The sequence below is a fragment of the Nicotiana tabacum genome, chromosome 17 (genome assembly GCF_000715075.1).
Source record: "Nicotiana tabacum cultivar K326 chromosome 17, ASM71507v2, whole genome shotgun sequence".
Classification (NCBI taxonomy): domain Eukaryota; kingdom Viridiplantae; phylum Streptophyta; class Magnoliopsida; order Solanales; family Solanaceae; genus Nicotiana; species Nicotiana tabacum.
The window spans coordinates 115489316-115633494 of record NC_134096.1 but is presented as its reverse complement, the minus strand read 5'-3'; the positions used below and the strand labels follow the sequence as shown (position 1 = coordinate 115633494).

The 144179-nt window shown below is 38.9% G+C and overlaps 3 protein-coding genes and 1 long non-coding RNA gene across 5 annotated transcripts; 3 read left to right on the top strand and 1 right to left on the bottom strand.

Annotated features, from left to right (window-relative positions):
* Positions 1–46524: 46524 nt before the first annotated feature.
* LOC107768632 (beta-galactosidase 9-like) lies at positions 46525–77634 on the top strand. Its single transcript, XM_075234884.1, has 18 exons — positions 46525–46623; positions 46790–46902; positions 58468–58534; positions 59926–60018; positions 60388–60531; positions 61003–61091; positions 62285–62390; positions 63074–63164; positions 63503–63624; positions 64486–64665; positions 65283–65515; positions 66542–66657; positions 67574–67671; positions 68027–68137; positions 68747–68857; positions 69942–70150; positions 70318–70663; positions 77198–77634. Exons 4-18 carry the CDS (start codon positions 59932–59934, stop codon positions 77336–77338), a joined length of 2184 nt encoding a protein of 727 aa, XP_075090985.1. The 5' UTR covers positions 46525–46623; positions 46790–46902; positions 58468–58534; positions 59926–59931; the 3' UTR covers positions 77339–77634.
* A 12790-nt stretch (positions 77635–90424) lies between these two features.
* LOC107768633 (uncharacterized) lies at positions 90425–92471 on the bottom strand. Its single transcript, XM_016587754.2, has 2 exons — positions 91557–92471; positions 90425–91034 (listed from the first exon to the last, which is right to left on the bottom strand). The coding sequence occupies exons 1-2, from the start codon at positions 92440–92442 to the stop codon at positions 90697–90699; spliced, it is 1224 nt and encodes a 407-aa protein (XP_016443240.2). The 5' UTR covers positions 92443–92471; the 3' UTR covers positions 90425–90696.
* A 3944-nt stretch (positions 92472–96415) lies between these two features.
* On the top strand, positions 96416–113934 carry LOC142171437 (uncharacterized). 2 transcript variants are annotated; one of them, XR_012701001.1, is made up of 2 exons: positions 96416–96919; positions 113673–113934. It is a non-coding gene; the product is annotated as an uncharacterized LOC142171437 (long non-coding RNA). The 2 variants fall into 2 exon arrangements; XR_012701002.1 differs by having other exon boundaries at positions 113669–113934.
* Positions 113935–130543: 16609 nt separating this feature from the next.
* LOC107768634 (uncharacterized) lies at positions 130544–131174 on the top strand. Its single transcript, XM_016587755.1, has one exon. The coding sequence runs from the start codon at positions 130567–130569 to the stop codon at positions 131047–131049; it is 483 nt and encodes a 160-aa protein (XP_016443241.1). The 5' UTR covers positions 130544–130566; the 3' UTR covers positions 131050–131174.
* The last annotated feature ends 13005 nt before the right edge of the window (positions 131175–144179 follow it).

Sequence of the window (144179 nt, the reverse complement as noted above, 5' to 3'; positions counted from 1 at the left end):
AAATGAGAATAACCAGAGAGCGCTACCCACACTTAGAAGCGCACGCTTCGCAGATTAGCCAACCATTTTTTTCAAAGTGGAGGAATTCCGTATAGAAGGACTCGTGACCTGGGATTACTGCAATGTGTCGACACCAAGGAGGCATCCAGATTGCTCGAGGAAATACATACCGGAACTTGTGGACCGCACATGAATAGTTTCATTTTAGCCAAGAAGATACTAAGAGCAGGATATTTCTGGATGACTATGGAAACAAACTATATCAAGTACGTTCAAAAGTGTCACCAATGCCAGATACATGCTGACATGATATGAGTACCACCCAACGAACTTAATGCAACAAGTTCACCCTGGACTTTCTCCACTTAATGCAACAAGTTCACCCTGGACTTTCTCCACTTAATGTATGGATGTCATCGGACCAATCGAACCCACTGCCTCAAACAGACATAGGTTCATTTTGGTGGCCATAGAATACTTCACAAAATGGGTTGAAGCTGCATCTTATAAAGTTATAACTAAGAAGGTTGTAGCGGATTTTGTTCAGGACCACATTGTTTGATGATTTGGAGTACCAGAGTCAATCATTATTGACAATGCCGCCAATCTCAACAACGATCTGATGAAAGCCATGTGTGAAACATTCAAGATCAAGCATAGGAATTCCACATCATACATGCCGCAAATGAACAGAGCCGTAGAAGCCGCCAACAAGAACATCAAGAAGATATTGAGGAAAATGGTGGACAATTAAAAACAATGGCACGAGAAGCTATTATTTGCTTTACTTGGGTATCGCACCACAGTTCGCACATCAACTAGGGCAACTCCCTACCTACTGGTTTATGGTACTGAAGTCGTTATTCCCGCCGAAGTGGAAATTCCTTCTTTAAGAATCATACAAGAAGCCGAGCTCAGCGATGCGGAATGGGTACGAAGCCGGTATGAACAATTAGCTCTCAGTGATAGAAAAAGAATGAATGCAGTGTGTCACGGTCAACTCTACCAGAACAGGATGGCAAGAGCTTTCAACAAAAAGTTCAGGTCAAGGCAATTCACACCGGGGTATTTGGTGTTGAAACGAATCTTCCTACATCAGGATAAAGCAAAGGGGAAATTCTCACCCAACTGGCAAGGCCCTTATATGGTTCATCGGGTATTGACATGAGGAGCACTTATACTTGCAGAAATAGACGGAGAGATTTGGCCAAAACCTATCAATTCATACGCAGTCAAGAGATACAATGTTTAAGATTATGTTTGCACTTTATATTTGATGTAACTGAACTACGCTTAACCTGATTCCCGTTTAAGAGTGGATACGTAAGCAGCCCCGTGGGTTCGGTCACATCATAATAAAATCTTCATTTCCCCTATGGTCAGAAACTGGGGCAAGATCTCGAGTTTGCCCGATCTCATCACGTTTGGAACCGCCAAGGAATGGGTTACCGGAAGTATGCATTTTAACTGGGACAAAATTTTGAGGAGTATCCTTAAAATTCCGAATCAAGGAGGTTGTGATATCTCAAAATGTTTCACAGTCATCAGTTCATCAAATTATTTGATCTCGTGCATTACCACATATTTCAAATAACTATATTTTTACAAATAATTTGTCAAATGCATGCATGTTTTTCAAATTTTTGTTTCTATGGCATCCACACGTTACCCAGGGTGACTCAAGTAGGACCTCAAGACAAGAGCAAAGGTGAAGCAAGGAATCAAGAGCACCAACTAACCATGCCCCCACAAAACTCACGATTTTTCTTTGGATGCAGGCACAATGAATATAACAGGAACTTTCATAAATATATACACACAACAAGATCACTATCTTCATAACAACAAGAATTGCCAAACACAAACACATCAAGCTAAGAAATGCTTTATCTTCTCACATTTAGTCATTGATTTTTTGCATAGGGCTAAGCACTTCCCTTATCGTTGCATAGGGATAAACACTTCCCTCACCTTGCATGAGACTAAGCACTGTCTCCTTTCCTTGCCAGAGACTAAGAACTGTCTCCTTCCCTTGCATGAGGCTAAGCATTACCTCCATATTGCATAAGGCTAAGCACTGCCTTTCTTTGCATGTGGCTAAACACTGTCTCCTTCCCTTGAATGAGGCTAAGCATTGCCTCCACATTGCATAAGGCTAAGCACTGCTTTTCTTTGCATGAGGCTAAATATTGTCTCCTTCCCTTACATGAGGCTAATCATTGCCTCCACATTGCATAAGGCTAAGCACTGCCTTCCTTTGCATGAGACTAAACACTGTGTCCTTTCCTTGCGTGAGGCTAAGCATTGCCTCCATTATTGTATAAGGCTAAGTACTGCCTTTCTTTGCATGAGACTAAACACTGTCTCTATTCCTTGCATGGGGCTAAGCATTGCCTCCACATTGCATAAGGCTAAGCACTGCCTTTTTTTGCATGAGACTAAACACTGTCTCCATTCCTTGCATGAGTCTAAGCATTGCCTCCATTATTTCATAAGGCTAAGCACTGCCTTTCCTTGCCAGAGACTAATCACTGTCTCCTTTCCTTGCACGAGACTAAGCACTGTCTCCTTTTTTCGCATAGGGTTAAACACTGCCCTTATACAAGACTAAGCCTTATATTGTCTCGTCTTCGCATATGGCTAAGAATCACCTATTTTATATATAAAACAATCGATATCGCCCATATCTTTGCATTTCATGGGCTGAAACATCGCCACGTTGTCCGAAGGCATCATAGTCCAAAGGCACCATCCTCATAGCTTGAAGACACCATTTCATGGCCTGAGGATCTCTCAAAACTGCATATCATTATTCAAAGGCGTCATAGTCCAGAGGCACCATCTTCATGGCCCGAGGACACCATTCCATGGCCTGCGAATCCCTTACCATACTCGTCATGGCCCAGGACGTCATGGTCTAAGGATACAATCCTCATCATCCGAAGACAACTTTCATGGTCCATAGGAAATTTGCATCATGTTTAAATTTTTGCAATAACCCATATATATTTGCGTGCATCATGTTTTAAGTTTTGTAAGTAACTCGGAAGGTAACCGTTCTACAAACAAGAGCAATTATCGCTTTGGTTTTCATTCACAATGTTCACATCCTTCGACTACCTCAAACAGAACCGACAACCAGTAATTGACTGCCTTTACTCTATAACCATTCAAATATCTGCCTTGTGATACACCTGTAACGTCCAAATTCGCATTCATGACTCCACCTAAAATTATCCGTTACCCACGACAATATCGCATCCAAAAGATCCTTTTCGAAACATACAACCACCTTTATAACAACTCCATCGGTTTCGTTCACCGTTGGATGCAGAACTACACACGGCCTGAGTCCTGTAATACCGGGGATATGTAGGCAACTCAAGAACCAGGGTTCGACCCCCATTTTTTCAAACCACATCATTCGTCGCAAAATTGGTCATCATTTTATCTACCCGACAACTCTTTCATCATTCCCGAGTAAAGATGGGCAGCTGTTGATACCCAATTTTTCCCTCATATTATTCAAATGAGCATATATACTTTCAAAACATCATTTTGCATCATTACTTAATTTACAAGACTTATACAAGTATTTTCTATAACTTTCCATAAATTGTTTTAGAGCTTTAAAATTGATTTCTTTGCATTTAAACTACTTGATTATTTATTAATTATCTTTTCAAATTATTTTGTGATGACTTAATCACTCAAATTTTTTATTTACACCTACATACATGCTCTAAAATATTTTACTTCATTTCACATAATTATATTTGTATTTTGTGAGCTATTTACATAATTTTGCAATAATAACCTATATTCTATAAATTATTATATTTATTATATTATTTATTCCAAAGTAGCATTTTTTTTATTTTTATAATGTTGAATTATTATTTTCAAATATTTTTACAGTATAATTTTTTTTTACAATTTATTAGACGTTTTAATAATTTATTTTAAATTAATTTTAAAGGGTTTCAAGAGTTGGCCCAAAACAGGCCAATATTTCGGACAAATTCAAGGCCAAAAACATTAAGCCCACCCCATCTCACCTCTCAGTAGCCCAAACCAAACCCTCCTTTACATAACCCGGTCGCGACCCGTGAAGTAACCCGCCTCGCTTCCCCTTTTGATACTGGCCGTTGATCTCAAATGATCAACGACCCATAATAAACCTACTCATCTCTTTAGATCCCCTCACCCAAAAACCCTAACCCATTTTTATTCACATGCCGCCCCTAAAATCCCTAGAACCTTCCTCTCCTCTGAGAAGCCCTATCCGCACCATCTCCAATCACTCTCCCATTCCGGCTAGACAATGGAATCTCCTTATAATTCACCTTTCTTATTTTTGTTACCGCATCAGTATCTACGCGACAATGGTGTTACTTAGTACTTGCCTAAACTTGACAAGTACTATCTCTCAGAATCGGGCCCGTTCAACTCAATCTTGGAGATTTGGATAAATCTCGTCCATATACATGAAGAATAGCCTGATTCTTCATACCAGTTGGCCGATTTTGAGTTTTTAACCCCTAACTAGGGTTTGGAGTTTGATTTCTTTCCTTTCGGGTTGCTCTACTGATTTGCATGCGAGATTTTACTCTTTTTGTTCATGTTTACTTGATTTCTTTCCTTGTTTATCCGCCTGATTTTACCACTATATAAATCCCTCATCTAATTCCCTTTGAACAGACTCTAATTGCTTAATAACTACTGTTATTCTCTCACTTTCACCTTCTATATTATTTTAGCTCTCTTAACTGTGGCCGGCTGAAAGCCAAGGCCACCAGAATCTTTTCTATTAACCTCTCTAATGCGAGCACTGCTCGGGGCTCACTGAAGGTCATGTGAACTCTGACACACTAGGATCTGGGGTTCCCACTGTTGTCTTTCTTTTGCTATCGCTGCTGAGATTCTGAGTTACTCACTGTTTTGCTCGTTTATCTTCACAACTGGTTAGCAATCTTGACCCTTTATAGCCCTAACTATTACTCCTCTACTTGTTCATGTATGTGTATTATGTATGCCAACACTGTTTGAATTTCTAGACAAGCATGCCTTAAGCTTCTTTGTTATTTATGAACTCTCACCACTGTTGTATGCTTTCTATAATTCTATTATTTTAATGATGTTCTGCAGTTTCATGATCTCTAGTATCGAACTTGATAGGTTTGAATATGTGTAGTAGACCTTCACTCTATGTATTTGATTCAAGTAGCTTCTGGCCTTCTTAAGTTTTGCATGATTGGTCATGCTCATGTTAGCCTTAATGTCATGTCCTTTGCTTGTTATGAGTTCACATTCATGTCTTGGATTTCTGGGATCTTTGTAAGAATTGTTTGCTCAGAATCTGCTTTAATGTATCTCCTCCTACTAATCTACTATTTCCTGCAAAGTAATTCTTGACTCTCCCATGTTATAGCATTGTCTTAATATGTCGCCAAGCATGTTTGTCTGTGATCGGTAACTTTGATGATTGTGTCCCTTGACTTGTCAATCCCGCACTCTTAGCATTGCTTCTAGGATAAATACCAATGTGTAGTTTGCTCTCATGCGAGGTCAACTGACATGAATCCCCATGTTTGCTTGTCCTGTTCTTTTACCTATTATGAGTTCTTTAGAATCATTGTGCTATAGTTAATATCCATCATGTTAAGTTTCATGATCAACTTAGTGATATGTTTGCCAAATTGTGCCCACTAGCATGTTGCTAGGCTGTTTGCAACCACATTCTTATTAGGTACTCATGTTAAAACTTTCATATAATGATTGTACTCTACCTGCTTCTTGTTCATTATTCTGCTAGACTATTATCTAAAGATCTTTAGATTATTTCTGGATCATGCTTTACTTCGAAACTCTTTGAAATGGTTTGCTGTCCTATGATGCTCAACCTTATCACTATCAAACTCTATTTCTGGAATTACAAAGCATAAGCTTATCTCATATGTGTCTTGTGTGCCTTTACATTTAGCATGATCCTATTTATATGTCTTGGCTAGAGTTGTTGATGATTACAGCTCTACGAACTAAGTGTTTAAGTTATTTTATGAGTATTGTGTTACCTGCATAGCTAAACTTAGCATTCATTTGGGTCAGTAAGTTATTCATTGGGCCTGGAAATGGGCAATGTGTGTTGTTTGACCTGGGCACTAGATTCAGGCGCACCCTATTTGTCTTGTGAGCCTGTGGTTTGGGCCTGGTATTTTTTCGGAGAGTAAGACTATTGAAGGCCTGGGATATCCCTGGGTTATTTTTGTATTGGGCATGTAATTGCTTTAGTGGGCTTGTATTCATTTTAACCAATGTTTTGTTATTTTCAAGTCATTATTATTTCATTCTTGGGCCTGTAATAATTTGTAAAAGAATAATGGGGGTATTAATAAAAAAATAGATGTGGAATTATAATATTTGCATGAAAGGGTAGAAAACTTGCCTATAGGATCTGTGTGTTATATTTGCTATTTCGTTCAACATGCCTTGCTTGTTATCTTGTTTGGTATGTCACACACTAATAGAGATCATGCCTATAGGGAGTTATGCACACCTCACTTGCATATTATTCAAACACACTCATTCCTATATTACTACTGTACATTTAAATAGCATGCCTATAGGATGCATAATGTATGACCTAGATGCCATGCCTATATGACTTCAAATAATCAATTGGTCAATTGCTTCTATTATTTTAAGTGTACTGCCTACCTAGAAATTATGACTATAGGATTCTAATCTTTTAATAAAATATTTCGTTGTTCTCATTATAATGCCCCACCTAGATGACATGTCTATAGGAATAAACTGTTATAAAATCAAGCCCAATTGTCAATCATTATAAGACCTGCCTATAGGATGCTTATCGACGACTTCATTGCCTATTTACATAAATGATTAAATATCATATCTATAGGACTTGCGATGCTTTAATTTGCCTATACGTCAGCCCAGAAATTATAGCACTGCCTATAATAATGGAATCCAGAATCATATAGAAATCATGTCTATAGGACTTAACAATTCCAACACGTCTTAATGCTATACACTGCCTAATCAGAAATTTATTTGCGTGCTTTTCATGCTTATGTGTGGAGGTGACTTGAGCCTTTTATTATAATTATATGCAGTCCTATATGTTTTTGACTATCGCCTAGTTTTATCATTTGAGCAACTGAGTTGAATCTAGAACTACCAAATAGTAGGTCCAAATCCTCCTGGACCTTAGGCATGGGACGGGTCGCACGCATAAGGCACGACCTAGTATTGAATTAGAATGCTTTTAGGTAAATAACTTCAACATAGTAATCAGGTAGCAGAAGATGACAGTCTGTGCCCGCTGAATAATATGAGCAAATCCTACCTAAGGGAAGTTGCGGAGTATTATTTATGTTACACGAGGTGATCCTTTAGGCTAAAAAACTCAGGACCCCCCTTTCCCTTTATACTTTCTAAAGGATTTAGTTATAGGTCGTAATCCTTGTGATCTTTAAGACTTGTATCAATTATTCATATAGTTTCACTATATAATTTTATACTGGTGTATGTCATAATAAGACTTTCAACTTTCATATCTTTCTTTACTCGCCTAGTTTGGTCACATAATCCACATAGTTTAAAGTTCAGGCGGGACCCACAGTTGTGGATCTCGAAGAGTGCCTAACACCTTCTCTTTGAGGTAATTTGATCCCTTACCCTATCTTTAGTGGAGTTTACTAGTCAAACAGAGTTATTTACAAATAAGTGCCCTAACGCACTTTTAAAATCGTTAGGTGGCGACTCTTCTATTTTACCTCCCTTTAAAAAGAGTTGTCACATATCGAAACCCGCTTTCTTGAGAAAACGGGGTGCGATACTGCCGAGGCTTTTGGCCCGCTCCACAAAAAAAGGAAGGAAGTTACCGAATTACGAGACACGTGTTTACATACAACACATGGGCATAAAATGAATATAATCCTTACTATTTCTCAAATAACTCGCCCACAACTCAAAGTGTTAAGGCTTGGCCTAGTGTACATATATTTATTTCTAAATCAACTTCAATTATAACTTCAATTTATTAAGCCAGTAGAATGAGTTCAAATAATTCAAATATTACATGATAAGGTCCTAAGTCTACCCGGACTTAAACATGCTTTAGCTACGTATGTACTCTCGATACCTCGTGCGTACGTAGCACCCACAACTAGTCGAACATAATAATGAACATCACCTAGGGGTAGTTTCCCCTCACAAAGTTAGACAGGAGACTTACCTCGCTTCGAAATTCCATAACCGGCTCCAATGATGGTAGGCTATAATCTCGTGTTTTAGTCACTTATTGCACTCGAATTTACTGCATTTTAATAGAGTTTGAGCTTTAAGCGCTAGTATTTTGCACTAATTGTGTATTGTATGCTTTGTAGGAGGATTCCGAGCAATGTAAATATTATGGAGCTAATTCGAGTAATTTGGAGCTTTAAAATCTGAGTAAAAGCCAAAACATTAAGCCGGGATCGCGTTCGGGGTTCGAGAACCACATCTGGACTTAAAAAATCTAGCAAAAAGGTAGACTCAGAGAAAAGTCCACAGCCACGACTGGCCAAAATCCTGCTCCTGTCAAATTGCAAGCTCTCTGAAAATCCCCATACGGCGCGCCCCACCCCATACGACGTGCCTGTGCATTTTTTACAGAGTATTTTCCAAATTCGCATAGGAAAAGGTATTTTCGTCTGGGCCTGACCATACTAAGTATAAATGCATGGGAAAAATGGTATTTTGGGACTTTTGACACATCTTATACCTAAGGAAGCCAAGGAGGAGGTGGAGAAGCAAAAGCTCAAGGTTTTCATCATTCAATCCTCACTCAAGACAAGAGTTTGGATCGTTTTATGTTTTGCTTTAAATTAAACATTGTTATGATGAATTACTTCATATCCATGGAGTAGTTCTCTTTAGGGTTTGATGGATTTGGTGTCTTGATACATGTTTGTGGATAATTAAATCTATTTTTATGTATTGAATCGTTTTGGATGTTTTAATCGTTGCATCTACATTCACTTGTTAATGTAATCGAGAGAGGCTTAACTTGTGATATTTGTACATTATATTTTGTTGGTTGAAGTCATTAATTCTTCTTAGTAATCGGAAGAGGATAGTTGACTTGTTGATTAAACTTAGTTAGGAGGATATTCGAGAGAGGTTCTTCTAAAGACCAATCCACTACGAATTCTTGCATATCTTCACGTGCTTAAAATTGGTTCATCTTGTGAGGTTGAGACTTAATCGAGAGAGGAGTTTCTACTAATTAATTGAATTAATAATCGAGTGAATTCGAGAGACTCACTTGAACATTAGAAGTGAATTATCTAGAGTTAAATCTCAAATATTTGTCTTACACCTATCCTATCAACCCTATCTTCTCTCAATTGATAACTTCCTTTACTTAATATTTGCGTTGATTGCCATTAGCCAATAGTTTAGACTCTTAATTAATTTTAGTTTTAAATCACATAAACCTCAATTGTTGATCATCTTGGATAGCAATCTATCTACAGACTACGATAATATTATTTACTCCAATCCCTGTGGATATAATATTTTAATCGGTTAAGGGTCTGATCTGTCCCTCTACTATTAACAATTATTTAAAAATATCCTTCGTTATACTATCGGGTCAAAAGACTTCTTATCATTACACTATTAAACAAAAATACCCCTAAATAGACGGAATAGACACGTGACATTGATTTAAAGCTCAAGGCCATCTGGTTCTTTTTAATAACCCAAATTGGACCGAACCCGCTCCGACCCATATACTAGACCCACCCTTTCTCCAACTAAAAATATGGGAACCTAAGTTAGTGGACCACTTTACATTTTCTCTTCTCTTTCACTCTCTCTTGAAGACTCTATTGGAACCCAGACGAAAATCGTTGATTTCCACTGCAAATGATGTAAAGGTAATATTTTTCTCCATGAAAAGGCTTCATTTTTCTTTCCTTAACTGTTTTTTGCTTAATATTTTGTGCGTTATTTCTGTTTTCCAGGGTTTTTCATGTAGAGTTTTGATTTATTCTGTTTAATCGATATCCATACAATTTATTTTTGTACTTTCAGTTATATATTCATATTTTTTGTCTGCTTCAAGTGTTTGCATGCTTTATTATTGATGTGGTCCCGATGTGAAGTTATTTTTGGTCCTGACATGATTTTTTGTTTTGGTAGCTGGTTTAGGGTTTCTTTTGATCCCAATATTTTGAGCTTTTTCTATCGTTTAATAGGTAAATTTGTCCCCAATTGTGTTACTTTCTGATTATAGTATAATGTGAGTAGGACCACCTTCAATTATTTTTTGGTTAATATATTAAGGAGTGGGCCTGAAAGTGGACCTTTATGTGATTTGGTCCCAAGATCTGAACTTCTTCTTTATTTATTAAGTGAAGTTGTCCCCAATTGTGTAACCTATTGGTATTAAAGTATTCTGTGCGTAGGACCACCTTCAATGGTGGTATGGCAGAGATGAATGTGCTCTTTTATGTGTTGAAGGGGGACCCCTAGTCTTAACTGATTTTTTACTTTAATTATTCCCTTTTTAGTTCCGCCTTTTTATTGGTTTCTTTATTCTTTGCTAACCGGACTTATTTGCTATATTTTTTGGTTATTGGAGATGGTGTTAATTGATATAATATTTAATTATGGTGGTGATTGAGTTTCACAACCTGAGGTCTTATACACAAAGAAACTGGTGCACACTTGGACAAGTTATGACTCAGACCTACTTTCATATATAGACATAGTGAATGAATATATAAATGAGCTAGGGTTTGTAGGGGTTCAACAACTTATTGTTGCTTGTCCTTCTAGCAAATTTTATGAGATTGATTTGGATGTTGGGATTAGATAATTATGTGACTTGATATGTGATGAATATAATATTGTTAACCTTTATGTTGTGGATGAATGTGAGCCCCTTATTCATGGTATCCCTGATATTGTACACCATAAAAAATCATACACCCATGGGGATGAGGCTGATACTGACTGTAGCTTAAGTGACGTAGAATCTGACTCTAGTTCTGATTCTGAAGGATATGATTCTGAAGAATTAGAAACATTGAAAGTACAAAAAAAGAGGGAGATAACTGAAGAACTTAATGAGTACAAAGAGTTATATAAGGGTATGACCTTTAAGGACATACCGGAAGCTAGAAAGTGTATAAAGTTGTATGCTTTGGCAAACAAGAAAAAATTAGAATTGTTGAAAAGTGACAGAATAAGGCTTAGGTATAAATGTGATATATTTGGTTGTCCCTTTTTGTGTTTGATATCCATAGAGAGGAATGTTGGGGTTAAGATCAAGACCTTAAATACAGAACATAATTATGGTGTTGCTTATGATAACAATATAGTTGATTTTAGTACCATTGCGCAGTATTTCAAGCTTAAATTACAAGATAATCCTAAGTATAAGGTAAAGGGGATGATGGAAGATTTGAAGAGGGTTTTTGAACTAAATATAGTTATGGAAAGTGTAAGAGAGCAAAGAGAATGGTCTTGGAAAACTTAGATGGTAGTTTTAGTGATGAGTACAACAAACTTGAAGCTTATGCAATTGAATTGAGAGATAGTAATCCAGCCAGTGATGTGGTTATAAACCTTTCAAAGAATGCACTTGAAAAAGGGAGGAGAAGAATCTTGAGGATGTATATTTTCTTTCAAGCTTTAAAGATGGGTTTCAAGCTAGGGCTGAGACTTTTATTGGTCTAGATGGCACTTTCTTAAAGGGAAAAGCTATGGGCCAACTGCTAGTGACTATTGGACAGGATTCACAGAAACATTTCTACCCTTTTACTTGGGCAGTTATTGATAAAAGAGACAAAGAATACATGGAACTGGTTCCTACAGTTGCTTCAATATTCTTTGGACCTCAAGGATAGGGGAGGAATTACCTTCATGTTAGACATGCAAAAGGTATTTATATGTTAATCTATTTCTGTCTTTTTCTATTTCTGTCCTACATTTCTGTTTTTTCTATGTCTGTTCATTATCATTCTATATTTTTCTATTCTGTCCATTTTAATTTTATAGTTCTGTCCATGGTCTACTTTTGTTGCTTCTATTCTTTCATTAATTCTGTCATTTTGTTGTTCATGAAATAGTTTAAGTGATTGTATGTTTCTGTAACTATCATAGGGATTAATTGATGCTGTTAGAACTGTCCTTCCTCAATCACAACATAGATATTATGTTAGACATATTGAAGCTAACTGGTGCAAGATATACAATACTGGTGAAAGCAAAAAACTACTTTGGTGGTGTGCATGGTCTACTTATGAGGAGGAACTCAAAGACCAACTGAAGAATTTAGGGGAGTTGAACAAGGATGCAGCAACTGGTTTGTTGAAGTACCCACCTCAGGCTTGGTGTAGAGTTTATCTGGACACAGTGTGCAAGAATCAGTCAGTTTATAACAACTTGACTGAATCCTTCAACAAGTGGATTTTGGAGGCAAGGCATAAGCCAATAATAAAGATGTTGGAGGACATTAGAATCAAAGTGATGAACCTGTTAAGAGAACATGAAGATGAAGTGAGGAGTTGGAGACATGACTTTAGTCCAAAAAATATGGAGTTGTACAGTGAGTACACGCAAATTGCTCAATCAACTTGTAGAGTTAATGCCAATAGAGAAAATGGCTATGAAGTGTCAGAAGGTTCTGATAAGCATTATGTGAATATGAATGTGAAGAAGTGCACATGTAGGCAGTGGGACCTTACAGGAATCCCATGTCCACATGTTATTAAAGCTGTACTTCACAACATGGGGGTGATCCTTTGACAGAGATGAACTGGTGGTATAGCAAGGAGGTATATCTACTCACTTATAAACACAAGCCGCAACCTGTAAGAGGAGAAATTTTTTGGAAGATTGACCCATCACAAGCAATGGAGCCACCTGAGTTGGTGAAGTTGGCTGGCAGGCCTAAAGTTAAGAGAGATAGGCAGAAGGATGAGGCAATTAAAAGGAAAGGATTATGGTCACAATCCTGAAAAGGAAGAGGCATGACTTGTAGCAAATGTGGAGAGACAACTCACAATGCTAGGACTTGTGGACATGTAAAGTGTAATTTGAATATTTATTTACTGAAATTTGAACTTATTTTATTTTTCTAACTTGGATTTTTTTCAGCAACCAAAGGGAAAGGGAAAACAACAAACAAAGAGGCCAAGAACTTTGATAGATGAAGAAACTGAAGAAGAAATTAACTGTTCAGCCCCTCTAATCAGTCAATCAACTCAAGACAGTGACTTTAGGTTCATGCCTGGACCTGAAGTTAGGAGTATTGGCCAATCAAGCAAGGATCTGGAGATTGATCAAGATGTTGTGCTGAGGCCAAGAGTGATATCAGAAGTCAATACAAGACTTAAGATGAGATAGAAGGTACCAATACCCACTGGCACAATGTCAATTAACTTCACTGGTGATCACACTGGTGTGAGTGATCCGACAAACCTTCCATACTCACCACCATCTTTAAGCTGGAAAGGAAAACCTGCTACAACTGCAAATCAGTTAGAAAAATAAAGGCAACAGAGGATTGGGAAGCTTAGGCCAAGGAAAGGAAAATGATGACCAAGCTGAACTTTTTTTGTGTTTTGTTGGGATGTATTAATTGCAAACTTGTTAATATTGGTACTGGATTTGGATGTCATATTATGACTTAGTTGTGTAAGTTTTTGTTGTTATAATATGACATCCATTCAACCATTAGGTAATCTTTTGGTGATGTAACTACTGTGATGACAGTACTTAAATATTTATTGACTAGTATTTATTCCGCTAATTGTCCCTTTCAAGTTTGCACGTATCTACATACTTAATTGCTGCGAACCTTTGATCTTAACAATGCTGCAGTTTTGAAAAGATACAGGTTTAGGTGTTGATTTGCGGTGTCATTTCTATGTTGAGTTATTCATAGGTGTAACTACATCCTGAATTTGGAGCAACTATTTTAATGTCTATTATACTCATCTCAATTTGAGAATTCACAATAACTTGTTCCAGGAAGTGCACTAAAATTGTGTTGAAATGATACCATTTTTAAGTAATAATACAACATGAAAAAACATTACAAATCAGTAGGCACTACACAAAGCAGAAATATTTTCATAACATTACAAACCAGTTCATCAATACAAAAAGATTCATGTGCATTTTGATTAAAACAATACATTTCATCAATAACATTTAACTTAAAGGCAATAATCACTAATTGGTCTTAACTAATGCATTACTTCATCATCATTGCCGCAAGAAAGCCAACAAACAATGCAAACGATATCAAAACAAACATCTTCATCTTCAATAATTTCTCTTCCATCTCCCTTGCTTTATTCACTTTAATATTTTTTACAACCTCTAATACATCAACTTTTTCCAGCAATTTGTGCCTCTCAACTTTGCACGTATCCAACAACTGATTCAACATATTGATTGTCACATTAGCAACATCTAATTTACACTGCAACTTGTTGATTTCTATCAACGCTCTTTCCGGGTAGGCTTCGTCTTGCCATTCCCAATATCCGCACGACTCATTCTAACAAAACCAACCGATTACGAAATTTGTATAATACCTTCAAACAACGAATCACAAGCAAAATTAAAACTTACTTCAGGTTTAGCACACTTATAGAATCTCCTTCCGGGATTTTGAGGTGTGGTGGATTTGAAATTCTTGGCAATATCCCCACAATGGCACCTCCTCTTTGATGTCGCAGTTGTATCAGACATTGAACCCACCTTTGAGACTGAATCTTGAGTTTTGCAATTATGAATTTTGAGTAATAGAGAGGAGACGACTTTTCTCTGATTAGGGGGACGAAATTAGGGTTCTGAACTCTATATTTAGTTGGAGAAAGGGTGGGTCAAGCATGTGGGTCGGAGCGGGTTCGGTCCAATTTGGGTTATTAAAAAGAACCAGATGGCCTTGAGCTTTAAATCAATGCCACACGTCTATTCCGTCTGTTTCGGGGTATTTTTGTTTAATAGTGTAATGGTAAGGAGTCTTTTGACCTGATAGTATAACGAAGGACATTTAAATAATTGTTAATAGTAGAGGGACAGATCAGACCCTTAACCATATTTTAATTTACTATATTCGACTAGCGAGCATAATTTTGTGTTGTGTTTTTAGCTCGTCATCCAACGCCACTCTAACGCCTCAAACCGAAGCCTGTCGATCCAAAGCTATTCAAACAATGTGCAACCCAATCAAAATATATTCTAATACCCATAATTAAATCAATTTAAACAATTCCCAACTCAGCTCGAAAAGTCGATAAAACCGACCCTCGGGCCCATGTGTCTGGATTCCAAAAATTTTCGAAGATAAAATTTACCCATAACACCACGAACTCAAATTTATGATTTATTCCAAATTTCATGTCCAATTTCGTGGTCAAATTCCAAAAATACCAATTTCTAGGTTTTTCTCCAAAATCTCAAATTTCTACAAAATCTCATGTTTAAATTCACATATAAACCATGTATTTAACTTGTAATAGGTGAAAATCTATCACGACCCAATTCTCCCTCCGTAAGATGTCGTGTCGACATCTAATCTCTACGACGAGGTAAGCCTAACAAATTGCTGAAAAATGGAATTAAAAGTAAAATTAACAATAAACTGCAACAGGATAATAAAATAGCTGATAAGATGCCGCTCGGCATGTACAAAACCCAACATTAGAGTATACACATTATGTTTCCCCAAACCCGGTGGTCATAAGTCACAAGCTACAGAAAAGAACTAATGTCTCTATACACCAGAATCTAAGTAAAATACGGAAAGAAGGGAATAGAAGGAGACTCCGAGGTCTGCGGACGTGGCAAATATACCTTGAAGTCTCCGTACAACAACAAGCACTCTCAGCTAATAGCGGGGCTAATAGGAAGCACCTGGATTTGCACACAAAACATGTGCAGAAAAGTAGCATGAGTACACCACAACGGTACCTAGTAAGTGCCAAGCCTAACCTCGGTAGAGTATTGACGAGGTCAGGTCCGAGCCCTACTGGGATATAATAATAAGACAGATGATATAATAAAATGAAGTAAAATAGATAATTTAACAAGAAGAATTCATAGAGAAATATCAATACAACACAATGAAATAATAATAGGGGCGCTTCCGAGATACCGTCTCATAGTCCCGAAAGTAAATACTCAACAGGGGATCTCCCAAGATACTGTCTCATAGTCCCAAAAGTAAATATGTGAGGAGATATCCCGAGGTACCGCCTCATAGTCTCAAATGTAAATCTGCAGGGGGATCTCCCGAGGTACCGCATCGTAGTCCCAAAAGTAAATGTGTAGGGGGATCTTCCGAGGTACCGCGTCGTAGTCCCAAAAGTAAATATGCGAGGAGATCTCCCGAGGTACTGCCTCGTAGTCTCAAATGTATATATGCGAGGAGATATCATGAGGTACCGCCTCGTAGTCTCAAAAGTAAATGTACAGGGGGATCTCCCGAGGTACCGCCTCGTAGTCCCAAAAGTAAATGTGCAGGGGATCTCCCGAGGTACCGCCTCGTAGTCCCAAAAGTAAACACACAACTCAAATCAGTGAAGAAAGCGATTAACAACAAGGATGCTACAGCTAAGGTAGATACAATTCAAGTAAAGGCGGAATTAAATTAAACATACTGCACATAATTAAAATAAGCATTTAAGACAAGTAGACATATGAAACTAGGCTAAACAGGATAACCACGCATGCTAGTATATCTCAATTAAGGTGTAACAGGCTATTACTCAGTGAAAAAAAGGATTTTACAATAATTAGCCCATGTACGCACTCGTTACCTCGCGTACACGGCGCTCACATATCACAAAAATATCACAACAGTACCAAATCCTAAGGGGATTTCCCCCACACAAGGTTAGGCAAGCCACTTACCTCGAACTAAGCTCAATCAATCAGTAAGGATGCGGTAGATGTCAAAATACGGTAGATGCTCAAGCCCACGTCTCGGAGTCGGGTAAAAGTTATAAAATACGAACACCCATTCAACTTCGAGTTCACTGGTACCAAAATTACTCAAATCCGATGTCAAAATCTCAATCAAAACCCAAAACTTCGGTAAAAGAACCTTCCCACTTTTTCCCAATTTTCTCAACCCAAATCCAAAATTAAAGGATTAAAATTAACGATAGATAAGTGGAATATAACCAAAAATAAGTGAAGAATCATTAACCAATCGATGCCTATGAAAATCCCTCAAAATTTCGTCCAAATCCGAGCTCTCTATCTCAAGTTTTGATAAAAATGACTAAACCCTCGTTTTTGAAATGTTATAGTTAGTCCAGGTGTTCACACTACGCAATCGCGGAACATCTCATGCGATCGCGTAGAATAAGGTAAGCTGACCCCACAAAAAGGCTTACGCGAATGCAGACACACTGTCGCGAATGCAGATCATTGCCATGCCAAGCTACGCGATCGCGTAACACCAAACGTGACCGCATAGAGTAAGTCCTTCCACTACCCAGGTCCTCCCTCTCTTTACTGCGAACGCTGCCCAAGTCACGCGTCCGCGATTCACTGGGCCAGCAAGCTTCGCGATCATATACGAACACCTACAATCGCATAGAAGAAAAAGCAGCTGCCAACACTTAAGGCTTCGCGATCGCGTCTCCTCCTCCGCGACCGCATAAGAGGAAACCAGTAACTCAAAACACCAGAAATTTTTGAAATCTTCCAAGTCCAAAACTAGTCCGTTAACCACCCGAGGCCCTCGGGACCTCAACCAAATATACCAACAAATCCTAAAACACCATACGAACTTAGTAGAGCCCTCAAATCACATCAAACAACGCAAAAAACTCGAATTACCCTCCAATTCAAAATTAATGAACTTAGAAACTTCAAACTTCTACAACCGATACCGAAACCTATCAACTCACGTCCGACTGACCTCAAATTTTGCACACAAGTCATAATTGATATTACAGTCCTACTCCAACTTCCAGAATTAGAATCCGACCCCGATATTAAAAATGCCACTTCCGGTCAAACTTCCCAAAAACTTAACTTTCGCGATTTCAAGACTAATTCAGCTACAGACCTCCAAAACATAATCCGGACATGCTCCTAAGTCGAAAATCACTCAACGGAGCTAATGGAACTGACGAATCTCCATTTCGGAGTCATTTTCACACAGTTCCAACTACGGTCATAATCCTAGAACTTAAGCTTTCATTTTAGGGACTAAGTGTCCCAAATCACTCTGAAACCATAAACAAAACCTCCCGGCAAGTCACATAAGCATAAAAAGATACGGGGAAAGCAGTAAATAGGGGATCAGGGTTATTACTCTCAAAACGACCGGCTATGTCGTTACATCCTCCCCCTCTTAAAATAATCGTTCGTCCTCGAACGAGTATAGAGACATAACTAAAGTGGTAAAAAGATGAGGATAACGGCTATGCATATCAGGCTCGGTCTCTCAAGTCACCTCCTCGACCGGCTGACCCCTCTACTAAACCTTCACGGAAGCATTGTTCTTCGACCTCAGCTTTTGAACCTATCTGTCCAAAATAGCCATCGACTCCTCAACATAAGAAAAATTCTTGTCCAACTGGACTGAGCTGAAATCTAACACATGAGACGGATCGTCGTGATACTTCCAGAGCATAAAAACATGGAATACTGGATAAAACCCTGTTAGACTGGGAGGCAAGGCAAGATCATAAGCAACCTCTCCAACACGCTGCAACACCTCAAATGGGCCGATAAACCTTGGGCTCAACTTGCTATTATTTCCGAACCTCATAACACCCTTCATGGGTGACACCCGGAGCAAGACCCGCTCTCTAACCATGAATGCAACCTCGCGAACCTTTCGACCCGCATAACTCTTTTGCCTGGACTGGGCTGTGCGAAGTTGATCCTGAATCACCTTAACCTTCTCCAGAGCATTCTGAACCAAGTCTGTACCCAATAACCTAGCCTCGCCCGGCTCGAACCAACCCACTGGAGACCGACACCGCCTACCATACAGAGCCTCATACTGTGCCATCTGGATGCTCGACTGATAACTGTTATTGTAGGCAAACTCCACAAGTGGCAAGAACTGATCCCACGAACCTCCAAACTCCATCAAACATGCACGGAGCATATCCTCTAATATATGAATAGTGCGCTCGGACTGTCTGTCCGTCTGGGGGTGAAATATTGTGCTCAACTCCACTCGAGTACCCAACTCATGATGTACGGTCCTCCAGAACCGTGATGTAAACTGCGTACCCCAGTCAGAGATGATAGATATCGGCATGCCATGAAGCCTGGCGATCTCGCGAATATAAACTCGAGCCAGCTGCTCGAAAAAGTAGGTAGTCATCACAAGAATGAAATGAGCTGACTTGGTCAGCCTGTCCACAATCGCCCAAACTACATCAAACTTCCACTGAGTCCGTGGAAGCCCAACAACTAAATCCATAGTGATCCGCTCCCATTTTCACTCCGAAATCTCAAACTTCTGAAGCAATCCACCTGGCCGCTGATGCTTATACTTTAGCTGCTGGCAATTTAGACACCGAGATACATAGTCCACTATGTCCTTCTTCATTCTCCTCCACTAGTAATGCTGCCTCAAGTCCTGATACATCTTCGCGGCACCCGGATGAATGGAGTACCGCAAATTGTGAGTCTCCTGGAGAATTAACTCATGCAAACCATCTACATTAGGCACACATAGCCTGCCCTGCATCCTCAATGCACCATCATCCCCAATAGTGACCTCCTTAGCATCACCGTGCTGGACCGTGTCCTTAAGAAAAAGCAGATGGTGGTCATTATACTGACACTTCCTGATACGATCATAAAGAGAAGACCGAGAGACCATACAAACCAACACTCGCCTCGGCTTAGAAATATCCAATCTAACAAACTGGTTGGCTAAGGCTTGAACATCTAACGCCAATGGCCTCTCTGCTGCTGGTAGATATGCTAAGCTCCCTAAACTCTCTGCCCGACGACTCAAGGCATCGGCCACCACATTGGCCTTCCCGGGATGGTACAAAATAGTGATATCATAATCCTTAAGTAACTCCAACCACCTTCGCTGACGCAAGTTAAGATCATTCTGTTTGAACATATGCTGCAAACTCCGTTGATCGGTGTAGATCTCACAAGGGACACCATATAAATAATGCCGCCAAATCTTGAAGGCATGAACAATAGCTGCTAACTCGAGGTCGTGGACAAGATAGCTCTTTTCATGCACCTTCAGTTGTCTGGACGCGTAGGAAATCACCCTACCATCCTGCATCAACACCGCATCAAGACCAATCCGCGACGCATCACAATATACAGTATAAAACCCCGAACCTGTAGGCAATACTAATACTGGGGCTGTAGTCAAAACTGCGGTGAGCTTTTGAAAGCTCTCCTCACACTCCTCTGTCCACCTGAACAGAGTACCCTTCTGGGTCAGCCTGGTCATATGTGCTGCAACAGATGAGAAACCCTCTACAAATCGACGATAATACCCCGCCAAACCAAGAAAACTCTGAATTTTCATAGCTGAGGACGGTCTAGGCCAACTCTGCACTGCTTTCACTTTCTTCGGATCCACCTTGATCCCATCACTCGATACTACATGACCCAAGAATTCCACTGAGTCTAGCCAAAACTCGCACTTTGAAATTTTTGCATATAACTTCGTTTCTCTCAAGGTCTGAAGCACAGTCCTCAGGTGCTGCTCACGATCCTCCCGAGTCTGGGAGTACACCAGAATGTCGTCAATAAACACAATGATGAATGAGTCAAGATAGGGGCGGAACACACTGTGCATCAAGTGCATAAAAGCTGTTGGGGCATTGGTCAGCCCAAATGACGTCACAAGGAATTCATAGTGACCATGCCGAGTCCTAAAAGCAGTCTTTGGGATATTTGGCTCCCGAATCTTCAACTGATGATAGCCTGAACGTAAGTCAATCTTGGAAAATACCCTGGCACCCTGTAACTGATCAAATAGGTCATCAATACGAGGCAATGGATACATGCTCTTCACTGTAACTTTGTTCAAGTGGCGATAATCAATGCACATATGCATAGAACCATAATTTTGCTTCACAAACAAGACCGGAGCACCCCAAGATGACACACTGGGCCGAATGAAGCCCCTATCAAGCAACTCATGTAACTGTTCCTTCAACTCCTTAAACTCAGGAGAAGCCATGCGATATGGAGGAATAGAGATGGGCCGAGTGCCCGGCAATAAATCAATGCCAAAGTCAATATCTCTATCGGGTGGCATGCCCGAAAGATCAGCTGGAAATACATATGGAAAATCCCTCACTACTGGGACTGACTCAACTGTAGGGGTATCAATACTGACATCTCTCACATAAGCTAGATACGCGTCACACCCCTTCTCAACCATTCGTTGAGCTTTAAGAAATGAAATAAATATACTGGGAGTATACTCTACGGTACCTCTCCACTCTAATCATGGTAATCTTAGCATAGCCAGCATCACGGACTAGGGGTGACAATCAAGAATAGCATAATGGGGCGACAACCAGTCCATGCCCAAAATAATATCAAAGTCTACCATTCTTAGCAATAATAAGTCGGCTCTGGTCTCAAAACCACTAAGAACAACCAAATACGATTGATACACACAGTCAACAATAATAGAATATCCCACAGGTATAGACACATAAACAGGGGAACTCAAATAATTACGAGGTACGCCTAAATACATGGCAAAATAAGAGGACACATAGGAATAAGTGGAGCCTGGATCAAATAAAATCGACACATCTCTATGACAGACCGGAACAATACCTATAATGACAGAGTCGGAAGCTACTGCCTCTGTATGAGTAGGAAGACCATAATATCTGGCCTGGCCTCCCCCTCTAGGGCGATCTCAACCTCCCCGACCTCCACCTTGAGCTGGCTGAGCAGGTGGGGCAGTAGCTTGTGTTGTAATCATAGCCTAAGGACCCGGTAGAGCACGCGGTGCCTGAGAAGTCTGTGGAGGTGCACCCTTCCTAAGTTTGGGGCAATCCCTCTCCATATGGCGAGTGTCGCCACAATCAAAACAAGCTCTTGGAGGGCGTGGCTGCTATGACTGGCTCGGGCCAAGTCTACTGGACTGACCGCTAAAAGCACCCCATGCAGGAGGTGCACTAGATACTGGCGGTGCATAATAAGGCTCCTGGGGCCTAGAAGGGGCATGAATACCACTGGCGGCTGGAAGAGCTGAATGAATGGGGCGACTCACATAGCCCTTACCATGACAAACTGCAACTGGGGCACGAGTACCACTATAAGTGCCATACTCTTGAGACCTCTTGGCCTCCCTCTCCTCTCTCTCCCGAGAAAGCATACCCTCCAACCTCCTAGCAATACTCATAACCTGCTGGTAAGAAATATCCATCTCCAATGCCTGGGACATGCTAAGCCTGATACTGGGGTGAAGTCCCTCAATAAACTGATGAACCCTCTCTCGAACTATGGCAACCAAGACTGGTGCATGTCGGGTCAAATCACTGAAGCGAACTGCATACTCTGACACAGTCATAGCACCCTGGCGCAACTGCTCAAACTCCGCGCACCACACATCTCTGAGACTCTGAGGAACATACTCCCTCAAGAACATGTCCGAGAACTGAGTCCATGTAAGTGAAGCTACCTCATCCGGACTACCCAACTCATAAGCATGCCACCACTGATAGGCTGCTCATCTAAGCTGGAATGTAGTAAAAAAAAACCACTTGACTCAGCTACACCCATAATATGGAGAATACGATGACACTCCTCCAGAAAACCCTAGGCATCATTTGTCACCAATCCACTGAAGGTAGTAGGGTGGTTCTTCTTGTACCTCTCAAGTCTAAACTGCTCTGCCTCATAAACTGCTGCACTAGACTTGGGCTGAACTGGAGCTACCACCTGCATCGGTATAATCTCTGGAACCTGGTCGACCTGAACCCGCTGCTCTAGGGTACGGGCGGTAGGAGTCTGTGCTCCTCCCTCGGCCTGAGATGTGGCAGGAGCAAGTGGAATCAATCCAGCCTGAGCTAAGGTGTTGAACATGCTCAGAAACTAAGCTAGAGTCTCCTGGAGGGCTGATGCAGCAACAGGTACCTCGGGTGCTCTGGCTACACCACGTGGACGTACTCAGCCTCTACCCCGGCCCTGGCCTCTCGCAGCTCTAGCAGGAGGCGCGGGTGCCTGGTCATCAAATCCGCATGTACGTGTCCTCACCATTTTTGAGAGAATAGAAGATAGAAGTTTAGTATTTCCAAGTCAACAATTTCGCACGATAAGGAATCAAAGAAGTGTATTTTTTCCTAATAGTTCCATAGCCTCCCGAAGATAAGTACAGATGTCTCCGTACCGATCCGCGAGACTCTAATAAATTGGCTTGTGACTCACGACACCTATGAACCTAGGGCTCTGATACCAACTTTTCACAACCCGTTTCTCCCTCCGTAAGATGTCGTGACGGCACCTAGTCTCTACGACTAGGTAAGCCTAACAAATTGTGGAAAAATGGAATTAAAAGTAAAATTAACGATAAACTGCAACATGATAATAAAATAGTTGATAAGATGCCGCTCGACATGTACAAAACCCAACATCTGAGTATACACAGTATGTTTCCCAAAACCCTGTAGTCATAAGTCACAAGCTACAGAAAAGAACTAATATCTCTATACAGCAGAATCTAAGTAAAATACGAAAATGAGGGAATAGAAGGAGACTCTGAGGTCTGCGGACGCGGCAGATGTACCTTGAATTCTTCGTACAGCAACAAGCACTCTTAGCTAATAGCGGGGCTGATAGGAAGCACCTGGATTTGCACACAAAACATGTACAAAAGAGTAGCATAAGTACACCACAACGGTACCCAGTAAGTACCAAACCTAGCCTCGGTAGAGTAGTGACGAGGTCCGGGCCCTACTGGATATAATAATAAGATAGATGATATAATAAAATGAAGTAAAACAGAGAATTTAACAGAAAGAATTCATAGAGAAATATCAACACAGCACAATGAAATAACAACAGGGGCGCTCCCGAGATACCATCTCGTAGTCCCATAAGTAAATACTCAACATGGGATATCCCGAGATACCGTCTCATAGTCCCAAAAGTAAATATGCGAGGAGATCTCCCGAGGTACTACCTCGTAGTCTTAAAAGTAAATATGCAGGGGGATCTCCCAAGGTACAGCCTCGTAGTCCCAAAAGTAAATATGTAGGGGGATCTCCTGAGGTACCACGTCGTAGTCCAAAAAGTGCGAGAAGATCTCCCGAGGTACCACCCCGTAGTCTCAAAAGTAAATACGCAAGAAGATCTCTCGTGGTACCGCCTAGTAGTCTCAAAAGTAAATGTGCAGGGGGATCTCCCGAGGTACCGCCTCGTAGTCCCAAAAGTAAATATGCAGGGGGATCTCCCGAGGTACCGCCTAGTAGTCTCAAAAGTAAACACACAGCTCAAATCAGTGAAGAAAGCGATTAACAACAAGGATTCTACAGCCAAGGTTGATACAATTCAAGTAAAGGTAGGAATTCAACTAAACATACTGCACAAAATTCAAATAAGCATTTAAGACAAGTAGACATGTGAAACTAGGCTAAACAGGATAACCACGCATGCTAGTACATCTCAGGTAAGGTGTAATAGGCTATTACTCAGTGAAAACCCGAATTTTACAACAATTAGCCCGTGTACACACTTGTCACCTCGCGTACACGACGCTCACATATCACAGAATTATCACAACAGTACCAAATCCTAAGGGGATTTTCCCCCACACAATGTTAGGCAAGACACTTACTTTGAACCAAGCTCAATCAATCAGTAAGAATGCCTTTTCCATGATTTTACGACTCTGAATGGCCCAAATCTAGCCAAAAGCAATTACATACCATAAATATAACTATAAGAAACTAATCTAATTAATCAACTCAAGGCTTAGGCAAGAAATTAGAAAATCGCCCAAAAAATGTGATGACCCAAAATGTCATCTTTAAATTTAATAATTAATTATATGATCTAAGCACTATTTACCATTACTCGACTTGCGTGTGCAGTCCGTAAAAAATTTTCTGGAAAGTTTTCAGGTGGAAAATGGATTAAAATATGAATTAGATATTTAAAACACAACTGAGTTGACTTTGGTCAACATTTTGAGCAAACGGACTCGGATAAGTATTTTGACAGTTCCGGTAGGTCCGTATAGTGAATTGGGACTTGGGCGTATGCCCGGAATCAAATTCCGAGGTCCTTAGCCTGAGATATGGAATTTTGATGAAAAATTTAAAGTATAAGTTCAAATAGTGACCGGATGTCGAATTATGTGCAAATGACCCTGGAATAGAATTTTAATGATTCCAACAGCTCCGTATGGTGATTTTAGACTTAGGAGCGTGATCGAAATTTTATTTGGAAGTCCGTAGTAGAATTAGGCTTGAAATGCCGAAAGTTGAATTTTTGGGAAGTTTGACCGAGGGGTTGACTTTTTGATATCAGGGTCGAAATCCGATTCTGAAAATTTTCATAGCTCCGTTATGTCATTTATGACTTGCGTACAAAATTTGAGGTCAATCGGACTTGATTTGGTGTTGTTTGTAGAAATTGAAAGTTTCAAAGTTTATTAGGCTTGAATCTATGTGTGATTCATGATTTTAGCTTTGTTTGATGTGATTTGAGGTTTCAAATAAGTTCGTATGATGTTTTAGGACTTATTGGTGTATTGGGTTGAGGTCCCGAGGGCCTCAGGTGAGTTTCGGATGGTTAACGGATCAAAAACGGGACTTAAACAACTGCTGCAAAAGCTGCTGCAATTTTCTGTTGGAAATGCTGTCAAAATCGAACTTCCTGAGGATCGAAGGCAGGCTCAAGATCCATGATCAATGGTAGGCTCGAGATCCATGATCGATGGCAGGCTCGAGAGCCATGACCAAGGCCAGTGATCGAAGGCCATAAAGATCGAAGCCATGATCGATAGCCAGGATCGACGGTTGTGATCGAGCCCCAAGGTCGAGGGCCATGATCGGACTCCCCATGATCGGACCCCATGATCGGACTCCCCTTAATCGGACTCCTATGATCGAGGTCCTGGATCGGACCCCATGATCGAGGTCACCCTGGACAGACCTGTAAGATAAAGAATCAGAGGGGCTTCGTCCCATTCGCCCTTTTTAACAACTTGGAGCTTAAGTAGAGGCGATTATTGATATATCTTCAAGGAAAAACATTGGGGTAAGTGTTCTTAACTCAATCTTGGTTAGATTACCCGAATCCATCACTGTTTTTAACATTTAATTGGTGATTTAAGTTGGAAAAAATTTGAAAACCCTCTTGGATAGATTTGTGGATTTGAGGGTCGAATAGCTATTGGAATTTAGTCATTTTGGTATGGTTAGACTCGTGGTTGAATGGGCGTTCATATTTCGTAACTTTTGCCGGATTCCGAGATGTGGGCCCCACAGGCAAATTTTGAGTTAATTTCAGATTTTATTGAAAAAAATATAAGCTTTTCTTATGAATTGATTTCTATAATTTTTGTTGACTGTATCGAATTAATTATGACTAGATACGAGTCGATCGCAGTTAGAAAATCGAGGAAAAAGCATAATACTTGATTAAATTGGAGCAAGTCGAGGTAAGTGACTTGTCTAACCTTGTGGGGGGAGGGGGAAATTTCCCCTAGAATTGATATTAATGTGATTATTGAAATGTGTTGAAAGTCGTGTACACGAGGTGACGAGTGTGTACACGGGCTAAATGTGAAGGATTATATTTTTAAATTGTGTAGATCATTGTTGTGCATTTATTAAATTATTTTATCTTGTTATATTCTTCATCATTGATCTGTGATATATATATTTTAAATTTGTTTGCCTTTTTCCTGCTAGTTATTTTACCTGTTTAATTGAAACTTGGTTTCTTTCATACTGTGTATTATTTGAAGGTCGATTTTCTTTAAATTAAATATTATTAATATGAAGTATTTGACATTTTTAATTTTGATATTGAAGCAACGTATTAAAAATTTGAAATATTATTTTTTCTGAATTATTTATTCTTGAATATTTTCGCAGGATTTTTTTTTTTTGGATTATTCTGGCATGAGCCGTGAGCTCTTTATTATTGAAAAATATTGTTGTTGAGTTTTTTGTGGAAAATTGAAATATTGGACACTTAAGGTGCAAATTGTGATATATTATGATATTGATGCGCATGCGGTGGTATAAGGTCTGGGTGTTGAAACGTATGCGGTGAGATAAGGGTGGCTTGATACGCGTGGCTAGTAGGGGTGACTACTAGATGTCATGCGGTGTGATAAGGGTGGCTAAAATACGGGATGCTATTTCGGGAAAAATGTTTTCTTTAAATAAATCGTGGAGGCTCCCGCAGTGATATAAGGAAATGAGATATTGTGAAATTATTTATAATTTGGGACTACGAGGCGGTACCTCGGTAGTGCCCTTGTTGATTTTGATTTATGGCCATAGTTGCCTTCGATTAATTGTTGTGATTTTCGTAAAGTTGAAGGAAATTCTTTTTTGATTCCACGAAATATTATTTGCAATTATTTGTTGTCATTAAATGTGACATACTATTTGATTCATTTCCAATGTCATTTTATTTTACTATATTGATAAATATTTTACCATGCCATTATTATATTCCAGTAGGGCCTCAACTCAACTCGTCACTACTCTACCGAGGTTAGGCTTGGCACTTACTGGGTACCGCTGTGGTGTACTCATACTACACTTCTGCACATCTTTTTGTGCAGATCCAGGTACATTTTACCAGCCTAGACGTCAGTGAGATACCTGCGCACGGAGACTTCGAGGTATATCTGCCAGCGTCCGCAGACTCCGGAGTCCCCTTCTATCATTTTATGTTGCTTCCTTATATTTTATTTAGACCTTGACTTATAGAGACATTGAGAATAAATTCTTAGAAGCTTGTGATTTATTTCTACCGGGTTTTGGGAGTTGAAATTGTTTGAATTGTAGTTTATTTATTTCAGATAATTATTATTATTCCGCATTGATAGACTTACCTAGTTTTAGAGACTAGGTGCCATCACGACATCCTACGGAGGGAATTTGGGGTCGTGACAAGTTGGTATCAGAGCATTAGGTTCGTAGGTGTTATGAGTCACAAGCAGGTTTAGTAGAGTCTTGCGGATCGGTATGGAGACTTCTGTACTTATCTTCGAGAGGCTATGGAACTGTTAGGAAATATTCACTTTTTTGATTCCTTATCGTGCGCCTTTGTTGATTTCAAAGTTCTAAACAATTGTCTTTCTATTCTCTCACAGATGGTGAGGATACGCACAACTGGATCTGATGATCAGACACCCGCGCCCCCTATTAGAGCCGCAAGAGGCCGGGGTTGGGGTAGAGGCCGAGCCAGAGGCCAAGGAAGACCACGTGGTGCAGCCTGAGCACCTGCACGAACTGCTGCACCAGAGCCACCAGTAGCTCCAGTTGGAGAGCAGGCACCTGAGACGCCTGTTACTACTCCTGCACTTCACGAGACTCTTGCCCAGTTTTTGAGCATGTTTGGCACTTTAGCTCAGGCAGGATTAATTCCACTTGCTCCTGCCACATCTCAGGCTGGGGGAGGAGCGCAGACTCCCGCCGCCCGTACTCCAGAGCCACGTGCCCAAGTTGACCATGCCCCAGAGGTTATACCAGTGCAAGCAGTTGTCCCAGTTCGGCCTGATATTAGGACAGCAGTTTCAGAGGAGGAGCAGCTCAGGCTCGAGAGGTATAAGAAGTACCACCCTCCCACTTTCAGCGGTTTAGCTTCAGAGGATGCTCAGGGTTTTCTGGAGGAATGTCACCGCATCCTTCGTACTATGGGTGTTGTGGATTCTAGTGGGGTTTCTTTCACTGCATTCCAATTTAGAGGAGCAGCATACCAGTGGTGGCAGGCATATGAGTTGGATAGTCCCGCTGAGGCATCTTCACTCACTTGGACTCAATTTTCGGATATGTTCTTAAGGGATTATGTTCCTCAGAGTCTTAGGGATGCATGGCGCGCAGAGTTTGAGCAGTTGCGCCAGGGTTCTATGACTGTGTCAGAGTATGCGGTCCGATTCAGTGATTTGGCTAGGCATGCACCAGCCTTAGTTGGTACTGTTCGAGAGCGGGTTTGCAGATTTATTGAGGGTCTTCACCCTAGTATCAGATACAGTATGGCCCGAGAGCTAGAGATGGACATCACATACCAATAGGTGGTGTCAATTGCTAGAATATTGGAAGGTATGCGGACTCGGGAGAGGGAAGAGAGGAAAGCTAAGAGACCCCGAGATTCTGGAACATATAATAATTCTCGTGCCCAGTTACAGCCCGTCATGGTAGAGGTTATGTGAGCTATCCTATTCATTCAGCACTTCCAGCTTCTAGTGGTATTCCGATTACTTCTAGACCTCAGGTTCCATATTATGCACCACCAGTGTTTTGTACCTCCTGTATGGGGTGCTTTCAGTGGACAGTCTAGTCGATCAGGCCCGAGCCAGTCCCAGCAGCCACGTCTTCCGAGGGCTTGTTTTAAGTGTGGTGACACTCGTCATATCATGAGGGATTGCCCCATAATTAGGAGGGGTGCACCTCCACGGATTTCTCAGGCCCCACCTATTCCACAGGGTCCTCAGGCTCCTCAGGCCATGATTTCTGCACCAGTTGCCACTCCACCTGCACAGCCAGCTAGAGGTGGAGGTCGGGCAAGTAGAGGTCGCCCTAGAGGGGGAGGTCAGGCCAGATATTATGCCCTTCCTACTATGACAGATGATGTTGCATCCGATTCTGTTATCACAGGTATTATCCCGGTCTGTCATAGAGATGCATCAGTTTTATTTGATCCAGGCTCCACTTATTCTTATGTGTCATCTTATTTTACCCCGTATTAGGGCGTATCACGTGATTACTTGAGTTCTTTTGTTTATGTATCTACACCCGTGGGTAAGGCTGTCCAATGGGACGGGATGTCCCGATCGCGTCCCGTCCCGGTCATGTCCCGCATCCCGTCCCGTCCCACTTAATTTTAAACAGGATGGCCCCATATTAAACGGGACACGGGATGGGATGTGATGGCCATTTCATCCCATTTATCCCGTCCCATTTCGTCCCATCCCACCTGTCCCGTCCCGCCCGTCCTGTCTGTCCCGTCCCGTCCCACCTGACCCGTCCCGCGTCCCTTTTTTTTGAATTATAGTCGTTGGGCAACAGCTATAATTGCAAAAATAGCCGTTCCCAACGGCTAAAAAGGGCCATATTTGCCCCCCCCCCCCAAAGCACCCCTACCCCCCAAACTTTTAATATAATCCCTAAGTTTATTTAATTACACTTTGGCAATATTTTCTACTATAAATACCCCAATCCTTCTTCATTTCTTTCCACAAAAATAAATTATTCTCTCTCAAATCTCTTACATTCTATCTAAATTATTCTCTCAATTTTCTCGCAATCAAGTGATAAGTTTCAAGTATTTGGACAAATTTTTGGAGCAACTTTCAAGCTTCAAATTAATTCTTCAAGTATTTGGAGCAATATTTTGGGTAATTTCTTCAAGTTTTAATATTTAATCACGGTGCACTCGTTCCATCTCCTAATTTTAATATATATTTTTTGCGCATTATTTTAGTGCCTAATTTTTGTGTTTACTTTACGTGTTCTATTTTCGTATTTCATTTGTGTTTTTAATTTTTTTAAAATTTAATTTCGTATTTAAATTATGGCACCTAAAAATGTATTTGGCGTATTTAAAAAAATTAGTAAAAAAAATAGTAAAGGTAAAAGTAGTAGTAATCCTAATCCTATCCCGGCCATTAATGAAATGATTACAAAATTTAAAGGTGAAAGTATATTTGTGGAATTTCTGTTGTATTTGGTAAGTATAAAACTAATCCAACTTATGCACCGGCCATTAATGAAATGATTACAAAATTTAAAAAGTATTTTTTCCCTATTCCCCAAGTTTATTTAATTTCTACTATACTTAACCCATCTTTAAAATTAAAAGGTGCAAAGGGACTTGTTCGTAAAATTTATAAGAATTTAGCAATTCATGAAAATGAACAACCATCTCTCGAAGAATGCCAAGCTAACATATATTCTTATGTTAGATCAATGTTTGATAAATATAAATCTATGGAAACAACAGGTGGTGAAACTGCTCCTTCTACTTCTAAGTCTAGAGTAGAAGTTCTATGGGAAGATATGGATGATATAACAAGTTTTGATTCCTCTATTGATGATGAACTTGATTCGTATCTTAATCAAGGATTGGAAAGTATTAAAGACGAAGAAGGTAACGAACAACTTTTGGCATGGTGGAGGGAGCGTGGCAAGGCTTTTCCAACACTTTCAATAATGGCCCGAGATATCCTTGCTATTCAAGCATCATCAATAGCATCAGAGAGTGCTTTTAGCTCGACAAGATTTCAAATCGGAGATCATAGACATTCATTAGCGGAGGACAACCTAGAGATTTCCGTATTATTCAGAGATTGGATTAATTCAGAAAGAAGAAATCTTGATTTTGAAAAATTAACCACTAGGAAAGAAGAAGAATACAATGAGATACTTAGCACTGGGAGCGATGATGGCATGGAACTCATGGAACATCAATCAACATTGCCAATTCCAGAACACTATCCGAGAGAAATTATAGATAAGTTACAACGAATTTATATAGGAGCTTACAAATATTAGTATGATAATTTGTTATTGGCTACTAAGAGACCTAGTTCAAAAAAACCCTTCCTGGAAGGTGGCTGCGTAGATTAGGTGCTCTTCAAAAGAATTATATTTGTATGTGAGATTTGAAAGTTCTATTAATAAAATAAAAGGCTCTAAGCATTGAATTTGTTTTATGAATTGTCTTACACTCTTACTTAGTTACTTAATGGATTAAAATTATATTAAATAAATTATAACTCTATTATATATTTACAATTGCTAGAATATTTTATTACAAGTCTTTTGTTTTAATATTTTATAATTCTTTACTTAGTTTCCTAATTTTTGTTTAATTTTTAAATTTATTAAATAAGTCAAAAAACTAGATGTTGCAAACTTTAAAAACTTAGTCATTGTCAAAAGAATATCCATTGCCAAACTCAATGCTTAAATAATTTTTTTTTAAAACGGCACTTAAGGGCGAACCCGTCCCGTCCTGTCCCATCCCCTTTGTTAGCGGGATGGGATGGGCCTACCGTCCGTACCGTCCCGTTTGTTAGCGGGACAGGATGGGCTTACCGTTTCCTCCCGGTTGTCCCGTCCCGTTTCTCCTGTCATCTTATTTTGCCCCGTATTTAGGCGTATCACATGATTACTTGAGTTCTTCTGTTTATGTATCTACACCCGTGGGTGAATCCATTATTGTGGACCGTGTGTATCGGTCGTGTTTAATTGTTATTAGTGGTTTTGAGACCAGAGCTGATTTATTATTGCTCAGTATGGTGGATTTCGATATTACTTTGGGCATGGACTGGTTGTCGCCCTATCACGCTATTCTTGATTGTTACGCCAAGACGGTGACATTGGCTATGCCGAGTCTACCGCAGCTAGAGTGGAGAGGTACCTTGGATTATGTTCCTAGCATGGTTGTTTCATTTCTTAAAGCTCAACGAATGGTTGAGAAGGGGTGTGATGCGTATCTGGCCTATGTGAGAGATGTTAGTATTGGTACTCCTACTGTAGAGTCAGTTCTTGTAGTAAGAGATTTTCCTATTGTATTTCCAGCATATCATCCGGGTATGCCACCCGACAGGGATATTGATTTTGGTATTGATTTATTACCGGGCACTCAGCCCATTTCTATTCCACCATACCGTATGGCCCCAACAGAGTTGAAAGAATTAAAAGAACAGTTACAGGAATTCCTTGATAAGGGTTACATTCGGCCTAGTGTATCGCCGTGGGGTGCTCCTGTCTTATTTGTAAAGAAGAAGGATGGTTCTATGCGAATGTGTATTGATTATTGCCAGTTGAACAAGGTTACAGTGAAGAACAGGTATCCATTGCCACGTATTGATGACTTATTTGATCAGTTTCAGGGTGCCAGGGTATTCTCTAAAATTGACTTGCGTTCAGGCTATCATCAGTTGAAGATTCGGGAGCCAGATATTCCGAAGACTGCTTTCAGGACTCGGTACTGTCATTACGAGTTCCTTGTGATGTCTTTTGGGCTGACCAACGCCCCAGCAGCATTTATGCACTTAATGAATAGTGTATTTTAGCCCTATCTTTATTCCTTCGTCATTATGTTTATTGACGACATTCTGGTGTATTCCCGGAGTCGGGAAGATCATGAACAACACCTGAGGATTGTGCTTTGGATTTTGAGAGAAAGGAAGTTATATGCAAAATTTTCAAAGTGTGAATTCTGGCTTGATTCAGTGGGATTTTTGGGTCATATAGTTTCGTGCGAGTGGATCAAGTTATATCCAAAGAAGATTGAAGCAATGCAGAGTTGGTCCAGACCGTCCTCAGTTACGGAAATCCGGAGTTTCCTTGGTTTGGCTGGGTATTATCGCCGATTTGTAAAGGGTTTCACTTCTATTGCTGCATCTATGACCAAATTGACCCAGAAGGGTGCTCTGTTCAGGTGGATCGAGGAATGTGAGGAGAGCTTTCAAAAGCTCAAGACAGCTTTGACTATAGCCCAGTATTGGTATTACCTACAGGTACAAGATCTTATACTGTGTATTGTGACGCGTCACATATTGGTCTCGGTGCAGTGTTGATGCAAGACGGTAGGGTGATTGTCTACGCGTCCAGACAGTTAAAGGTGCATGAGAAGAATTATCTTGTACATGACCTGGAGTTAGCAACTATTGTTCATGCCTTAAAAATTTGGCGGCATTATTTGTACGGTGTCCATTGTGAGATCTACACCGATCACCGGAGTCTACAGCATCTGTTTAAACAGAAAGATCTTAATTTGCGGCAGCAGAGGTGGTTGGAGTTGCTTAAGGATTATGATATCACAATTCTCTATCATCCTGGAAAGGCCAATATGGTGGCCGATGCCTTGAGTCGTAAGGTGGAAAGTTTGGGCAGCTTAGCATATTTACCGGTAGCAGAGAGGCCTTTGGCCTTGGATGTTTAGGCCTTGTCCAACCAGTTTGTTAGATTGGATGTTTCCGAGCCGAGTCGAGTTTTGGCTTGTGTTGTTTCTCAGTCTTCTCTTTATGATCGTATCAGGGAATACCAGTATGATGACCCACATCTGCTTGTCCTTAAGGATACAGTTCAGCACGGTGATGCCAAGGAAGTCACTATTGGAGATGATGATGTATTACGGATGCATGGCATGCTATGTGTGCCTAATGTGGATGGCTTGCGTGAGTTGATTCTCCAGGAGGCTTACAGTTCGTGGTACTCCATTCATCCGGGTGCTGCAAAGATGTATCAGGACTTGAAACAATACTATTGGTGGAGGCGGATGAAGAAAGACATAGTGGGGTATGTATCTCGTTGTCTAAATTGTCAACATGTGAAATATGAGCATCAGCGACGGGGTGGATTACTTCAAAAGTTAGAGATTCCAGAATGGAAATGGGAGCGGATCACTATGGATTTTGTTGTTGGGCTCCCACGGACTCAGCGGAAGTTTGATGCAGTTTGGGTGATTGTGGATAGGCTGACCAAATCAGCTCATTTCATTCCTATGATTACTACTTACTCTTCAGAACAACTGGCTCAGGTATATATTCGCGAGATTGTCAGACTTCACAGTGTACCAGTATCTATCATCTCTAACCGGGGTACACAGTTTACCTCACGGTTTTGGAGGACAGTACAGCGTGAGTTGGGTACTCGGGTAGAGTTAAGTATACCATTTCACCCTCAGACGGACGGGCAGTCCGAACCCACTATTCAGATACTGGAGGATATGCTTCGTGCGTGTGTGATAGATTTTGGGGGTGCTTGGGATCAGTTCTTACCACTTGCGGAGTTTGCTTACAACAACAGTTACCAGTCAAGTATTCAGATGGCTCCGTATGAGGCCTTGTATGGTAGGCGATGCCGGTCTCCAGTGGGTTGGTTAGAACCAGGCGAGGCTAGACTTTTGGGTGCAGACTTGGTTCAGGATGCCTTGGAAAAGGTTAAGTTGATTCAGGATCGACTTCGTACAGCCCAATCTAGACAAAAGAGTTATGCGGATCGGAAGGTTCGTGATGTTGCATTCATGGTTGGTGAGAGGGTATTGCTCCGGGTTTCGCCTATGAAGGGTGTGATGAGATTCGGGAAGAAGGGCAAGTTGAGCCCTAGGTATATTGGGCCTTTTGAGATTCTTGAGAGAGTTGGGGATGTGGCTTACAGACTTGCATTACCACCTAGTCTTTCTGCGGTTCATCCGGTATTCCATGTTTCTATGCTTCAGAAATATCACGGCGATCCGTCTCATGTGTTAGACTTCAGTTCGGTTCAGTTGGACAAGGATCTATCTTATGTTGAGGAACAAGTGGCTATTTTAGATAGGCAGGTTCGAAAGCTGAGGTCAAAGAACATTGCTTCCGTGAAGGTTCAGTGGAGGGGTCATCCAGTCGAGGAGGCAACTTGGGAGGCCGAGCATGATATACGCAGCTGTTATCCACACTTATTCACCAGCTCAGGTACTTTTTCTAACTCCGTTCGAGGACGAACGTTTGTTTTAGAGGTGGAGAATGTGATGACCCAAAATGTCATCTTTAAATTTAATGATTAATTATGTGATCTAAGCACTATTTACCATTACTCGACTTGCATGTGCAGTCCGTAAAAAAATTTTCGGAAAGTTTTCAGGTGGAAAATGGATTAAAATGTGAATTAGATGTTTAAAACACAACTGAGTTGACTTTGGTCAACATTTTGAACAAACGGACTTGGATAAGTATTTTGACAGTTCCGGTAGGTCTGTATCGTGAATTGGGACTTGGGCGTATGCCCGGAATCAAATTCCGAGGTCCCTAGCCTATGTTATGGAATTTTGATGAAAAATTTAAAGTTTAAGTTCAAATAGTGACCGGATGTCGAATTATGTGCAAATGACCCCGGAATAGAATTTTGATGATTCCAACAGCTCCGTATGGTGATTTTAGACTTAGGAGCAAGATCGGAATTTTATTTGGAAGTCCGTAGTAGAATTAGGCTTGAAATGCCGAAAGTTGAATTTTTGGGAAGTTTGACCGAAGGGTTGACTCTTTGATATAGGGGTCGAAATCCGATTCTGAAAATTTTTATAGCTCCGTTATATCATTTATGACTTGCGTAAAAAATTTGAGGTCAATCGGACTTGATTTAATAGGTTCCGGTGTTGTTTGTAGAAATTGAAAGTTTCAAAGTTCATTAGGCTTGAATCTATGTGTGATTCATGATTTTAGCATTGTTTGATATGATTTGAGGTTTCAAATAAGTTCGTATGATGTTTTAGGACTTGTTGGTGTATTGGGTTGAGGTCCCGAGGGCCTCGGGTGAGTTTCGGATGGTTAACGAATCAAAAACGGGACTTAAACAGCTGCTGCAAAAGCTGCTGCAATTTTCTGTTGGAAATGCTGCCAAAATCGAACTTCCTGAGGATCAAAGGCAGGCTCGAGATCCATGAACGATGGCAGGCTCGAGAGCCATGACCAAGGCCAGTGATCGAAGGCCATAAAGATCGAAGGCCATAAAGATCGAAGCCATGATCGATAGCCAGGATCGATGACTGTGATCGATCCCCAGAGTCGAGGGCCATGATCGGACTCCCCTTAATCGGACTCCCCATGATCGGACTCCTATGATCGAGGTCCAGGATCGGACCCCATGATCGAGGTCACCCTAGACAAACCTGTAAGATATAAAATCAGAGGGGCTTCGTCCCATTCGCCATTTTTAACAACTTGGAGCTTGAGCAGAGGCGATTTTTGATATATCTTCAAGGCAAAATATTGGGGTAAGTGTTCTTAACTCAATCTTGGTTAGATTACCCGAATCCATCACTGTTTTTAACATTTAATTGGTGATTTAAGTTGGAAACAATTTGAAAACCCTCTTGGATAGATTTGTGGATTTGAGGGTCAAATCGTTATTGGAATTTAGTCATTTTGGTATGGTTAGACTCGTGGTTGAATGGGCGTTCATATTTCGTAACTTTCACCGGATTCCGAGATGTGGGCCCTACGGGCAAATTTTGAGTTAATTTCGGATTTTATTGAAAAAAATGTAATATTTTCTTATGAAATTAATTTCTATAATTTTTGTTGACTGTATCGAATTAATTATGACTAGATACGAGTCGATCGCAGTCGAAAAATCGAGGAAAAAGCATAATATATGATTAAATTGGAGCAAGTCGAGGTAAGTGACTTGTCTAACCTTATGTGGGGGAAATTTACCCTAGAATTGATATTAATGTGATTATTGAAATATGTTGAAAGTCGTGTACACGAGGTGACAAGTGTGTACACGGGCTAAATGTGAAGGATTATATTTTTAAATTGTGTAGATCATTTTTGTGTATTTATTAAATTATTTTATCTTGTTATATTCTTCATCATTGATCTGTGATATATATTTTAAATTTGTTTGCCTTTTTCCTGCTAGTTATTTTACCTGTTTAATTGAAACTTGGTTTCTTTCATACTGTGCATTATTTGAAGGTCGATTTTCTTTAAATTAAATATTATTAATATGAAGTATTTGACATTTTTAATTTTGATATTGAAGCAACGTATTAAAAATTTGAAATATTATTTTTCCTAAATTATTTATTCTTGAATATTTTCGCAAGATTTTTTTTGGATTATTCTGGCATGAGCCGTGAGCTCTTTATTATTGAAAAAATATTGTTGTTGATTTTTTTGTGGAAAATTGAAATATTGGGCACTTAAGGTGCAAATTGTGATATATTATGATATTGATACGCATGCGGTGGTATAAAGTTTGGGTGTTGAAACGCATGCGGTGAGATAAGGGTGGCTTGACACGCGTGGCTAGTAGGGGTGACTACTAGAAGTCAAGCGGTATGATAAGGGTGGCTAAAACGCGGGATGCTATTTTGGGAAAATGCTTTCTTTAAATAAATTATGGAGGCTCCCGCAGTGATATAAGGAAATGAGATATTGTGAAATTATTTATAATTTGGGACTACGAGGCGGTACCTCGGTAGTGCCCTTGTTGATATTGATTTATGCCTATAGTTGTCTTCGATTAATTGTTGTGATTTTCATAAAGTTGAAGGAAATTCTGTTTTGATTCTACGAGATATTATTTGCAATTATTTATTGTCATTAAATGTGATATACTATTTGATTCATTTCTAATGTCATTTTATTTTACTATATTGATAAACATTTTACCATGCCTTTATTATATTCCAGTAGGGCCTCACCTCACCTCGTCACTACTCTACCGAGGTTAGGCTTGACACTTACTGGGTACCGCTGTGGTGTACTCATACTACACTTCTGCACATCTTTTTGTGCAGATTCAGATACATTTTACTAGCCTAGACGTCAGTGAGTTACCAGCGCACGGAGACTTCGAGATATATCTGCCAGCGTCCGCAGACTCCGGAGTCCCCTTCTATCATTTTATGTTGCTTCCTTATATTTTATTTAGACCTTGACTTATAGAGACATTGAGAATAAATTCTTAGAAGCTTGTGATTTATTTCTATCGGGTTTTGGGAGTTGAAATTGTTGGAATTGTAGTTTATTTATTTCAGATAATTATTATTATTCCGCATTGATAGGCTTACCTAGTTTTAGAGACTAGGTGCCATCACGACATCCTACCGAGAAAATTTGGAGTCGTGACAAAAAAGTTGACCCGAGTCCACGTCTCGGAATCGGGTAAAAGTCACAAAATACAAACATCCATTCAACCACGAGTACCCTGGTACCAAAATTACTCAAATCTGATGTCAAAATCTCAATCAAAACCCAAAAATTCAGTTGAAGAACCTTCCCACTTTTCTCAACCACAATCTGAAATTAAAGGATGGAATTAACGATATATTAGTGGAATATAACCAAAAATAAGTGAAAAAAACGTTACCCAATCGATACCTCTGAAAACCCCTCAAAATTGCGTCCAAATCCGAGCTCTCTATGTCAAGTTTTGATAAAAATGGCTAAACCCTCATTTTTGAAATGTTATAATCTGCCCAGGTGTTCACACTATGCGATCGCGGAACATCTCATGTGATCGCGCAGAACAAGGTAAGCTGACCCTATAAAAAGGCTTACGCGAACGCGGACACGCTATCGCGAACGCGGACCACTGCCATGCCAAGCTACGCGATCGCGTAACACCAAACGCGACCGCATAGAGTAAGTCCTTCCACTGCCCAGGTCCTCCCTCTCTTCACTGCGAACGCAGCCCAAGCCACGCGTCCGCGATTCACTGGGCCAGCAAGCTTCGCAATCACATACGAACACCTGAGATCGCATAGAACAAAAAGAGGCTGCCAACACTCAAGGCTTTGCGATCGCGTCTCCTCCTCCGCGACCGCATAAGAGGAAACCAGTAACTCAAAACACCAGAAATTTCTGAAATCTTCCAAGTCTAAAACTAGTTCGTTAACCACCCAGAATCCACCCGAGGCCCTCGGGACCTCAACCAAACATACCAACAAGTCCTAAAACACCATATGAACTTTGTCGAGCCCTCAAATCACATCAAACAATGCTAAAAACTCGAATCACCTTCCAATTCAAACTTAATGAATTTAGAAACTTCAAACTTCAACAACTGATGCCGAAACCTATTCAACTCACGTCCGATTGACCTCAAATTTTGCACACAAGTCATAATTGACATTACGGACCTACTCCAACTTCCGAAATCGGAATCCGACCCCGATATCAAAAAGTTCACTTCTGGTCAAACTTTCCAAAAATTCAACTTTCGCCATTTCAAGCCTAATTCAGCTACAGACCTCCAAAACACAATCCGGACACGCTCCTAAGTTCAAATTCACGCAACGGAGCTAACGGAACCAACGAAACTCCATTCCGGAGCCGTCTTCACACAGTTTCAACTACGGTCAAAATCCTAAAACTTAAGCTTCCGTTTTAGGGACTAAGTGTCCCAAATCACACCGAAACCACAAAGAAAACCTCCCGGCAAGTCACATAAGCATAAAAAGATATGGGAAAAGTAGTAAATATGGGATCAAGGCAATTACTCTCAAAATGACCTGTCAGATCATTACAAAATTACTTACCTTGTGTTGCTTGATGAAAATCTCCCCTTGAAGCTCTCCAAAATCCGCCCAAACCAAGAGAGAAATGAGTGAAATGGACAAAAATACCGACTTAAAACAATCTGCCTAGGCCCGTCCTTCTTCATGATCATGGGAATACCTTCGCAATCATGAAAGCTAAAAGTTCTGCCTCCACACTTTTCCTCTACGCGTTCGCGACCCAAGGGCCGCGTTCGCGAAGCCTTGTGACTAGGGGTGTACATAGGTCGGGTTGGTTCAGATTTTTCAATTATCAAATCAAACCAATGGTGTCAGGTTTTTAAATTTATAAACCAAACCAAACCAACAAAGTCGGATTTTTCAATCTCGGTTTTTCTCGGGTTTTTCTGGGTTTTTGAGTTGTTTTTTAGGTAAAGTCTTCATAGCATAAAATATGTAACTTGTGCTCTAAATATTTCTTAAGTCCTAGTAAAATACAATAATATAATGTATTTTCCAAGAAACTAACACAATAATATGAGATAAGTCATAGCATTATACTAAAATATTCAATAACAAAGATAAAATAATAAAATTATATAATACAAATATTGCTAATTAATAAGCCATAATGAAAATTAACATAATTTTAAAATACTATATATGTCATGCTAAAATAAGTATAGCTAATAAGTACTAATATTAATTACATAAATAAGCGCTAAAGAAAAAGATAAACTAAGTTATGCATTTTTATTATAAACCAATGTAAAACTATAATAATTATCCAGCACTATCGTCATTCCTAGTATTGAATTGAATTTCTTTTGTTAGCATTAATATTGATTTGAACTTTGTTTGAGTTACTACATTTATGGGCTTTAAAATTTATTTACCATTCAAGAATGTTAAGTCTAAACTTGAAATAATACGTTAAAAGATAAAACTGTGAAAAAGTTTAAGAAATATTTATAAATTACATTACAATAAATATTTATATGTATAAAATATTTTTAAAAATTATATAAATATACTATCGGGTTGGTTTGGTTTCGGTTTGACTTTTTTTAGTTAAAACCAAACCAAATCAATTATGGTCGGGTTTTATTTTCCAATACCAAACCAAATCAAACCAAACCATATTGGATTTTTTTTTCCGGTTTGACTCGGATTATCGGTTTGGTGCGGTTTATCGATTTTCTTTGTACACCCATACTTGTGACCACTACCCTTCGCGTTCGTGGGCCACGAGCCGCGTTCGCGAAGGCTTAACGCCTGGCAGCCCCCAGCTCCCCCTTCCTCTTCGCGTTCGCGGCCTTCAGCTCGCGTAGGCTTTCCCAGCTTCTGCCTCGCGTTCGCGTATCCTTCATCGCGTTCGCGATGGCCAAATCTCAGTAGCCCCAAAATTCCTCTTCATGAAGGAGAAAACCAGACACCAGCACAGTAGTGACAAAATAAGGAGAATCGATCCAAAACCATCCCGAAATTTACCCGAGACCCCCGGGACCCCATTCAATCACACCAACCAGTCCCATAATATAACACAGACCTGCTTGAGGCCTCACATCACATCAAACAATATCCAAATTATGAATCGACAACCAAATTCCTTCTTTAAACTTTCAAACTTCCAAACTTCGACGAACGCGTCCGAATCATACCAAAACATTCCCGAATGACGCCAAACTTTACGCACATGTCACAAATCACGATATGAACCTATTCCAAGGTTCGAAACCCCAAACGGACATCGATAACACCAAAGTCCACCTCAAACCAAACTTAAGAAATTCTTAATCTTTCAAAATGCCAACTTTCCATAATAAGTGTCGAAATGCTCCCGGGTGATCCAATACTCGACCCGAATATACGCCCAAGTCCAAAATTATCATACGAACCTATTGGAACTTTTAAATCTCAATTGCGAGGTCGTTTACTCAAAATTCAAACCTTAGTCAACTTTTCCAACTTAAAGCTTCCGAAATTAGAATTTTCCTTCTGAATCAACTCTAAACTCCTCGAAATTCAATTCCGACCACACGTATAAGTCATAATACCTTAAGTGAAGCTACTCAAGGCCTCAAACTGTTGAACGATGTGCTAGAGCTCAAAACGACCGATCGGGTCGTTACATCAGTCTTCTTAATATCTTGCTATTGTTACTAATTGTTGCCACTGCTTCTTTTTTATTATTTCTCTAGCCGGGGATCTATCAGAAATAATCTCTCTGTCCTCCTATAAGAGTAGGACTGCGTATATCTTACCTTCTCGAGACCCCACTTGTGAGAATACACTTAATTTGTTATTGTTGTTGTAGTTATAAATTAGAACAAGTTTGTGCATGATCCACAGTTATCAATTAGGAGTATTTATTTAAAAGTACGACTTGTATTAAATATGAAGAGGTTTTGATTTTTCTTTTGGGATATCAAATCCTAAATTTACTTATTTCCATAGCTTATTTACGTTACTGATAATTAAGTTCCCAAAATGACCAAAAATTATATGATGAAGCACGAATTCATTAAGGTAGTTGTGCTATATGCAAGTTTGATATGTTTATTCAACTTATTTTCTTTCCTTTGAAGATTATATAATAATTTGGTCCAATTAAAGAAAGAGTGAAAATTGACCAAAAACCAATCCAAATAAGTCCAAGATATTAACCACCTTTTCAACTAGATTCTAAATTTCTCTTCCTCAAACACCATAACTCTAATTTTTGTTCTTTCTCTTTTTCTACTTTAGGCATTGAACTTAATATCACAATTAAAGACTAATTCAGAATAATAATTCTATTAAAAGAGGAAATCACATTTTGCCTGAACATTTTTTCATTTACGCTCCAACTTTTTAACACCTAGCGACAAATTTAATAATGTGTTTAAGAGTCTGACACGAGTACTTTGGATGAAATTATATCTAAAATTATAATAAGTATTCCTTTATTCTTCATAAGTAATGTCGAATTTAAGTTTCTCAAATTGTCTTTGGTAAGAATACTTTACTTTATAAAGTAAGACTTTTTAGAGCGAGTCTCAAAATAAATAATGGGACACCAAAAACAAAAAAATTCAACTCAAAACCCAATTCATGAGAACAGGGGCGGAGCTCGCATACGAATTTGGCCAAACCCAATAATTTTTACTCAAATAATATATTTGTATTTTAAAAACTCATTAAATAGGTATAAAATATTAATTTTAGAACCCTCCTCTTTCATAAAGTTAAAATCTTGGCTTGGGCTGTACTGAGAATACCATGATAGTAATGTGGCAACCTCACCAACACCCCACACCATGGGCGGATCTATATATAAAAATATGGGTACACAAGCACCCATTAACCTCAATTTAGAGTAGGTATAGTTCTTTAGAAAATTTATTAAAATTGATCTAAATGATCAGTAAGCACCCAAGAAACAAAAACACTATTGGGTGCTTTGGTTAAGGTAGAATTATGGAGACTTGGTTTTGTTAGCTAGCGGGCGAGAGTTCGAAACTCAATCCTAGCAAAAGTCTTTTTTTTTTTATAACCGGTAAACTGTTCCTTTTTTCTTATATTCAAGCTACTTTCTTTATTCTTCTTTTTTATCTTAAAAGAAAAATGTTTCCCTCAATAAGGTAGTTGTTATAAATATATTTTATTATGGATGTCTATTTAGTACTCCCTTGTAAATAAGCTTCCTGAAGAAGCTTATCCATATGGGACTCCGCCGTAAATATGTTTATCTATTTAGTACTCTATTGGAAATAAGCCTCCTGAAGAAGCTTATCCTTTCGGTACTCCGTTATGGATAAATATTATCCCCGATAGAAGATTATCTATATCTGGTACAATAACAGCTTACAAGCAGCTTACACAGCAGCTTACAAGCAGCTTATACAGCAGATTGCAGTAGCAGCTTACACAACAGCTTCCTTTCTTCTATAAATAGAAGAGATTTCAGTTTATTATGTACATATGTTTGAAGTTGAATAATATATCAGTTTCTCTCTATACTTGCCTTTACTTTACAGTCTTTATTTTATAACACGTTATCAACATGAATCTCTATCTTTAAATATATAGTTATCTCTAACTTGAGATAATTTGGAGCAAAAGACGATGAAAGCCAAAGTTGCGTTAGGTAGATGTACCTAGAAATCTCATAACTTTGAACAAGTGTTCATCTCCGATGTAAGGAGACACTCTTATGTCCGTGGTTAGATCTTGTTTATTCCAAGCTTCATAAGGCAGATTATATCCTTGAGGTGGTGAGTTTTTCTTCTTGGCAGTAGTGATGTAGATATTACTTAAATCTGGAGTGGCCAAATTTGCGTAATTTAATTTGAGTCTTTTGCTTATATTTTAATATCTTTATCATCGCTTGCTTGGTTATATGTTATGTATATAATACCTATTTTAGTTTGTTTTCATCCTAATTATCTTAATAAAGAATTATAAAGTGGATAATATTATTAAATCCACTTAAACTCCAGCAGAGTTTGCAAGAAATATACAACCACCAGAAGTAGTTATGTTTCGTATATCTCATTGTAACTAAATTTTGTTAACCACTCGAAGTGGTATATGCCTATGACCACCAGAAGTGATAATTTAGGCTTTCTATGGTTACAATTAAAGATAAGCTAGAGAAATATTCTCTATATTACATGCACGCCTCGATTTGCTCCTGAAGTAGTAAATATTTTAAAAGGGGTTGAAGCATCACAATTTGATGTGATTAATGCGTGTTCAGATAATCATGTTCGATTTACTGAAGGATGAGAATTTTTGATAAATATTAATCCATTCCCTGAATTGAATGTGATAATATTAATAAAGTCATAAATAGGAAACTCCTCTTGATGTAAATATATTACAATTCACCTTCAGAAGAGTTAATATGATTGAGAGAATATATACTCAATATTTCGTATTTTAAATTTGCTCCCGAAGATATTATAAAGAGATGTTTTCTTGTGCTTAAACAATTGTTTTATATTATTTATTTGATTATAATTTTCTCTCATGATACCAGAAGTGTCTGAGTAATATTTGATAGTACAAAATATATCAACAACTCCCGAAGAGCTAGCTGTTTGTCTAGAAGACACATGACACCAGTAGTGTCCAATAAATATTAGATTGTGGATAATAAACGAAGGCTCTCGAAGAGCTTATATACAAATATGTCATTCATATTATATAATTATGATTAAAAAATATGTTGTAGTAAAGTTGAAGTTTACTAATACAAATAGCTATCATATTGAGATTACAAATGATTGGAAGATTGAAAATCTTCATGTTTCCACAATCATATGGGGTAAAATAATATGTATGTGAGAAGTGACCCACCTTATTCTTCAATTTGTACTATATCATGTATCACAGTAAACCAAAAGTTTACTAATATAAAAGCAGTTACAGTAAATCATAAGTTTTACTGAGGCAAACGTAGCTACAGTAAATCAGAAATTCCTTTATACAAAAGTAGCCACAGTAAATCAGAAGTTTACTAATGCAACAATTTATGCCATAGTAAACCAGAAGCTTACTAAGAGATAGCACATGCCATGATAAACTTGAAGTTTTCATTTGCCATTTTTAAATGAGCTATTTGAGAATTCAGATAAACATATACTGAAGAACTAGAAGATTCTTCAAGAATTCTGTTGTGTTGCTTGTTCTCATAATAAATTGATTATATCAGCTAAAGTCTAAGACCCCTGAATTCTGGAATATATAAAAGGTGAATATGGGCACATTCACCATCATGGGAACAACTTATAAATGCATATATAAGATGGTTGCATGTGTGTTTATTGTCAACCTGCAGTTCGGCATTTGAAATTGCTTTTCTCAAGTAAAAGCATAATTTTCAGATTATGAAATCAAGATAGTTCATCTTAATGATGTTGATTTATATCCAAGCTAGTTTAGCATTGAATACCTCCTATTTATGGCTTAACTATTGCTTATGATAACAAAGCCTCATGTGTTGGTCTAAGATTTTCTAAATTGCATACAGCAGCACTTGTATGCATCAGACCAACAAAATATGATAAGTCTTCCCCTCACAATTGGTTTAGGATCAGAAACCAAATATTTTTACTATCTAATAATTTTTTATGTGTGGTATATGATTATTTTTTTTACCACAATGAATAAAGATAGGTTTCCCAAAGAAGATTGGGGATATATAATAGTTATTCTAACATTTGGGAGATGGAATAAACAGCTGGAAAATATGCTATGTGAATCAAATTATCATTAATATGATCCTCACTTAGAAGATAATTCAAAGTCAAATGCCAGAAGCATTTTGCATGTCATATATGCCAGATGTGGCCTCAACTGATAGCTAGGAGCAAAGAAGGTGGTGCAGATGTGATTGAGACTTATACTTTTTGGAACGGTCATGAGCCAGTGAGAGGACAGGTATTCATTTCCTGAAATACCTTGCATTTTTGGTGTTTGTTGCTTTGTTGGTCTTGTATTCAATTGAATCTTTTGTATTATCTGCTATATAATTTCTTTAACCTTGATTAGTTTTAGTTCTTGATATTTCTGAACTGCTTCTCTCTTTCGATGCTTCCCTTTTCAGCATAACTTTGAAGGAAGATATGATATTGCCAAGTTTGCAAAGCTAGTTGGGTCTCATGGACTATATCTCTTTCTCCGAATAGGTCCTTATGCTTGCGCGGAGTGAAACTTCGGGTAATGTTCTTCTTTCATGATTGTTGTGCTCAGTTTTGACTTTATCATTAGTTCATGCAAAATGTGTTTGTTCATGCTTCGCAATCTAGTCTATTATTTCAAAGCTAAAAGTTAACAACTTTTGAATAAATGCACTAGTTTTGACCTCACAAGGTGATCAGCAACAGGGAAGGATGCTATGTTGAAATGATAATTTTTAGTAATTCAACAGCTGACTAGGTAGCACCGAGAAATGTGAAGATCACTTAAATTAAAGAAACAAAGTAGAGCAGTCAATAACAGAATTTAGTAGAAGGGCATTAACACATTCGTGTCACGAATGAGGTGCTTCTCTGTTGATCTCACTAGGTGATTGTCACGACCCAAACTAACCTCTGTCGTGATGGCGCCTATCGTGGAACTAGGCAAGCCGACTCATTTTCAAAACAAATCGATATTTTCATTTCAAAGAAAATTTCAAGGTTATTTAACATAAAACCTCCATTTAAAGAGTTCAAATCAAAATAAAAGTGCGGAAAAGAAAAGCCCGACATCGGGGTGTCACTAGTCATGAGCATCTGCTACAATCTGTCTAACAATATCAAGCCTAACTCAGCCTGGAAAATAGCTAAATACAACTAGAGAAAGATAAGAGGGAGAAGAGCAGGGGCTGTGATCGCCAAACAGCTACCTTGCTATCTCCAAGAAAAATCTGCAACCAGAACACTCAATAACTGCCACCGTGTCCAGCTACACCTGAATCTGCACACAAGGTGCAGGGAGTAACGTGAGTACGCCAACTCAGTAAGTAACAATAATAAATAAAGACTAGGCAGTAGTGACGAGCAAATAAGCATATAACGTTCATATCATGAAATCTCAGTAAAGTACAACATGCTTTAAAAATCAGTATTTGAATCGAATCATCTCGTTTAAACCCGGTTCCAGTAAAAATCATTTAAAGATATTTTTTCCAACAATTTTTTTCAAACAAAGGCTCAATGCAAATGTGAGCAAAAATGATGAAATCATAAACAGCCTCTCGGGCAAAACATCACTCATAAACAGCCCCTCGGGCAAACCTCACAGTCACTCGTGCCACTCGGGCATACCGCACAATCACTCTTGCCACTCGGGCATAACTCACAATCACTCAGCACTCGGCACTCGGCACTCGCACTCAGTAGGTACCTGCACTCACTGGGGGTGTGTACAGACTCCGGAGGGGCTCCTTCAGCCCAAGCGCTATAATCTGCACGGACAACTCACGTGCGACAATAATAAAGTATGCTGCAGGCGGGCAGAACCGATCCACACTCATCCTCACAAATCAGGCCCTCGGCCTCACTCAATCATAAAGTATGCTGCAGGCGGGCAGCCCCGGTCCGCACTCATCCTCATAAATCAAGCCACTCGGGCATTTCAGTAAAACAGGGCATTCGACCCAAAATATTTATGTGCATCAAAATAGAGTCATAAAACTGATTTATGCGTCAAACAAGTATAAACATGACTGAGTATAGATTTTCAATCGAAAACAATGAGAGGATGGTAAGAAACAGCCCCTAAGGGTCCAAACAGTACTGGCACAAGGCCCAAACATGGCATTCAGCCCAATTAACAGAACTCTTTCTAAAAACACATAAGTATCATATTATTTCCATAAAAATATGCAACTTTACAGTTTCTACAGGACGGACCAAGTCACAATCCCCAACAGTGCATGGCCACACGCCCGTCACCCAGCATGTGCGTCACTAAAAATAGTTGAATGATACAAAATCCGGGGTTTCATACCCTCGAGTCTAGATTTACAATCGTTACTTACCTCAAACCGGTCAAATTTCTACCCCGCAATGCTCTTGCCTCTGAACTCGGCCTCCAAATGCTCTGAATTTATTCACAATCTGTACAATACCATCAATACGCGCTAATGGAATGAATTCCACAAGAAAAGCTACAAAATTAGACCAAAATACGAAATTGGCTCAAACCCGACCCCACGTCTCAAAATCCAACAAAATTTACAAAACTAGAAAGCTCATTCACTCACGAGTCTAACCATACCAAATTCATCAAAATCCGACATCGTTTGGTCCTTCAAATCCTTAAATTACTCTCCAAAAATTTCAAGCCCTAACCCCTCATTTTCACAAATTACCATGATTAAAACAACGGCAAATCACCATATATACAAGTATTAGGGCTCAAGTAACTTACCTCAACGAAATCCCCTTGATTCCATCTTCAAACCTCTCCCAAAACCTCCAAAAACCGAGTTGAAATTATGAAGAATGACCAAAATTCGGGAAGGGTTCTATTTATGGTTTCTTCCCAGGTTTTTCGCACATGCGGCCATTTTCTTGCACCCGCACGATCGCACCTGTGGTCCAAGAAGCCGCACTTGTGCAACTCACTTACTCACCCAGATTTCGCACCTGCGGACCCCTTCCTCGCACCTGCAGACTCGCATCTGCGGTCCCATGTGCGCATCTGCGAAACCAGTCCAAACTTCTCATCTTCGCCTCTGCGCTCAAGGCCTCGCACCTACGGGCTCGCAGATGCGGCCAATTCTTCGCACCTGCGTTCCCAGCCTTGGCCCAGCGTCTCCCGCACCTGCGCACTCCCCACGCGCACCAGCGGCCTCGCACCTGCGACCCTTTCTTCCGCAGGTGCGGAAATAGCAGAAGCAGTAGCTCTAGCTGCAATTTCCAACTTCAACAAATCCGTTAACCACCCGGAATCACCCCGAGGCCCTCAGGGCCTCAACCAAAAATATCAACAAGTCATATATCAACATACCAACTTAGTCGAACCTTCGAATCACTCAAAAAAATATCAAATCATTAAATTACCGTCAGATTCAAGCATAAGAACTTCTAAATTTCTAAATTCGGCAACCGATGCCAAAACCAATCAAACTACATCCGAATGACCTCAAATTTTGCACACATGTCACAAATGACACTACGAACCTACTCCAACTTTCGGAATTCCATTCCGACCCCTATATCAAACTTTCCACTGCCGATTGAAATCGTCAAATTTGCAATTTCGCCAATTCAAGCCTAATTCTACCACGGACCTCCAAATCACATTCCGGACGCACTCCTAAGTCCAAAATCACCTAACGAAACTAACGGAACCATCAAAATTCAAATTCGAGATCGTTTAGACATAGGTCAACATCCGGTTGACTTTTCCAACTTAAGTTTCTACTTAAGAGACTAAGTGTCTCAATTCACTCCGAGTTCCTTCCGGACCCGAACCAACTAACCTGATATAATATAATATAGTTTAATAACCTAAAAAGAAGTAGAAATGGGGAAAACGGGGCTATAACTCTCAAAATGACCGGCCGGGTCAATACAGTGATTTACTTTTAAACATCCATTCGTCCTCGAACGGGTCTAGAAACATACCTGGAGTCTCGAATAGGCGTGGATATCTGCTCCGCATCTCCCACTCCGTCTCCCAAGTGGCCTCCTCCACAGGCTGACCTCTCCATTGCACCTTCACTGAAGCTATATCCTTTGACCTCAACCTTCGAACCTGCCGATCCAAAATAGCCACCGGCTCCACATCATAAGTCATATCACCCTCCAACTGAACTGTGCTGAAATCCAAAACATAGGACGGATCTCCAATATACTTCCGGAGCATGGAAACATGAAACACTGGATGCACACTCGACAAGCTGGGTGGCAAGGCAAGCTTATAAGCTACCTCCCCTATTCTCTGAAGCACCTCAAAAGGCCCAATGAACCGGGGGCTCAACTTGCCCCTCTTCCCAAACCTCATAACACCTTTCATGGGTGATACCTTCAGCAAAACCTTCTCCCCAACCATAAAATACACATCACGGACCTTCCTATCCGCGTAGCTCTTCTGCTTAGACTACGCCGTGCGAAGCCGCTCCTGAATCAATTTCACCTTATCTAATGTGTCCTGGACCAAGTCTGTATCTAAGAGCCTAGACTCACCCTGCTCAAACAATCCAACCGGAGATCTACACCTCCTCCCATACAAAGCCTCGTACGGAGCTATCTGAATACTCGACTGATAACTGTTGTTATATGCAAACTCCGCGAGTGGCAGAAACCGGTCCCATGAACCCCCAAAGTCAATGACACAAGCATGCAACATGTCCTCCAATATCTGAATAGTGCGCTGGGACTGCCCGTCCGTCTGAGGGTAAAAAGTTGTGCTTAACTCAACCTGAGTACCCAACTCTCACTGCACGGCCCTCCAAAACTACAATGTGAACTGAGTACCCCTAACTAAAATGATGAAAACTGGGACACCATGCAAGAGACCAACCTCTCGGATGTAAATCTCAGCCAACCGCTCTGAAGAGTAAGTAGTACCAACTGGAATGAAGTGCGCAGACTTGGTCAGCCGATCCACAATAACCCAAATAGCGTCGAACTTCCTCAAAGTTCGTGGAAGCCTAACTACAAAGTCCATAGTGATCCGCTCCCACTTCCACTCTGGGATCTCTAACCTCTGAAGCAAGCCACCCGGTCTTTGATGCTCATACTTAACCTGCTGACAGTTTAGACACCGAGCCACAAACCCAACTATATCCTTCTTCATTCGCCTCTACCAATAGTGTTGCCTCAAATCCTGGTACATCTTTATGGCACCCGGATGGAGGGAATACCGTGAGCTGTGGGCCTCCTCAAGAATCAGCTCTTGAAGCCCATCTATATTTGGCACACATATCCAGCCCTACATTCTCAGCACCCCGTCATCACCAATAGTCACATCCCTAGCATCACCTCTCTGAACCCTGTCCTGAAGAACGAGCAAGTGAGGGTCATCATACTGACGCTCCCTGATACGGTCATAAAGAGAAGACCTGGATACCACACAAGCCAATAGCCGACTAGGCTCCGAAATATCCAATCTGACAAGCTGGCCTGCTACGGTCTGAACATCTAATGCCAAAGGTCTCTCTGTTGCTGGAAGATATGCTAAACCCCCCAAACTCTCTGCCCGGCGAATCAAAGCATCGGCCACCACATTGGCCTTCCTAGGATGGTACAAAATAGTGATATCATAGTCCTTAAGAAGCTCCAACCATCTCCGCTGACGCAAATTAAGATCCTTCCACTTTAACAAATACTGCAGACTCCGGTGATCAGTATAGATCTTACAATGAACCCCATACAAATAGTGACGCCAAATCTTTAAGGCGTGAACAATGGCTGCTAGCTCAAGATCATGGACAAGATAGTTATTCTCATGGGTCTTTAACTGGCGCGAAGCATAGGCAATCACCCTACCCTCTTGCATCAAAACACAACCAATGCCTATCCTCGAGGCATCACAATACATGGTGTAAGAACCTAAAGCTGATGGCAGAACTAACACTAGAGTTGTGGTCAAAGCAGTCTTGATCTTCTGAAAGCTCTACTCACATTCATCCGACCACCTGAATGGAGCACCTTTTTGGATCAATTTGGTCAAGGGCGATGCAATAGATGAAAATCCCTCCACAAAGCGACGGTAGTAACCCGCCAAACCAAGAAAGCTCCTAATCTCTGTGGCTGAGGACGGTCTAGGCCAACTCTGCACCGCCTCTATCTTCTTCGGATCTACCTGAATACCCTCGCTGGACACCACATGCCCCAAGAATGCTACTGAACTGAGCAAAAACTCACATTTGTAGAACTTTGCATAAAGCTTCTCCTCCCTCAATCTCTGTAATACAATCTTCAAATGCTGAGCGTGCTCTTCCTGGCTACGAGAGTACACCAGAATATCGTCAATGAATACAACGACGAATGAGTCCAAATAGGGCTGGAATACACTGTTCATCAGATGCATGAACGATGCTGGGGCATTGGTCAGCCCAAAAGACATCACCAAGAACTCATAATGGCCATATCGGGTTCTGAAAGCTGTCTTGAGAATATCTGAATCCCGAATCTTCAGCTGTTGATAACCGGACCTCAAATCAATCTTGGAGAACTCCCTCGCTCCCTGAAGCTGGTCGAATAAATCATCAATACGAGGCAAAGAATACTTGTTCTTGACTGTGACCTTGTTCAACTGCCTGTAATCAATACACATTCTCATGGAACCATCCTTCTTTTTCACAAATAGAACCGGTGCACCCCAAGGTGACACACTAGGCCGAATAAACCCCTTATCAAGGAGTTCCTGAAGTTGTTCTTTCAATTCCTTCAACTCCGCCGGTGCCATACGATACGGTGGAATAGAATTGGGCTGAGTGCCCAGCACCAAATCAATACCAAAGTCAATATCCCTGTCAGGCGGCATGCCCGGTAGGTCTGCAGGAAACACATCCGAAAAATCACGTACCACCGGAACAGAATAAATGACAGGAGTCTCTACACTAACATCCCTCACAAAAGCCAAATAAGATAGGTAACCCTTCTCAACCATGCGCTGAGCCTTCAAATATGAAATTACCCTACTTGGTACATAATCTACAGAACCGCTCCACTCAACCCTCAGAATTCCCGGCATAGCCAACGTCACCATCTTAGCGTGACAATCTAGAACAGCATGACATGGAGATAACCAATCCATACCCAATATTACATCAAAGTCAACTATACTGAGCAACAATAGATCTACTCGGGTCTCCAAACCCCCAATTGTCACCGCACATGACCGATACGCGGTCCACAATAATAGTATCGCCCACAGGAGTAGATACATGTACAGAAGAAACTAAGGACTCACGGGGCATATCTAGAAAATGGGCGAAATATGAGGAAACATATGAATACGTGGAACAAGGGTCAAATAATACTAAGGCATCTCTGTGGCAAACTGAGACAATACCTGTAATCTGAAGCAATAACATCTGGTCTGGTAGGGAGAGCATAGAAACGAGCCTGACCACCCCCTGATCTGCCTCCCCCTCTAGGGCGACCCCTAGCTGACTGACCTCCACCCCGAGCTGACTAGACGGATGGTGAGGTAGCTAGTGCTGTAGTTGGAGGCTGACTCCTCTGCTGAGATAGACCTCCATGACGACGAGGACACTGCCTCTACATATGCCCAATCTCCCCACACTCAAAATAACTCCATGGTGCTGGCGGCAGAAACTGAAGGGAACCCCTAGCACCGGGATGACTGGTAGAAGAACTTGGCATGGAAAAGCCCTGAACAGGTGGAGCACGGGACGAACTCTAAACTGGAAGGGCACTAAGTGATGAGTGGCCCTGATGAGAACTGTGAGAACCATGGCCAGATGATGCACCCTGATGAAATGGCCGAGCTGACTGAGCCTGTTTGAAATGACAACCTCTACCGGGCTGGAACTGACCCCCAAAAGGAGTACCGCTGAATCCACCCTGACCACAAGGCCTCTTGGCCTCCTGCTCAACCCTCTCCTGACCGCGAACCATCTCAATCTGCCGAGCAATGTCGACAACCTCATCAAAGGTAGCACCCGAAACCCACTCCCTGGTCATAGGCAACTGTAGCTGATAAGTGAGGCCATCAATAAACCTCATGATCCTCTCTCTGTCCGTGGGAACCAACCAGATAGCATGACGGGCCAACTCGGAGAACCGTATCTCATACTGCATCACAGACATATCACCCTGGCGGAGCCGCTCAAACTGTCTACGCAGCTACTCTCTGCGGGATCGAGGCACGAACTTCTCCAAAAAGACCAAGGAGAACTGCTGCCAAGTAAGGGGTGCTGCGCCAACAGGCCTACACCTCTCGTAAGTCTCCCACCATCTGAGTGCAGTCCCAAAAAACTGAAAGGTAGTGAATGAGACCCCACAAGTCTCCAAAATACCAGCAGTACAGAGTATCCTCTGACACCTGTCCAAAAAGTCCTGAGCATCCTCTCTCTCTGTACCACTGAAAGGTGGTGGCTGAAGTCTCCCAAACCTCTTCAACCTACGCTGATCATCCTCAGGCATAATAGTAACCACATAATCCTGAGCAACAGTAACCGGCTAGGCTGGTGGTGCCTCTGGTGTCTGAAGTCCCTGAATAACCTGCTCGGGTGTGCGAGTGATGGGAGTCTGAATGCCTCCCCTATCCTGAGAAGTGGCTGCGGCCGTCGAAATAGAGACCGCTTGAGCAAGGCCAGTACACGCTGTCAGAATCTGAGCTAGGGCCTCCTGAAGGCTTGGAATCATAATAGGCACATGTGGTGCCTGAGCTGGTGCATCAACAACTGGAACTTGGTCCTGATCTGGGACAACCGGTGGATCTGTAGGTACTGCCCCAAATATTGTACGGGTTACACCTCTGCCCCTACCATGGCCTCTACCGTGGCCTCAGCCACTCGCGGCCCTCGCTTGTGGTACTGGTGGTTGGCCCTCCTGACCGGTAGTACGAGTCCTCACTATCTATGAGAGAATGAAACAACAGATGTTTAGTTACTAGAATCAACAGATTCGCACGACAAGAATCCAAGAATGTGAAGTTTCCTAAAGGTTCTGCAGCCTCCTGAAGATAAGTACAGACGTCTCTGTACCGATCCGCAAGATTCTACTAAACTCGCTCATGACTCGTGAGACCTATGTAACCTAGGCTCTGATACCAATCTGTCACGACCCAAACTAACCTCTGTCGTGATGGCGCCTATCGTGCAACTAGGCAAGCCGACTCATTTCCAAAACAAACCGATATTTTCATTTCAAAGAAAATTTTAAGGTTATTTAACATAAAACCTCCATTTAAAGAGTTCAAATCAAAATAAAAGTGCGGAAAAAAAAAGCCCGACATCGGGGTGTCACTAGTCATGAGCATCTGCTACAATATGTCTAACAATATCAAGCCTAACTCAGCCTGAAAAATAGCTAAATACAACTAGAGGAAGATAAGAGAGAGAAGAGCAGGGGCTGTGATCGCCAAACAACTACCTTGCTATCTCCAAGAAAACTCTGCAACCAGAACACTCAATAATTGCTACCGTGTCCAGCTATACCTGAATCTGCACACAAGGTGCAGTGAGTAGCGTGAGTACGCCAACTCAGTAAGTAACAACAATTAATAAAGAGTGAGCAGTAGTGACGAGCAAATAAGCGTATAACGTTCATATCATAAAATCTCAGTAAAGTACAACATGCTTTAAAAATCAGTGTTTGAATCGAATCATCTCGTTTAAACCCGGTTCCAATAAAAATCATTTAAAGATATTTTTTCCAACATTTTTTTTCAAACAAAGGCTCAATGCAAAAGTGAGCAAAAATGATGAAATCATAAACAGCCCCTCGGGCAAAACATCACTCATAAACAGCCCCTCGGGCAAACCTCACAGTCACTCGTGCCACTCGGGCATACCTCACAATCACTCTTGCCACTCGGGCATACCTCACAATCACCCATGCCTCCCAGTCAATCATCACTCGGCACTCGGCACTCGCACTCAGTAGGTACCTGTGCTCACTGGGGGTGTGTACAGACTCCGGAGGGGATTCTTCAGCCCAAGCGCTATAATCTACACGGACAACTCACGTGCGATAATAATAAAGTATGCTGCAGGCGGGCAGCCCCGATCCACACTCATCCTCACAAATCAGGCCCTCGGCCTCACTCAGTCATAAAATATGCTGCAGGCGGGCAGCCCCGGTCCACATTCATCCTCAAAAATCAAGCCACTCGGGAATTTCAGTAAAACAGGGCATTCGGCCCAAAACATTTATGTGCATCAAAATAGAGTCATAAAACTGAGTTATGCGGTAAACAAGTATAAACATGACTGAGTATAGATTTTCAATCGAAAACAATAAGAGGATAGTAAGAAACAGCCCCTAAGGGTCCAAACAGTACTGGCACAAGGCCCAAACATGGCATTCAGCACAATTAACAGAACTCTTTCTAAAAACACATAAGTATCATATTATTTCCATAAAAATATGCATCTTTACAGTTGATACGGGACAGACCAAGTCACAATCCCCAACAGTGCACGCCCACACGCCCGTCACCTAGCATGTGCGTCACTAAAAATAGTAGAATGATACAAAATCCGGGGTTTCATACCCTCGAGACTAGATTTACAACCGTTACTTAGCTCAAATCGGTCAAATTTCTACCCCGCAATGCTCTTGCCTCTGAACTCGGCCTCCAAATGCTCCAAATCTATTCACAATCAGTACAATACCATCAATACGCGCTAATGGAATGAATTCCACAAGAAAAGCTGCAAAATTAGACCAAAACCCGAAATTGGCTCAAACCCGACCCCACGTCTCGAAATCCGACAAAATTTACAAAACTAGAAAGCTCATTCACTCACGAGTCTAACCATACCAAATTCATCAAAATCCGACATCGTTGGTCCTTCAAATCCTTAAATTACTCTCCAAAAATTTCAAGCCCTAACCCCTCATTTTCACAAATTACCATGATTAAAACAACAGGAAATCACCATATATATAAGTATTAGGGCTCAAGTAACTTATCTCAACGAAATCCCCTTCATTCTCTCTTCAAACCTCTCCCAAAAGCTCCAAAAACCGAGTTGAAATTGTAAAGAATGACCAAAATTCGCGAAGGGTTCTATTTATGGTTTCTGCCCAGGTTTTTCGCACCTGCGGCCATTTTTTCGCACCCGCGTGACCGCACCTGCGGCCCAAGAAGCCGCACCTGTGCAACTCACTTAATCACCCATATTCCGCACCTGCGGACCCCTTCCTCGCACCTGCGGACTCGCATCTGCGGTCACAGGTGCGCATCTGCGAAACCAGTCCAAACTTCTCATCTCCGCATCTACACTCAAGGCCTCGCACCTGCGGGCTCGCAGATGCGGCCAATTCTTCGCACCTGGGTTCCCAGCCTTGGCCCAGCATCTCCCGCACCTGCGCACTCCCCACGCGCACCAGCGGCCTCGCACTTGCGACCCTTTCTTCTGCAGGTGCGGAAATAGCAGAAGCAGCAGCTCCAACTGCAATTTCCAACTTTAACAAATCCGTTAACCACCCGAAATCACCCCGAGGCCCTCGGGACCTCAACCAAAAATACAAACAAGTCATATATCAACATACCAACTTATTCGAACCTTCGAATCACTCAAAACAACATCAAATCATCAAATTACCGTCGGATTCAAGCCTAAGAACTTCTAAATTTCCAAATTTGGCAACCGATGCCAAAACCAATCAAATCACGTCCGAATGACCTCAAATTTTGCACACACGTCACAAATGACACTACGAACCTAATCCAACTTCCGAAATTCCATTCCGACCCCGATATCAAATTTTTCACTGCCGACTGAAATCGTCAAATTTGCAATTTCGCCAATTCAAGCCTAATTCTACCACGGACCTCTAAATCACATTCCGTACGCACTCCTAAGTTCAAAATCACCTAACGGAGCTAACGGAACCATCAGAATTTAAATCCGAGATCGTTTACATATAGGTCAACATCCGGTTGACTTTTCCAACTTAAGTTTCTACTTAAGAGACTAAGTGTCTCAATTTACTCCGAGTTTCTTCCGGACCCGAACCAACTAACCTGATATAACATAATATAGCTGAATAACACAAAAAAAAGTAGAAATAGGGAAAACGGGGCTATAACTCTCGAAACGACTGGCCGGGTCGTTACAGTAATTTACTACCTGTATTGTAGGGGCTTCCCTGTGTGGCTTCGTGATATACCTGGAATAGAATTTCGAACGGATAATGCACCATTCAAGGTAATATATAGCACTTATCTCTTTTGATAAACTAACAAGAACTTACATTTAACAAAATATTTTGTTGGTTGGTAAATTGGTCATGTTTTATTAGCGAAGTGGCTCGGATTGGTATCAGTTTTGCTCCGGCTAAATCAATCTATTAAATCGACTAAGTACGCCCGATCTAATAAATACCCTATCAGAATTAGAAATTCTGTTGACTCGGATCTTTAGTATTCTCTTAATTACATGCACTTTTTTTCTACAATATTTTTATCACCTATAATTAGGTGTCTCTTGTAATTCAACTGAATTAAGTTACTATATAAGAATTAAAACTAGTGTTGTGAAGAGCGTGAAGCGAGGAAAAGCGATAAGCCCCTTTTCGCTTAATGCGAGAAGCGAATCGTTCGCCTTTTGAAGTGAAGCGGAATTTTTAAAAAAAAATTAAAATAAATACTGCATAGACAATGAAGAAAAGAAGAAAAGAAGAAGAAGAGGAGAATGACAATAAAATAAATATTGCATAGACAACTAAGAATAAATGATACGAAAAAAATGGCAGTAAGTATGCCAAAAAATGGCAGTATAACTGAAACGAAAAATGGGCAGCATTTCGCTGCAATTTATCACTAAAACAGTGAAAGAAAATGAAGAAGAAGAAGAGGAGAATGAGAAAAAGAAGAAGTGAAGGGAAAAAAAAAATTCGCCAATATTTCGCTGCTATTTAGACACTGAAACAGTGAAAGAAGAAGAAGTAGAAGGAGGAGGAGGAGGAGGAGGACGAGGACACATACCTGGGACCAAACTTGATGATCTTGAAGTTAAAAAAAAGAGAGCCTTTTTAATTAATTAACACTCGCAGCCCAGTTATAAAGAGAAGCGCTCGCTTCTGTCGCTTTGTTCGCTTCCTCGCTTCTCGCTTTTTCAGGGGAAGCAATCGCTTTTGTGTACCTGATATGCTTCAGATCAGAGAAGTGCCAGATGCTTCGCTTCGTATCGCTTCTCGCTTTAAGCAAGGAAGCGGTCACTTTTAACAACACTGGAGAAGACAATTAGTTCTGTCCTTCTCTTCCTTCCCCCTCAAGATATTCCCTAGGAGCAAATAACTAGGCCGCTCTTATCAACTTGTTTCTCTGTCGGGGAAAGTGCATTCTTGTTATTATCTGGATCAATAATTAAAGGGCTTACTCCATACATTTTTTGGGTTGCATTCCTTGTATGTAGAAATTTTTATCTGTATTAGCTAATGTTCATGTGGGATTGAGGCGTAGTTGATTGATGATTGAATAAGCTAACTTTAAGTTTTGCTTTCTAACACTTCGTTGCTCAAATTGCATTATGATAGTTTAAAGAAATAATTGGCTGCCAGAGGATTGTAATTTGAAAAGTTCCTACACTTTACCCAGGAGAAGATGGAGCGCTTTGTAAAAAAGATAGTTGATCTTATGATGGCAGAGTCACTCTTTTCATGGCAAGGTGGTCCGATCATTTTGTTGCAGGTTCTGAAATTTCTTACTCTAAATCACTAACTAGAATATCAATATTGCTGTAACGCTGACATCTGCACTTTATTAGTAAGACAAATAGGAAAATTTCTAAAAAGACTGCTTGAAATTATTGAATGAATAATGCACCTTACAACTGAGAGTGAGGAGTTTCCTCTTGAAATGATTATTGGATGTCCAGTTTTTTGACACAGACATTGGATGTCCAGTTTGTAGATGAAATTTGCAGCCACTGATCCATTTGGCACTTTTCTCTAGCCCCTTCTTCCCCCTCTCTCTGCATATGTTCTGTTCATGCTTCTGCATGTATGTTTGTATAGTTAAACTGACGTTATGTCTTCGTCTGATGTTATTTTTTGTCAGATTGAAAATGAATATGGAAATATTGAAAGCTCATTTGGTCCAAACGGGAAGAAATATATGAAATGGGCTGCTGAAATGGCAGTTGGTCTTGGCGCTGGTGTTCCATGGGTCATGTGCAAGCAAGCTGATGCTCCAGAATACATTGTATTGCACTTGATTTCCTGATCTTCTCTAATTACGACCAACTGGTCTAGTTAGTGTCTGATAATTTTGATAAAGATAGATTTATTTGATAATTTATTTAAATGCAATTCATTTCATTGAAGCAGTTGCACAATACCAGTGCATAGAATTAGGTGCGAATATGCGATCACATTTCTTGAGCTTCTTTAAACAAATTGATTTGACTTACAAATTTAAACAAATTTAACTCTTTATCATACAGAACGAATAAAGTATTTGAATTTCCAAGTTAACCGAACTCATGAAGTGAGGTAAACTGATCTAAAATGACGAAGCCATAGTTTCTCAAGCTTTTTTGGATTAAATTTATAATTCGGAAGCAGAGTTCTCTCTGTTTTATTTATTTCTCTTGTGCTATTGTTAGTCCTCCTTTAAAGGGCTGGGGTGCTTTTTCTTTATCTTGTTATATTATTGAATTTTTCTTTTTGACAGATAGATACTTGCAATGCATACTATTGTGACGGGTTCAGGCCAAATTCTGAGAAGAAACCGAAAATTTGGACTGAGAATTGGGATGGATGGTATGATAATCGCTTCTTGTTTGTTAGGTCCTTCTTTCTCGTTTCATTGAATTCTGAACCAGTATGTGCATGGTTCCGGGAATCCTTAGATTCTTGTTAGTGATATGAATATGATTATACGATCTCTTATAGGTGACTTGGCTTCTGGATGGATCACGAACTAAAAATCTACATTTCCTTGCTTGCTAGAAGCACCTACTTTGAGAATTGTTCTCTGCAGATTCTGACCTTTAGTACTTGACTTTCTATTCTTTCTTGTTTCCTCCGTTCGGAAAACTTAGAATAATGGCAAATCTGCGTGAAAGGCAGTTTGGCCATATAAGTGTTCCATCTCATAAGTGAAGGTTCCTTTTATCTCTCTCATATATAATGTTTGAAGTCCTGAAACTGGCTTAAATATGTGAAATCACTTTTTAATGGAAGGAAAAGATTATCAAGAGTCAAGACACAAATGTTAGGGAAGTGATTAGAAAGGTATTGTAGAACTTCAAAGAATGAAATGAACCAGTATATAATCATAAATGCATATGAAGTATAAGTACTCGATTTGTTAAAGTTCTACGGTTACGAGGGAAGCCTTCTACTCCCCTTTAGTAATTGTCCCTCTGCATATGAGGTCCATCATAATTTCAGAAGGGCAATGATGGACGCCTTTGATCAGCAGAAACGTGTCTAGTTTGAGAGTGTCATATCGTCCAAGAAAGATAAGTTGCCCAGAGTCAGCTGCTCAATCAATCTGTTACTCTCATGAAAGATAGACAATCGTACAAGGTGGAGGATAACGAGTTTAAGTCTTAAATTAGGTTGCTAAAGGATGGTGGTTGAGTGCTTTGCTTGCTTAGGGTATGCTGTTAGATCTTGAACAGTGCTTTTTTGTCAGGTTTAGATCAGTGGATTGTTTAGTTAAATTGGTATTAGAAATTCATCTGTGAGCTAAAGATCTTTACATTGATCATATGTCTCTATAGTTCTACTGAAATCTAACTCGAGAAATCTGATCCAGGAAGCCTGGTACAGTTGAGCTCATATCCCTTAATATAATGCTCTTTATGATGTTTCTATGTCTCTCTCTGATGTATACAATTGCAAAAAGGAAAGCAGGATCACTTAGTTACTCTTTGAATTAAGTTGAGGAGTCAATAACATCCAGAAAAAGGAAAACAAAGACAATTTTATTCTTTTCTTTCCTTCAGGTTTGCAAATTGGGGGGAAAAACTCCCGCATAGGCCTACCGAGGACATTGCATTTTCAATTGCTCGTTTCTTTCAGCGTGGGGGAAGCTTGCAGAACTATTATATGGTAATTTAGATACAAATGGTGCTCTAAGTTTACTTCCAGTCTGATATAGATAAGGCATGTGCCTTAAACATACTTCTCTCCTATTCCAGCTGACCTTACTAACTGGCATTGTTTTTGGAAATTTTCTTGTTAACTGATAGCAGATTCTCCTGTTCCACCTGTGTATCTCTTTCTTGATTACTATAATTTGTTCAATATCCAGTATTTGTTTGTTGAAAAGTTTAGGAAGTAGGAATAGATCCTTTACTTATCTGGCTAAATGTTGATAACCAATTTATGTGAACTGGAGGTGCTTGAAGTTACTCACTGGTACTGGGCAAAATCTTCAAGTTTGTTTGAATGTCAAGAAAGTCACTAGAAAGTGTATTTCTTGAGGAAACTGCTGGAAAATAAACGAGAGATCATTTTTCTTGCACGCGTTTGTTTGAGAGGAAAATGATAGATTAAATAAGAAGTAGCCATTTCCTTTCAAGCCTGATGATAGTTTAAATAAGAAGGAACCATTTCCTTTCAAGTTTCCTACACTTCTTGCAAGAAATCTGTTTCTTGTAACAAAATTCTTTAACTGCTACTACAGTAATTTGACGCAAAAATACTTGTAACTTAGATCTCTGCCCTTCCCTTTTCATTTCCAGGCAACAATCAGTTACTCGCTGACTGGCTGTTTCATCTTGTAATTCCAGTATTTTGGTGGGACAAACTTTGGCCGGACTGCAGGAGGCCCAACTCAAATCACTAGCTATGATTATGATGCTCCACTTGATGAATATTTGAGTATCATGTATTGTTACTTTAGGAACATTCTTACGAAGGAAAAAATCGATAGCCAGGTGTACATTGGTGCTATCTTTTGTTTTTAATAAGTAATCATTAAGTAGGCCTTAATAACTACATTGATATTTATCTTATGTAAAATGTCTCTGTTAAAATGTTCACTGATAGAATGTTAAAGTGTTAGTGGTAGGATCATCCTTAAGGTTAAAATATTAGAAGTGCCGAGTTCTTAAATAAGATACTGTCCCACATTACGTCTATAAATAGGTGTATTATAATCATCAAATAATCAACATCTCTTCTCTCTCTTGTTTTCTCACGGTCACCATACTGTATAGGACTACTGCGTCAACCTAAATGGGGCCACTTGAAGGATCTGCATGCTGCTATAAAGCTTTGTGAACCTGCTCTTGTTGCTGTCGATTCACCTCAGTATATTAAACTGGGACCAAAACAAGAGGTCAGTTATGGGCTTGAGTAATCCCAGTGGGTATTGCTGTAAGTCCACCCACGTGTCGTGAAATGTAAAATAAAATGTCGTTTGTTGAATATATGTTGATGAATATATTTTAGCCAGAGTACCTTTACAGATGTATCAATTACTTTTTGTTAATTTCGAAAGGCGCATCATGTTTTTACTTTGTTCTGGGACAGCTACAAAATGCCTTGACATATCTCATAATTCAAAAACTCCATCTGTTATTATTATGATGCTTCACTTAATAATGTCTTTGATGGAGCACAGCACAGTTATTGTTATTCTTGCTTTTTGAGGAGGTTGCAGTCATCTGTTGCTAACAGAACGAACAATATATCACCTACATTTACAAATTACTTGATTAAAAAAAATACCACCTATTTTTATCGTCCTTCTGAAGAAACGCAGATAAGAGCAATGAGAAAATTCTCTGCACTGGTTCTTATTATCACAAGCTATTTACAACACCATATATAGCAGAAACATAGGAGGAAAATCTGTCATTCTAACCAGGAAATTAATCTGGTCAATGGATAAATCTAGTTGATTTGATTTCTTAATATGGAGGAGGAAAGAAGTTTATCTTTCAGATCAGGAAATTAATTACCATTGAGTAATGGTCTACCAAAATCTAACACAATCTAATTTATAGAATTGTTTAGTTTTTGTTCATAATACCTTCCGTTGGGGAAAGTTTGTGAATTACGAATGAGATTTTGTATCTTTTGATTTTAGGATAAAGTTACTCTCTTCTTCTCACCTTAAAATTTATTTTGTGAATCATCGTAATTCTTATTTACCCTTTTCATACCTCGGTATTTGATGCTTGTCATGTTACTTCAGGCACATGTCTATCATGGCCAATATCTGTCCTTGAATGAGAGCTTGTGCGCAGCATTTATTACAAATATTGATGAACACAAATCAGCAGCTGTGAAATTTTATGGTCAAGAGTATACTTTACCTCCATGGTCAGTGAGTATTCTGCCAGATTGCAGAAACACAGCTTTTAACACAGCTAAGGTCTGTCGATGTTCCCACAGATGAAAGATTATAAGTTTGAACTTCAAAAGATTGCTGTCAATGCTTGCATGTGTACTTGTTTCAGTATTTTCTTTTATTTTTCAGCTTGTTATATTGTATTGATAATGCTTTCATATGTGTGGCATCCACAAACTGAGGCTGCAATCATTCCATTTCTGTGTGGATGATGGTCGATAACAAAGATTGTTGATTTTCCATTGCAGGCTAAGTAGTGTCTTATAGCTTCTGAAAAAATGGTTGAAAAGCAAATGTTTACCACCCTTTTTGGCAAATAGTTCATCAAAAATTATGATCTGTCGGTATATGACCTAGCGATGTGTAAATTATGATCTGTCGGTATATGACCTAGAGATGTGTTGTGAATTAGCTACAGTGTTCACTTACTACCACAAGTTATTTGATAGAGAAATTCATCCTGGTTACTAAAGCCTAACTCTTGCTTTAGTAACCTCATCATCATATAGTAACTAACAAGGATCCACTCTCTTTCAAGTACAACATAGTGACCTCATCACCAGAACGCTTCTAAAACAATGTAGTACTTTGTGATTAATTTTAATGATGTATTTAATTTCTTTTCTCTTGCATTCACACAGGTGGGGGCACAGACTTCAATCACAACAGTGGGCCTTGATTCTGTTTCAGTTGGGAATAATTCCTTGTTTCCGCAATTAAGGATTAAAAGCAAACTGGGAAGTATTTCACAATCTTGGATGACATTGAAGGAGCCACTTGGTGTGTGGGGTGACAAGAATTTCACTTCTAAAGGGATACTGGAGCATCTGAATGTGACAAAAGACCAGTCTGACTACCTGTGGTATCTGACCAGGTATTTCAAACTTATAAATGAGGTTAGGATCAGACTGAACAGTGATTACTACCTTTATAATGTCTAACACTCTTTCCATCCCATTTCATATGACAGTATTCGATTGGATGCAGAGCTTGATCTAAACTAAAATGAATATAAGTGCAAGTTAATGACTTGTTCTCCATTCACTCTGTCACTTAATTTGGAGCCGCTTGATAATAGGATTTGTCCAATTCTCAGGATAAAGCTTTAAAACCTCACCGCTTATACCACATTCTCAGGATGACATATGTACTGGAGTTGAAACCAACTTCAAACACGAGAAAATACCCATAGAAGCCAAGCACTTTACATGACCACTCTGGTATCTGCTGGTTGCTAACTTAACATTAGACGTAAAACTAACTTCAAAAATTACAGGCAGGACACTTCTGGTTTAACCAGACTGTTCTCTTTCCCTGTAGTGCCACTGTTTGTGTGTGACTCTGTGTGTTTGTTTGCTCTTTTCCCTTTTTACCCCTTTACTTGGCTTTTGAATCACTGGAGAAATGTGATACTTAACCTTTAGTCTGAGGATTTCAAATTTGAGGACTGAAGGGAATATTAAAATATCAAATAAGGAAAAATGAACTCCTTTGAGGTTTGAGGATGGACAGAGCATAATATCTCTGAGCTTCCAGTTTTGTTATCCTTGCATTTGGTTCGGAGTCTGCTTGTGAATAGTTTGGCATCAACAATGTCAAGCCTCTTTGGACGAGAATCTACAAATTTACAAACCTTTTTGGTACCTTTGGCTTTTGAGATGAATTGCTTGGTAGGCAACTATATTAATGATGCCGCATGTAATAATGTCACTCTCTTAATTTTCTGCTGTCTCCCGGTTCTCCTCAGATGTGTTTTATATTCCTTTAACAAGTGAATAGGCACAGAACACAAACAGCAGAAACACTCTGCAAGATTTGGTTTCAAATTTATTCATAACATTTGTCATTGGTTGCAAACTGAAATTGTGATGATTTACTCTGCAATCTCTGGTGAATGCAGGATATATATTTCTGATGATGACATCTCATTTTGGGAGGAAAATGATGTTAGTCCAACGATTGATATTGATAGCATGCGTGACTTTGTTCGCAGATTTGTTAATGGCCAGCTTGCAGGTATTTGGTTAGATTTACTTTGTGCTATCTTTATTATGCATTCTACTCTTTGTGTTAACGTAGCACTCAATCCTCCGTTAGCAGTCAGTTCAGCTGGCATTGTCAAAGTGTACTTCAAGCATTGAACTTTTCTTGGCTTACATGAATATGATTTTCATCTCTGAGCATAGGGACGGTCTGATGCATTGTCATTGAATACCTGTCAAATACTCATTACTAGATGGAGACATATTAAGTAGATCATCTGTCATAGGGTGATCAGTGAAAAGCGAGTAGAAATTCTGTTATTGCCTCAGTTTATTTTGAAGGCTCTTGGAATTGGCCATAGAAAGATAAAAAATGAAGGTATCTTATGTAGAAGGGAGAATTAATAAGAGTGAATTAAAATAGGGTTGTCAAAATTTGAACAACAACTAGGTCATTTCGACAACACGAAAAGAGCTGCTAAATGGACAAAGTGAGACCAAATATAGTGCAGTGAATTTCAGGGATTAAGAAAGCAGCAAAGTGATAACAAGCCTAAAGCTAAGCAACCTGTATGCTATAGCTAAATGAAGATAATAAACCATAAACCCAGACTAGAACTGAAACAAGAATCCCTGTTTCTGACACTGTTCACACCAGAAACAAAGGAAATTAATACTGGTTTCTTCCCACCATTTTGCGCTTAGAGCAGTGAGGTGAATAGGATGGCTGTAGGTATGCTAGGAATGTCAGGTGAAGCAATACTATGACTACAGGTCATGCGATGCTCTAATCTTGTGCTTATAGTGCACGGGGCTAAAACATCAGCCAAGCTAGCTTTGAGAGGGTCCCTATGTCTGGTCATTCTATTGAAGTCTTTTCTTTCCCGTGTTCTCCTTATATCTCCAATCCCTTACCCTTTTACCCTGTTATGTGTCTGTTGCAAGTGAAGGAAGTATGAAAGGAAAATGGATCAAGGTGGTTCAACCAGTTAAGCTGGTTCAGGGATACAATGACATACTGCTATTGTCTGAGACGGTGGGATTGCAGGTAAAGCTAGTTTAGAAGTTGATTTACCCTGATGAGGACCATGTTAAATCTGAAGTATTATCTTAAATTTGGGAAAGGTGATATTAGTTTTGGGTGAAACCTGAAGCTGTATCATCTCATACTCTCATCAGAAGGGGGAAAAAGGAGATAAAAGCTCCCATTATCCAACCATATTTTGAAACCCTTGCCTCCATTTCTCTTTCTTATTTCTTTCCTTCCTTGAATCACTGGTGACGATGCATGTTACACACTAATTTCCATTCGCTTTACCAAATTTTTAAAGTGACCCATAAAAGCCTCTCAGCTTCATCAAACTGACCTCTAAGCTGAAAAGACTTTTCTGCCACAATTTCAGAATTATGGTGCCTTCTTAGAGAAGGATGGGGCAGGTTTTAAAGGTCAACTGAAGCTTACAGGATGCAGAAACGGGGATATTAATCTCACAACATCCTTATGGACCTACCAGGTACCTCATTTTCTTCACCTTAAATGAATCTTGATGTTCACACATGATAAAAGATTAAATTTCTCATTTATGGGAGGTGTTGCAGAGGCTGATATCCCTTGCTCTAATTATGTGCATATGCAAGTAACTTGAAATAATAGACCAATTAGAATAACCAAAATATGAGAAACTACTCTAGACTGGAAGGACAAGTGGGTTTACTTTTCACTCATTAGTGGTATTTGAAAAGTGTTCATGGTGCTGAACAAATCGATGATAGAATTGTGGATAAGATGTAGAAAAAGTTCCTGGTAGATTTTGCTCATAAGCCTTTTAATATGCATCCTTTCTCAGTGAATATCAGGCTATATCTACTGACAATATAATGAACTAAAAGGTTAAAAGACCCAAGGCTTCTCCATCCATCTGCTCTCTGCTTGTGAAACTGCAAAACTTGATATAATTCAGGCTATGCACACAGAATCAACTTGCAAAAGAGTTCCATTTCTTCCACATGCGAAAAGAAAAATTGATCATCATGTGAAGTTGGAGATGGTTAAACTTGAAAAATGCCATTTCATTATACAAATGAAATATAGGAAGCCTGAATTTTAGTTATTTGTTCAACAGGTGGGGCTCAAAGGTGAGTTCCTGAAAGTATATGATGTCAATAGTACTGAAAGTGCAGGATGGACTGAGTTGCCGAATGATGCAATTCCATCAGTCTTTTCCTGGTACAGGGTAAGTCGACAAAGCTCTAATTCCAGATTCAGCTGTCACTAGCATAGAGGAAAACTTGCTAATTATTGGCAATATAGTTTCTTAAAATTAATGTCTCAATTGTCTTGTGTAGATGTGCTTATGACCATTGTTCAGTTACTCAAGTTACATATCTATGACATTGATGCCTTAATTCGAATGACTTATGTCCTTTATTGTCTTCCTTAAGTTATCTTTTATTTGTGGGTGAAGGAAGCACCACATTCAATACTTCTAGAAAGACTTGCTCTAGAAGAGATGTTCAGTATTGTTTAGTCAATTGCTGTGATCGTATTTTAAGTCTTTCATTACATTCTATATTAAGAATCTTATGATTAACTATTTATTCTCTGAGACTTCCCTTCAATTTTTGTTACGGATATCTGGGAGTACAAAATGGAAAATTGTTCAATCAATAAAGGACCCTTCATTCTCACTTCAATCAATCAACTGTCTATGCCTCAATTTCAAATTAATTGGAGTCAGCTATAAGTAATTCTTTGAATCCATTCTGTTCTATTCGGGTCCATTTCATTACAATATGTGATAAGATATCTTTTAAGGAAAATTAGGAGTTCTTTAAAGTTGAGGATTATCAAAATCTCCCAATTTTACAGAGACACAAGTCTCTAACCAGAATAAAAGGACTTTTAATAAACATCACACCAAGTGTAAGTGTAACAACTACGACTACTTTTGGATAAATTGAGATGTGTCTAATGACTACTAAGCTTTAGTCCCAACTAATTGGTATCGCATATATGGATCCTTTTCTTCCTCTTTTGACTTCTTTTCCGTCTGTAGATTGCTATTTCTTAGTTGTAGTTTGTAGATTAAAATGTTATTAGGTAAAAGGAAAATCAGCCCTTCCATTCCTTCTCGAGAATAGGTCCCTAATAGCTCATACATAAGGAACTCTCTACGACCCTTTCACTTCTTTTTTTTTCGTATGCTACCAAAAAATTTCTTGGAACAGGTGCTCCCCTATGTTTACTTCTATATATGATGATTGTCTTCGCTAGTGTAAGAGTGATATTAAGTGGTTTGTGTCTCATTGGTTGAGCAGACGAAGTTTGATGCACCAGACGGGACAGATCCAGTTGCCCTTGATTTCAGTAGAATGGGAAAAGGTCAGGCATGGGTTAATGGTAACCATATAGGAAGATATTGGACTTTGGTTGCACCAAAAAATGGATGTGGAAGAACTTGTGATTATCGTGGTGCTTACAACTCTGATAAATGTAGGACAAATTGTGGAGAGCTTACTCAAGCCTGGTATGGACCTCTTTTACTTGCTGAAATTCTATTTTACATTGTAGGATTTTTGGCTCTCATGATTGTACCAGGCCACACCTGGCATCAAGTCATGTGTAGGTTCTGTGAAATGGATCTGAGCTGGTACATTCTGTTGCTTATAAAGTTTTTTTTCTTTGGCGAACCAGGTATCACATACCTAGATCATGGCTAAAGACTTCTAATAATGTACTAGTTATCTTTGAAGAAACAGATAAGACTCCATTTGAGATTTCCATTTCTACTCGTGCTACTGATACCATATGTGCTCAAGTATCAGAAAAGCACTATCCACCTCTCCGTATGTGGTCTCACTCAGAGTTCGATGGAAAATTGTCTCTGATGGATAAAACACCAGAAATGCACTTGCAATGTGACGAAGGGCATACGATCTCCTCTATTGAATTTGCAAGCTATGGAAATCCGAAAGGCAGCTGTCAAAAGTTCTCTCAAGGCAAATGCCATGCTGCAAATTCCTTGTCTATTGTGTCTCAGGTATGTTGTTGTTGTTTTTTTTTTTTTTTTAATTTTATAAATTTTGAGTTTCACGTTCACCTGTCTTCTTTACAATATGTTGGCTGCAAATGAGTAGATAAACTGCATTCTTTGCAGATAATAAATAATTTCATGATTGTGTTATAGTTAGTTGGACAAGTCGGTCAACCCTTACAATTAAAAGCTGTAAAGAGCATAGGAGTTTCTTCAAAAGGTTTTGATCATCACGTGATGAATTCTTTTTATTAGTGATAGCTATATGCTAAGTGGATGGAGAGGGACACCAACGCTGAATATGCCAGACTTAATAGATGAAAAAACAAATATTCTGAAAATCAGGAGACGCAACACCACCAAGGAAGATCTTTTACATTTATGTTGATAAGCTAAATAATGTCCGAAACATACCACCAAAACTCTTCTGTAAATAGAGAAGTTATGAGCGAAGCAAAAATTGGTACCAAAAAGAAGTGGCTATAAACTAGAGGGTTGGACCAATTTGAAAGATCCTCTAGTGCAAGCTAATATAACTGAAGTTTGGACTGCTCGCTCAAGTAAATAATTGTGAACCTATGACATTGGGATTTGGAGACCCACGTTCTATCAAATTGAACTAACGGTGCTCTTTAATAACTTATTAGAATAGATACAACTGTAAAAATGAGGATTCAGAGTCATTCCTATTTTCAACATTCCTTAGATTTTTTAAATTTGTATGAATTTGATTTGACTTTAAAGAGAACGACAAAGCATAACTCTAATTTCAAAATGTTCAAAAGCAGTAATTATTCTTAGGTCTAGGATCTACATCTATGAGTTGGAAGGTCCAAACAATCAATTCTACTATCCGTTGGTATAATCCAGAGGTTTTTAGACAATTCATAAAATTACACATTCGAGTGCTTTATTCTCTCTTCTCAGATGATTAGAAACCTTCCTTTGCAAGCCTTCCTACCTTTTCACTAGATCTATCATCCTATGGCTTTTTTATCTTTCGTAGACAAGCCCTGTCGCTATTGGGAGTTCGGCAGAGTGGTATTGTTCTTCTACTGATTTTGGAATATAATTCTGTAAATTCTTGCTATTAGATAACTATGCTTAGGTTAGTTCCTCTCTGTTAACTTTTTTGGTGAGCCAAAGGTGAACTTTAGGTATGTAGATAGTGCCTAAATACTCTGTTTGTATCTTTAGAAGCTATTGTTCTCAAATTAAAGAAAAAATAGGCACATTTGTTTTTCTTTTGGTGTCCAATTAGGAACTTTATTCTATTCCTAGGACATATTCTGATAATAACAAAGTAAACTAAAACATTGGGAATTATTGGTGACATCCAATCCTACTCTCTATATGAAAGTAGCACGGTTATTAGCAATAATAAACCCAACAAAGGTTGGGGTCGAATCCCACAAGAAGCAGGTGTGTTTGAGTGTCCAAATGCGTGCAAACTCGATGATTCTTAATGTAATCTTCAAACAAAGAGTGGTTGTTCAATTATGTCTACAATTACTACTAAAGTTTAACTAAGGAATTCTATCAAACACGTAGAGTGCAAATAAGATGTAGTTGTAACAAAATAAGAGAAAGGCGCTAGGATTGCTTCCCCTTCGTGTAGGCTATCTTTTGGGTATACAAATCGTCAGTTCGAGTTAATTAAGCATGTGTTATGACCTCAATTTCTATTCTACCAACTTAATGTCTTCCAACACTTAAGAGAGGTTTCTACCCCAAGCTGCTCTTCCAAGACAACTAAGGCTCAATGATAAGCAGTTGATTAGCCCAAGTAGAAATCACACTATTCCTAGCTAGATTTCGTTAAACAAATGGTTAACCCACTTAATTCCTTGCTAATTACTCTATACCTAAGCTAAGTTCTACTCTTCCAAGCTAGAACAAGCAAAATAGACATGGATTTAGTGTTTGCAATCACAAAATCAATCAATAAAGCATGGAGTAATCGGATAACACAAAACTTAATTAAATTTCAAATTTATATTAATAACCCAAAAACATAACCACACATAGGGTTCACAATCCTAGCTTAATAAACTTAGCTAGATATATTAAGAAAGGAGAATACAAAAAGAGATGAAAAATTAAACATAATAGCTAAAGAGGAAAGAAAGATTATGTAGAACACTGGTGAAGTAACCCAAAATCCCAAAGAAGAATCCCAAAAGCTGCTACACAAAGTATTCTTGCCAAAAAGATGTCCTAGAATGACTTAAAATAGCTATTTATACTAAGCCCCACCGCCCACGACTTTGTCCTTCGGTCAATTGCGTAGGCTGGATGTATGGGCGTAGGCTAATTGCATAGCCTACGCAAATTTGAACACTTCAACTTTTTTTCTCTACGTAGGATATCTGTGTAGCCTACGCAGAGGCGGATCTAGGATTTGAAGGTTCCGGGTGCCATATTATTTTATACGTAGACGTATTATTATATATACCGGCCACTAGTTACAAAGCTCCAATAAGGTATCGAGAGGGCTATCACAGTCAGGTGCGAATTGATTACCCCCTATTTGTAAACTACCCCTCTTCCTATTTAGGGAGTTGAGGCGAAAAATGGTCCAAATGGGATAAATATTTAGTTGGTTTGATCAACTTTGTGCTTCGGTTCGAGTTATTCTTCTTACCGCGCGAATATATTATATTCATGCCTCGAATGATCTTTTACTAATATTCAAATGTTTAACAAAATTTAAAAAATGGGCTGTGAAGAGCTAATTTAAAACTTTCTAGTTCTTTCATATCACGTATGGTTTAACAAAGGGAATGATGAAGATAAAGGAGAATAATTTATTTATTTTTTCATTCGCATAAAGGATTCATAGTTTACTTTCTTAGTTGTTTGGTACAAGTGCAAAAGAAGTAAAAGAAACATGCTTTTTCCTCTTTATCTAATTTAAAAGTGATATAAAGAATTTGAGTGAATATATATAGGAATTTTTGTTATACTTTTCTTGTCTTTAGCTTCCCAAAAGAAAATAACCCTTTAATTAGGTATCATCCTTATTTTTCACCTCAACAAAAGATAGTTTCAATTCATGTATCTTTATGGTCTTTAATAAAAATTTATTTTAAGCAAATTCTGATTTTAGTTATATCTCTTAATTTTAAGGTCTTGATTTTTGTGATTAGATTAATTCTTTATTATTTAATAGCAATCAAATTTTGTTCACCTACATACACACTACCCTCTCCAGACCCCACAGTGGGATAATACTGGGTATGTTGTTGTTGTTGAAAGAATAGCTTTTGAGTACGTTCTTGATATTTCACTTGTCTATTCGAAGATAATTTATTCATATTCTCACTAATATTTTTAAAAAGCAGTTGAAACACTAATAACACTATTTGTGTCAAAATGGTACTTGAGAAAGTGAAACAAATATTAGCATTTGTTAGTTTAAGATAATTCTATATCCTTGTTCTTAAAATTTTCAAACACTTACAAAAATATTCTCAAACGGTAATGTATAAAACAAATGTTATCGTGTATTTTTGGTACTCATGTTACTTCTGAAATACTGAGTACCTAGTTTCTTGCTCCTTGTTCTAACGTTCTTTTTGGTGCTTCATTTTCTTCTCATTTTTCATGTCTTCCTTTCCCTTTTTTCTCTATTTCCTTCCTTCTAACTTTTTCTTACCCGTCACTTATTCAACAAAAATCGTTACTCTAAATATAGGCAAAATCCCTTTTCCTCCTGGAATTGGACTAGCATCTTAAAAAAATTCCTTATCTCATAAAATTCATCTATACCAATCACATATCTTACCTTCTTCCATAGAAGACATATAAAAGAAACAAAAGAAAGAGAAAAAAGAGTAGAATATTAAACTATAGAGAGGAAAGTATAATACTCCACTTCCATCAGTTCCATCAAAATTTTAAGTGAGTTTTCTTCTTGAACTCGCTCATGATATTCTTGTCTTCAAGACGCCATTTTTTTTACCTGTTGTCCCACTAATATTTATATATAATCACTGAAGGTTCCTGCACAATGAGATCATTGCGAAAAAAGAATCTTTCAAAGATTAAGTGATGGTATGAATGTAAAATATTTCTTACCTCTAGAACATCAAGTTAAAACCCCAAATTTGAAGCGAAAATTTAAAAATTATTTTTTAAAGAACATCAACAAATAAACTACACATAGAATTGATAGATTTAAAGAAAATAAAGAAATAAAGGCAACATTATCACACTCAACATGAATTTTTTTTATTCAACAGAACAACATTAAAATAAGAAAAGATCAATTTTTAGGGAATATAGTGCCTTCCAGTGAAACCATACTACACTTTAATATCCAATATTAACAGAAACTTAATCAATGCAAGTTTAAGTGATGCTATAATATATTAGTAGAAATAGATGAGACTAACAAAGTGTTAATGATTAGAAAAACCTGTGTTATCGCAGGGATCTTTGAAAGGGATAATGGCAACCTCTTCAAAATTCTTCTTGTTGGTAGTGATTGATAACTTGGCATGAGGGGGTTCTTTATAGTCTTGGTATGAACACTATGCAGTTTTTTGAGAGAATTGAATAAATTGATTGCTTCCTTAATCCTCAAGGATGTTAATTGTTACATGCGTTTGGAAGTATAACAATTACCAACCATCCAGCTAATGAATAAGTTTTAATACTACATTTATTTTTGTAATAATGGCTCTAAACTGCCGAGAGAGAAAAAGAAAGTGATAGAAAGAAAAAGGTAAGAAAAAAAGCAAAAAAAAAAGGAGAAAAGGGATAAATAGGCTTCTTGGCCATAGAAATGTGCCATGTCAGCATTTGTTTTCCCTCTTTTGTATATATATATAGATTAACAAAATACTACCATAAACAAATGGTCACTACAACTAATAACTAAGACGATCATAATTCTTTCATTCTCGAATAAACAAAAATATACATATGCATCATTCATTTACAATTGTCCTCGACTGAGTTTTCATATTTTGAAAACGGTCATTACTTACCTTTTCAAAAATCATACAAAAGCTAATAGAGATTCAAGAGAACAATATGCACAATAAAGTATAATCGGAACAGAGAAAAGCTAAATACAATAAAGTATAATCATACAAAAGCTAACACAATGAAGTATAATCGGAACAAAGAAAAAAATTAAATCTGAATTGAATAAAAGGAAGACAAGGGAGAAAATAAAAGGGTCAAAGGGGTGTAATAGCTTATAAGTCTATACAATTAAATATTAACAATACCACCAAAAATTTTATTTTAAGAGAAATCTAACATAATTTTTTTTTTTTAAAAAGCAAGAGAATAAGAGAGATTTACAGTCAAATTACAAAGCAGTGGTGCAGTAACAAGGTGAGATGCGATGGAAAAGTGGACGCCAAATGGTGGTAGTCGGCCGCCGGTGAGTGTGAAAATCCAAGAGCTCCAAAGTTTGAGGCAGCAACACCGTAGCAGAGAAGAATTTTGGATGGGAAAAGTTTTTGGGATGTAAGGGAGCTTTTGTTATTTTAATGTATTCAAAAGAAAGCACAATAGAAAAGCCAAAACAATATTAAATAAGTCAAAAAGTATTAATAAAGTAAAACAAAGAATAAATAAAAAAGAAAATAAGTGAACTATTCGTACACCTCACATTAATTGTCCAATAGTACTAAGAGTTCCAAAAATTATGTGTTGCACAAGTCTCGACTCGCGCTTCTAGGGAGCTATTTTCAGGCCTTTACCATTGGCACCCAATGACTGTTTTGTTCATTAGGGTGCCATTTTATTATATGTACAATATTTCTTCTATACATATAGATATAGTTCCGACCGAGGTCTGCGGGTGGCGGCACACCCCCTCGACTCTATGTAGAAGTTTGCGTAGGCAAAAACAGAATGTCCTTAAAGCTTTACTTCTCAGGTCTTCCTCTACGTAGCCTACGCAAGGCTACGTATGGTCTTCAGCTCAAACTTCAACTTTTCTTCCATTTTTCACTTGGACTTGGTCTTTTCTTGATATTTTTGATTCCTTTCCATTCTTTAAGCGTACTCAAAGCTTCATTACCTGAAATCGAGTCATTCAAAGCATAATTAGTCACTTTTTTTCCAATAAATGGGGCATAAAATCCTATAAAAACACAAGAGACATTGGCTAAAAGCCAACTTTATCAATTATATGTCAGTGTTGATGTGCAATTCTAGTACACATATAAATATGCAGCTATAGGTTACATTTGCGCTTTGTAAATTGTACATGTGCTTATGTACTTAGAGTTTTTGCTGCTTATATATTTGTACTTGTACTGTCAATAAATTATCAGTTCTTGTATGTATTAGTATGTTTCAAATCCAAACTATGCGATCAAAGGATGTATGATAACTTGACTGTTTTGACTGAGAGATACTCCTTCATATTAGAGCAATATGTTTATTGCTTGACTGCAAAAACATTGTTAAATTTGTAAAACAGGACGGGTGGTGGTTTGAGTTTGGTGCAGAAGGTGTTTCGTTTGATCTGTCAAATACTAAGAGTCTCTTAATCAAAGTTTCATCTCTTTACAGGCTTGTAAGGGAAGAAATAGTTGCACCATTGGCATTTCCAATGCTGTATTTGGAGATCCATGTCGACATGTTGTGAAGAATTTGGCTGTTCAGGCAAAATGCTCGCCACCACCAGATCTCAGCACTTCAGCTTCCGTGTGAGAAATTATTTCGTGAAATCATAAAGCTTAAAGTCCTCCATCTGTTGCCTAGCCCCAGCTCCTTCAGCAATTCTTAAATTGCATAGTTACAGGCACTCGCAGAATGCACGTATGGACGATTATCTGTAAATGTTCGGCTGATGTATATGAAATGAAATGTCTAACAGTCTCAATATCTATTGCTGATGAATATGAGCTACAAGTTATGGCTATAAATAACAATCCAAATAGCTTTATTGTTGTGCTGCAGAGAAGTCATCAAGGTTTCAATTGAATTTGGAACTTTATCTTAGATCAGGAGGACTTTGTTACTACTAAAGAAGTGTTACTATATTACTTTTCTCCTTATAGAGTTGAAGTTCACGAATGAATGGACAGTAGTATATTGGCTATTAGGCATCAAATTGGAAGCTTATTAATGTGCTGCCAAGAATGTTAATATTACTGAGCCTATTAACTAAGACATCTTTTCAAAGTAGTCAAACAAAATAACTCCTTCTTGTAAGTGAAACAGAGAGTCGAGAGAGTAAACAAAAATGAGATACAAGGAACTGCTTCTACTAATCTATTTAGAACTCTGCATCTGCAGTTTTTATATAAGCAAAAAACATAACAAATTTAAGTAAATAAACAGGAACTATCCACAGAGGCCAGAGCTTTCTCCTAAATACTAGATTACAAAATCACGATAAACTACTCTGCAAAAGACTAGGATATACCTATAGAATGGGACTTTACTTTTATCTCACGTATAAAATTTGGCGTTGGAAATTCTTGCGGAAGATCGTATTTAACTAACACATAATCACACGGAGAAAAATAAATTAACATAAGGATTTAACCATATTTGGCCCAACTTACGTCTTTGTAGCTTGTCTTTGGGGCAGCAGAGGTCGAAAGATTATCTTTGGTTTTTTATTTATTTCAAGCTTTGGCAAAATGCCAATTAAATAAATATCAGCCTTTAACAATTACAAGTTGCTAGCACATTCAAATAATACTTTAAATTCAAGCTTTCAATAAATGTATAATGTATTAATTGATGCACCACTGTAATTTAAGTACACAAGCTAATTAAAATCCACTAAAGAATAGGACTTTAATCTTCTACTAACAGTTCTCACCTACAAATCGATCAAATCTTTGATCCAAAGACCAAAATATATACAACCCTCAGTGTTAATCTCCAGAGAGTAGAAATCATGTGCTACTACTTCAAAGGGGAACTTGTTTTCTTTGTCCAACAATCGTTATAAAAAGAGTAGATAACGTGAAATAAAGTTATATATAACTCGGATTCACGCCACGTAAGATCCAAAGAGGGAAATGTTATTCCCGGTCAATATTGCTGTATTTGTAAATATTAATTCTGCAAAATATAAGTTAACGTAATGAAACAATAATAATAAATTCGAGCCCACTGAATTCACAGTGTTTCCTTAAGGAATTTAATCCCCTCCTAGTACCCAAGGTAATGGATTATTTCCTCCCAGGATAGAACGAATAACACACTGGTGTAGCGGTACTTCAAACCCCAGTGTTTCGGCGAACACAAAGTTCGGTAGCAAATCACACTTACAGTTGCTTTGTTTGAAGTTAAAAAACAATGCAGAACGAAGGAGTATATACTCAGAAAAACGTATGGAAGTTCTGAGAGGAAGGAATGCAATGTATAGCCAATTTGTTGAGCGAATTGTATGTTGAGTTTTGTATTTCTTCAACATTTGCTGCTCATATATATAGCAGCCAAGAAGGAGTGCAAGACCAAACGTCCACCCTTCATGGTGGATCAAGCATTACATATTTGTGGAGCAAGCACTTCATATTTGTGGAGCAAGCACTTCATGGTGGGAAGACCATTATCCGGCTGCCAAATTATCAATACACGGATTGGAAAATATCCGTTTACAAATACGGATAATCTTACGTTAATATTTACTATTAACAAATAAATTTGGTCCAAAAAATTAATCAATCAATCGATCATTTGACCAAATCCAAATCCAAATCCAAATCCAAATCCAAATCCAAATCCAAATCCAAATCCGAAGCCGAAGCCGAAGCCGTAGCCGTAGCCGAAGCCGAGCCGAGCGAGCGACGACGACGACGGCGCGAGGCTTGCTTTCTTCTTAACTCTTTAAGAGCTACAAGAAGAGCAATTATATATATACCCACCAAAAATGTCTTCCACTTCCAATATGGGACAATGTCTCATTGTTAAGAGGGGGAAACTTAAAATTTTACTCAAAATTTCATTTTCCCTCCATTTCCCATTCACCCTCATTTTAAGAATATTACATCTTAAAAATAAAACCTCAACAATCCCCCACATGAATGGGGAATGGCTATATCACGAAAGTATGCATGAAAAACTGTGTGATTTACAAGCAAGGATTAATTGCATCTGGATAAGTAGGTTTCCCTTTGAACTTTCCGTAGTAAACTTATGTCGGATATACTCGGTCAATCGGTAGATTTGATATCTTTGAACCGTCGATCTTTGGTGTATACCTAGACAACCATAAGTCACACAATCAACCCTTAACCGTCTTTGGTTCTCATTATTGTGTTCGTTTCAGCCATGAACACCGCCTGGTTTCATAAGTGCGTAGAGAACTGGCCTTACAAAGTTCTCCTTGAAGCGGCTCACACTTCATACTTAAATAGGTGATTCCTAAACGTGTCATCCTGTAGATACACTATTTGATATACCCCGTATCAAATTTAGAAATCATTAAAAAGCCTTAATGCTTTATCCTTGGTACTGAACATTGTCTCATCACGAGAATGGACTAAAATTTTATTTGACAATGTTGAACCGTCATTAATGACTTTGTTTGATCTCTTTGAACCTAGATCTTGGGATCTCCAGTCTTCTAGGTAGAGTTACCGCCACAATGACTTGTTCTCGGCCATAGCCCCATTCCCCTTGATGATTTCTCAACTACCTCTCTAGTTAGGCCTTTTGTAAGTGGATCCGACACATTATCACTTGACTTTACATAGTCAATTGTGATAATTCCTCTAGAGAGTAATTGCCTAACGGTTTTATGTCTTCGTCGTATATGACGAGATTTACCGTTATACATGACGCTCCCAGCCCTTCCAATTGCCGCTTGACTATCACAATGTATGCATATTGGTGCCAACGGTTTGGGCCAAAATGGAATGTCTTCCAAGAAATTCCGGAGCCATTCAGCTTCTTCACCGGCTTTATCTAAGGCTATGAATTCAGCCTCCATTGTAGAGCGGGCAATACATGTTTGTTTGGACGACTTCCAAGATACCGCTCCTCCACCAATAGTGAATACATATCCACTCGTGGACTTAGAATCAGTTGAACCGGTGATCCAATTTGCATCACAGTATCCCTCAATCACCGCAGGGAAATTACTGTAGTGCAATTCAAAGTTCTGGGTATGTTCTAAATATCCCAAAACTCGTTTCTTTGCCATCCAATGAGATTGGCCTGGATTGCTCGTATATCGACTCAGTTTACTTATAGCACAAGCTATGTCTGGTCGTGTACAATTCATGATATACATTAAGCATCCCAATACACGAGCATAATCCAATTGTGATATGCTTTGGCCTTTGTTCTTTGCTAATGCAAGATTCACGTCAATTGGAGTCTTTGCAACTTTAAAGCCCAAGTGCTTGAATTTTTCAAGTACTGTCTTAATATAATGAGATTGTGACAATGCCAGACCTTGAGGAGTCTTATTGATCTTAATTCCCAGAATTAAATCAGCAACTCCCAAGTCTTTCATATCAAACTTGCTATTGAGCATACGCTTAGTAGCATTTATGTTGGCAATGTCATTACTCATTATCAACATATCATCCACATATAGGCAAACAATGACTATGTGATTTGGAACATTTTTAATGTACACGCATTTATCACATTCATTTATCTTAAAACCATTTGACAACATTGTTTGGTCAAATTTCGCATGCCATTGTTTGGGTGCTTGTTTTAGTCCGTAAAGAGACTTAACAAGTCTACATACCTTCTTTTCTTTACCTGGAACCACAAACCCTTCAGGTTGTTCCATGTAAATTTCTTCCTCCAACTCTCCATTTAAGAAGGCCGTCTTAACATCCATTTGATGAATTTCAAGACCATACACTGCAGCTAATGCTACTAACATCCGTATGGACGTAATTCTTGTAACTGGAGAGTATGTATCAAAGTAGTCTAGACCTTCTCGTTGTCTATACCCTTTGACTACGAGCCTTGCCTTGAATTTATCAATAGTGCCATCATCTTTGATTTTTCTCTTAAAAATCCATTTAGAACCCAAAGGTTTATTTCCAGGAGGAAGATCAACCAATTCCCATGTATGGTTGTTCAATATGGATTGTATTTCACTATTGACTGCCTCTTTCCAAAACAATGATTCCGAAGAAGTCATAGCTTCTTTAAATGTTTGAGGCTCATTCTCCAATAAGAAAGTCACAAAATCTGGTCCAAATGAAGTAGACGTTCTTTGACGTTTACTACGTCTTGGATTCTCCTGATTACATGTACTTTCTTTTGTTTCTTCCCGAGGTCGTTTAGATCCTTCACCAAACGACTCACATTCCTTTTTATACGGATATATATTTTCAAAAAACTCAGCATTATCTGATTCTATAACCGTATTATTATGAATGTCGGGATTTTCTGATTTATGAACCAGAAATCGATATGCTTTACTATTTGTCGCATATCCTATGAAAACACAATCAACGGTTTTCGGTCCTATCTTTACCCTTTTGGGTTTAGGAACTTGCACTTTTGCCAAACACCCCCACACTTTAAAATAATTCAAGTTGGGCTTCCTTCCTTTCCATTGTTCATAAGGAATGGATTGTGTTTTGCTATGGGGCACTCGATTTAATATTCGATTAGCCGTAAGAACGGCTTCCCCCCACAAGTTCTGTGGCAAACCAGAACTTATCAACAACGCATTCATCATCTCCTTTAATGTGCGATTCTTTCTTTCCGCAATCCCATTAGATTGGGGCGTATAAGGGGCTGTTGTTTGATGAATAATTCTATATTCTAAACATATTTCTTCAAAAGGAGATTCATATTCACCACCCCTATCACTTCTTATCATTTTTACTTTCTTATTAAGTTGTGTTTCAACTTCATTTTTGTATTGCCTGAATGCGTCTATTGCTTCATCTTTACTATTCAGTAAGTAAACATAGCAATATCGAGTACCATCGTCAATAAAAGTTATGAAATACTTCTTTCCACCGCGAGATGGTATTGACTTCATGTCACAAATATCTGTGTGAATTAAGTCTAAAGGATTTGAATTCCTTTCAACTGACTTATAAGGATGTTTAACATACTTAGATTCCACACATATTTGACATTTTGATTTTTCGCATTCAAACTTAGGCAGTACTTCCAAGTTAATCATTTTTCGCAAGGTTTTATAATTGACATGACCCAAACGTACATGCCATAAATCATTTGACTCAAGTAAGTAAGAAGAAGCTGAAATATTATTATTATTTTCAACAACCATTACATTTAGATTGAAAAGGCCCTCGGTGAGGTAACCTTTTCCCACAAATATTCCATTCTTACTAATTACAACCTTGTTGGATACAAAAACGCACTTAAAACCGTGCTTAACAAGAAGTCCAGTAGAGACTAAATTCTTTCTCATTTCGGGAACATGAAGGACATTGTTCAAAGTCATGACCTTGCCAGAAGTCATTTTTAGAAATACCTTCCCATATCCTTCAACTTTTGCTGTTGAAGCATTTCCCATATAAACTGTCTCTCCGGGTTCAGCAAGAGCATAGGTAGCAAAAGCCTCTCTAACTGCACAAACATGGCGAGTGGCTCCTGAATCAAACCACCACAGTTTAGGATTTCCCACCAAGTTACATTCAGAGAGCATGGCACACAAGTTATCAACATCATCATGGTTTACTACCATGTTTGCTTGACCCCTTTTCTTGTCTTTCTTCGGAGCACGACACTCCGTAGATTTGTGTCTGGTTTTCCCACAGTTGTAGCAGTTTCTACTGAACCGCTTCTTACTTGGGTTGTATTTCGGACCAGAAGCCTTCTTCCTCTTTTTGTTAGCTTCAACAATATTTGCTCCCATTATTGTTGAATTTCCACGGCCTCTCCTTTCAGCAGCTTTATTGTCCTCTTCGATTCTCAACCGAACAATGAGATCTTCAAGGGACATTTTCTTTCGTTTGTGTTTCAAATAATTTTTGAAGTCCTTCCACAACGGAGGCAACTTCTCAATCATTGCTGCTACTTGGAATGCTTCGTTGATTACAAGACCTTCAGCAAGTAGATCATGAATAATCACTTGCAATTCCTGGACTTGAGTAATAACAGACTTGCTATCTATCATTTTGTAGTCCAGAAATTTTGCGGCAACGAATTTCTTCATCCCGGCATCTTCAGTCTTATATTTCTTTTCAAGCGTATTCCACAATTCTTTGGATGTCTCCATGCTACTGTATACATTATACAGATTATCATCCAGTCCGCTAAGAATATAATTCTTGCATAAAAAATCAGAATGCTTCCACGCTTCAATCACGAGAAAGCGTTCATTATCTGGAGTTTTATCCGGCAGATCAGGAACATCTTCCTTGATGAACTTCTGTAGACATAACGTAGTTAAGTAGAAGAACATCTTCTGCTGCCAGCGTTTGAAATCAATCCCGGAAAATTTTCCGGGTTTTTCTGCCGGTGCCAACGCCGGTGTTCGGCTTGTCGTTGCGTTGGCAGTCGCCATCGGAACAGCTTGGTTTTCGTTTTCAGTCATCATCTTTTCTGTAAAAGAATGACACAAACAAACGTTTAATACACGTTTTCAAACTGGAGTAAAAATCACGTAGATTTTAATATCCAACAAAACGCCACGAAGGCTTAACTCTCCAAAACGGGAGTACACAAACCACAAAGGTTTTAGTTTGCAGAATAATAAGAATAACACAAGTACAGAAATAAATATTAAATTCCTTAAGATTGTTATTCCCGGTCAATATTGCTGTATTTGTAAATATTAATTCTGCAAAATATAAGTTAACGTAATGAAACAATAATAATAAATTCGAGCCCACTGAATTCACAGTGTTTCCTTAAGGAATTTAATCCCCTCCTAGTACCCAAGGTAATGGATTATTTCCTCCCAGGATAGAACGAATAACACACTGGTGTAGCGGTACTTCAAACCCCAGTGTTTCGGCGAACACAAAGTTCGGTAGCAAATCACACTTACAGTTGCTCGAATTGTATGTTGAGTTTTGTATTTCTTCAACATTTGCTGCTCATATATATAGCAGCCAAGAAGGAGTGCAAGACCAAACGTCCACCCTTCATGGTGGATCAAGCATTACATATTTGTGGAGCAAGCACTTCATATTTGTGGAGCAAGCACTTCATGGTGGGAAGACCATTATCCGGCTGCCAAATTATCAATACACGGATTGGAAAATATCCGTTTACAAATACGGATAATGCCGAAGCCGAAGCCGAAGCCGAGCCGAAGCCGAAGCCGAAGCCGAAGCCGAAGCCGTAGCCGTAGCCGTAGCCGTAGCCGAAGCCGAGCCGAGCGAGCGACGACGACGACGGCGCGAGGCTTGCTTTCTTCTTAACTCTTTAAGAGCTACAAGAAGAGCAATTATATATATACCCACCAAAAATGTCTTCCACTTCCAATATGGGACAATGTCTCATTGTTAAGAGGGGTAAATTTAAAATTTTACTCAAAATTTCATTTTCCCTCCATTTCCCATTCACCCTCATTTTAAGAATATTACATCTTAAAAATAAAACCTCAACAGGAAATGCTTTTATCAGGCATATCGATGGTTCAAACTCGAGACACAAGGGAGAAAGGATCCTACTCGTGATGATATTTGTAATATGGCTATTAATTTGGCTTCTTTTCAAGTGGGGGCCAAGTTTTCATGACATTTGTCATGATATCATATCCACTATAACAACATTTGTGGACCAAGTTTTCATGACATTTGTCATGACATTAAATCCACTATTAGGCCAAGGATTTCTTGCTATAAATAGAGGAGCTTCTCCTCATTTGTAAACACACCAATTCAAGAGCTTTTCACTCTTGTCTTTCTTTCTCCTCCTTTATTTATTAAGAGTATTTTGTAAGAGAGTTGAGTGTTGAGAAATATTTGTGTGAACCTTTTCTTTGAAGTGATCTTGTGAGGTTATTCTCTTAGGGTATTTGGGATTAATTAGAGTATTTACTCTAATTTTGTACTCTCTTTTGTACTCTTGCTGGCATAGTGAAATTGTTCCTCTCCGCTTGTGGATGTAGGTCACACTGACCGAGCCACGTTAAATTGATGCCTTCTTTATATGCTTTAATTGCCGTTGCTATCAACTTGCATTGTCTTTGTTATTATCATTATAACATTGTTTGTCTAAATTCCACACTATCCGGGTTCTCGATCCTAACAATTTTGATAAATTCGCTGTCGGTCTTTTGATATCTCAAGTGTCTTTTAATTTCTGACCATCATTCTGATAGAGTGAGTTGCTTCCTCTTCCTCTCGTGCATGACATTGGTTTTAGGAAAACATAAGCTATCCAAACATGTTGGATATACAAGACGATACACATACCCGATAGAAAGGAATAGATATTCTTTAGTAGTAATAAATTGTTGTTGTTTAGGATTATAAATGGAAAAATGGCGATTCATTGGTCCTCGAAAAATTAATTCACCATTCTCTGTGCAACACAAAATATTACTGTATTTTACAAAATAATGTTGGCAAAGTTGTGGCACGTGGCGAAGTTTCATTAATCATTTTTAACCGTCTTCTTCCATGATCCAGATATTCAGTTCTAACTCTTTACTCCATATGTTGTTGTTGGATTTGCCGCCATATAAACTAAGACGACCTTTAAAAGTAGTCAACTGAAACAACTCATTAACACCGACAAAATTTGGTGTTGAAAGCTCGTTCAGTTCGTCTGACTTCACATCAGAATATATAATTGAAGAAGCTCTACTTACATACTGGTCAAATTCTTGATCCAGAGACCAATATACACAACCCTCAACGCTAATTCCTTGACCGCATAAATATGACCATGAATTAATTTCTTGTTCTAAACTAGGGAGACATTGTTCTAAGATTGGAAGAGTTGTTTTTGTCGTCCAATTGTTGCTATTCACACAACAAACAACGTGAAACAAGTTATAAATCAATATAACCTTGTAATCGTCAGTTGCAGAATTATAACACACACCACAAGCGCGAGGAAGCATGTAATGTAGGACTCCATAAAGCTTGCAGTAAATAGATTTGATCAAAACAGGACATATATGGGCATGGATGATACTGGTTCTAGTCTGTTCCAATCACTTTTGATTACCGGTAGCTAAAAAATTCAAACATTGGACATGGGATCACGATGTTCTTTTTTTCCTTTTTTGGCATTTCATCTTTTGATCAGTCAATTATAACCACTTCACATATTGAGGAGTGAGGACTTAAGTCCGATTATTTAAAAAGTTAAGGAAAACAACATACAACATTGTTTTTAATTTCATGATCCTCCTTTTTTTTTTTATACACATAAGAGATTTATCTTGTACACATAAGAGATTTAAAAAGGACACTTTCTTTTTTCATTCCTATACACTATTTGAAACTTTATTACGAAAAATGTTCATGTTTTGATATTTACCCGACCTAAACACATTTTAGTTACAAAATATATACAATCCACCTTAAAAGGCTCTCAATCCATTATTTGTATCTTCAATCAAGGGATTTAGTTACACCATTTTCCTTTTTTTCTCTCCTCTCTTCCCTCTTCTCTCCGGATTCTGTTTGCTATACCCTTGATATCTAAGTTCTTTTCTTCTCTTTGAATTTTCGATGTAAATTACTGCTCTGCGTTTTTCTTACGTTTTCTTCGTGCTTGACTATATCCATCAGATTATCAACAGAGCTCTTCCACGTGGCAAAACCCAGCTTTCTAAAGCCCACCAGCAACCCGTCAGAATCCTTTTATTTCTCATTCTGATTTTTGGCAAAAAGAAATAAATTCTTTCTATCAATTGGAATAAAGTTTCAGAGTTTTTTCAAATGCCTCCACTGTTAGTGATTTCGAGACTGAGGGGGATCGAGCATGTAAATAGCTGATTTCACCAAATTCAACATATTGACACAAAATATAAATATACATATTGTTTACATTATTATTTCTACCCAGTTAAATACAACTACAATATCTTACAACTTAAATATAATTTTTATACAAATTTTATACAAATATGTCTTTTGTATATTTTGTATCTGATTTATACAAAGTAAAAATAAATTTCATGCAACTAACTATATATTATACAACTTATCTACAACTTATCTACAACTTTCATACATTATTTCTACCTAGTTATATACAACTACAATATCATACCACTTAAATATAATTTTTATACAAATTTTATACAATATGTCTTTTGTATATTTTGTATCTGATTATACATAGTAAAAATAAATTTTATACAACTAATTATATATTATACAACTTATCTACAACTTTCATACATTATTTCTACCCAATTATATACAACTACAATATCATATAACTTAAATACAATTTTTCTACAATATTGTTCAACTTTCATACAATATTTAAATAAAAAATATATATAAATAACATAATACAATTTTATTACAATTTCATAAGTATAATGTATGCCATGTCTTCTTCTTCTTCTTCTTTTTCTTTTTCTTCTTCTTCTAGTTTCAATCTGAAATTCAGCCAAAATCAAGTCTAATCTTCATCAAAACACCCTCAAAATTGAGATATAAACTCCAAACAATATTTCTAATTATTTGCAATAACACCCAATCCAAACAAATAATGATTTTTGAAAACCCAAATTCGAATTCAAAGTTTCAAAGCTTTTTAATGGCTGTCAATAGTGGAATTGCTGCTCTATTTTCCTTTGCTCTACATTACTGAAATTAAGGATTGAGAGATAGAGAGAGACATAGAGAGAATTCCTAATTGTTTGCAACAACATCCAATTCAAACAAATAATGATTTTTGAAAACCCAAATTCGAATTTAAAGTTTCAAAGCTTTTTAATGGCTGTCAATGGTGGAATTGCTGCTCTCTTTTCTTTTGCTCTACATTACCAGAATTAGGGATTGAGAGAGAGAGAGAGAGAGAGAGAGAGAGAGAGAGAGAGAGAGAGAGAGAGAGAGAGAGAGAGAGAGAGAGAGAGAGAGACGGAGAGAGCGCATGAGGAAGAGAGAATAAGGATGAGAAATAATTGATTCCTAATATAAATGGATACTAATTAAAATTTCTAAAGTGTATATAATTGGTAAATTTGTATATAGGATGTAATTGAATTGAACCTTGAGTATGGAGGGTAATAAAGTTTTAAATAGTGTATAGGAATGTAAAAATTCCCTTTCTTAATTTCAACATTGTAAATGACTATGGAGGCCCATTTTCTCTTTACTTATCGATTTGGGGTCAAATGATTTTATGGGTTTTTACAAACTTATTTTTAGTTTTATGACTATATCTTTTTTACACACGAGAGATTTACTTTTACATATAAAAGATATAAAAAACACTTTCTTAATTTCTACATTGTAGTAATATTTATTGTTTGTTCTCCTTCCCATTTACTTCAAAATCAATTAAACGCTTTAGCTACAATTATTTTACTTAAGGTGTTCCTTCCGTTTTTTTACATAGCAATAATTTTATGATTTAGAGGTGTATCTAAAGCGCATACACTAAAATTTAGTGAAAATGTTCATTTAGCGCGCGGTGCAGCCAATGGGTATCTGTAACAGCTAAAAGGAAACTAAAAGAAAAGATTAACAATATGAAAGTATGTATCACTTAATTAAGTAATAGATCAATGTAGATCTCACAAATTTTCTTGTGCATTTCAGAAAAGGACAAAAAAGAAGAAGATAAGACATACCTTCTTGTGCTTGGGGCCTGATCTAAACATAGGAATTTAGGTTTTCACGTCACTTAAAAAATATAATGTTACACTTGGTCAACAATGAACTCTTGGAATTGAAATCCCTTCATACTAAGTTAGTATATGGGCTTGGTTGAACAGGCTTGTCTGGCTGGGCCATCAGATCCAATGGAAGCTCATTACTGCTATCATTCTGGGGCAGCACAAGTTTTCGAACTGGTAATTGAAAAATAATCATCGTTTGTAAAGTCATTAAAAAATAACCATTATTTTGCTGTAACACGGAATGTTCCAGCATAATATACGAGAGATTGGAGCACTTGTGTATGAACTTCTAGCATATTATGTTGGAACTCCAGCATACGGAAAGTTCCAGCATAATATACTGGAGATTGGATCATCTGTGTATGGACTTTCAGCATATTATGTTGGAAATCAAGTACATTATAAAATTTCAGCATGTTATGCTGGAAGTTCACATATAAAAAAATTGAACTCCAACATATTATGCTGGAATATTTTTCGGATTTTGAACAGTGTTTTTGTTCAGATTTATCTTTTAAATGAAAAGTGGCTAAATTTCGATGATTTTGAAAACTGTGGCTATTTTGAACAGACTATTTTTGAATTTCTCCCGGTAAACGACCAGTAGGACTAGAGACCCAGGCCCAAGAGCTGCCACTTTTTATAAGGGAAGTTACACATTTGCCAGCTCGATCAAAAATATGTACAACTTCGATTTACATTAGATTATAAACTAATTATACACGACTATATATATATATATATATATATATATATATATATATATATATATATATATATATTTTATATCTTCCAAAAAGATATATATCTTCCAACTTTTTTTTTTTTAGTGGACGGTTATTTATTTTAATTTCTCTTTTTTTCTTTTTGGGTGGACGGCATGGAGAGATTTGCACAAATAGGATAATTTAAGTGCACTGTTTATATTTTGTCTTTATTTAAGGAAGTTTTGCTAAAAAGGCCTTAGAGCTATATTACCGGACGAATTAAAAAAAAATAACCAACACTTTTTCCGATCAAATCACAATTTTTATATTTTGTTACTAGGAAAACAAGACTTGAATATTCAAAGGCTATACTCATTCATGCATTCAAAGTCAATATGTAATGGTTACAATTTTTATAAATTTCAATTTTGGATTTTGCTACTGAAAATCCATATATAGATGATATCTTTTGTCTGGTGTAAGTACAAGGATATGTATTTCTTCTTCTTAAACTACAGAAAGGAAAAGAAAAGAAAAAGGATTTTCCACCAGAAACTCAATCCTTTCATACTTTTATTTTCCTTCACTTTACCACTTGGTCTTTCTAATAATGAAGAGCTCAATTATTTTTTGCATGGTAATTTGCTTGAGGCTTCGAATATAAAAGGTCCAACACCATGGAAATCAAACATGGGTGGCTGGACAAGGGCAGGACCAGGATTAACAGGTGGTTTAGGTGGTAGGATAGGTTTCAATAAAGCACCAGATTTTCCACCATTGAAGTTTGTTGGGACATTGCAAATGGGTTTCGTTGATTTCACTAAGTATACCTTGCATTTGTGAATATCTGCTCTGGTTAAAGGCATGGGCATGATCACGAATTCACCATTCTTGTCTGTCATGGCTGTTTGAACATTTGCCTTCCTTGCATTATTGTGACAAACTAGCTTCACTACAGCTCCTGCAAAAACAGTACAACCATTGAAATCAAAAGCTCAATCAGAAGAGAGAAATAATGAAGTAAAAAGTAGACACTCCAATTTACTAATTAATAGGAGTATGGATTTAATTAGGTTATGTACACTAACAATAATTTTCTTTTTACACGTACGTGTATTCTCTTGTTCCAAGATTATTTAAAATTGAAAGAGTTCATAAACACTCAATTCATTAAATTTGTATCCAAAATTTAATATTATATTTGTTACTAAGATTTTAGTAACTTTTCACTCGTTCACTCAAAATTTAATACTCCTATTATATTTGTTACTAAGATTTTAGTAACTTTTCACTCGTTCACTCGTTCAGTTGAACCCAGTAGCACAAAGGCTGCACTCGTCTTTGTGTATTTTAATATGTTACGTTGTATAGTAACATGTCTTTATTTTCTGTTTTACGTGTATAAGAAGGTTTAGTGATTTGTTTTAGTAATTGCAAATAGAATGAGATGGTAATGAAGAGAAAATTAAGGTTGTGAAATAACCCTGGAGTGGTGAAGCTTTATAGAGAGTGGGAAGCCCTCTGCTGTTGCAAGATTTGCAATGAACACGGCCGACGACAATTAGAGGCTTCCCAGCAGGATGAATCAAGGGTGGTGGCAGCTTAACTGGTGGAGTCAGAGTTGGTGGAGATGGTGTTATAATAGGTGGCTGATCCGTTGGTGGTGCAGGCTCAATAATTGGTGGCTCGTAATCAGAAGGTGGTGGCTCTACGGTTGTAGGCTCATGATCAGAGGGTGGAGCAGGTGGCGAGTCAACAATTGGGGGTTCATCATAAGTAGCTGGTGGCGGAGGTGATGATCTAATAGGTGGTGGAGGTGGCTGAGTATATGCTGGTGGTGGTGGTTTCCTTATTGGTAGCTGAGTAGCTGGTGGTGGTAGTTTTGGTGGCTGAGAAAGTGGCGGTGCCCGTTGCATTGCCGGTGGTGGTGTTGCTCGTTGCGTTGCTGGTGGCTGAGCAGCCGGTGACGGAGATGGAGGTTTAATAGGTGGCTTAGCAGATGGTGGTTGCTTTGCTGGTGGCGGCGGAGGTGGAGGTGGTTGTTTTGGTGGTTGAGATGGTGGTGGAGGCAGCAGAGGAGGTGGTGACTTAGCTGGTGGCGGCGGTGGTGACTTAGCAGGCGGCGGAGGGGATGACTTAACCTGTGGTGGTGGTGATGGTGATGGCTTGTTTACCGGTGTAGGGCTAGAGGGGCTTTTCTTGGGAGACTTTCCAAAGAATAAGTGAACTGTTGAGAAGATTGGATGGTGTTGTCCTTTGTCTAATGACGAGCTTTCAATTCCTTTACCAAAGCTAAGCTCTGAGAATGAGCTGAGTGCTAAAACTGAAACTTGTATGAGCACTAGGATCTTTACTGATGTAAAAGCCATAGCTGTAAACAACTATGGGTAAAAGGAAATAAGGTGAATGAATTTATAGGAGCACGAAAAGGTATATTATGAAGTTTATGTCATTAAATATAAATAAAGGAAAAGAAAATTGAAAACCCATTTTTCATATGAAGTACTCCTCCATCTCATATTAACAGTCGTGGTTACTAAAAGTAGTTATCTCAAATTATTTGTCAATTTAAAAGTTCAAGATGAAATTGATTATTTTTTTTCTTTTTTACCTTAGTAATAATTGTTCTTAAAGATGGAGATAACACAAAAATAGAATAAATATTCAATGAAGAGAGATTATATCTTATGACATAAATAATGGTAGAATAGTTCAATTTCTTTCCTAATTAATATTTTTTAAGAGACGTGTAAAAGAGAAATACGACATATAATATAAGACAGTGGGAGTACTATTTAACTCGTTTTTGTTTTCAGCTGGTAATAGTTCAATATTCATATTGAGCCAATTAATGTGAATTCACATTGCTTAAAACTTATTAAAGAGAAAATAACTCTGTATCAGGTTACTATTTCCGCTTCTTGTAATGTTTGACTTTCCTAAACTTTCAAAATTTTGTCTGTTGATACGTTTAAAATGAATAAAATGTCAAGAGTCAAGACCAACATATGAGATATCTTGCAGAAGTATAGTCTATGTAGCAAATTATCATATTAATCACCTATTTGTGTTTGGGGTCCTGTAATTTAGGCTAAGAAGCAAAGTTTCGTTTATTTCAAGAAATAGGTTAATGACGGTTTATTTTAAATTAAGCACATATTATGTTTTGATATTCCGGTAACAAACGTTGTCGTACCATTTTCTCTCTTTATTTCAGAACATTCTTGGACCTGCATTTTTACATTTAAAAACTCCATCACCATAGCAGAAATTTGATCAAACATAGGACATGGGCATAATTAATAGTCTTTCGTTGAAGGAATTCCATGTGATAAGAGTATTTTAGTTGGTTGAAAAACGACCAAACATTAGACATGATATAGTTTTTCTTTTCTCATTTTGCTGTTTCTTAAAACAAACATTGCAATTAATTCGACCAAGTAATTAATGTTATTTCTAAGAAACTCTTTAGATCATTTAAGAATATTGTGATTTTGTGAGAGACATACCTTTATTCTTCCTTTTTTTTTTTCCTTTCTCTAGTGTATATACTGGATGTTTATCAATTTCTTTATCTAGCCGTACATTGATTACTCATAATTTTTCAAAATTAAGCTAAAGATGATCTCGAGCATTGATTACTCATCAGCTTTCTCTTATCTTCTCAATTTTTTGACCTTTTCAGTTTTGGGCTTAACCACGCGGAAGATGATAAGTAGTTATTACTTATTACTCTAGTATTATCTTAAGAAAATTAATTGTTGATCATCTGCTTGGGATTTTCCTTTGGTTTAAAAGTGAAGGAAAAGGGAAGGTACATCTTATGGAATTAGTTGAGTTGAACACACGTTGACCCGAACACCATAATTATAAAAAGTGAAAAAAAAACAGTGTAGATTATCTTATCCTTTTCCCCATTTATTAAGAATCAACTCAATCCCTTTAGTTACAATTATCTAGGTTTCTTTCTTCCTGTTTACCATTTCACTTTTTCTACCATTGCATAATGTGTAGTCCTCAACTCGAAGCGTGTGGTACTGTCTTTTTTGCACTAATTTGTCCCGGAAATTGAATATGGAAAGAGGTATAGCTAAGATTTATTTATCCGAATCCAGCAAGCCTCGATTCTCGACCCCAGATCAGAGAAACCCTAAGAGCATTGTATACGATCGAAATGCCCGATTTCGTTGGAGGGGAGTTGCCTTGAGGGTAATCTCATAATATATCGGGCTCGAGCTCGAAGATAGAACATCAAGCCTGGAGATCGAAGTGTTCATTGAGATCGAGGCCAGCAACAATTGAGATCAAGCATGACTGACTTCGAGTAAGGCGTAATAACGGAATAGCGAGATATCAGTAACCGGTTGAAAATCACGGCGGAAATCCCGTAACAGATCAAATCAAAGCGGTTATTAGTGCCAATCATGGGATCTACTTTCGTTATTAGAGTTGTACCTTATTTAGGATTCCTCTATTATATAAAGAGGGATCCCATTCACTTGTAAGGGGGACAATCACTATTCACTGATAAGAATATACACATACGCTGCTTTCTTTGTTTTACTTACTGTTCATCGCTGTTTGTTCCATCCTCTACTGTTCTTATTAAATAACCTCGAGACTATCTCGAATCGAGGTCGAGGCATTGTTTGCAGACCGATTTGATTTATTTTATTGTCCAATTTATCTATTTAATTCGTTGTTTATCAATTGGTACTGGTTTAAATCACATATCCTTAAAACCACAATATAAGTTTAATTATTACTCAATTTTTAGGGTAAACAGTTTGACGCCCACCGTGGGGCTAAGGATAATAGTGATTGTTCAGTACTGATTCTGGTAAAACACACTATTTTATGCTTGTTCTTGTCAAGTATATTTGCTTTCAAGTTAAAACATGTCAAACTCACAAAATGTATCCACACACGGTGACAATGGCCTCAGATTCCACAGTGAAAATGAAAATGTGATTGTTCCAAGGAGTCGAGCTGCCACAGGCTAATCTCGGGGGAGCACCGGTTGCCAACCCAGTCGATGTCAGTTCACACGTTGCTCTAAACGCGAATCTAGGCGCAGATCTCGATGGGAGTGTACACAGAGAAGGCCGATCTAGTGGCCAAGGAACACAGGGCAGAGGAGACGAAGGAGTCAGTCTCCAAGTGATATTCGAGATGCTTCAGGCTCAGCAAGCCGCTATTGCTCAGTTACAAAATCAACATAGAGCTCCGAATAAGGTTGAGCCAGAAATTATTCGCAGTACCAAGCCAGTACCGGTAAAGGTCGAATGGTAACGATTCGGGGACTGATCTTGCGGTAATGAAAATGCTCGAGGAGCTCACCAAAAGAATTGAATCAGGGGAGAAGAGAATCGAAGCCAACGATAACAAAGTGGAGACATACAACTCTCGAGTTGATCAGATACCGGGGGCACCGCCAATCTTGAAAGGGATGGATTCGAAGAAGTTTGTACAAAAGCCGTTTCCTCCAAGTGCGGCTCCGAAGACTATTCCAAAGAAGTTTCGTATGCCATACATACCCAAATATAATGGGATCACCGATCCCAACGAGCATGTTACTTCATATACGTGCGTCATCAAGGGTAACGATTTAGAAGATGATGAAATCGAATCTGTACTGCTGAAAAAATTCGGAGACCCTTTCAAATGGAGCAATGATTTAGTATCATAACCTGCCACCAAATTCCATCGACTCATTTGACATGTTAGAAGATTCTTTCGTAAAGGCACACACCGGGGCCATAAAGGTCACAACGAGGAAATCAGACCTTTTCAAGGTAAGACAAAGGGATAATTAGAAGAGAAAAACAATGTTAGTACTCCCCATTCCAAATTAGTTGTCATATTTCACTTTTCGAGAGTCAATTTAATTAATATTTAAAATTAAATTAAATTAGTTTAATTTAATATTTTAAAATTAAAATATAAATATTCAAAAACTATTTATATGGGATGGAGGAAGTATTTTTCAAGTATTCAAGTCCAGTTTAACTTTTGAGAAGCAAAATATGACAATTATATGGGATGGAGGAAGTATTTTTCTTTTCTTTTTCGAAACAAACAAATTGAGCGTACACTTGGCAGTTGGCAATGATGCCAATTATTTTCTAAAATAAATTCCCCCAAAAATAAGTCATTATATTTTTTTTTCTGAAAATAAGTCATTTTCTGCATTCAAACGGTATGATTCTTTTTATTAAAAGAAAAAATATGATTTTTTCGCTTATATTTTTCTCCAATAATCTATTGAATAGTAAAACAGAATTTCTTGTTAAGAATAATTTTCGAAAAACATTTTCACCGTATATAATTTCACCTTTTTTTTTCCAAAACAAATGGGACCCAAAATTCTAGTTATAAGGTTTGAATTTCCCTATATTAGCTCGTGTGGTAGGTAAGATATCAGTGAGCTTTCCTCATTCACAGCAAATTAATGGAGTCTCACTCTCTAACCATTCGCGCCAAATTCCCAAACCATTTCCACATTTCATCATCTCTTCCTCGTCTGGCCATTATCAATATACCAAACCCTAAATTTCTCTTCATATTACCTTCTTCTCCGATGCCTCTTCTTACATCTTCACGACGACTTGAAATCCACCGCAGGAGGACCTCTTTTTCACGGCAGTCTTCGAATTCGAGCTCAAAGTTTATCGCACGCGCCGTGGGAAGTGATTCTGACCGCCAATCAAATGTGTCTAGAGAGCTAATCATTTTGAACTCTGCTTTAACTCTGGTGCTTGGGGTTGCGAATCGTGTACTTTACAAACTTGCCCTTGTTCCTATGAAGGAATACCCGGTTTTTCTAGCTCAGGTTACCACTTTTGGGTGAGTTTTATAATTTATTCTTACAATTATAGTGTGATCACGTATATACCTCATTTACCTGTGTGATATGATTTGGTTTATGTACCTTCAAAATTAGAGTTCTTTCCGGAACTAATTTAGAGGGTATTTGGGTAAGCTTATAAGCTGGTCGCTTATAATCACTTTTACGTTTATATTTCAAAGATCAGTTTTAACGCTTCAATACTTAATCCTTATTAGCTAGTACTTTCAATCAGCTAACCAAAATGGGCTCTTAATATTATCTCCAATTTAAAAAGAACGGCACTTACTATTTGAAGAGTGTGATTTTTTTTTTTCCTTTGACTTCAATTTTTTCATTCATTTTATAAAATTAATGATAAAAGATTGTGACGTATAATATTTCTTTTTCTGAATTTGTAAATTTTATTTTTAAACCTATACTTGATTTGGGATAAAAAATTATATTTAGTGAATTGACCCTCTACTTTATACTGGATTCTTTAAGAGTATATTGTAGACTTGCCTTGAGGTATTTTTCAGCCTAGACTTCAATGTGGCTATGAGTATTGTGAAGAAAATGCCAGAAGTTGTAAGTTGTATGAATCTTTTGGTTTGACTTCGAAATTGTGGGTAACTGTGGTTTGCTTCCTCGATATTGATACCCTAACTCTTATAAATGGGGATACTTAATCCTTCGATTCCCTTTTTGCCTTCTGAGAATCAGATTTCCATATCTTCTTCTTCCTCAATCAGAATCTCTACTTTCTTTACCTTACTTCATACTCCTAACTTCACTGATTTCAGTGGTTCCTTCTACTCGACTCTTCTGCGTTTACATCCCCTCTATTCATAAACCAAAATGGTTAATGTGTCTTCCAGTTCTAGGGGGGTACCTGACCCTGTTCCTTTGGTAGTGTGCATGCCTTCCCATGAAGGTGGGGCTGCCATCGCTGCAAAAGATGAAAGCTTTCCTACGGTGGAGGAAATAAATCCCCGTAGTGAGAAAGCTAGAACTGACGTCTCAAAGTTGCCCGAGGATGACCGTGAGGCCGTAGAGTCTGAGATGGGCACAGTGTCCCTTTCTAATTTCAGGGTGAAGTTCAAAATTCCAGTCCACATCGATCTGGTCCCGGCTGGACGCGATGTGGTGCAGATTCATCGTCCTGGATATTGCATGTTCTACACATATCCATTCTATGTGGGCTATTCTTTTCCCATTCTCCCATTGGTAGAGAAATTCTGTCGCTACTACGGTGTCTTCCCGGCTCAGCTTTCTCCTTATATCTACAAGCTCATCCTCATGCTGACGAAGTACGCGGAATTGGCTGACCGCGGGGTCACTCTTCACCACCTGATGCACCTTTTAGCGTTGAGTTTCCATAGAGGGACGATGTTGCACCTTCATCACCATAGAGGTAAAAGTTTGGTAGTAAAGATGGACGATAAAGCAAATCGTCGATTCTGGTTTAATTACGTCTACGTCAAGACTGAGGACATGGTGGCGAACGCAAATGGATTTCCTGAGGCGTGGAATTACGCCCGTAAGTATTTTCATTAAGTGCTCATTTTGCTCGTTTTGGTCGTAGTCTAACCGTTCTGTCTTTTTCTCCAGCGGAGACCGCGCCCCCTCCTTTGGTCGCAGATATTCACGAATGGGTTAGCCAGATCTTGCCCCACACAGTGGGGATTCGTGGGTGGCCGGCCTTTTTCCAGAAGTTCAGGCCCAAACTTTCAGCGACAGGTGAGTTTGTCCGTCCATATAGAGTCTTTTTACGTATGTCGTCCTGACCTTGTGGTCGCGTGTTCGTCATAACTTTGAGAGTCGCCGTTCTAATCTTTTTTGCAGGCAGAGGGTCTTCGAAGAGGCAGAAAGCTCCTGCTCCGGCATTCCATAAGAGGAAGGCCATTTCTGTTCCTACTGTTGTGGTGAGACCTGCTCGGTCATCGACTACTGCGGCGGGTGTGTCCACTTCCCCTATGCGTTTAGTTGACGAGGACGATGAGGAAGGATTGTCGCCGACTGATGATAATCTGCTTCCCCGCAAGAGGGGATTCGTCGGTATAGGCGAGGAAAGTGTCCGTGTGGGAAGTTCGGTGATGGATGGCATTGTCATCAGAGAAACGACGACCATAGATCTCGGAGTTAGTACCGAGCTGCTGTCCACGATCCCGCCGCCGTCGGGGGACGAGGGATGTACGTTGCTCCTTGAGGCCAGAACGAGTGTTGAAGGGTCGTCGATGTGACTGATGCCTTACAAGGGGTGATACATCGACCTTGTTACCGACCGAGGATCCTTCCTCTCGGGTTGATACCAAGGGCAAAAGTGTTGCCAAAGAGGATTATGAGACAGGCTCCGACATGGACGCCGAAGGGGTTAGGATGATGGGTGAAGGACTCACTCGGCTTGAGGTGAGGTTGGAAGGGAGCACGCGGACTATTGCAATCCCTCTAGACCAAGATCTATTTGTTGACACGGAGGACGTGGTCCCTTCTCTTGGTCCACTCTGTTCCGATGTGGAAGGTAAGACCCTCGAGAAGCTGAAGGATTCCACTTTGTCCAAGAGCATATCCGGCCTTGCTCTTAGGGTATGTTTGGTATTCCGTTTCCATAATCATTTTTTTTTAATTAATGTTGATTCTGACTTTGTTCTTACCCGCTATGGCTTTCTTTTAAGACTGTGATCTTGGAGATTGAAAGATCTCGCCGAGAGGAAAGGCGTAAGGCTATCTTCCAAAAGATGGAGCGGAAATATCGTGAATATTGTGATAAGCACTGTGAGCTTTGTCAGCGACTTGGTGGTAGTAGCAACTTCCGGGCCTTTCGAAACGAGCTAAAAGAGAAGGATGACGAATTGGTGAAGGTTATCGGAAAATGTAGTGAGCTCGAGGGGGCGTTGAAGGACAAAGAGGAGGAGCTAGATGTGAGTAGGGGGGTTGAGGCCTAATGTGCCGACCTTTAGGACCAAGTGGTCTCGCTGCGTGCCGAGATGGAGGAGTGTCAACTTTGAGCGGCCATTTTGAGTGGCGAGGTCGCCGAGAAGGTAGCAGATTTGGAGAAGTCGGAGTCAGACCAGTTATCAGTTGCACGTAAAGCGGCAGCTTTAGAGGATACGATCCGTGTTATCCGTTCTGAACGGGATTTCGCCATGGAGACGGCTAGGCTCAGAGAGGAGCGACTTGATGAGCGAATTGGGGAGTTAGAAAAAAAGGTTGCGAACCTTAATGATCGAGTTGTTGCCCTCGAGGCCGAGAAGGCATGGTTATTGGCGCATCCATCCTCATCCCGTACTGCTCTTCCTGACGTTCCTCGGGATCTGTATGAGGAATGGATTCACGCCGAGGCCTTACTGGATATATTCAGGGATCTGATGAGGACGGGGGCTGTTTTGGAAGCCGACTTAGAGAATGCATATGGTAAGGCACGTGAAGCTCGGTTTGCTTATGGCTATGACCCCGCTACACCACAAGCTGGTGATGCTGAGGAAGATGTGGAAGGGATTGAGCAGGATGCCTGGTACGAGGATGAGTATCCCGGCGCCGACGGCGATAGTGGAGAGACGGGTGGAGATGGTGTTGTTGAGTTAGGTAGCGCGTAGTTGCTTTTTCTTTCTTTTGCTTGTAATTCTTGTACATACTTTTGCTGGTATCTGCTTTAGCCTTTGTAAGGGATATATTTGAAGTAAGAAATGTTGTTTTCGATGTTTCGTATCTAATTCTTTTCTTTATGTTCGGGCTTGCATGCTTCTTTCTTTTGTTTTGTCGTTTCAATCATAAAAATTTGGTTTTGGTCATGGCCAAGGATCAGTAGGTGTTAATTCGAACGAGGTCGAATGTAACTTGTATTGAGTTGGTTCGACCGAGGTCAAATGTGAGTTGATTCGAACGAGGTCGAATGTGAGTTAATTCGAACAAGGTCAAATGTGAGTTACTTAATTCTGGCCGGGGGCCGAGTAGATATTGAGGCGATGTTGTTTGGGCGAAACCATGGGCGAACTTCATACACTTGTGTTTTTCTCATATACTTGGAGAAATTTAAATGTTTTTCGGGCTGGCATTCCAGTCCCACTCTATCTACTCCCTTCATTGGGTGACTTGGCGACGTGTTGAGAGGTTGGGAAATGAACTAACCGTCGGGTGTCTCTTTCCGCTCGTATTTCGACTTGGAAGTGTCCCCCTTGTCGCCTCGTTAAAAATCTTCTCGAGAAAACTCAATTGGGACAAAAGTCAAGTGAGGGAAAAAGAGTGCGACTTGGAGGATGCTTTTTCTTAAAAGTTGAAGTACTTGCGGTGAGCGACGTTCCAGTTGTTTGACAGTAGTTTTTCTTCCATTGTTTCTAGTTTAAATGCCCCTTTATTTGCTGCTACCATGATTTTGTATGGGCCGTCCCAATTCGTCCCTAGTTTGCCTTCCCGCGAGTCTTTACTTGCTTGTGTTTTGGCCTTGAGCACGTAGTCCCCGACTTTGAGTGGTCTGATCTTGGACTTTTTGTTATAATAGCATTCTGCCTGTTGTTTTTGCGCGACTATCCTTATGTAGGTCGTATCTCTCCGTTCTTCGGTTTTATCGAGCTCTTGCCTTCTGCTTTCATCGTTCCTCAGCCCGCTCTCATGGGAATATCGCAAACTAGGCTCTCCGACTTTGACCGGTATAATCGCATCAGTCCCATATACTAAAGAGTAGGGTGTATCTCCTGTGCTCGTCTTTGGCATTGTGCGATAGGACTAAAGCACTTTTGGTAATAGCTCTGGCCACAATCCCTTGGCGTCCTCAAGCTTTCTCTTCATGATGTTCAGTATTAATTTATTAGAGGATTTAGCTTGCCCGTTGCCCCGGGGTGGTATGGTATGGAGAGTATTCTTTTGATATGCCACTTCTCAAAACATTCAGCGACCTTTTTTCCAGTAAATTGGGGTCCGTTATCGCAACTGATCTCTTTGGGGAGGCCGAAATGGCACACAATGTTTTTCCATATGAAGGAAATCACTTCATATTCGCGTATTTGGGCGAATGCTCCTGCTTCTACCCATTTAGAGAAATAGTCAGTTAAAACCAGAAAAAATCATACGTTACCTCGCCCCGCAGGGAGGGGGACGACGATGTCCATTCCCTATTTGATGAAAGGCCAAGGGGAGGTGACTGAGTGGAGATGCTCGCCCGCTTGATGGATCATTGGGGCATATTTTTGGCATTGTTCAGATTATTTTACGAAGTCAGCGGCCTATTTTTTCATGGTAGGCTAGTTGTAACCTTCCCATATGAGACACCTGACCAGAGCTCGATTGCCTGAGTGAGCTCCGCAGTGGCCTTCGTGGACTTCTTCTAGGACGCGCCGCGTCTGATTTTGGCCTAAGCATTTCGCTAGGGGGGCGCCATACGTCCTTTTGTATAGGTCGTTGTGAATGATGATGTACCTGGCCGTTTGCATCCAGAGCTTCTTGGCTTCCTTTTTATCATCTGGGAGTACGTCATCCTGCAAGTATGTAACAATACGGTTGCGCCAGGCCCAGGTTAGATTTATAGTCCTTACCTCAATTTGATCTATCGATGAGTGGAGGAGGGTGACCATTCCTTTTCCGATTATGCTTTTAGTTGCTGCCGCTAATTTGGCGAGGCCGTCTGCTTTGATGTGTTGTGCTCGAGGGATTTGGTCGAGCTGGCACTCGTCGAACTAGGGCAGTAGTTTACAGATCTCGACCTGGTACTTTTATAACCTTTTCTCTTTGATCTGGAAAGTCCTTGTGACTTGGTTGACAACGAGTTGAGAGTCGCAGTGTAGGATGACCGGCCTCGCCCCTTACTTGAATGCTAGCCTTAACCCTGCAATCACAGCCTCATACTCGGCCTCGTTGTTAGTCATGTCCGGGCACCTTATGGACTGGCGAACCACTTCGCCTGTCGGGACTTCGAGCACAAGTCCCAGTTCGACCCCTGACACATTGGAAGCACCGTCGGTGTACAAAATCCATAGATCTTGAGTTCGCGAAGAAGCATGGGCGGCTTCTTTTTCTACTTCGGGCATTATTTTTGCGTTGAGGTCGGTGATGAAGTCGGCAAGGATTTGTGATTTTAACTCCGTCTGCGGTTGATATGTGATATCATGCTCGCTCAGTTCTATGGCCCACTTGGCTAAACTGCCCGATAGCTCAGGCTTATGCAAAATACTCCGTAAGGGGAAAGTTATGACTACCGAGATGGAGTGGCACTAAAAGCAGGGTCTAAGCTTTCGTGAAGCTACGACCAAGGCCAGGGCTAATTTTTCGAGGTGGGGATACCTCGTCTCGGCATTGATTAAGGTTCTGCTAATGTAATAGATAGGGGATTGCTTACCTTTATCTTCTCGGACCAGAACTGCACCCACCGCTACTTCAGATATGGCGAGGTAGACGAGAAGGCATACCCTCGGTTCCGCTTTGGAAAGCAACAACGGTGACAACAGATAAGCCTTTAATTCCTTCAGGGCTTGAACGCACTCAGAAGTCCATTGGAGGTTGTTGTCTTTCTTGAGTATGCCGAAAAACTTATGGCATATGTCGGATAATCGTGAGATGAATCTCGACAGGGCGGCGATGCGGCCGATCAGCCTCTCAACCTATTTTTTACTGGTTAGGTGTTCTGGTATTCCTTTTATGGCTTTGATTTGGTCGGGGTTGACCTCAATACCTCTTTGCGATACTAGGAAGCCCAAGAATTTTCCTGAGGTCACGCCGAATGCACACTTTTTGGGATTCAACTTCATTCTGTACCGCCTAAGTATATAAAAGGCTTCTTCCAGGTGGTTGATGTGATCTTCTTTCCTTTTGGACTTGACCAACATATCGTCTATGTAGACTTTCATGGTCTTTCCGAGTTAGTAATTGATCATTTTGGTCACCAACCTTTGGTATGTCACCCCTGCATTTTTCAGTCCGTAGAGCATCACCCTGTAGTAATACGTTCCTTGGTGGGTGATGAAGGTGGTATTATCCTGGTCCTCCTCTTCCATGAGGATCTGATTGTAGCTCGAGTAGGCATCCAAGAAGCTCAGCAGTTCATGCCCGGCCGTTGCATCAATGAGCTGGTCAATGTGAGGTAGCGGGAATGAATCTTTGGGGCATGCTTTGTTTAAATCCGTAAAGTCTACGCACATCCGCCACTTTCCGTTCTTCTTTTTCACCATGACCACATTGGCAACCTATTGGGGGTATTTTGATTCGCTGATGGAGCCATTTTCTAACAATATTTTGACCTCCTCGCGAACTGCATCGTTTATTGGGGAATTGAACTTTTGCCTAACCTGCCTTACCGGGGGGTAGAACGGGTCGACGTTCAACTTGTGTGTGGAGACCTCCTTTGGGATACTTGATATGTCTGCATGGGCTGAAAGCAAACAAGTCCGCGTTAGTAGTTAAGAATTGACGGAATTTACCTGGTTTCTGAAGTTTGCAGCCGATGTAAGCTTTCTTGTTGTGGTTGTTGCTGTCTAATAGAACGGTGTCGAGGTCTTCTATGGTTGATCCCGTGGCGTCTATTATTTCGGGATCTCTAACGACGTCCGCGTTTTCATCATAGCTCGACCTCGACCCTGTTAATTGCTATGCATCATCTGTTTTGCCCTTCATTTGTTGGATATATGTACAATCCAAGGCGATGCTAGCATTCTTGAGATGTGTGTATGATGAATACTCCCCATGGGGTTGGAAATTTGATAATTTGGTACAAGCTGGAGGGGATAGCCCTCATGGCGTGTATCCAAGGTCGACCTATTACGGCATTGTACGTCGTATCCGGGTCCATGATGTGGAATGTGGTTTCCAGAGTGACGTCACCGGCCAGGACGGGGAGTGTGATTTCCCCGGACGTTCGTTCAACTGCATTGTTAAAACCTGTTAGCGTGATGCAGCGCGGCGCTATCTTATCCTCGAGTTTCATTTGTGCAAGTACTCGAGGATGGACAATGCACGCGTCGCTCTCATCGTCCACCATAATGCGTCTTACATATATATCTAATATTCGTAATGTAATAACAAGGACATCATATTGAGGGAAAACCAAACCGTGGGTATCTGACTTATTGAAGGTGATACTTTCTTCGAGTTCGGCGTACCGTTCATGAGTGATTGACTATTTGAACTTGTGGGTTATGGTGAACTTTACATTGTTGATTGAAATGTCGTCGCCACTCTCGATGATCATTTGAATGGTCCGAATCAGTGAGGGTGGTTTTGGTGGTCCTTGGTGTTGTTAATGTCCTCGGGAAAAGTTAGTCCTCCCTCGGTCGCTCAACAATTCTTTGAGGTGTCTTTGATGAAGTATGTTCACAACCTCCTGCCTTAGGGCGATGCAGTCCTCAGTTTTGTGACCTCGCTCTTGGTGGAACTCGGAGAGGGCATTTGATTTTCTAGTGCTTGGGTCTGACCTCACCTTTTGTGTCCACTTTAATTATGGTCCGACCTTCTCTAATGCGTAGACTATTTCTGAGGGTGACACATAAAAATTGTGAGCGGATAGTAAAGGGGGCATACCTCTTTCGTTCTGGTGAGTCCCTGTCATTGGCCTAGATGGCCCCTCTTCGTGGAGGGAGGGGGCACGATGGCACTTCTGACATATGGCTGATGCCTTTCCCGGATGGATTGTAGAGCTGTGAGATCTCTCCTGGCATCATTACTTCGATCCTTCCTGGTTTCGGCTTGTACCGTGGTCAATCGATGGGTTGGCCCATTCAGGTCGTCTTTGTCGGCATGGACTTCGGCACAGTAGGCGTTGTGTATTTCATCCCAAGTGGTTGGAGGATATTTCATAAGCCGAATTAATAGTTTTCTGGTCGCCCTTGAGCCATTCCTATTAAGCCCATTCTGGAAAGCTGCTACATCCATTCCTTCCGATACATTCGGTAAGGTCATCCTTACTCTATTGAATCGAGCGAGAAAGTCCATCAATCCCTCTCCAGGTGATTTTTTGATGGCAAATATATAGTTCACTTTTGCCTCCACCTTCTTAGTCCCAGCATGGGCCGTTATGAACATGCCGGCTATCTCTTCAAATATTTCAATGGAGTGCGCGTGTAGCTGTGAATACCAAGTTAATGCTCCTCCGGTAAGGGTCTCGTCGAACTTTTTCAACAAGATGGAGAAGACTTGTTCTTTGGCGAGATCATTGCCCTTTACCGCAGTGACATAGTGAGTTACATGATCTTCGGGGTCGGTCGTACTGTTATAAATTTTCAGATAAGGCGGCATCTTGAAGGTCTTGGGTATGGCATGTGGGACGGCTTCATCACTATAGGGTTGTTCAAGGAACCGACCAGCGTCTCTTTTTGGCAAGAGTTTTGGGGCACTCGGTATTTTGTCAACTCTTTCTTGGTATTCTCTCATTTGATCCCGAAGCATTTTGTTTTCATTTTCCATTTCTGCCATTTTCCTCAGAATGGCCGTGAGGGTGTCGTTACCTGCATTATTAATATTGTGAGTGATACCTGTTACTGGAGGGGGAGGGTCGTGCTACATGGCCATTGCTGGTGTAATGCAAGTCCTTGCATTTTCTCTGATTGCCTCCTGAGTGGGCTTGTCGAGGATGTCGGTCAGCGTATTTTTCAGCCAAGCCTCGAGTAGCTCCTTCACCGCTGGTGGCGCCGCTTCCGCTGTGGACGTGGAAGCTCTTTAACACGGGATGTTGTGATACTGTCGTGAGGGAGGGGCGACCCACTTCGTCGGGGAGAGGTGTTAGGTGTTATGTCTTCGCCTTCTGTTTCGGAGACCTCATTGATGGTATTTAAGAGGTTGGTAGTGAGATCGTTCACTGCCTTCATTCTTTCTTCTCCATTACCTGCCATGTCAGATCCGTGTGTACAAGGAAGTAGGAGCTCTTTTTTTTTATTGGACTGTGCTAGTTATAGATCTAGAAGAAACTAAAAACTCAACTAGATAATCCCTACAGACGGCAGCAAATTGTTTGACCAAAAAATGTAGACTTTTGATTAAACTAATTAATTTAGTATGATGAAGGGCTAAACCTAGTTAATGATAATAACTTCAGATCTATAATCGATTAACATAAATAAAGCAAAAACAGTGTTGAGAGAAGATTAAATGTGATGTACATTCAATGTACATACAACATTAATGATGGGGGAATATCAAGCAATAAATAATCGATAAATGGAATTAAAGTAAATAAGGAGAATGATTCACCTAATATTGAATGAGGTGGATGATTCCTCCTTCTGACAATGATAAATGATAGACAAATACTAGAATGTTGGGACCCTTCTCGGATCTAACGAAAAAAGTATGGAATAGTAGATAATTGAATCTCTTTAGAAAGATAGTGATTGTCTTTAACCTAGAGGGACATTCCCTGGCCAGTCTACCCTAAAAGTACAGTCACCAAGAATATTTAATAGAATATTCTCCTGAATATTCTATTACAAAAACTAGCCGTTAGCACTGCCCTTGATACTCGACATCGGCCGTTATTGACTACTCAGCTAAGAGCCCCGTTATCTACTAATCGACCTCGTCCATATCGCTTTTCACGATATTGCTTCACGCTAAATCTCACTGAGGTAGATTTTGACCCATACACTTAATCTTTACTTTTCTATTTTAGGTTGTTAACATAGGTTACCAATTGCTAAAATAGTAAAAGGGTCACAACTTTGGAGACATAATACGACGGGAAGCAAACAAGAATCAAAATCAACTACAGCCTAATCTTTCTTCGTTAAGTTATAGAATAGAATGATTAGGTTCGTTTACTATAATTCTAAAACTCAGCAATAATATGAATAAAATAAAAAGATTAGTGATTCCGTCCCATCAGGGAATAGGATTAGGAACTTTTTAATGTTAATTAACATAAAATATATTTAAACAAAAAGCAAAAAATAAAAAAGGAATAAAGTCTTCGTCCGCTGAAGGTCATTGAAAAAGAATGATTCTTTTTTTTTTTGGTTAAATATATAAAAAGGCCCTTTTTGAAGGGAAGAGAAGAAGGAATCCGGGAGGAAGGTGTTTTTTTTTTCTTTAAATAAACAAGCAAAAAAAATTTTAAACCAAAACATAATAAAAGAAATATTAATATTTTCGTTCGATGAGTGGTAGAGAAGAAGAATGGTCTTTTTTTTTTAATTTAGATATAAACAAACAAACAAATTAAAAGATTATTATTTTCGTTCGACGAAGGGCCCCGAAGAAGGAATCCGGGAAAAGGGGTCTTTTTTAATGTAAATAAACAAAAACATCTTTCTAAACTAAACATAAAAAAAGAAAAGAAAAGATTAGTGTTTTCAATCGATATTAGTAGTATCCAAGAAAAAGATGAAGCTAGTGAGAAATCTGAGTTTAGTATGATCTATCCTACCGTATCGCATCGCTCCGAAAGAATTAATAGAATTGAAAGAATAGCTTGAGGAGTTACTCGCCAAAGGGTTCGTCAGACCGAGTGTATCGCCTTGGGGTGCACCGGTATTATTTGTGAAGAAGAAGGATGGAACAATGCGGATGTGTATTGATTATCGCCAATTGAACAAAGTCACTATTAAGAACAAGTACCCGTTGTCGTGTATTGATAATCTATTTGACCAGTTGCAGGGTGCTAAGGTGTTCTCTAAGATCGACTTGAGGTCAGGGTACCATCAATTGAAGATTCGGATGTTCCGAAGACTGCTTTTCGTACTAGATATAGTCATTATGAGTTTCTGGTGATGTCATTCGGTTTAATTAATGCCCCGACAACGTTTATGGATTTGATGAACAGGGTATTCAGGCCATATATTGATTCGTTTGTCATTGTCTTCATTGATGACATCTTGATCTACTCGTGCAGTAAGGAGGAGCATGAGCAGCATATGAGAGTAGTGCTTCAGACGCTGTGGGAACAAAAGTTATATGCTAAGTTCTCTAAATATGAGTTTTGGCTAGAGTCTGTAGCATTTTTGGGGCATATTGTATCGGGCGAGGGTATTAAGGTTGATCCCAAAAAGATTGAGGCAGTTCAGAATTGGCATCGTCCCACTTCGGCGACTGAGATCAGGAGTTTCCTAGGTTTAGCAGGTTATTATCGTCGGTTCGTGGAGGGCTTTTCATCTATTGCAGTACCTTTGACCAAATAAACCCAGAAGGGTGCTCTGTTCCGATGGTCTGATGATTGTGAGGTGAGCTTTCAGAAACTCAAGACAGCATTAACTACAACACCAGTGTTAGTGTTGCCTTTCGGTTCGGGGATGTATACAATGTACTATGACGCTTCACGCATTGGTTTGGGTTGTGTATTGATGTAAGAATGGCGAGTTATTGCATATGCTTCACGTCAGCTGAAGCCCCACGAGAAGAATTATCCAGTACAAGATTTGGAATTAGCTGCGATTGTTCACGCTCTTAAGATTTGGAGGCATTATCTTTATGGGGTGTCTTGTGAAATTTACACTGATCATCGCAGTTTGCAGCATTTGTTCAAGCAGAGGGACCTAAATCTGAGACAGCGCAGATGGCTTGAGTTACTAAAAGATAATGATATTACTGTCCTGTATCATACGGGCAAACCAAATGTGGTTGTTTACTCCTTGAGTAGAAAGGCGGAGAGTATGGGTAGTTTGGCTTTGATTTCAGCAGAGGAGAGGCCCTTAGCTTCAGATATTCAGTCCTTGGCCAACAGACTTGTGCGACTGGATATTTCAGAGCCCAGCCGAGTTCTTGCATGTGTTGTAGCTCAGTCTTAACTATTTGAACAGATCAAGGCTCGCTAATATGATGATCCACACTTAATGGTTCTTCGAGAAACGGTACTACGGGGTGGTGCCAAGGAAGTTACTATTGGAGCGGATGGTGTTTTGCGACTCCAGGATCGTCTATGTGTTCCTAATATGGATGGACTGAGGAAAAAGATCCTAGAGGAAGCACACAGCTCTCGGTATTCTATTCATCCAGGTGCTACAAAGATGTATCGTGACCTGAGACAGCATTATTGGTGGCGACGAATGAAAAAGGACATAGTTGAGTATGTAGATAGGTGTTTGAATTGCCAGCAAGTTAAATACGAACATCAGAGGCCAGGTGGCCTACTTCAGCAGATGACTATACCAGAGTGGAAATGGGAACGCATCACTATGGACTTTGTAGTTGGGTTGACGCAGACCTTGCGGAAGTTTGATGCAGTTTGGGTCATTGTTGACAGGTTGACCAAGTCGGCACATTTTATTCCTGTTGTGACTACGTATACTTCAGAAAGGTTGGCCCAGAATTATATTCAGGAGATAGTTCGTTTGCACGGTGTGCCAATTTCTATCATATCAGATAGAGGCCCTCAGTTTACTTTACATTTCTAGAGAGCAGTACAAAGTGAGTTGGGGACCCATGTAGAGCTCAGCACAGCCTTTCTTCCGCAGACCGATGGGCACTCAGAGCGGACAATTCAGATTTTGGAGGATATACTCAGGTCATGTGTGATTGACTTTGGAGGTCAGTGGGATCGTTTCTTGCCTTTAGTCGAGTTCGCTTATAATAATAGTTACCAATCCAGTATCCAGATGGCACCATTTGAGGCTTTATATGATCGGCGATGCCGTTCTCCCATCGGATGGTTTGATCCCGGTGAGGCTAAATTATATGGTGCTGATTTGGTAAAAGATGCCTTGGAAAAGGTAAAGTTGATTCAGGAGCGACTTCGTGCAGAACAGTCCAGACAGAAGAGTTACGCTGATCAGAAAGCGCGAGAATTATCATTTATGATGGGTGAAAAAGTTCTCTTGAAGGTTTCACCGATGAAGGGAATCATGAGATTCAGGAAGAAGGGCAAGTTGAGCCCAAGGTTTATAGGCCCATTTGAGGTGTTGAGACGAGTTGGGGAGGTTGCTTATGAGCTTGCATTGCCTCCCAGCCTATCGGGAGTTCATCCGGTTTTCCATATATTTATGCTCCAGAAGTATCATGCCGACCTATCACATGTGTTATACTTCAGCACAGTTCAACTAGATAATAGCTTGGGTTATGAAGAGGAGCCAATTGCCATTGTTAATAAACAGGTTCGCCAGTTGAGGTCCAAGAGGATTTATGTAGTAAAAGTCCAGTGGAGGGGCCAAACAGTCGAGGAAGCAACTTGAGAGGCCGAGGAAAACATGCGGAGCAGATATCCACACTTATTCAGCACTTTAGGTATAATTCTAAACCCGTTCGAGGACGAACGTTTGTTTAAGAGGTGGAGAATGTGATGACCCAAAATGTCATCTTTAAATTTAATAACTAACTCTGTGTTCTAAGACCTCAAAAAGCACTATTTATCATTCTTTGACTTGCTTGCGCAGTTTGTAAAAATTTTCGAAAAGTTTTTATGTGAACAAACGGGTTAAAATATGAATTAGAGCTTTAAAACTCAATTGAGTTGACTTTGGTCAACCTTTTAAGCAAACGGACTCGGATAAGTGTTTTGACAGTTTTGGTAGGTCCGTATCGTGATTTAGGACTTGGGCGTATGCTCGGAATCAAATTCCGAGGTCACTAGCCCGAGATATGGAATTTTGATGAAAAATTAAAAGTTTAAGTTCAAATAGTGATCAGATGTCAAATTGAGGGCAAACTACCCCGGAATAGAATTTTGATGATTCCAACATCTCCGTATGGTGATTTTGGACTTAGGAGCGTGATTGAAATTTTACTTAAAAGTTCGTAGTGAAATTAGGCTTGAAATGGCTAAAAACAAGAATTTTAGTTTGGAAGTTTGACCGGGGAGTTGACATTTTAATATCGGAGTCGGAATCCCGTTCCGAAAATTTTTATAGCTCTGTTATATCATTTATAACTTGTGTGCAAAATTTGAGATCAATCAGAGTTGATTTGATAGGTTTCGATATCGAATGTAGAAGTTGAAAAATTTAAGTTTCAATAAGCTTGAATTGGAGCGTAATTCGTGGTTTTAGCGTCAATTTAGATGATTTGAGGTTTCAAATAAGTTTGTATGATATTTTAGGACTTGTTGGTATATTTGGTTGAGGTCCCGAGGGCCTCGGGTGAGTTTCGGATGGTTAACGGATCAAAAAGTTGGACTTAAAAGTTGCTGCAATTTTTCCTCTTCTGTTGGATATTCTAGGCTGTGATCGAGCCCAGGTATCGAGCCCAGGGTTGAGGCTCAGGCTCGAGCTTCAGATCGAATCCACGATCGAAGGTCCAGTTCGAGGATATGATCGAAGGTAAGGCTCGAGGGCTAGGATCGAGACCCATGCTCGATGCCCTGATCGAAGGCACATGCTCGATGCCCCGATCGAAGGCACATGCTCGATGTCCCGATCGAAGGCACAACCTCGATGCCCTGATCGAAGGCCCAATCTCGATGCCATGATCGAGGCCATGGCCGAGATCCAGGCTCAAGCCTGTGATCGAAACCACGAACGAGGACCAGTTATGAAGCCTGTCTGGGCAGTTTTATAAAAAGAGGGCGTTCGTCCATTCGCCATTTTTAACAAATTGGAGCCTGAGCAGAGCCGATTTTTGGATAGATTTTCAAGGAAAGATATTGGGGTAAATGATTCTAACTCGGATTTGGTCTATATACATAAATATATCATTGTTTTCACCGTTTAATTAGTATTTTAAGATTTAAATTTGAAAAAATTTTAGAAATGAATTTTTGAGATTTCGGTATCGATTCAGAGTCAGATTTGAGTGAGACTGGTATGGGTAGACTCGTAATTGAATGAGTTATCGGATTTCATAACTTTCGTCGGATTCCGAGATGTGGGCCCCATGGACGAATTTTTAATTAATTTCGGGATTTTTATTAAAAATGTAGTATTTCATTATAGAATTGATTCCTATAAAGTTTAGTGATTGTATCGAATTATTTTTGGTTAGATTCGAGCCAATTAAAGTTGGATAATCGAGGAAAAGGCCCATTAGGGGATTAAATTTGAGCAAGACGAGGTAAGTCTCTTGTTTAATCTTTTCAGGGAGAAATGTACCCCATAGGTGATAAAATTAAATAATTATTGCTAATTGCAGGGGCTACGTACGCACGAGGTGACGAGAGTCCTTGCGTAGCTACTATTAATGCTAAAGTCCGGGTAGATTAGGACTCAAAGCATGCATTACTTGTATAAATTTTATTCTTTATTAATTAAATTGTTTGATGTATATATTGTGTATTGTTATGAAAGGTAGTAAAAGATGAAATTTTCATATGCTTGATTTTGTTTAGGTTAATTAATTATTGAAATAAATTGTTATCCTTTCGAATAAATTTTACAATAAACACTCTTATTCCGGAGGTACAAGAAAATATCCTCCTTTCTTGTGGATCGGGCCGAACGCCTCGGCAGGATAGATGCATCTATGGATCGTGCCGCACGTCCCTCAACAGTGTACACGACACTCTGGATCAGGCCGTACGACCTCGACAGAAATCGTGCTTAATAATAATAATTACACGATACTTTGATAGTTTATTACAGCTTGCGAAGCTAATTGATAAATTAAAAATCTTTGGAATTTAAAGAATTATTATTCCTGCTTGTTAAGGAATTATTGTTATTCATGTAAATGAGACTAATTCATGAATTGGAAATTTATTGGATTTGAAGGAATTTAATTATTTCTGTTGGTTAAATAAATTATTATAAATTCTGTGAATCATGTTAATTTAAATATTCTAGTTTTATTTCAATTATTATTATTGACCAATAGTGAGTGTCAAAGTCGGTCATCTCATCTCTACCACTTCGAGATTAGGCTTGATACTTACTGGGTATACGTTGTTTACGTACTCATACTACACTTGCTGCACTTTTTGTGTATGATCTTAGACAGGTACTAGTGGAGGACCTATCATCACATATCCACATCATCTCGAGGCATAGTAGTGAGCTGCCTTTCTGAACCGTTCTGCAGCTATCAGTGTCTCTTCTTATATTTACATTCTGTCTATTTCATTTCAGACAGTATTTGGAGTTTTGTATAATCTACTAGATGCTCATACACTTGTGACACCAGGTCTTGGCACACACATTGGTAGAATTTGATGTTTTATTATTTTCTTGGATTTAAATCTAATCGATATATGTTTAATTTATTGGTTGGCTTGCCTAGCTGTAGTGTTGGGCGCCATCACGACCTTTAGGTGAAATTGGGCCGTGACAATGTTCGACGAATTAAGCATGATGAAATTCATAATCATTACCTTGGACATAATATACATAATGAATTGGTAAATTTGTTAGCAAGTAAAATTAGAAATACAATTATTCAAAAAATCAAAGAAATAAAGTATTTCTCAATCATACTTGATTGCACTCGAGATATAAGTCATCAAGAACAGATGTCTTTTAGATTGCAGAGTGTTGATATTTCAGTAACTCCAATAAAAATTACTGAACACTTTTTAGTAATTTTAAAAGAGGATGATACAAGTGGAAAAGGTCTTTTTGAAGTTATTATAATTGAGATAGAAAATATTGGACTTGATATTGATAATTTAAGAGGACAAGGATATAATAATGGATCCAATATGAAGAGTAAACACCAAGGAGTGCAAAAAAGATTTCTATTTATAAATCCTAGATCATTCTATACACCATGTGGTTGTCACAATTTAAATTTGGTACTTTGTAATATGGCTAATTCTTGTACAAAAGAAATATCATTCTTTGGAGTGGTACACCGTATATATTTATTTTTTTCTTCTTCTACTAAGCGATGGAAAGTTTTAAAAGATAGTATACCCAACCTAACTCTTAAATCATTGTCACAAATACGTTGGGAAGGTCGCATTGAAAGTATCAAAGCGATAAGATTTCAAACTCCACAAATAAGAGATGCTTTATTGAAATTAGTAGAAGCTAGTAAAGATCCAAAAACTAAAAGTGAAGCTAATTGTTTAGCGACATACGAGCTTCAAAATTTTGAGTTTTTATTGGGTATGACTATTTGGTATAATATGTTGTTTGCTGTTAATTCAGTTTGTAAAAGTTTGCAATCAAAAGATATGCATATTGATGTAGTCATAGATCAACTAAGAGGCCTTATTTCTTATTTTCAAAAATATAGAGAAGAAGGGTTCACAACTGCTATGATTTTTGCTAAGGAAATTGCATCTGAGATGAATATAGAACATGAATTTCGTAAAAAACGTGTAATACATAGAAAATAATAATTTGATGAGAATGTCGATAATGAAACCACAAAGTCTCTTGAAGAATCTTTTAGAGTAGATTACTTTTTATATATATTAGACCAAGTCATTTTTTCGCTTCAAAATAGATTTGAACAATTCAAAGCGTATGAACGTATTTTTGATTTTTTGTTTAGTGGTAAACAATTAAAGTCATTAGATGATGAAAATTTAAATAAATATTGCCTTAACCTTGAAAGGTCTTTAAGACATAATAATCACTCTGATATTGATGGTCTAGACTTATTTTCTGAATTAAAAGTATTGAGAAAAATAGTGCAAGTAGAAGATAATACTCTAGTCGACATACTCAATGAGATAAAAAGACTTGATTCTTTTCCAAATGCATATATTGCTTATAGAGTAATGTTAACGGTTCCTGTAACAGATGCCTCTGCGGAAAGAAGTTTTTCAAAATTAAAATTGATAAAATCGTATCTAAGATCAACAATGTCTCAAGAGAGATTAAATGGATTAGTCATTTTATCAATTGAAAAAAAATTGTTAGAGGAAATAGATTATAAAAAAATTATTAATAACTTTGCAACTAAAAAAGCTAAAAAAATAGCTTTTAAATAAAATATATATAATTTTTTTTAGAGAAACTTAAGGCCCCTAATTACAGTTTGGCTTTAGGCCCCGAAATGTGTTGAGCCGCCTTTGATACTACATGACAGAGAAGAATGATCTTATTTTAATATAAACAAAAAAAAAGGATAATATTTTGCCGATGTATGGCATAGCTCGAAGAAGGAATGACGGTGAAAAATTGTACCTTGAAGTTGTCGGCAGGCGACTAAATTGATCAGGTAAAATAATATAATCCCTTCGTTTTAAAAGGATTGATTTTTTCCAAAAAAAAAAATAATCAATATTTTCTTAATAGGAAGCATTTACAACTGCACAAATACTATAACACAAGCTTCAAAAGTTTTATAATAAAAAATGTTATAACTTATTTAAGACCACATATCTCAAAAGTTTTAACTTCTTTATTAAAGTATTTGAGTTGGACCCAAATACATGATAAGTTAGGAGCCAAATACATGATTAGTCCAATACTATGTTGGGCCTCAAAAATATTTGGGCTGGTGATATGCATGCTCGAAAAACAATAATTAAGTGAAACATAACTATTGTACTTTAGAAATATTTAAGGGAGAAATTCAAAAATAGCCAGATTTACAAGTGGTCATTCAAAAATAGTCATAATTTCAAAAGTCATCGAAATTTAGCCACTTTTCATGTAAAGATAAATCTGAACATTAAAATCCGGAAAATACTCCAGCATAATATACTGGAACTCAAGTATATTATACTGGAGCCAGCAAAGTATACCGGTCCAGCATAATATGCTGGAAGTTCATACACAGGTGCATCGAACTCCAGTATACTATGCTGGACCGGTCTCTGTTGCAGCAAAATAAGGGTGCGTGCAAGAAAGCCGAAACGGATAATTTCACAGTGATATTTAGAGTTTGTTTTTGTTTTCTAAAATTTATGAAAAAATGGAGTATTTAAGTGTAATTAAATAGATTTGGACTAAAATAGTACTCTCTAACTGGAAATAGCGAAGGTAACCTCATGGATCTGGTATTCAGAGGTGGATGTAGCTTAGTGGCTACGGGTTTAACTGAATCATAACTTTTGATGCGGAGTAAAATTTTGTATGTAAAAATTCATTAAAATTGTAAAAATAGTAGATATGAACCCATAACTTTAAAAATATAATGGGTTCAATGTTTAAAATCTTAAAATTAAACCCATGGGATTTAAATTCTGGATCCGCCTCTACTGGTATTGACTAAGTTTTCCCCCATTGTTTCACCACTTTTTTGTTGAATTCATGCTTTAGGATTCATCGGATCAGTTAGGATATCAGATTCTTTATGTTCTTCAATCTCTATTGAATTTTTATCTCGTTCTTTTAATTGATTAAGTTAATCTCAATTGTTTGGATCACTTTTTTTTTTTATTAATGATCACAGTGATGTAATGACATTGATGTGTGGCTATAATTCATGGTTCAGCACATTATTCGCCTTGCATTTTTATATGCTTTAATGATAAAGTACACCTTATTTGCGTGTAATATGGTCAATTTTATGTGTAGGTGAATTGGATATGAAAGTAGAAGAAAAAGGAGACCTACAAGTCGAAAGCGTGTGCGGGAGCAGTGAATGAGAGAACCTGGCGACATCAGGCTTGAAGCTAGCATTTGGCTGGCGTTGCAAGGCAAAGGCCAGGCTTGAAGTTGGTGTTAGATTGGCGAAGCAAGGCAAAGGCCAAGCAGAACGAGGCGTTAGGCTGGCGACGCCAAGCCTGGAGCCAGGTTCATGAGGCGTTAGGCTGGCGACGCTAGGCCCGGGGCCAGGTCCAATCCGAGTTTTGAAGACTTAATTTATTTTTGCGTTTGACTAGGACTTGGACTACACATTTAGTTCTTTTCCTTCACATATAAATAGACCTAAAAACGCCACTTGGAAGGACTTTTGCAACCCGAGGCAAGGATAGCTCATAGAACAACCGCCGGGAGTTAGAGTCAATAATTTCTACATCACTTTATCTTTATCTTGTACTTTAATTATGCAACATACTTTGGATATTGTTACTTTGATCATGAGTAGCTAAATTCATAGTCTAAGGTTTTGATGGAACCTATTGAAGGATGATTTTCTTGTTAAGTTAATATAAATTTGCCGTAGTATTTTTTCTATTTGTTCAACTATATTATTCTTGTGGTTGATTGAAGGGCCCTCAATTAGCTGTGCCTATTTAGTATGTATTACTCGGGATAGAGTGCATATTTAGGTAGTTATTGAATAACATCACCCCTAAACGTATATGAGGGATCAATACAGAGATTTAAAGGTGGTATTAGGGATAACGAAAACCTTGGTGCGATCTGAGTGAGTTGTACTTAATGCCAGCTAGCGTAATTTAGGAGAATATGTCTAGTAAATTGTGATAATTACTCGGGAGAGAGTTACGACAGTTAGAGTGCCCATGGACGATAGAGAAGACTTAGGCAAATTTGTAGAAAACGTAGCGTAAAAGATTCCGACAATAGGGAAAATCACAACCTTAGATCATTCCAGTTCTTGTTTACAACCCATTCGTAGTTAGTTATTAATTATTGCATTTTTATTACGTAATATTTAGTTAATAAAAATTCAAATTGTTACTTAAATATTTCTGAAGATTGATTGCATGAATTTGTGCGAGTGTAGTGGTTGTGTTTGATAGGTTAATTTCCTGTAGGATTCGACTCCGGACTTATTAGCCGAAATATATTTGCAACGACCGCTAAGTCCTTTTTATAAGGCACAGTTGGGCGTGATCAAATTTTGACGCCGTTATCGGGGCATTAACGGTGTTATTATTTGCAGGTAAAAGAAGTGCTAGAATTCTTAGTGTAGTCAATTTTCTTCATTCTAAACCAAATACATTGAAATTTTAACGTTTGTAGTCTTGAGTGTTACAGGTGCATGCCTAGGAACTCTTCAAGAACTGGTGAATTGCTCTAAGCGTTATCAGATCCTGAGAAAGTTTTCAAGGCACTAAATCGTGCAAACAAGAAAAGCAAACAGCAACAAAACTCGATAGAACGAATCGAACCAGACATGGCTGACGGAATAGAAAATCCAATCAACAACAGAAACAATGAAAATGAACCAAACAATCGGAGTGTGGTGCCTCTTGTACCAGAAACAACATTATATGATTGGGGACAACCCACCGCCGATAATCTGGCAACGGCAATTGCAGTCCCTCACATACAAGAAGAATCATTCCAAATCACAAACAACATGCTACATTGCAGAACAAGGGACTGTACTCAGGGTCACACATTGAAGATCCTCAACAGCACCTGAAGAATTTTCTGTCAATATGTTTAACGCAAAGGCAACCTAACGTGACACCGGATGCAATAACGCTTTTTTTGTTCCCATTCTCGGTGTCAGGAGAAGCTCAAACTTGGCTTAATTCACTCCCCATAAATTCCATCACTACTTGGGAGGAATTATTCAAGCAATTTTTGAACAAATTCTACCCACCAAATAAAACTGCCCAACAAATTGATGATATATTGAGCTACAGGCAGAGACCAATAGAATCACTACAAGAAATGTGGGAGAGGTTCAAGGGCATGCTGGTTAAGTGTCCACATCATGGTATTCCAGATCAGATGTCGGGGCAGAGATTCTACATGGGATTGGCTAATAGCTTAAAGGCCAATGTTGATGCTTCAGCAGGTGGAGCATTTCTGAGTAAAATATTCGCAGAATGCAAGATCCTACTTGATAAGATGGCCCAAAACTCAGGATGGATGACAAGAGCCTCTACAATCACTCCGGCAGTTCACTCAGTGGCTTTTGGACCCAAACAACTCCATAACTGAGAATGTGGCCACTCTAATGACACAAATTAGTATCCTCACCAAAAAGATTGATGAATCAGGCCAGAAGCAGCAGGTTCACATAGTTAACACAACTAATGGGGGTTTATGTACACCATGCATTAACCAACCATATATTTTCTCGTGGAGTGCAGAAGGTGACAACTAGCAATATCAGGAAGATATGAATTATGTAGCCAACTATGGGGGATAGAGGCAAGGTGGTCAGAATTGGGGTCAACATAATCAACAATATATACCAGCGCAACAGCAGTACAATAACAACAACAATCCTGGAGCTATGCGACCACAGGGTCAAGTTGCGCCTTACCAAAGGCAACAGGGCTACATCCAGCAAAATCAGCAGCTGACTTATCAACAACCTCAACAACAACAGATTATGAGACCAGATGATGGGTTTACTAAACTTGAGGGAATGCTGGACAACAATAACAGAATGTTGCAACAATTGATTAGGTCCACGGGAAAATGCAACAGAGGGTAGACTTGCATGAATCAACGATAAAGGGTATTGAGATTCAACACAGATTTTTATGGCCCTAAACAATCGTCCCCAAGGGACGTTACCTACAGATACACAAGTCAATCCAAAAGAACAGGGCTCGAAACAGCTTATGGCAGTGAGTCTACGAAATGGTAGAGACCTAGATCTAGAGCAAGAGATGGCTCGCGAAAGCCGGCCTACTGAAACACTTGTGCCAGTACCCATCGAGATAGATGACTCAACAGGGTTAACAGAGGTGACGGTACAACATGCGCCAGCTGAAACAAGAAAAGAAAAAGAGGTTGCGAAGGAAACTGAGCCAGAGCAAGAGAAGGCAGTAGAAACAGTGACAGAGCAGGTTCAAAATCAAATCACAGGAAAGAAGCGGCCTCCAGTACCCTTCCCCCAGAGATCGGCCAAATATCAAAAAGATGAGAAATATAAGAAATTCTTTGAGATGTTGAAGCAAATTCAGGTGAACATTCCATTGATTGACACCTTAAAGGAAATGCCTGGTTATGCAAAAATGATGAAGGACTTGATGTCTCGTAAGTTCGACTTTCAAGACTTGGCCATGGTTACACTGACTCAGACATGTAGTGTTGTTGTGACAAGACCCATAGCTGAGAAATTATCTGATCTAGGGAGTTTCACAATCCCATGCACAATAGGCAACTATGTGTTTGCTAAGGCACTTTGTGATTTGGGGGCAAGCATAAACTTGATGCCCTTGGCTATCTACAAAAGGTTAGGAATTGGAAGAGGTAGACCCACATCTATGTTATTACAGCTGGCCGATCGGACAGTGAAGAGGCCCTCTCGTATCCTTGATGATGTATTAGTACATATGGGGAAGTTTGTTTTCCCAGCAGATTTTGTCATTCTAGACTGACGAGTTGACGAGAAGATTCCCATAATTTTAGGAAAGCCATTCTTGTCCACTGGGAGAGCCCTAATTGATTGTGAAACTGGGGAGCTAAAGATGAGACTGAACGATGAAAAGATAACGTTTAATGTGCAAAAATCTATGCGGCGATCCAGTGAGTGTGCTAACTGCTCTCTGATAGAAGTTGTGGATGTGATCTTGGAGGAGGAAGATGAGACTCCGAATGCAAAAGACCCTCTAGCAGCATGCCTCATGAACTTAGAAGAAATGGATGGTGAAAACTTGGCAGAGTGGCTTTTGGCCCTTGAAGGGTGAGGGTACTGGAAAAGAGAGCTCGAATTCGAGCCCTTACACTTAGAAGAAAGAAAAACACCTCCAGCTAAGCCATCAATTGAAGAGCCACCACAGTTAGAGCTAAAACCGTTACCGTCTCACCTCAGGTATGCTTTCTTGGGACCTAAATCCACTTTACCTATTATTATCTCATCCAGTTTGTTAGATGTGTAGGCAGAACAGCTTTTGTAGGTGTTAATGGAATGCAAGACTGCAATTAGCTGGACCATTGCATATATTAAGGGGATCAGCCCGACATTTTGTATGCATAAGATTCTACTGGAAGATGGGCACAAACCTTCCAGAGAACATCAAAGAAGGTTGAACCCTAACATGAAAGAAGTGGTGAAGAAAGAAGTGATCATGTAGTTAGATACGGGAATCATCTTCCCAATCTCTGACAGTAACTGGGTCAGCCCAGTTCAGTGTGTGCCAAAGAAGGGTGGAATGACTGTAGTGCCCAATGAGAATAATGTATTGATCTCGACTCGTACAGTTACGGGTTGGCGAATTTGTATGGATTATAGAAATCTAAACACAGCCACCCGGAAAGACCATTTTCCTTTACCATTCATTGACCAAATGTTGGATAGATTGGCAGGGAGGTCTCACTTCTGATTTTTGGATGGGTATTCGGGGTACAATTAGATTTCCATAGCCCCTGAGGATAGAGAGAAGACATCATTCACTTGTCTGTATGGCATCTTTGCCTTTCGGAGAATGCCGTTTGGCCTATGCAATGCACTGGCCACCTTTCAGAGGTGTATGTTAGCCATTTTCACTGATATAGTTAAAGATATGATGCAAGTCTTTATGGATGATTTCTATGTGGTGGGGGATTCGTTCAAAGACTGTCTTCACAATTTAAGAAGAGTCTTGAAAAGTTGTGTGGAGACAACTTTAGTGCTGAACTGGGAGAAGTGCTATTTTATGGTACAAGAAGATATAGTGTTGGGGCATCAAGTGTCCAGTAAGGGTATTGAGGTTGACCATGCTAAAGTTGATGTGATTGAGAAGTTGCCACCGCCCACTTCAGTCAAGGCAGTAAGAAGTTTCCTTGGGCACGCCAGGTTCTACAAGCGATTTATAAAGGATTTCTCTAAAATTTCTAACCCCTTATGTAAACTCCTTGAAAAGGATCATTCTTTTGTGTTTTTTGATGACTGAAGGTTAGCATTTGAGGAGCTGAAGAGGAGACTGGTGACTGCACCAATCATCGTTGCACCCAACTGGGAGCAATCATTTGAGCTCATGTGTGATGTGAATGACTATGCTATAGGAGCAGTCCTGGGGCAGTGTAAGGACAAACTGGTGCACCCAATTTACTATGCAAGCAGAACGCTAAGCGGTGCACAACTCAATTATAGCATGACTGAGAAAGATATATTGGTTGTCGTGTTTGCATTCGATAAATTCAGGTCTTATTTGATTGGTTCAAAAGTAATTGTTTATACTGACCATGTAGCACTTAGGTACCTAATAGCAAAGAAGGAGTCAAAGCCACGTTTGATCTGTTGGGTTCTTTTTCTACAAGAATTTGATTTGGAGATCCGCGATAGAAAAGGGATAGAGAACGAAGTGGCAGACCACCTTTCAAGGTTGGAGGGAGCTGAAAAGAAAGTCGAGGTAGAAGATATAACTGAGACATTCCCAGATGAACAATTGCTAACAGTGACATTGGAGGAGGCGCCATGGTATGCAGACATTGAAAACTACCTGGCAAGCGGTATTGTCCCCTATGATCTTTCCGCTGTTCAAAAGAAAAAGTTCTTTCTTGACTGTCACATGTATTATTGGGATGAGCCTTACCTATTCAGGATTTGTGTTGATAACATGATCTGGAGATGTATCCCCAAGATAGACCAAACTTCTGTTTTGTAGGCTTATCATGCATCACCATATGTTGGCCACTTCGGGGGAGTAAGGACCGCTACGAAAGTGCTGGAATAGCGATTCTACTGGCCGACAGTGTTCAAAGATGCACACTTATAGGTGAAAGGTTGTGACGAATGCCAACGAATTAGGAATATTTCCCACCGACATGAGATGCCTATGAACCCAATTCAAGAGGTAGAAGTGTTTGACGTGTGGGGAATCGATTTCATAGGGCACTTCGTCAGCTCATATGGCAACAAATACATACTCAGAGCTATGGACTACGTGTCGAAATGGGTGGAGGCTGCAGCGCTCCCGCCAAATGATGCTAAGGGGGTAATTAGCTTTTTGAAAAAGAACATATTCACCCGATTTGGCACTCCAAGGGCGATAATCAGTGACGGAGGAACTCACTTCTGTAATCGAGCCTTCGCAAAGCTGTTAGAAAAGTATGGTGTACGTCACAAAGTTGCCACCCATATCATCCACAAACGAGTGGGCAAGTAGAAGTGTCGAACAGAGAGATAACGAGTGTTTTAACAAAGACTGTGAATGCTATAAGAACGGATTAGGCAAGAAAGTTAGATGATGCACTTTAGGCCTATCGTACCGCTTTTAAAACTCTGATCGGTATGTCGCCGTATAAATTGGTATTTGGGAAGACATGTCACCTACCAGTGGAGTTGGAGCATAGAACTTTATGGGCACTACGACAGTTGAATCTTGATATAGAAGTTGCGGGCACAAGTAGAGTCACAAAGTTGCACAAGCTTGATGAATTTTGTTACCATGCTTTTGAGAGCAAAAGATTATACAAGGAGAGAATGAAAATAATGCACGATAAAAATATTGTTGAGCGGAGTTTTAAACCCGGAGATAAGGTATTGCTATACAACTCAAGGTTGAGGTTATTTCCGAGTAAGTTAAAGTCACGATGGTCGGGACCATTTAGTGTGGAAGAGATTCACCCAACCGGAGCCATAGATATTGATGCATCAAATGACTCTCGCACGTTTAGAGTCAATGGGCACAGGTTAAAATATTATTTGGGCATGGAAGATGCGAAAGTAGCGTCGGTGACTCATTTGCTCGAGCAGCTCTGTGACTCTACTTGTGCCCGCGACGTTAAATCAGGTGCTTCATGGGAGGCAACCCATTAGACTGTTGTATTCGTCATGCCACGACGTTAACCAAGGCGCTCGTTGGGAGGCAACCCAATTCGTAGTTGATTTTTAGTGTAGTTAGATTTTTTCTTTTTGTTTTTAGGTACTAACAAGTTTGCAGGTGAGTTTGGGCAAGTCGAGCAGGGTTTCAGCGTCACCTGACATACACCAGGCGCTGGGGCATGCGACGCCAGGATAAAGCCAGGCAAAGCTGGCGTTGGGGCTGGCGACGCCTAGCTAACGCCAGGTCCACCAGGCCTTAGGATGGCGACGCCTGGGTAAAGCCATGTAAGGCTGGCATTAGGCTGGTGACGCCTGGGTAATGCCAGGTACTGGGCCAGGTGACGCTAGGTAAGTTATTTCGGACTAGTTTAATGTTTTTTCTCCTTATTTTAGTCGAACCTCCTCACATTACATGCCCTAAACACTAAACATAATACAAAACCCTAACCTCACTTAAACCAAACACACATCAAGCTCTAAAAGAAAATTTCACAAGCACACACATCTGCTCATCAGCTTTGCTCTAAACCAAACACACTGCACGAATTGGCTCACCCACACACACTCAACAACACATTGCCATAGTTGTCTCTCCCATCCCCATTGAAGTCAAGCTTAGTCTTGCTATTCTTTCATACTCATAAGAAATTCTGAGGCAGCTCCCTCCTATCAAAAGCTTTAAAGGTATGATTTGATCTCTTTCCTTTGTAATTTCGAGTTGGGTACATGTATACAATTACACACAAAAATTGGTGGTTGTTATTCATTGTAGTATTGAGTTTATGTGCACCAACCCCATGAACCCCATAGGAATGGTGCTGTGATTGTGAAAACATGTGGTAGTACGGAATTCCCAAGCCGATTTGGGAGGATGAGGCAATCCCCCATTTCCATAAGAACTCCCATGGCACTAGTGCGTGTTAAGTGTTTGATATAATGCCTCAATGGCATTCTTTGTCCCCATTGGAGCCCGAGTCTCCGAGATTAATAGACTAGTGTTATGAAGTTGTGCGCCACGTTAAAATCTTAAGTGTGGGGTGGCTCACGGGTAGCCCATGTGTTGTTCTTTGATTCTAATATTAAGAAAATACGAGGTGAAGTCTGAGTAACCTCGGAAAGTTAGTCAAGATTATGTGTGTAGTGTGTAATGCAGTTTTATCTAACTACTGCTTATTTGTGTAGGAACGAAGATGCCTCCCAGAAAAGACACAGGCAAAGGAAAGGCTACTTCAACTGCCCCAGCTAAAGAAAAGGCGACCTCCGCACCTCCTCCAAAGAAGAGAAAAGGGGGAGAAGCTACCTCTAGTCTGAGTGGAGCACAAGCCGTGGCAGATGTAGCTGCCATGCGTCCACAACACCAAGGCCAACGGGAGTTTGGCATAAATAGCATACCCCCGCATACGAGGGATTGGTACAGGCGTTGTAGGCCTAAACATGTCCATCCGAAAGCAGCCATCCAGGAACGTAGCCTGAAAGCGAAGTATCATGCAATTTGGAGAGGCATCCAGTATTTGGGGTTAAGATATGTTTTTAAGAACACAAGGGATATCAATCTCAATCTAGTCTGGGAATTCTATGCAAGGTTTGACCCACAGGACACTAAGCAGCTGGTGCCAATTCATGGATGTTTGATAGATTTTTCAGCCACGGCTATATGCGACTTTTTAGGTGCAACAAATGTTCATGTGGAGCCATTGGATCAATTCATTCGCCGGCCTACATATAGAGAGCTGAGGCACATGCTCTGTGGTGTCGACTCTATGGCTGCATGGGTTCGGGATAAGGTAACAAACCGTCACAAGAGATTCCCTAAGAAGAAGATGAAGGCAGAGGCTCATGTGTGGCTTAAACTGATAAATGCACGGCTCCTACCGTGCAATCATGACATGCTCGTGAGCCGTGAGAGGACCTGTGTGCTATACTTCCTTATGACAGGCCAAAGGGTGAATGTGGGTCATCTGATCCGTTACCAGATGTCATCAATGAGAACGAGTAAGAAAATAGATCGAATGCCATTCGCTAATTTCTTGACTCGGTTCTTAAAGCACGAGGGGGTTGAGGAGGAGCCTGCATTTGACCACACCATCGATCAGCCCATCCGACAAACGGACATCACTAATCTCCGAATGAAAGATAAGTCTGCCATGCCCTCATTGACAGGTGCTGAGCGTAATGCACGTGATGATAATTTTATGGCCCACCTCTGTGGGATGATGGATATGCAGCTGCGGATAGGGGGTCGTCGGCCACATCTGAGGAGAGGACTGAATTGGAGCACTGTTACCCACTCAATGCTCATGCCCAGCAGCTAGTTGGGTTAGGAGATAGATACAGACTCCCCAATGATGAGGATATCAACATATCGGAGCAGTCTGAGGCTGAGCCAGAGCAGTCAGATGGTGAGGGAGATGAGGAGAAGGACGACGAACATGATGAAGAGTGGAGAGCGTCAGAGGACGAAGACGCTGCTTGATCAGGGAGTTTCTTTACACCCTACTCATTTTTTGTGTTTTGTAATTTTGTGCATGTACTGAGGACAATACATGATCTAAGTGTGGGGTGGGGACTTGTACATGTTAATTTTAGTTATTTAGTATTTGTTTACTTTGTTTTAGTATGTGTTTTAGTATTAGTTTAGTAATTGATTTGGCTATGTGTTTTAGTTATTTAGTGTTAGTTAGAAAAATAAAAATAAAAAACAAAAAAATTGGACTCTTCCCGACGATGGATCTCCTAGACAGTTTTCTTGAGGGAAGTAAGTCTAAAGAAAATACCAAAAAGATTTTCTTTTGTGTAGGTAGTGTAGCAATTCCCCCTTGATTTTTTTTTGGGCCGCGGTTTTTTTCCAGGGGTATTTAGTTGAACCGGGTATAGTTAGTTTAAATTTTTAGGAGTAGAAATCACGGAGCTATGCCTTTAAGTATAGCAATATCTCTTAGGTTTGTTATGCATTGAGAATAGTTAGTACTATGGTTGTGACGCTTAGGCTCGGTTTTTGACTCTAGTATAAGTACCTAAAATCGTGGATTCTTAATTTTGCTTAACTGTTTTGACTGGAGTGTCACAATGAAACCAATCCTGAGTGAATTATGTGCCATGTCTGTGTGAGGTTTTGTATGTATTCTATGCATTGCGTCTAGAACTTGCCCCGTGTGTGTGCGAAGTGAAATAGTAGTATTGTTCAGTCTAGGAAGTGATATAGGCATTTCTTTGTTAAGCCAGACATATAAATTTACCCACCTAAATGTTATGTATCGTAGTTAACCCCGTTGAGCCTATAATCCTATTTCTTTGGTAACCACATTACAAGCCGTACCCTTTTATTTTAATCGACCATATATTTGAACCTTGTCACCTCTCATGAGCACTTGAATTGTAAGGAATTATGAAAAAGTTAAAGTGTGGGGTGGTGGGTTGGCTTTTGAGTGGAACAATTGAAATAAGGAGAAAGATGCATTAAAAAAAAAGAGTTGTCAATCGAAGTCACTTGAAAAAACAAATGAATGACAATGATATATTGTATGAAAAATAAGTATTGATGATGGTGGCTAGTGATATATGTATGATTAAAGAAATATGGGGTTATATAAATTGAAGTAAAGGTGGAATGTTGGGTTTGACATAAGTACGGGTTGTGTATTAAAGTATATGTATTAAAGTGCTTAAGGGAGGTACGGTCACTCATATCCAAATGTATCATACACGACCCGCAGCTTACATTACAACCAATGAAAGTCCTACTTGATCTTAGATTGAATGAACTCGATTAGTAGAGTATTACACTACAGACAAGCCTATGGTGCATCATTTGTGGCATATGAATGTTATTTCTGAGAGCGAGTGAATTTTGTCTATCTGGAGTTCCTATGTTCTTAAAGCTCATTGTGTGTGGAACTAAGCTCTTTGATTGAGTGAGAGCACATGATTCATAAAGGAAAGGTAATGTTGTTGACTTCCATGTAGAGTAAGTAAGTGAATTGTGAATAAGGCATGGTATTTGCGGGTCGAATCTTGAGGCGAGGATGTCACACCTTTGTGCTTAAACTATTTTAAAGATTCTTGGTTTAATGAGTTAAGGGAATTGCTTAATAGGTTGTGTCTATGAATGTAGTTTGATTGCTCGAGGACGAGCAATATTTGAGTGTGGGGTATTGATGTGTGGCTATAATTCATGATTTAGCACATTATTTGCCTTGTATTTTTATACGCTTTAATGATAAAGTACAATTTATTTGCGTGTAATAGGGTCCATTTTATGTGTAGGTGAATTGGAGATGAAAGTAGAAGAAAAAAGAGACTTACAAGTCAAAAGCGTGCGCGGGATCAGTGAATGAGAGAACCTGGTGACACCAGGCTTGAAGCTGGCGTTAGGCTGGCGTTGCAAGGCAAAGGCCAGGCTTGAAGCTGGCGTTAGGATGGTGACGCAAGGCATAGGCCAAGCAGAACCAGGCGTTAGGCTGGCGGCGTCAGGCCTGGAGCCAGGTTCATCAGGTGTTAGGCTGGCGACGCCAGGCCTGGGCCAGGTCCAATCCGAGTTTGAAAGATTTAATTCATTTTCGGGTTTGACTAGGACTTGTCCTACACGTTTAGGTCTTTTCCTACACATATAAATAGACATAAAATTCCACTTGGAAGGACTTTTGCAACCCGAGGCAAGGATAGCTCATAGAACAACTGCCGGGAGTTAGAGTCAACAATTTCTACATCACTTTATTTTTATCTTGTACTTTAATTATGCAACATACTTTGGATATTATTACTTTGATCATGAGGAGCTAAATTTATAGTCTAAGGTTTTGATGGAACCTATTGAAGGATGATTTTCTTGTTACGTTAATATAAATTTGCCGTAGTATTTTCTTTATTTGTTCAACTATATTATTCTTGTGGTTGATTGAAGGGCCCTCAATTAGCTGTACCTATTTAGTATGTATTACTCGGGAGAGAGTGCATATTTAGGTAGTTATTGAATAACATAACTCCTAAACGTATACGAGGAATCAATACGGAGGTTTAAAGATAGGATTAGGGATAACGAAACCTTGGTGCGATCTAAATGAGCTGTACTTAATGCCAGCTAGCGTAATTTAGGAGAATATGTCTAGTAAATTGTGGTAATTATTCGGGAGAGAGTTACGACAGTTAGAGTGCTCATGGTCGATGGAGAAGACTTAGGCAAATTTATAGAAAATTTAGCGGAAAAGATTCCGACAATAGGGGAATTCACAACCTTAGGTCATTCCAATTCTTGTTTACAACCCGTTCGTAGTTAGTTATTAATTATTGCATTTTTATTACGTAATATTTAGTTAATAAAAATCCAAATTGTTACTTAAATATTTCTGAAGATTGATTGCGTGAATTTGTGCGAGTCTAGTAGTTGTGTTTGATAGGTTAATTCCCTGTGGGATTCGACTCCGGACTTATTAGCCGGAATATATTTGCAATGACCGCTAAGTTCTTTTTATAAGGCATAGTTGGGCGTGATCAAATTTTGTCTATGTACTGAAATTGTTGTCACGGTCTTACCAAGAAGTCATACCAACTTAGGAGTTTTGTATGACTTGTTTCAACTTTAAGTGGGCGTTTGGACATAAGAATTGTAAAATTTCAAAATAGGAAAAAAAAATTTTAAGTGAAAATGTATTTGAAATTTAGAGTTGTGTTTGGATATGAATATAATTTTGGATTGTTTTTGAAGTTTTGTAAGTGATTTGAGTGACAATTTTGAAAAATAGCTTTTTGGAGTTTTTCAAATTTTTGAAAATTTCAAAAATGTATCTTCAAGTGAAAATTCAAAATCTTATGAACAAACGATGATTTTCGAAAAAAAAGTGAAATTTTTTTGGAAAAAAGAGAAAAATTTCTTATGTCCAAATTAAATGGGCTCAAATGTAAAAGGAAAAACTCAACTAACTTTTGGGGTAGTCTTATTAACTTTTTTCCTTTATCTGGAAAGTATAAAATTATGGTAAAAGAAGGGAAACTTGTGGAACCTTACATTTTCTTGATCGGTTTAATAGCATAGTACATATCAGTAATTCCTAATCAACAAAGTTTCACATCTCAGTGATACAGAGTACTATAAAATTAGTTTTAACACGAGTTTTTCTTAAACTAACTGCAAACAACAAAGCAATAGAATATGTGAACACATAGGCTACAGAGAAGGTTTATTTAATTGTTTATAAATAATTTTGCCTCTACTACGACATTATAGGCTAAAAATGTTTTATTTACTGCAACTTCTGCCATTGAAATTCTATTTCATTATAGCATAAATCCATTTAATTGTATCCATTTAAACTCCTATAAATTCGTTCCCCTTTACTTTGTTTTACGTACTCACATTTGATTTCAGTTAACAAGTATGGCTATCATATCTGCGAAGGCCCTGGTGCTTATACAACTTTCAGTTCTAGTAGTTTGCTCATTTTTAGAACTGACTCATGGAAAAGACGTTGAAACTTCGTCTCATGCAACTCTTCTGCGTTTTAAGTTTCCACCCGTTTCACGTCAACGTCCCCGTAATCCTCCACCTAGGCAGCAACCACCACCACGAGTTAAGTCGCCACCACCAACTGTTAAGTCTCCACCACCACCAGAGGCTGATCAGCAACCACCACCTCCTCCACCAGATGCAGAGCAACCACCACCACCACCAGATGCTGAACAACCACCACCACCACCGGATGCTCAGCCACCGTCACCATCACCAGACGCAGAATATATAGACGCACCATCTCCATCACCGGATTCTCAGGCACCAGTTATGGCACCGACAAAATCAGATGCTCGTTTCGTTGGAAATACACTAATCATGCGTGGCCTTCACTATTATGGGAAAAAATAGTCATGTAGTAGGAAGGAATAACAACAGTATGGAACGATTAAGTTCGTGTTCGTAAAATCTTTTTCCTTTTCCCTTCTCTAGTTCTAGTTTAAAATGAAAGAAAAATGAAGATCGGATGTTGATTTTCATTTGTACATCCAAATTATTGTGAAACTTACAAAGACTTTGAATAGTAATAGTAACTATTGACTAATAAAAATTCTAGAATTGCATTTCTAGATATTGCTTTCCTACCTTTTTTATTTATGACATGATCAGAAAATACATAAACAATGACAATGCGCAAGGATATAATCAGGCTTAATTATCAGAGGAGCAGTTGCATATAAGGAAAATGTTGATTCACGTATTTTACACCGTGTTTTAAAAGGTATTTGTGGGTGAGCCCCGAACTAGGCGCACCAAAAATGCCTTGAAGCAAGGGGGTCAAGGCGAAAGTCTCAAGAGACGTAAGCCGAGCAATTCGATGTGTACGTCCGGACATCGAGGTGCGTTTTTACAATGAGACGTAAGCCCAAAAAACTTTTTCAAACAAAAACAAAATTTGGCCAACAAGTCCTATATATAAAGACCAAAATTCTGAAAAGTCACGTTGTAATTATTTAAAAGTTTTAAAAAGGAAATGAAACATTAAATCTAAAAGTCAAAATTCTTTTTTTATTGCTAGAAGTCCTAATTTATGGTATTTTCCACATTTTTATTGTGTTTGCTAGTCTGCTACTATCTTCCAAAAGCAACGAACAACCAATATTTTCTTTTTTGCAAATACAAAGAAAACTTCATTCTCCTCCATAGCAGCAAGTTCAAAGTTCAAAGTTCAAATTGCAGGTTAATCATTTTTTTTTTATTTCTCTATGTTGAAAACTTTATTCTTTTCAACTCAAGTCACTTGTGTTTGTAAGCACAAGTAACTTGAGTTGAAAAGAACAGATTATTTTGGCTAATTTTTTGTGGAGATGGAACTCATCTATATATTTTTCACTTATTTATAGTTTAATTTTCTTCAATTTTTATGCAATTTTACCGATTTAAAAATATTTAATGTAATTATATATTTTTTTTTTATAAAATATTAAAAATTAAATGCTCATAGTGGTTGCACCCCATGCATCGGGTTTATGACTCGCTGATGTATATGTAAACTCAATTTACGCCCATACCTTTAAAAAACTGATTTTACCTTTAAAATAACAGTAACACATTTTCGAATTATACGGTATAACATGTGAATACATGAGCTACAAAGAATGTCTGTTATTATTTGTAAATAATTTACGTCGTCTTTGTGGAATTACTCATAACTTGGAAATTAATTGATGTCTTTTCATATATTATGTATTTTAGGCTAAAAATGTTTAATCTACTGCAAATGAGTAGTACTATTTATGGAAACACTTAACCAATTTAATTGTTTGTCTTAATTTGGAAGTAAAACGTTTTCTCCTAATTACCTACCTCGTTGCGAACAAAAACCTTAAACTAAGTAAAGAAGGGTAAAAAAGAGAGCACATATTTATTCACCGAAAGCTTCACAATATCCTACTTCACGCTCCTATAAATCCATTGGCATTTGCAGTCTTTTATGCACATTTGAGTTCAAATAAAAACTATGGCTGTCATTTCAGTGAAGGCCCTAGTGCTTTTACAATTTTCTATTTTAGTAGTTAGCTCATTCTCAGAGCTCACTAATGGAGATGGCATTGAAAGTTTGCCTGATGCAACTCTTCAGCGTTTTAAGTTTAAGTAGCCTTTCTTTGGGAAATCTCCTAAAAGTTCTCCTAAAAGTAGCCCTTCCCATAGCCCTCCACCTAAGCGGCAACAACCGTCGCCACCACCACCACCTCCGTCACCTTCTCCACCACCTCCATCGCCGTCACCACCACCACCGTCGCCGTCACCACCACCACCTTCTCCTCCAGCTGATGATATGGCACCATCTCCATCACCAGCTGCGGCACCGACACCACCAGATATGCTGTTGCGACCCTCAGCTGATCGTCTCGCTGGAAATCATATGGATCCTGGCTTTCATTAATTACTTTTGGAAAACAATAATAAGAAAGGAAGGAGTAACAACTTTATTAAATGATTTAGAAAGAAAATGTCCATTGTTGAAATAAAAATCTGATGTGCATTTTCTTAATTTAAGACTTATGAAAATTAAATGAAAGTACAAGTCTTTTACTACGAATATGTGAATGTTTCTAGAATTTGAATGGGTTAATTTCATTAATGGTCATTGAACTATCTTTCCATTTTACTAAAGTCATTTAACTATTTTTTGTCACTTAAAAGTAACTAAATTTTATCATTGTCACTTAAAAGTCATTTTGCCTCAAATCTCTACCATAAATATGACATGGCATTAAATTTTATGATAAAAATCTAAAAATAAATGCCACATAAGCTAATATGGGTCATACCCATTTTAGATCTATTTTTCCTTTAATGTGATTTGATCCATAGTCCAAATGAGTTTCGATTAAAAAAAAATAATTCCCGTCCCAAATTAGTTGTCATTGTTTCGCTTTTCGATGGTTAATTTGACTTGTATTCGAAGCTAAATTGGATTAGATCATCTCAATATTTTACAATTAAAATTTTTATATTCAAAAAATATACAAAAAGTGTAAGCACGTAATTTTTGACCCGCGTAACTTTTAAAAGTAGTATTTCAAAAATATTTACTTATTTTCATTTTTATAGGATTTTCCATCAACTTTTAATTTTTATTTTAAAACATAAGTTTAAAAACACAAAAATAGTTTATTCTTATTAACTAATATTAATTAATTTATTTTGGTAGTATTTTTATTTTTCATCAACGAGAAAGAATTAAATTTGGGCCAAAATAATTTATTGGTGAAGCCCATTTTCGGACATGAGCCCACTCCTCCCCTCAGCCCATTTACCCATTCCCTAACCCACAACCCTTTTATAATCCCTAAATTAAACCTAATTCCTTTACACTTCAACACCACCCAACAGACACACAAAGAAAGACTCCACCCTTTCACAAAAAAATTACCTGTTTTCACACTAAAAACACCCCTAAGAACGGCAGCCACCACCAATCCCTACACTCCCTAGATCAGCCGCAAGAAGCAAAAGAAAAAAAACCAGCAGTTAAAAACTGAACTCCATGCCCCATTTCCTAAGCTAAAGGCCGCACTCCCCCACCTCCTTTGACCGCGCCGGCCACCACCAAGACTCACCGGAAATCAGCCCCTACACACATAAAAACGGACGAGCAAAAATAGAGAAATAGGAGTTTCAGACGAGAAGAAACAGAAGATTCCATTGATTTTTCAAACTATTAACACCATTAGAACAAAGAACAACGAAGGGAAAAGGCAGCATCTCGCCTAAGCCAGGAAATCAGCCAAAAAACGATGTCATAGCTCATCCAAATAGCTCCTCGCTTTAGCTCCGAAACACCATTTATGTTTATAAAAAAAACGCAACCATGGAATCCAGCGAGTTTGGGAGTTGAGGCAGGCGAGGTTCGTCGAGGTTTCATCAGCGGGTTCTCCGGTTCGAGGTGTCTATTTCTCGGTCCAGTTTGAAGTTCAGAGTTTGATTCTGCTGTAATCAAAGGAAATCGATTCATTATTAATTAAATTTCAAAGAAGAAATTTAGGCTCCATTTCAGGTCCAATCTTTCCCCTGTTATTTTCCTTTTCTCGAATTTTCTCATGTGCTGGTCTACGTTTGTTTTCACACCATGTTTTAATCGTTGCTTTACGACTAGTTTTTGATTTCTCCTTTTTAAATCCATTTGACTTGAATCTTTGATTGAGCTTTTAACAATAGACAATTTGACAATCTTGTCTTGTGAATACATGTTGATACGCAAGTTGAAGAGGGGCACTAGATGCCCGTAGGGAGGCAATTGTGAGTAAATGGGATTGGACCATGAGAGTTCGAACAGAATTAAGAAATTAAGCTTAAGAGAGTTGGACAGTAGATGACATGTTTTATTTCTATTTCGTTATTACTAGATACTCATTGAACGCTAGAAGCATGTTTAGGTCGTTAATATTCACAAACATTCGTAGTTTGCTTTAGGTGCGATTAATAAATTATCGTGGTCATGGGTACGGTTCCCGTGGCATGGTCACGATACGTAAATTTCAATTCGGGTGTGCATTTCATGTGACCCGACCATAACTTCGATTAATAATAAAATAAGCATGTCGTAAATCGCGGGTGCATTTCATGTGGCGCGGTTTGCGACGGGTGCCAAAACGATAAGTGTACGACATCGTGACTTGTTCCAGAAATAATTTCATAAATAATTAAAAGTGGTTAAAAAGTAAAAATGCACAATAGGCTTTAAATATGTAATAAATCAGATAATTAGGCGAAGTATTAATTGTTAAGCGATCGTGCTAAAACCACGAAACTCGGGAGTGCCTCACACCTTCTCCCGGGTTAACAGAATTCCTTACCCGGTCTTCTGTGTTCGTAGACCATAAATAGAGTCAAATTTTCTCGATTTGGGATTTAAAATAAACCGGTGACTTGGGACACCATAAATTATTCCAAGTGGCGACTCTGAACTAAATAAATAATCCCATTTCGAATAATGTCACTGAAATTGGAAAAACTCCGCTATTCCTCTTTGGGGAAAAGGAGGTGTGACAGCTCTGGCGACTCTGCTGGGGATTGAACCCAGAATCTCTGGTTCAGGGTTCAGAATTCGAGCTTAGAATAACTGTTATGCTTGGCTTTCATGATTGTCTGATATTACTTGTTTGAGCCTAATATGCTAATTGTCTCTCTTTACCGCTTTGATATTGTTGTGAACTGTATATAAACTGTTACGAAAACCTTTCTTCTCTCCGAGTCTTCTAAATTTTCTGGGAAGCGTGCGCTTCGCGTGGCTTCTTTTCTGTTAGAGTCATATCCTAATTTTAGAACGAGGTTCGGACAAGCTGCAAAGCCGGTGAAGCTTCTGTATTCCCGGTACGCTGCCCCTCCTCCCCCCCCCCCCCCGGCTCGAGTTGTCCGCTCGGGTAAGCCAGGTCTAGAACAATACACCCAGGATTTAAACTTAGAATAACACAGCCTCATGCCGGATCCCTATTAGGTACGTTTACTTGCATCACGTGCATTTGACTTAGGGGACTTAACACAGGGGTTGGGTCCATTTAGGACAGGTGTACCCAAAATTAAAGGACTATACCGATGCATTCTTTACGTGCTACTTGTGCATTAATTTGCTTGGCTTGTATGTTGACCGGCTTCTTGAGTTAAAAAAAAAATCAAAAAAATAGAAGAGAAAAATCAAAGAGTGAGGTAGGATAGTAAAACGCCTGGTTTTGACAATCCCGGTATTAAAAAATAAAACCCCGTTACTCTGTCAAAATTTCAAGAATAAAAAGAGAAAATCATTTCAAACAAATCATATTTTTCTGTGCATCAAAATGGCAGAACTATGCGGGTCTGATTCTCATCGGATGTGAGATACTTAGGCAAACCTAATCGGTTCCGGCCCCCATTTTTTAAAAAAATCCAAAAATATTTTCCTTTAATTCCTTCTTTAGGAGTCTTTTATTAGAAAAAGAAAATAAATGAAATCAAAATCCAAAAAAAATTATTTTCTACATTGTTTTTAGAAAGTCTTTCTCCAAAAAATCCAAAAAAAAAACAAAACATGAAAAGCCAAAAAATATTTTTCTTTCTTATATAGAAGTCCTTTCGAAAAAAATAGAAAAAAAAATAAATCAAATTCCAAAAATATTTTCTTTCTACAATTTATAAGTCTTTCTTTTGGAAATTAAAAAAATTAAAAAAAAATCAAAATTCAAAAAGAGTTAGTTTATTTACTTTATTTCTGATCTTCCCGAACTACGCACGATCTGATTCATGTTCCCACATGATACGTAGGCAACCCACATCAGGTTCGATCGACCAAAAAAAATGAAAAAATGATAAAAACATGATGATGATAATAAGGACCGACTGAGTCCATTCTAACATGTCTCTTGTTTTGAATCATAGAAGAAAGTTTGAGGTGGTCGGTTTGTGGTAAGCTATCAACACAAGATCCAAAGGAAAAATGTCATTGACAACTGACATTGAAGCTGTTACGAGTGGTCAAGAGACTCAGGGTCAGAGGATTCAACAAGAGTCTACTATGGTTGTGGAAAATAGAATACTGAAACAGCAAATGACTGAAATGTGTCAAGCATCGGCCAATGGTCAAGGACCACCCCTTTCTTATGTTTTCCCAAAATTCACACCCATCTCGACTACTACCACTCATGTCTCATTGTCTGATTGATCCTATCCATTTGGGTTCAGTCTTTATCCCAACTGTACGACTACAGCTGGAACTTCTGTTGCGCGCTCCCAAAGTGTGCCATTGACAACCAATCAGACAATCACTGTTGTTATGCCCGTTTTCACTATCCCACAGCCAATAGTGGTACAAAAGAAAAGTCATGAGTCACAATTTTCTACCCATCGAGGACAATACCATTCTCCTGAGTACCACTCGTATCTATTTGATCTTCCTTCAAAGATTGAGAAGCCTGCCCAAAAGATGGCACAAGAAGAAATGACCCAAAGAGTGAAAAGCTTAGAACAAAAGTTGAAAAACATGCAAGGGTCGGCAGGTCAGAAGAGTATTGCCTTCAAGGATCTATGTATGTTCCCCGGTGTTCGTTTGCCACTTGGTTTCAAGACTCCCAAATTTGAAAAGTATGATAGACATGGAGACCCCATAGCCCACCTGAAAAGGTATTGCAATCAGCTAAGAGGTGTTGAGAGAAAAGAAGAACTAGTAATGGCTTATTTCGGGGAAAGCCTGACAGGGGTAGCCTCTGAATGGTTTATGGATCAAGAAACCTCTCACTGGAATGTCTGGGATGACATGGCCCAGGCCTTTGTCAAACAGTTCCAATACAACATCGATATCGCCCCAGACCGCAATTCCCTTTCAAACCTGAAGAAGAAACCAATTGAAAGTTTCAGGGAATATGCCATTAAATGGAGAGAGCAAGCGGCTAGAGTTAAGCCACCCATGGATGACCACGAGCTAATCACTGTCTTCCTTCAGGCTCAAGAGCTAGATTATTTTCAAAACATGATGTCCGTAGTGGGCAAATCCTTCTCGGAAGCAATCAAAATTGGAGAAATGGTTGAGAATGGCCTTAAGACAGGCAAAATTATAAGTCAAGCAGTTCTCAAAGTTATGACTCAGGCTGTCCAGATTGAATCTGATAATTTTAGTGACACGAATGAGAAGGATGAAGAAACCATGATGACAATAAGGTCGAGAAAAGGTCCTAGGAGAACATCTCGAAGGTATGAGCAGCCTCATCAGGTTTTCGATGATTCCCCTGAGCACTACTATCCACCTCAGAACCCACAATACTCTATTGCTCCACTTCAGTATGTTGTCCAGCCACCAAGACACCCCAGAAGGTGAGCACTAGCACCGCAAAATCTCCACCAGCCTCCACAAAATTTTCAAGTGCCCTATAACCCACATCCAAGCCAGGGGTATAGAGGAGAACAAAGGTTGAAAGATAATTTTACACCAATAGAAGAGTCCTATACAAGTGTGTTTGAGAAATTAAAGCATTATGACATGATTGCACCTATTCCTCCAAATCATGTGGACCCACATGCAAGAAGCTTTGACCCTTCTAAAAGGTATGAATACTATTCCAATTCTAAGGGGCACAATGTTAAAAGTTGTCGGGATTTGAAAAGAGAAATAGAAAGGATGATCCAGGAAAAACTGATTGTGATCCAAGATAATGACACCCAGAATATCACGCAGAATCCTTTACATGCACATGATGATGCACACTTTGTGGGGATAATGTGTAGTGACATGGAGTATGAGAATCCTCTCGGGAACTTGCCGACTGAAATTTGAGAAGGCCATGGTGATTCTGATGAGCAAATTTGTGGCTAAATGTCAAGCTTAGCAATTGAAAAGTCATTCCCTCCTTACTAGGAAGGAATCTTGGTAGCTTATTTTGATATTTTTTCTATTATCTGGGTTATTCCAGGGTGATCCAGATTTTATTTATTTTATTGAGTCAAACCCTTCTATCCCTCTATTTTATTTGTGTGAGTCTTGTCTGTCCATTTTGTTGCTATTTTCATTAGCCAGGTTATTTTAGGGTTGTAACTCGGATTTTAGGTTATTTGTCTTTTTGTTTACTCAATGAAATATAGTTTGTCCTTTTGTGTCATTCCATACTTAGTTTTTTTCCGCTAGTTTTAGTGATATGACATGCATGCGGAATTTTTGGCTAGATCTTAGAAAACTGATTTAAGTTTGAATTGGATAAATGAGAAAAAAGAACTTTTGAGGATGAATAAAGAGTTGAAACACTTTGGAATTAAGCTCGAATAAATTGACCGGTGGAGGTTAATGATCTTTACCTTCAAATCATTATGAAGGTCGGGTTTGAGGAAGAATCAATTGAAGTTTATTGGAAAGTTTGATATTAATGGGTGAAAAGTGTCTTCCGACCACGACACACCAAGAAGACAGACATGTTCATCAATGCTGTGTCGCGAAAAGAAACCATGATTGGCACTCTAGAGGCTAGGAGGCCCTTGTTCTGCTACCCAAACACTTTATACCCTTTGTTACACCTTTTGAGCCTGTGTTATTTTTTTTGATCACCCTCTTTTGGAATCAAGTTTAGAGTCAAAAGTCAAAAAAAATGAAAAGAAAAGTTCATGCTCCCAAAGTACAAACTGGGAAAACTTTTAGAAAGTTCAAGTGAAAAAGAAAAAGAAAAAAGAGCATTCGAAGGTCCATACCCCTAGAAAATAGAAGCTGGGGCAGTTTGTTTTGAAGACAAAAAAAAAAGAAGATAGAAGGAAAAAATGAGAAAAAAAGAAAGAAAAAGAAAAAGAAAGAAAGATGAAAAAAATAGTTAATTCAGAGGTTTGAACTACGTTAGACCTGATTCCTTTAAAAAAAGGATACGTAGGCAGCCTTACACGGTTCGGTCTAACCAAATAAGAATTCAGAAAAACAAAAAATATCCAAAAATCCCCAATATCTGAAACTGGGGCAAAGATTTTATTTCACTTTTGAAAGAGTCGATTCCAAGAGTTGTAAGTCTACAACCCCTTATTTTGAGTCTACTTTGGGCCTTCATGACATCCCTCATTTCCAACCCTATCCAAAATCCTTCGAAATAAAGACCTCCCGATATGCCTTCAAGGATACTAAGAGAAGCATGCAATGAGCAACGGTTGTCACGCGACATAGAATACTGTCAAGTTGCTCACACAAGAAAGCAAAAGAAAAAGAAAAAGAGAAGAAAAATGAGAGAGTCTTACTAGTGAAAACCCTCACGGGCACTGTAAGGCGATGGTAAGAAGAGATAAATAAATGAGAGAGACTTGTTGGTGAAAATTTCTCGGGGCACCACTAGTCGAAAGTGAGTCGTGAAGCTGATGCAAAAGGATTGGCAGGAACAAGCCCGACTTCAAAATCATAAGAATGGTAAAAGGGAAAATTTGGTCAGTTTGATAGATCAGACCGTTAAGTCCAAAATGCATGTCATGATCATTAAGGCTAGCTATTGAGAAAAAAAAACTCTTCCTTCTGTCCTTCCCGACAGGGGCACTTCTTGTTAATACTGTTTCTTTGCACCATTGTGTCCCTTCACTCTGAGTTAGTCTTTATCAAAATAAGTAAGAAAAGATTCAAAATCTGCTACCAGCTTTTCAGTTGCATAAAATAAATTTGGCCAGCACACTCAGTTGTTACTGTCAACATGCCTTGAGGATTCACGCAAAGGCTTCCCCCCCAAAAGATGTCAGCCTATTCGGGTAAAGCAAGTAAAGATAACCTCAAGGTTAATTAGAGATTCTCTGTAGTACTGAACAATTACTATGAAGTGTGCACATCATGCAAAAGGCTCTTACTAGTTGTGATTCTCTCTGACAGACAAATTGCTCCAAAAGTAAAGCCATTCAAGATATCAGAAAAGGTTATCCAAGAAAAGAAATCTATTTTTTGAGATAAGGCTAATTGAGCCACAAATACAAATGAAACTGGGTGTAAAATGATCAGGGTTGATGTAAAGCAAAAAGTCTCTTAAAACCGACTAAAGTTGATTGAGCAAAAGCCAAGCTACCCAAGACTCAAGGCCACAAATCGACCACTACTTTTAAAACTGACAAAATTTCTTTTGTTTGAAACAGGAACAAAGCAGTGCAAGGAAAGTGGTTCAAAAGAAAAAAAAAGAGAAGAGAAGAGCCGATAAAGGAAAGTTTCTCAAATTTTTGCCTTTATTTGTCTTGCTAGTGTGCATAAAATATTGACATTGCTCTTCACATTTTTCCTCCTAGGATAAAAAGTCATAGTCTGATGGATTTTCTCCCAATAAAAATCTTAGTCTGATGAATTTTTCTCCTAAGATAGAAAACCTAGTGTGATGAATTTTCTCCTATGATAGAAATCTTAGTCTGATGAATCTTTCTCCTAAAATAACAAAAAAAAAGACCCAGTCTGATGAATTTTCTCCTAGAATCAAAATCTTAGTCTAATGAATCTTTCTCCTAAGATAGAAGACCTAGTCTGATGAATTTTCTCCTAGGAGAGAAATCTTAGTCTGATGAATCTTTCTCCTAAGATAGAAAACTTAGTCTGATGAATCTTCCTCCTAAGATAACAAAAAAAGAGACCTAATCTGATGAACTTTCTCCTAGGATCGAAATCTTAGTCTGATGAATCTTTCTCCTAAGATAGAAGACCTAGTCTGATGAACTTTCTCCTAGGATCAAAATCTTAGTCTGATGAATCTTTCTCCTAAGATAGAAAACCTAGTCTGATGAATTTTCTCATAGGATTAACGTCTTAGTCTGATGAATCTTTCTCCTAAGATAATAAAAAAGAGACCTAGTCTGATGAATTTTCTCCTAGGATCGAAATCTTAGTCTGATGAATCTTTCTCCTAAGATTGAAAACCTAGTCTGATGAACTTTCTCCTAGGATAGAAATCTTAGTCTGATGAATCTTTCTCCTAAGATACCAAAAAAATAAAATAGTCTAATGAATTTTCTCCTAGGATCAAAATCTTAGTCTGATGAATCTTTCTCCTAAGATTAAAACCTAGTCTGATGAATTTTCTCCTAGGATAATAAGTTAAAAAAAAGGGAAGTCTGGATTTTTTTTTTTTAAAAAAAGAAAGGGTCAATTTTCAATTTTCTTAAGTTATCAATCTTTAGTTTTCTTGAAATCAGGGGTCCCGCCTGGAGAATAGGGTCAGTTTTTAGTTTAGTCAAGCTTAGTTTATAGTTTCTGCAAGCTCAATCTCAAATCTAGGAAACACACTTCCTAGTTTGGGTTTTTCAGATTTTTATTTCTTTAGAAGACACACTTCCTAATTTGGTTCATTCAAGTTTCACCCCTAGGAGATGCACTTCCTAGTCTGGGACATTCAGTGTTTTTTAGCAGACGCATTTGCTAGTCGAAATTTTCTTGGTTTTACTCACAGGAGACGCACATCCTAGTCGAGTCTTTAATTTTACTCTCATCATTGCATCATTCATCAATAACATAGGTGATTTATAGTTCTGCTAACAACTCACAAATCTTCCTAGTGCAAACTGGGGCAGAAAAGTTTCTTTTGTTTTGTCTATTTTATTGTAGCATTAGGCGCCCACCTGGAGAATGGAAGAATTTATTTTAAGTGTTAAGTCAACATCAGGCACCCACCTGGAAAACGAGGGAATTCATTTTAAGTTTTTAAGTTAGCAGGTGCCCACCTGGAGAACGAGGGAATTTATTTCAAGTTTTAAGTCATCAGGCGCCCACCTGGAGAATGAGGGAATTCATTTCAAGTTTAAGTCATCAGGCGCTCACCTGGAGAATGAGGGAATTCATTTCAAGTTTTAAGTCATCAGGCGCCCACCTAGAGAACGAGGGAATTCATTTCAAGTTTTAAGTCATCAGGCGCCCACCTGGAGAACAAGGAAATTTATTTCAAGTTTTAAGTCATCAAGCACCCACCTGGAGAATGAGGGAATTCATTTCAAGTTTTAAGTCATCAGGCACCCAGCTAGAGAATGGGAGAATTTATTTCAAGTTTTAAGTCAACATCAGGCGCCCACCTGGAGAACGAGGGAATTCATTTCAAATTTCAAGTCAGTTGCAGGCACCCACCTGAAGAACGAGGGAAGTTATTTCAAATTTTAATTCAAGTTAGAAGTACAGAAGATCGCCTCAAGAATGCAAGTCGACAGTCCGAGATGACCTAAAGAAGAAGTCTCAATCCAGAATAAAAGAAAAAAAAAAGAAGTGAATCCAAAACGCAGAAGCAGTTGAAAGATGTGAACTGCGAAGAATGAATCATCACCTGCAGCTAGCAAGCATCAAGGTTCAAATCAAAAGTTTGCATAAAGAACCGTTCAAGACTCAAGATCAAGTTTCAGAAGACTTATAGATAGGAATCTTGTAATTCATAGCTGACAGGTTTAGTTAGTCTTTTTTTTTCATTTTTATTTTGATGTAATAACAGGACCACGGACCGGAGCCTCGAACGGTACCTCACTCGACTCTCTCATCCTCTCCACATACTCCATCACTTCATTCACTTCTGAACTACACGTGGCCTGATTCCTTTATAACCAAGGATATGTAGGCAGCTCAGATACCAGGGCTCGGTCACAATCTTTTGTCTATCTTTATTTTCTTTTGAATAATTGACGGGTCAGAAGTCAATTACGTTGCTTAATTCTTTGCTCAAAAACACTTTGTGTTTCCAAGAAAAGAGGGACAGTTGTAAGCACGTAATTTTTGACCCGCACAACTTTTAAAAGTAGTATTTCAAAAATATTTACTTATTTTTAATTTTATAGGATTTTCCATCAACTTTTAATTTTTATTTTAAAACATAAGTTTAAAAACACAAAAATAGTTTATTCTTATTAACTAAGATTAATTAATTTATTTTGATAGTATTTTTATTTTTGTTCAACGAGAAAGAATTAAATTTGGGTCAAAATAATTTATTGATGAAGCCCATTTTTGGACCTGAGCTCACTCCTTCCCTCAGCCCATTTACCCATTCCCTAACCCACAACCCTTTTATAATCCCTAAATTAAACCTAATTCTTTTACACTTCAACACCACCCA

Bases quoted from the DNA above. Each gene is read 5' to 3' on its own strand.
- LOC107768632 (XM_075234884.1), top strand. From the start codon at position 59,932: ATGGAGCGCTTTGTAAAAAAGATAGTTGATCTTATGATGGCAGAGTCA. The intron at 60,019-60,387 runs GTTCTGAAATTT...ATTTTTTGTCAG, and splicing joins GTCCGATCATTTTGTTGCAG to ATTGAAAATGAATATGGAAA. The intron at 65,516-66,541 runs GTATTTCAAACT...TGGTGAATGCAG, and splicing joins TACCTGTGGTATCTGACCAG to GATATATATTTCTGATGATG.
- LOC107768634 (XM_016587755.1), top strand. From the start codon at position 130,567: ATGGCTATCATATCTGCGAAGGCCCTGGTGCTTATACAACTTTCAGTT.
- LOC107768633 (XM_016587754.2), bottom strand. From the start codon at position 92,442: ATGGCTTTTACATCAGTAAAGATCCTAGTGCTCATACAAGTTTCAGTT. The intron at 91,035-91,556 runs GTTATTTCACAA...CTGTTTTTGCAG, and splicing joins TAAAGCTTCACCACTCCAGG to GAGCTGTAGTGAAGCTAGTT.